This window comes from Rana temporaria, chromosome 5 (genome assembly GCF_905171775.1).
Source record: "Rana temporaria chromosome 5, aRanTem1.1, whole genome shotgun sequence".
In the NCBI taxonomy this organism is placed as follows: Eukaryota; Metazoa; Chordata; class Amphibia; order Anura; family Ranidae; genus Rana; species Rana temporaria.
The window spans coordinates 116,926,869-117,071,047 of NC_053493.1; the positions used below are offsets into that span (position 1 = coordinate 116,926,869).

General features: G+C 44.6%; 1 protein-coding gene across 1 annotated transcript; it reads right to left on the reverse strand.

The window, feature by feature from the left end:
* Window positions 1-23,367: 23,367 nt before the first annotated feature.
* Window positions 23,368-116,165, reverse strand: ENTPD3 (ectonucleoside triphosphate diphosphohydrolase 3). Its single transcript, XM_040353051.1, has 10 exons — window positions 115,873-116,165; window positions 84,611-84,744; window positions 80,618-80,735; window positions 73,662-73,812; window positions 73,300-73,459; window positions 70,453-70,683; window positions 66,710-66,982; window positions 27,807-27,917; window positions 24,839-24,976; window positions 23,368-23,671 (listed from the first exon to the last, which is right to left on the reverse strand). The coding sequence occupies exons 2-10, from the start codon at window positions 84,734-84,736 to the stop codon at window positions 23,483-23,485; spliced, it is 1,497 nt and encodes a 498-aa protein (XP_040208985.1). The 5' UTR covers window positions 84,737-84,744; window positions 115,873-116,165; the 3' UTR covers window positions 23,368-23,482.
* Between the last annotated feature and the right edge of the window lie 28,014 nt (window positions 116,166-144,179).

Consider the following 144,179-nt stretch of genomic DNA (forward strand, 5'->3'; position numbering starts at 1 on the left):
CAAGGCCCTGTACCAGGGCCGTCTTAAGAGCATCATGGGCCCCTGGTCAAAGTAATGCTCTGGGACCCCTACAATGGAGACAGTGCAGGTAAACAGACATCAAGTAAGGTAGGAGGCAGACAAGCGGAGCTTCCCCTTTGGGGTGGAGCTACGCATTAAAGAATTTTTGACATCCATCTTTCTTCTTTTTTCTACTATCATGCAGCCATTGGTAAATCCATGTAAGCAGTGACCGAGTTTTCAGCCACTGCCTCTGTTGACAGCATATAGTGAGCCCTGACCGTTTTGCCCAGTTTAAAAAATGTGACAAAAACAGGCAAGATTCTGGCTACTTCTTTTCATGTACTGATTGATCAATGTTGTATTCTCTTGTTTCCTTTCTATTGACCCCTGTATCCCACGGCGAGCCTCCATTTTGTTGGAGACCAGATCCAAGTACCCCCCCCCCCCCTTTGGTACTTGGGAGCAGTAACGCCCCGCCACGGCTCCAATTATGTCACTGTGCATTCATACACCATTCAGGAACCTAGGATGACTTCTCCCTGGTCCTGGGGATCCCTAATCCACCAAAACTGAGGGTGACACCCTTATGTTTTCAGGAATGCCACCCCCCCACATTCACACAGCATTCACACACATAAACCAAATCATAAGTACAGTTAAAAAAAAAAAAATCAAAAGTACCCCTGCAACTTAATGATGTTGCCGAGTGCTCCTTCTGGGCTGCCCACGGGCACGGGCACGGCCACGGCCAACGGGGACGGCCACGGCCGACTGGGGGATCTTCACGGGGGAGGGAGTATTTTCATGGGGGGGGTCTGTGCAGGGGAGGGAGTATTTTCATGGGGGGGGGTCTGTGCAGGGGAGGGAGTATTTTCATGGGGGGGGGGTCTGTGCAGGGGAAGAAGGAGCCTCCCCTGGTGTCTGTCCTCCTGCTGGCCTGCCCTCCAAGGCCACGGCTATCCTTGTCAGACAGGAAGTAATGTCAGCCGTATTAGCCTGGCCAGCCCGGGTATTGGCCTGCACAGCCTGGGTGAGGGCAGTCACCTCCTGGGCCACGCCTGTTGTTGCGTTTTTCAGGTCCCACAAACACGTGATGACCCCCACTGAGTTGGTGGCCACGTCACCCAGTGACTCCCTCATTAATCCCAGGCTGTGCTCCACCTTGCTCATCGATTTTTTTAGTTCAGCCAGACTGCGGGTCTGCCGGGCATTGTCCCTCAACAGACTGACCGGCAGACGCACAAAACCCCCCCTGGTTTCCGGGGTCGGCCTCCTACTTGCCCCTGAGGCTTGTGGCCTTGGAGGAGGGGTTGGAGTGACCCATGGGTGCTGCTGCATGTTGGAGGAGGGTTGGGAGGGGCCACCCATGATGGTGGCCTGACTGCTGTGCGCCTCTGGGGTTCCCTCAGGGGATGACTCAAAGGTCATATCTTGGCCCATCATGATTTGCTGGCCAATATCAATATTGTCATCTTCCTCCCCCTCATCCTCCTCCCACTCAACATCCAAATTAGGGGAGTTGTGGGCACTCCCCTCCCATGACGAATCCTGCCCTTCTTGGGACTCTGCATCAGCCTGTCTTGGGGGTGGTGCAGCAGCCTGCACTGATGGGCCAGCAACCTCCTGCCCTGATGGGCCAGCAACCTCCTGCCCTGATGGGGCTGCCACCTCCTGCCCTGATGGGGCTGCCACCTCCTGACCTGATGGGGCTGCCACCTCCTGACCTGATGGGGCTGCCACCTCCTGGGCTGATGACCCAGTAACCTCCTGGGCTGATGGGGCTGCCACCTCCTGGGCTGATGACCCAGCAACCTCCTGGGCTGATGGGGCTGCAACCTCCTGGCCATCTGGGGAGGACACAAAACAATCACAGGTTGGTGGATCCACACACTTGGCACATCTTCCCTTCCCCCACCCACACATGCTAATCACCAGATAGAAAATAAAAAAAATTACCTGTCCTCATAAGAGGATCAGAGTCAAAGCCAGGCAGGCCCACCACCTGCTGTGGGTGGAAACACTGGGCCACTGCCCATTCCTCCTCACTCATCCTGACTGGGCAGGGTCCCCCTCCTCCAGTGCCCCTGGTATGGGCATGCAGCGTTGCCAGCTTGTTCCGGGACACGCTCTTCAAATCATTGATTTTTTTTTTAACTCCAGCGATGGTCCTGGTCTCCCCCCCCCCTGCCGCATTGATCCGATCGGTGAACTTTTTAAGGATCTCCTTCCTCCTGGCCGGGGTGGTGTTGTGGCTCTCAGGGCCATGGAGAAATCGCCCATATTTTATGACGCCCTGAGCAAGTATATGCTTCTCTGCCACTGTAAAATTTAGCTTCCTGCGCTTGGGGGCCATGACAGACAACACCCAGCAACAGGGAACTCACCCAAAAAACAATCAACAATACACACACACAACAAAGAAAAGAAAAACAAGCAAAAAAAAAAAAAAAAAAAACAGACAGCTACTATAAATTCAAAAACAAACAGGCAAAAAAGGTAAACAAAAAACAATCACACACCAAAAAAGAAACACTTATCAAAAACAAACAGGCAAACAATCAAAACAAATAACAAATTATCAAAAACAAACAGGCAAACAATCAAAACAAATAACAAATTATCAACAACAAACACCAACTATACTCTCCAACTCCTCAACAACTTTTCTCACAAACAAATCTTACCAACAAACACTGACAAACGTTCAAAGCAGAAGCAACTTGCTTTAGGAAGGGAACACAGGGAAATACTTTTGCAATAGAAGTGTGTTTGACTGGGGCTATTTAGACACAGGGCGATCCTCAAACTAAGTACGCTTGGCCTTTTACCTATCTCACTGATTGCGATGAGCAAAGTTCTGCACATGCGCAGTGAGGTCCAGATTCGTGCGCGCATGCGCAGTACGGCCGGCCCTTCATTTGCATGGGGTCACGGCTCATTACAATGAAGCACGCCCACTTCATTCCCACTTGCCATAACCACGCCTTACGCATTGGAACTTAGGTTAAGGATGGCGCAATTTTGTGCGCAAATGCGCTGTGGATACGGCACTTACGACACCAACTTAGGGCGCCGTAACTTAAATGACATAAGTTAGATAATACTAAATTTGCACAGCTTTTTGAGAATTTGGCCCTGTGTTTACAAGTTAAAAACATTTTTTTTTGCTAGAAAATTACTTAGAACCCCCAAAACATTATACAGTAATTTTTTTTTCTAACACCCTAGAGCAGTGGTCCCCAACCTTTTTGACACCGGGGACCGGCTGCGTGGAAGAAATTTTGCCAAGGCCCGGTTGGGGGGAGGTTGGGGATGGCATGCGGGGGGTAAACGATTTTTCACGGGCAATTTGTCAGCGCATTATTTATATTACATTGTAGTAATAAATTAAATAGTTAAACCCACCATAATGCAGAATCAGTGGCAGCCTACCCCCCACATTACATTCCCAACCTCCACTTTAATATACTCAGCCCCCCTCACATGACAGTTCTTGGTCACCCCAATTTAACTTCTTCAGGCCCCCCCACATTACAGTCCTCAGTCCCCCCACACTCCAGGCCTGCCACCTACAGCCATGTCACTTGTCACCTGCAGCCTGCCACCATGTCACTTGCCACCTGCAGCCATATCACTTGCCACCTACAGCCTGCCACCACAGCCTGTCACTTGCAGCCATGTCACCTGCCACCTACAGCCTGCCACCTGCAGCCATGTCACTTGTCACCATGTCACTTGCCACCTGCAGCCATGTCACTTGCCACCTGCCGCCATGTCACTTGCCGCCATGTCACTTGCCGCCATGTCACTTGCCACCATGTCACTTGCCACCATGTCACTTGCCACCACAGCCTGTCACCCACAGCCTGCCACCTGCAGCCATGTCACTTGCCACCCATGTTCCCCTGTATAACCTTCCCCTCAGTAACTTCACTTGTCACCTTCATCAGTGTCCATCTGTGTGACTTATTTCTTTACCTTTCACACCCTCTGGTGTATGGTCTCTCAGTGAGTCGGGCCATGGGTGGGAGGAGGAGGAGTCGGGAACTCGGTCGGCAGCTATTGATCCGATCCAGCAGGTACACAGAACAGACACCAGACGACCATGTCCCTGCTGCTGTCACACCCTCTCCATGCCGCTGAGAGATCACAGTCACACTAGTCCCTGCTTGTGCCGAAGGAGGCGGTGCCGATGTGGGCAGTGGAGAGGACTGTGCACAGCATGTCTGGATAGGGACAGGAGACTGAGGAGAGGCGTTGCAGGGAGGGAGGCGGGACAGTTCTGGATGGAGGGCCGAGGTAACAAACAGGTGATTGGCTGCTAGGATGAAGGACAGTCCTAGCAGCCAATCGCCTGTTTGATAACCTTGGGCAGCTCCGCCCTCCATCCAGAATTGTTCCGCCTCCCGCTGTCGGCTCTGTGAGGATTACAGAGCGATGGCAGGAGGAAGAAAAGTCTCATGCCGCCTGCTCACACTCGCGGCCCGGCTGCAGAAGGGCTGCGGCCCGGTAGTGGGCCGCGGACCGGGGGTTGGGGAACACTGCCCTAGAGAATAAAATGGCAGTCATTGCAATACTTTATGTCACACCGTATTTGCGCAGCGGTCTTACAAGCTCACTTTTTTGGGAAAAAATACACTTTAATAAAAAAAAAAAAAAAGACAACAGTAAAGTTAGCCCTATTTTTTTTTATATCATGAAAGATAATGTTACGCCAAGTAAATTGATACCCAACATGTCACGCTTCGAAATTGCGCCCGCTCGTGGAATGGCGACAAACTTTTACCCTTAAAAATCTCTATAGGCGACGTTTAAAAAATTCTACAGGTTGCATGTTTTGAGTTACAGAAAAGGTCAAGGGTTAGAATAATTGCTCTCTCTCTGAGGCCTCGTACACACGGACGGACTGTCCACTGAAAACAGTCCGCCGGACCGTTTTCAGCGGACATGTCCACCCGGAGATTTCTGTCTGATGGTTGTACACCCCATCAGACAGATATCCGCGCGTACACGATACGCGGTGACGTGGCCGCGCCGTCGCCGCGACGATGACGCGGCGACGTGCACGGCCCTGGAAGTTCAAAGCTTCCACGCATGCGTCAAATCACTTTGACGCATGCAAGGGATGGCGGCCGAACATGTCCGACGGACAGGCTTCCAGCGGACATGTTTCTTAGCATGCTAAGAAAATTTGGTCCGCTGGAAAACGGTCGGTTGGATAAATGTCCGCTAGAAACCTGTCCGGTCGGCCATACACACGACCGAACATGTCTGCTGAAACTGGTCCGCGTACACACGGTCGATCCATCCGATGAGAATGGTCCGACGGACCGCTTTCATCGGTTCACCGCTGAAGCGGCCTGATGGTCTGATGTGCGTACACACCATCACTTCAAATTCCGATCGGGTCAGAATGCGGTGACGTAAAACACACCACGTGCTGAAAAAAACTAAGTTCAATGCTTCCAAGCATGCGTCGACTTGATTCTGAGCATGCGCGGGTTTTAAACTGATGCTTTTGTGTACTAACCATCGGTTTGGACCTATCGGTCAGCGGGCCATCGGTTCGATTTTAAAGCAAGTTCTCTAATTTTTGTCTGAAGGACAACAGACCGATGGGCCGTACACACGGTCGGTTTGGACCAATGAAACTGGACTTCAGGCTGTTTTCAACGGTTTGGACCGACCGTGTGTACGCGGCCTAATGATGACATCGATACCTCACATGTGTGGTTTGACCACCATTTTTATATGCGTGTGTTGCTCACGTATACGTTCACTGCTGTGCGTGAGATCGTTGGGACGGGGCACTTTAAAAATGTATTTATTTATTTTTCTTATTTATTTTATTTTATTGAAAAAGCTAATAAAAGTAAAACATTTGGGTCACTTTTATTCCTATTACAAGGAATGTAAACATCCCTTGTAATGGAAAAAAGCATGACAGATCTCATATTCGGACTAAAATGCAATAAAAAAAAATGGCCCTTTAAGAGCTATGGGCGGAAGTGACGTTTTGATGTCACTTTCGCCCTGCTATGTTATGGAGGCGGGATCGCCTCCGCCTCTACAGACGGCTCCGGTAAGCGGCAGACGGCGTGGGAGAGTGGCGGGAGGGGGGGGCCTCTCCTGCTGCCGAGATCGGTAATCTTGCCGCGAATCCGCTGCAGAAACCACCATTATCGTAAATCAGAATGCCCGCTGAAAAGATGGATACCTTGGTTATGGCAGCAGCTGCTGCCATAACCGAGATATCCATCTTCAAAGAGCCGACGTATATATACAGTTGGCGGTCTGGAAGTGGTTAATACAATGCATCCTAGAAACCCATTTGTTCTCAGTGGGCTTCTGATGACACTCTCGCACCTGAAAAAAGCAGAGCTCCTTTGTATTTTAGTAGCGTTGCAGCTTGTTATTTCATCTCATTGATCGGGATATATGAATAGGCTGGTTGCACCTAGATTTTCTACTTTTTAGCTGGAAGCAGAAAATGTCTTTAGAGCTTTATCATGCCAGAAGCATCGTCTCATATTTGACTGCATTTTCCAGGCCAAAGAAAAAAACATTGCTGTCCATGCCAAGGTGTTGTCCTAGGGTAGGGGTGCCCAACCTTATGAAGAGCGAGGGCCACTTAACCTAGGGTGACCAGACATCCCCGGTTTCAGGGGACAGTCCCCAGATTGAGGACTCTGTCCCCGGACCAAGTCTGTCCCCAGTTTTGTCCCCAGATTGGATTTGGGCTGGGGCAATTTCAAAGACAGTCTGTGCAGAATTAAAAAAAAAAATATCTGAATTACACAACCCCGCTCCGCCACTTCTACTAGCTTAGGGGGTGCATTTCTTCAATTATCTGTGCCCCTTTCTGATGATCATATGCTGGTCGGAGCGGAGGAAATATTTCTTTAGTTTCGGGTGCATGCCCATTCAGCTCCACTCGCATGTTCGTCTGCCTTGGCTCAAGTCCCGGCCAGCCGCCTGCCTCTCCTTGCCTTCCCTGGTGGAGTGATCTTCCTCCGTACCTCACTCAGTAGTAGCCGGGGCCCGGAGAGTAAGACTTGATGGGCTGTGATGCGGGCGGCGGCGGGCAGAGAGTCGCTGATGGCCACCATTACTAGTAAAAAAATAAATATGTCCCTGGATTTCATTTTAAAAATCTGATCACCTTAACTTAACCTCCCTGGCGGTATGATTTTTTCAGATTTTTGTTGCTGAAAGCGGTACAATTGTTTTGCATGGAAATTTGGCATTTTATATTGTAGGCCTGTAATTCTTAGGAATAACTCACTTAAATCTGTCCAAAGAGTCAAGTAGGTATGATAAAGTTTGAAAGACAAAATCATAAATTATAATATAATAAACTATAAATAATTATAACAAATAATAATATAATAATAATAAAAATTATTCAATAATGTAATCACATCAAAATCACTGACATTTTCTCAGTTGCAGAATTGTCGCTGTCGGTACTTTCAGTGTTTGATGGCGAATTTCCCACAAATCGCTATCGCTCAATTCTGCAAGTGATTCTACTTTATTATCGCTGTTTTCTAGCTGATCTAAAAGCACTTTTGACATAAAGGGACACTTTTTGGTTGCTATGGACAATCTACAGTTTCCAGGCTGAAAAAAATGTATTTATAATATAAAGGTGCATGCAGGACACTGGACAGACCACTAGGGACAGAGGGGGTGTGTAATAATTTTATACAGTATACTGTAATCTGTAAGATTACAGTATACTGTATGTGTACTGTTTTAATTTTTTTTTATTTGGCGCCTATCTCCATCCCCGTGCGTTGTAACGTTGTAGGGAACAAAGCTCGGCGACACTCAGGGCACTGTGTGAATCGAGTAAGGACACAGCTCGATCACACAGCGGGGAGACATCGCAGGAACCAGGGGACAAGGTAAGTAACTCTGCCTGGATACTGCGATGCGATCCCGAGTCGGCTCGGGGTTACGGGGTTCGGGGTTCCCGCTATTAGTACTAAAATTTCACCTCGAGCCAGACTCGGGAATACCGCCAGGGAGGTTAAGCAACTTGGTAACCAGACGCGAGCCACCCTGAGCAGACGGATGACAGGTCACGGCTACTCTATAGGCCCTTAGATCCGCCCAGATGGAGGGGGACAAATGTTTTTTGGATTAAAGGTAAGGGGGCGTAAACAGACATCTGTCGCTCTGTAGAGGTGAATTGAGGGTCCCATTTGGTCGGGCTGATCGTGTGAAAATGGCTTAAGACTGCTTTCACACTGATATGCTGCGGTTTACCTACAGCGCGAGTGCACCTGTGTCTATCCTGCGGGTTAGCTGAACTTTGCCATAGACTTCACCTGTGGCAAAAGACGGCGCTGTAGAGGAAGCATCGGATTATGGGGCTCTGCTCCGCAGCCGCTTTCTTCCTCTACCGCAGCATCATATCACAAAACTGATGCTGTGATGTGGCGGGTCGGCAACCTGCGCTCTTTGCTTGCCAACTCGCCATTCCAGAGCAGGAGGTCGCAGGCCACCCCTGGGTCACTGGTTGGCCACCCCTGCCCTAGGGTAAAAAAAATTGCTTTGCCTTGCTAACCTGCATTTCCCAACAGTGTTTCTCCTTCAGGGGCTCCTTCAAAAATAAATCACATCCACAGACATGTGGCAACAACATGCAGTGATTCAGCGCTGTGTGCATAGTAGAGCCACATCTGCTTTTAATTGAGAAATTTAGAACTTTACTGACCTGATTTTAAAATAAGAAATCAATATTATTTACAAAAACTGAAAAATACCTTGCATCTCCAAAAAACTGATTTTAGCTCTCTAATAAGAAAAAAAATAGCAAATACAGATTGGTTGCTGTGATTGACATACAATATATACTTTTCTTTTCTTTTGCTAAATTTAGCATTAATGTAAATGTCACTTTGCTTTTCCTTTTGCCTTAAGACATCGTTTGCATTTGTCACATTTCAGCAGTAAAAGAAAATGGTAAGGATTAGATAAGGATTGTTAAAATTAACACAAGCCTTAACTGAAATACAAACATTTTATATAGCTCTGTGTTCACTAATACATTATTTTTTTTTTATATAAAAATGCAAACAGCAAAGTAGCTGCATTTGACTTGTTATCCGTATCTTACAATATAAGTCCGATTGAGGGAGGGAGAAGCAGCACAAGCTGTGCTGCAGCGCTTATGTGTTAGCAATGTAACACAGAACTTACATAGTGCAGAACTCTTTCCTTCCACAAGATGGCAATGTCAGCTTTGTCTTGTTTAGCATTTACTGACTTTATGTACCATTCTTAAATGGCCTAATTGGGGTACTGCAGACAGTCACTTAATTTATGTTACAAAGTTGTCTTAAAGACCAGAGATAAGGGTCTGCAAGTTATGCAGGTATTCATTCCAATCCATAATAACTGAGAAGAGGCAATTTTTACCATGCTGCTTCATTTGAAACTTTTCTGTGTTTGGGGTGAAACCTTCCACATGTAAAGTAGGCTTATCTGATCAAGGGCTTGTGGCATACAGATGCCACTAAGCTGTATTTTTTAATGTGTATATTTGTAAGAGTGGCTTTGTGGTTGGTTGATTATGGCACCAAAGCAGTCCCTACCCCCGATCCAGCCCTTCTAAAACACTGTCTCTCATGCTGAGGCTGAACTCTCTGCCATTTTGTGCCCTGCTCCTTGCCCATTAGAATCCACACCGTATTACCAGCCATAGACATTTATATCCCGAAGAAGGAATGTCCACCAGGGCTCAAGTCCTGCGGGAACGCGTGGGAACGGAGTCCCTGCACTTTTTTCACAGCAGGAACGCAGTTCCCTTTGCAGGACTATAGCAGCCTCGAGCAGCCGAGCCGCCCGTGCCAATCCTTCACTAAGCGGCGATGCCCAGCTCGAGTCACTGTCAGGGGCAGGCGAACCTTAGTAATCATTTATGTTACTGGCCACTTCCTGTATATGGATTCATCGGGTAGTGTGCAGGTATTTCGTCACTTCCTCAATGCCGCGGCATCGAGGAAGTGACAGAATACCTGCACACTACCCAATGAATAAATATACAGGAAGCGGCCAGTAACATAAGGGATTACTAAGGTACAGTGGATCGAAAAAAAAAAAAAAAAACATGCGGTTTAGTAATTATGCATATGAGCGTATAATTTTTTTTTTTTTTTGGTGGGGGAGTGGATCTTGGGTGGGAGTTCCCGCACTTTTTTCCCCAGGACTTGACCCCTGATGTCCACACAATAAATATATTTACTTCACTTTACTGATGTTTCAGCATTTCTTTCACATCAAAAGGACATACAGTATCTCAGAAAAGTAAGTACATCCCTCAAATTTTTGTAAATATTTTATTATATATTTTCATGTGACAACACTGAAGAAATGCTGAACTTTTCTACAATGTAAAGTAGTGAGTGTACAGCTTGTATAACAGTATAAATTTGCCTCAAAATAACTCAACACACAAATTTGAGTACACCCCTAAGTGAAAATGTCCAAATTGGCCCCAAAGTGTCAATATTTTGTGTGACCGCCATTATTTTCCAGTACTGCCTTAAAGGGGTGGTTCACCCTAAAAACTACATTTTCTTATTCCACTGCCCCCCCACATTACAATTCGATTAAGGCTCTTATTATTTTTTCCATGCTGTACATACCTTAGTACAGCATATTCACCCGTGCATCCGGGTTGCGAGTCCCGCGGGAGTGGGCGTTCCTCACATGTGTTTGATTGACATTTTGCCCAAAAACTAGCTCCCCCTCGTCGCGTAAGCCGCGTCACGGTTGGCGAAAGGAGCCGAAGGGCGAGTCGGCGCTATACTGCGCATGCGCATCGCCGTTCGGCTCCTTTCGCCAATCGTGACGCGGCTTACGCGACGGGGGGGGAGCTCGTTTTTGGGCAAAATGTCAATCAAACACATGTGAGGAACGCCCACTCCCGCGGGACTCGCAACCCGGATGCACGGGTGAATATGCTGTACTAAGGTATGTACAGCATGGAAAAAATAATAAGAGCCTTAATCGAATTGTAATGTGGGGGGGCAGTGGAATAAGAAAATGACGTTTTTAGGGTGAACCACCGCTTTAACCCTCCTGGTCATGGAGTTCAGCAGAGCTTCACAGGTTGCCACTGGAGTCCTCTTCCACTCCTCCATGACGACATCACAGAGCTGGTGGATGTTATAGACATTGTGCTCCTCCACCTTCCATTTGACGATGCCCCACAGATTCTCAATATTATTATTATTATTATTATTATTATACAGGATTTATATAGCGCCAACAGTTTGCACAGCACTTTACATCAGGGAAGAGAGTACAGTCACAATACAATTCAATACAATAGGGTTTAGGTCTGGAGACATGCTTGGCCAGTCCATCACCTTTACCCTCAGTTTCTTTAGTAAGGCAGTGGTCATCTTGGTGGTGTGTTTGGGGTCATTATCATGTTGGAATACTGCCCTGTGGCCCAGTCTCCGATCATGATCTGCTTCAGTATGTCACAGTACATGTTGGCATTCATGGTTCCCTCAATGAACTGTAGCTCCCCAGCGCCGGCAGCACTCATGCAGCCCCAGACCATGACACTCCCACCACCATGCTTGACTGTAGGCAAGACACACTTGTCTTTGTTCTCCTCAAGTAACATATTAAAAAATAAAGCGCCCACACATACATGTACATATAAATAAATACATGATGCAGGTGTACCTACACAAACCGATAATTGCGCTACAGATCTTACATATTGCTGCAAACATCAGCGCATGAGCAATAATCCTATGGCTATCATTCATGGTTAACGCTAAACTATGGACACTAAACTATGGACAATTTTGGGTACCAAAGTTTGTCACTGTTTTTACGAGGCGTGCACATTTTTTTGTTTGGAATGTCCTTTTACTTGACGCAACCTCATCATTTATAGTTTACCAAAAGTTGTGTAATTACATGCCTTGGTGCACAAAATGAACTTTAGTGTATTTTTTTACAAAAATATTGAAAATACACAATTCACAGAATACAATATACAGAAAATAGCTATCACCATTTTATTCTCATGGGTCTGAGCTTTCAGAAAATATATTGTGTATGGGGGGGGGGAGTTAACTAATCTTCAGGCATTAAGGGTCAGATTCAGGTAGAAGTGCGGCGGCGTAACATATCGTAGATACGTTACACCGCCGCAAGTTTTCATCGCAAGTGCCTGATTCACAAAGCACTTGCGATGAAAACTACGCCGGCGCAGTCGCATAGATACTCTGAGAGATACGACGGAGTATCTGAGATACTCCGTCGTATCTCCTTTGTGAATCTGGGCCAAAATGTGCATTTTAATATGTGTGTAAAAATGGAAATGAATGCTGTGGTAGAAGTGGTTACATTGTATGTAGTGTTACAGAGCCAAACAACTTTCTCAGATAGCGTCAGCGACACTGTATTTTGAAATTATATAATTTGGATGTGTTATCTATTGTTTTACTTTTACATTTAGCTTGGCTAAATTAAATACAGCAGCACCCTAATCTTATTTTTTTCAACTTGAAAAACTGAACTTTTTAGTAGTCCTGAGTGTGACACCTATATTTTTATCAATCAGTAATGAGCCTGAATTGACCAGTGAAAGTGGCAGCTAAATCATATCCAAAAGCTATAAGAGGGTTTTCTCTTAAGGGCTGGTTAACACCGTGTGCAGTCCAGTGTGTTTTTATTCTGCATCAAAAACACATGCACAATGTTTTTCATGGATTCCAATGGCCCTAGTTCACACCAGTGCAGTGCATTACAGTGCAGTCAACAAAGGTAGAAGAACATGATGCATTTTTTCTGAATGGAACATATCTGGAATGTGGCAAAATGCATCACAAACACACTGAAATGCAAATGTCCTGCATTGAGATGAAAACAATTGTGGGGGAAAAAAGGCACCAGAATGCATAAAAAATGCACCAGAATGAATTAAAAAAGTGCATTCAGAAACATATCCGGAACACAGAAATTGTGGTGTGAACCGGCCCTAAAATAATTAGGCTGGTGGAGCTGCCCCTTGCTGAAACCTTTCTGGGAAAAAATAGCCCAGATGCACATACGGGTAACTTCCTCGTGGTTAATGTTTACCCCTGCCCTAATTATTCACAAAAAATTCCCAGGCTTGATATCTCATCCAAAGTGTAAGGGAACGTCCCACACTCCGCTTGAGTGTTTCCGTCATATACCGCTTCCTATCAGTCTGGATATAGATATTGGATATTCCAGCTGCTCTCAACACACAACGAGACGAGAGTTGTTTGTGTGCTAAACATGGAGTGTTTATTAGAACCAATAATGCAACCTTATATACAGTTTAAAGAGGAGGTAACCAGAACCTAAATAACATGAGCTAATTAACTAATCATTTACCCAGACTAGGAGACTCAGATATGACCTTTCAGAGTAGACGTCACGTCTCTGCTCACCTGCTATACAATACACATTATCAAAAGTGTAAACACAGGACATCTTCATACAATAGCAGGGTCAATTAGCACAGAGAACAGACAGATGGCTGGAGGTGATGGCATTAGCATCTAACAGTATGTGTCCCAACAATATGAATGAGTCACTCTTACAATTAACCTGTTGAGTTCAGAATCAACAAACAGTAAATAGTTCTTTACAGATATCCTGGAATATATTGTGGATAATAATTACATAATAATCCCATCTCAGGTAGTCCAAGATATCATTCCTCAGTAATCCTATGCACCTAGTGGACATAGGATGATTTTAGACATAAGAGGGTCCGGTGATGTCCCTGGCGAGTCTGTCACACAAAGAAATCTCAAAAGATATTTTTTATTTCTGTGGCCAAAGCACTTATCCCCATACACTGGTAAACCAATGTAGTTTTGACTATTTCAGAGTGGGTTGCCGAGGTCTGCCGAGTAATTTAGGATGGAAGAATTCATAGCTTACCAGTACCACACATGGGAAACCTTACATGACAGAAGGATCCCATAGATTGTTTACACGGGCACAGATGAGTTCAGAGCCTTGAATTGACAAAGTAAATCTTGTGGCCTTATTCTTCATTACCTTTATAAAAATATTGGTACAAAGTAAGCCTTGGGTCTACACACGGTTCTTCTCTGTATCCCTACCCCTCTATTAACCCCTACCCCTCCTTGTCTCCGATCCCATGCCCTCTAGTCCCCTCTTATCTCTTCTTTTTTTAAGACCTTTCTTTTAGTTCCTGGCAAGGTAACAATAGAGTGAATGTGCTTTTTTGGATACCTGAAGATTTGTTAGCTTGTATTGGTTACAACGATTCAGTTACATGATTGTACTTGTTTTCATTGGATCTGTATTTTTGATCATAGTCATTATAGTGATTAACATAACAGTCTCTGTCTTTTATGTCTTTAACAAATAAAAACAAAATATGTAAAAATAATAATTATAAAGCCAAAGCTCTCAAATTCTTACAAAATGGCCAGTAGCCCAACAATTTATTAGTATAGTTTGTGAGCTTCTATATTCGCAGTACCACACTGCATTGTCTTAAAAGTTTAATCAAATGTCATTGGAGGAAGAGCACAACGAGCAGTCACATGACCGCTAATCGGGGAGAGGAAATAAGTACACCTCTGAACTACAGAGGTCCCCATGTTATGAAAGAAGATGGAAACAAATCCATTCACCACAGCTAAGGATCGGGAAAATCGCCATAGTGACTGCTTGGAAAAAAACATTAGTAGACCTAGCTGTTATGAAACAGAAGCGGGTGTGGATCATGCTTAATAAAAAGTTGGTCAGCATTCTGAAAGATCAGTGTTCAAGTTTAGACCATGTTTGGGACCCTTGAATTAGATACTTCCAACTTCCGGTATATTGAAATGTGTGGGCAGGAGGAGTGGGCCTTCGGAAGGACCCTCTGTTCTTTTTTCTTTCCTGTTCTTATTTCTGTTTTCTCCTTTCTCTTCTTTGATCTCCTGCATTGTTACTCTGATAGTGCTATTATAAAGAGCATCTTGTGTACTCGCGACCTACATCAGCTGGTCACTGGGCTGTGAAGAAGTTGAGATACTATTTGTTTTCTGAGTCTCCTACATAGAGCTGTTATTATATTCTTCCACTTTTGATCCTTGGTGAATGTCGATGATGTCTTGGCATCATACCTTGATCTCTCCACTTTTTGTCATTTGAATTTTGATATGTTCCACCTGCAGTGTGGGACTCTTACTATATCTTACTTTTGTAGCGCCCTGCTCCTGTTGAGTAGGTGTTATTTATAAATGTAGTTATCTGAGCTGTAGTTTAGCTCAGAATTTCATGCCAAATTATGGGTCTCTGTTCCAGCTCGGCTGTGTTGCGCATCTTCCACCTGACTGTGGGTGTCGCTGTCACCAGGGGTCAGGGTTGGAACTTGCAATAGGCTGGGTGTATTGGGTGCTTCTTGCCCAGAAGCAGCTCAGTGGCGTGGTCCCCGCCGCTGTGCATTCTGGGGAGGGGTACTTAAGGGGCAGACGCCGTTCTTGCGGGGTTCTTCTGATCCCGACATGATGGCCCTCCTGGCCTCAGGGATGTATTAGCAACCTTTTGGTCTCTGGGCCTGCTGGCCCGAGGCTTCGTTACTGCGAGCAGGCCCAGAAGTTTTGGGGCCTACTGGTCCAGGGATAGTCCTGTGCTGTCTTCTCTGCAGGAAGGAGCTGAACAATTGAGGATTCAATTAGAGGACGCATCCTGGCCAATTTACGTCACAGTGCGGCCGGTTTGGCTGAAAGATCCTGGCACCGTGAGCTGTGTAATTTCTTTGGAACTTTGCAAAGTGTGTGTGTAGTTACAGGATCCTGTGGCAGAGGACCGTGTAATGACTCGATGGTATTCATCAAGTCTGTGGCAGAGACTTTTGTAACGAGCTTTCGCACCGACTGCTAGATTAGTGAGAGAGGCCTATCTGGTGGTCGCTGAATCCAGTGTGGGAACAGTTTGTCCTCTGGATCCAAGATCATACCCGCAATCAGCAAAGCAAGGTACCTGAATCTTCCCTAACCCTCTGTTACTCTAAAGGAACTTGTTTAATAAAACGCTTGAAGAAAAGGAAACCAAGTGTTGGTGTGGACATTTGTAACTCTTCAAGAAGGACCCCTAGGACAAGAATGGTGAACAGTAATGCTACACTTTGATATCACAGTTTGTTTAGTTTTGTGTTTTTCTTGGAAAACTTTTAATAAACATATTGAAACAGAAAAGTTTTTATCAAATATCAAAACAGAGGGCACAAAAGCACACATTTACATTCCCTATACCTTTTTTTATGTATACCTATAATTCCCAAAATATTCAAAATATAGGATTTAGGTACACTTTTTGTAGAAATTTGCCAGCATCGGGGCAGTAAGCAAGCACTTAAAATTACAAATAGAGAAAGATAATGCAGCTTTAATCTTGCTGTAAAAATTAGAGTGTGATATCTGGGCTACAATAGCCACAAATATTCTATAGTGGCTGGACAGTATATAAGAAGCTTGGTTAGGCTGCAATATAAGATGGAGAGACAGGGCAGGTTTCATCTTGAATTAAAAAAGAGAGCGTAGTATCAGAGACAACAACCACAAATATTATACAATGACTGGGAAGCATGTAAGCAGCTTGATTAGGCCAAAATTAAAGCTGGAGAGACAAGGTTGTTTTGTTTTTTAAATTGAACTAGAAAATAGAGTGTATTATAAGACAATAGCCAAAATACGAAAAACTGTTACCATACTTACCGTAATTTTCCTTTCCTTGGATTTGCCTCTCCAAAACAAAAGCTCCAGCTCATAATGTGCAAGCTCCAAGCAGTGGTCTAGCCTGAACACCTAATCATGCATGGGGTGCTCACTTTTAAGAGTGTCAGCACCAGCCCCAGACTCGAATGAATCAGCAATCTTGTGGTGCAGGCACTAATTGACTGCTAAATCTGATAGCTGTGGTTAAAAAAAGTTGAAAAGTGGCACTGAGGCAGCCGGCAACTCTGCTCCTTTCAGGATCTAGAGGCACATGGGCCATCAAAGTAGATGCCATTAAGCAATAAGAGACTTACACAATACCTCCTCAATGTACCGCATGTTTGGTCCCTAGGGGATGGTGGCAGGAGATTGGTCATTTACCCTCGTATCCAGAATCTCATAGAGTGGCCACCCATCTTTGTGAGGACCACTATCCCTGGGGTTTTTCCTCAAGCATTTGACCATGAAAAACATTTGCCACGGATTGCCTGCCACAGAGGACCCCCAAGTCCTCAGATTGTACTAAGGACAACACTGTCCTCAACAATCTCATCTCATCCAAGTACAACATACAAGGGTGGGGAGGAAAAAATTGTCATTAATCAAAACCTGCCCCATTTCCTCCTCCTCCTTGCTGCCAGCACCCCAACCCTCTTCTTCCCTTTATTCCTCCTCTGCTTACTGCTGCCTCTACCTAAAAGTTTCCAACTGTCTCTGAGACAGCATGAAGTCCTCCTCTTCCTCCTGCTGCTGTTCCTGCAGTGCCCTGTCTATTAGGCCAGGGCTCAAAATTTCAAGTCCTGAGCTACTAGCCAGGCCTCAAGGGTTACTCTCCACCAGTTGCCCTGCCCAAACCCTACCCTGCCCCTGATCCCACCCCTAAACATGCCCTCATATATTATCTCATGAAATTAAACTTAAATGTTCTATGCAGAATTAAGTTATAAAAATATTAACAACAACTTTATCCATACCCAAAAATGCAGCCTGTCCGTGTCTGCCAGTGCAGCCTGTGTCCGCCAGTGCAGCCTGTGTCTGCCAGTGCAGCCTGTGTCTGCCAATGCAGCCTGTGTCCGCCAGTGCAGCCTGTGTCCCCAGTTCAGCATGTGTCACCAGTTTCAGCCTGTGTCCCCCCCAGTTTCATCCTGTGCCCCCCCCCCCAGTTTCAGCCTGTGTCCCCCCCCAGTTTCAGCCTGTGTCCCCCCCTAGTTTCAGCCTGTGTCCCCCCCTAGTTTCAGCCTGTATCCCCCCCCCCAGTTTCAGCCTGTGTCCCCCCCCCAAGTTTCAGCCTGTGTTCCCCCCCAAGTTTCAGCCTGTGTCGTCCCCCCCCAGTTTCAGCCTGTGTCCCCCCCAGTTTCAGCCTGTGTCTCCCCCCCCCAGTTTCAGCCTGTGTCCCCCCCCCCAGTTACAGCCTGTGCTCCAGCGATTGTAGGAGATGAGAGGGGAGAGCCGCCACCGCTGCCTGGCTAATTAGAGCACTGGGGAACATAACAGCTTTCATTACAATACCTGTGTGTTTCCCCGCCGTGTGGTGCCATATACAGCCCCTCCCCCTTGTCAGGGGAACTTTGATAGACAGATCACCGTCCCAGGATTGGACGGTGATCTGTCTATCAAAGTGCCGGACAAGGGGGAGGGGCTGTATATGGTGCGGCACGGCGGGGAAACACACAGCTATTGTAATGAAAGCTGTTATGTTCCCCAGCGCTCAAATCAGCCAGGCAGCTGCGGCTCTCCTCTCTCTTCCCCTACGATCGCTGGGACAAAGGCAAATTAACCCGGGCCGATGGCGGTGCTCGCCCCCGCGCTCCCAGGCAGCCCACACTTGCTCCCTCTCAAAATCCACTCGCAAAATGCGAGCAGGCAAGTGGATTTTTTGAGGGCTGTATTAGGCCATATAATGTATGCATACAATGTATGCTCTAGGAGGAACACAAGAGGCATTGTATCAATCCATCGGGTCCTACCATTTTAGTTGAAACTTCAGAAAGTCACAAAATTCTACACACATCCTAAATTATGAGCCATTGATGCAGTGAAGAAAGCACAGCTCCCCAGATCCTGTCCTCATAACATACCTACAGAAGTACTCAATGATGGCATGCTGCTGCTTGTGCTAGTTAGAAACTCATACCTAACTCATAGCCTAACCACCACACAGTTTTACATACCTTCATTGTTTACTTTCCATTTCTTCTAAAAAAAAAAATTAGACTGAAGACTGTAGTAACAAGCTAAATATGCCACAAAAAATGTACTTGGTATTGTAAAGAAGAAAAAATAATAAGCTTTATTACATTTGACCTGTAATGTCAGTCACATAAAAAGTCTCTCAGCCATAAACAATATAAATATACACATTACAGTATAATAAACTGATCAGCTGACCTTATTCTGTTTTAGATTGGAAACCACCTTACTTAACCACTTAAGCCCCGGACCAATATGCAGCCTAAAGACCCAAGGTGTTTTTACAGTTCGGGACTGCGTCGCTTTAACAGACAATTGCGCGGTCGTGCGACGTGGCTCCCAAACAAAATTGGCGTCCTTTTTTCCCCACAAATAGAGCTTTCTTTTGGTGGTATTTGATCACATCTGCGGTTTTTAGTTTTTGCGCTATAAACAAAAATAGAGCGACAATTTTGAAAAAAAAGCAATATTTTTTACTTTTTGCTGTAATAAATATCCCCCAAAAACATATATAAAAACATTTTTTTTCCTCAGTTTAGGCCGATACGTATTCTTCTACCTATTTTTAGTAAAAAAAATCGCAATAAGCGTTTATCGATTGGTTTGCGCAAAATTTATAGTGTTTACAAAATAGGGGATAGTTTTATTGCATTTTTATTTTTTTATTTTTTTTTACTACTAATGGCGGCGATCAGCAATTTTTTTCGTGACTGCGACATTATGGCGGACACTTCGGACAATTTTGACACATTTTTGGGACCATTGTCATTTTCACAGCAAAAAATGCATTTAAATTGCATTCTTTATTGTGAAAATGACAGTTGCAGTTTGGGAGTTAACCACAGGTGGCGCTGTAGGAGTTAGGGTGCACCTAGTATGTGTTTACAACTGTTTGGGGGTGTGGCTGTAGGAATGACGTCATCGATCGTGTCTTCCCTATAAAGGGAATGACGCGATCGATGCGCCGCCATAGTGAAGGACGGGGAAGCCGTGTTTACACACGGCTCTCCCCGTTCTTCAGCTCCGGGGAGCGATCGCGACGGAGCGGCTATAAACCAATAGCCGCGCCGTGGTCCCGGATCGCTCCCCGAGCGGACCCGACCTCCGCATGTAGCGGGGGGGGGTCCCGATCGGACCCCCCACCCGCTAATAGGCGAGGACGTACCTGTACGCCCATGTGCCTGTACGTGCCATATTGTGGACGTATATGTACATGCGGGGGTCGGGAACTGGTTAAAGGAGTTGTAAAGGAAAAAAATGTTTTGCCTAAAATTAATGTCTGCAAGGTAGACAGACAGAATAGTGTAATGATTCTGTTAAAAAACAAGTAAATACCTATTAAATTCCTTCATCTATATCACCTCTGGCATTCTAGTTTCTGTTCTCCCATTCACTTCCTGGTTTGCGACGCTCGTTCATGTAAGAACTACATTTCCCAGTGTGCATTGCGGCACGCCCAGTAATTCACACCTCCTTGAAGTCTCTAACACGTAGAGAGCATCCTGCCGCACAGATGCAGTTCCCAGGAGGGGGCAAGCACGTCACTGACCACCGCAGTAAAGCCTCCCTTCACGGTGGTGAGTAACAATCAGACAAGCAGGAAGTGAACAGAACAGAGAAGAAATAGAGCAACTTCTGAGCAAAAACTAACAATGAGGAAGTGAAAAGAGGAATGTCTGCAGGTAAGGGATGCTTATTATGAAAAAGATGTTTTTCCCTTACAACCCCTTTAAGGTGTGTACACACTATAAGAAAATTGAGCAAATGATAGTCTGGTTTTCCTTGATGTTTCACAACAATTTGGAACCAAGGATGGAAATAATATGCAAAAATTCTCGTACGACAAAGGCTTTTTTGTTGTTGTTGTTTAATCTGTCTGATCGCAGTCTTTTGTATCTGATTTTGCTCGTACGAAAACAGTACACATTAACTACTTGCAACCGGCTTACACCGATTTACGTTGGCAAAGTGCCACGTTCCCGTGAAACCCTGTTTCGGTACTTGACCCCTTTAAGACCCATAGCTGGAGCTTGCACGCCCGCTGCATGGCGGAGGACCCAATCTCTGGCACGAGAACCAGCACAGGGATGTGTGTGTGTGCCCTAAACACACAAATCCCTGTTCTGACAGGGAGGAGATACAGATTGCCCCCCCAGATTTGACCCCCCCCCTTAGTTTTAACCCCTTCCCTGCCAGTGACATTTACACAGTGCATTTTTATAGCTCTGATTGCTGTATAAATGTCAATGGTCCCAAAAATATGTCATAAGTGTCCAAACTGTCCGCCGCAATGTTGCAGTACCACTAAAAATCGCAGATCACTGCCATTACTAGTAAAAAAAAAAACAACGCCATAAAAATGCCAAAAATCATCTTCCTCATAGTTTGTAGACACAATAACTTTTCCATAAAACAATCAATATACGCTTATTGTGTTTTTTGTTTACCAAAAATATGTAGAAGAATATATAATGGCCTAAACGGATGAAGAAATTTGTTTTTTAAAAAACATTTTTGGAGATATTTATTATAGCGAGAAGTAAAAATATTGTATTTTGTTTTCAAAATTGTCGCTCTTTTTTTTGTTTAAAGAGCAAAAATTAAAACTGCAGAGGTGATCAAATACCCCAAAATAAAGCTCAGTTTTGGGGGGGGGGTGCAATTTTGTTTGGGTACAGCATTGCATGACTGTGCAATCGTCAGTTAAAGCAACGCATTGCCAAATTGTAAAAAGTGCTCTGGTCAGGAAGGGGGTAAAGTCTTCCAGGGCTGAAGCAGTTAAGCAAAAATCTTTCGTTAAATTTATGTACGAGAAAACTTTTGGAGTTCGTCCCTTTGGAAATTTTTATTTGGAAAGTCTGAATCGGATGTCAAAAGTTGTGTACACACTATACGAAAATGTATCAATTGTACAGAATTTTTAGAGGTTGATTTACTGAACCTAGAGAGTGCAAAATCTGGTGCAGCTGTGCATGGTAGCCAATCAGTTTCTAACTTCAGCTTATTCAATTAAGCTTTTACAACAAACAAAAATGCTATAAGCTGATGGGTTTCTATGCAGAACTGCACCAGATTTTGCACTTCCCAGTTTTAGTAAATCAACCCCTCCCTTATTTTCCATAAATAAAATTGCACATTTTCATGGAGTTTTAGTCATCATACATAAAGATTCCCAAGCCTCTGTTATTGTCCATAAAACAATCCCTGAGGTGTGTCCATACAATGAAACCTAGCCATAACATGCCATCTTTTGACACAGTACATTGAGTACATTGATAACTATTATTATTAAACATTTTTCCAAGACATTTGTCTAATGCCCGAATAATTTTTCAGCATGAAAAAAAACATTGTTTTTCAGCATGTCGAAAAAACTATGTTTTCCCAACTTCATCATTAAAACGATGTTGCCTACACACCATCGTTTTTAAAAAATGATCTAGCAAAGCACGGTGACGTACAACACGTACGACGGCACTATAAAGGGGAAGTTCCATTCGCCTTTGGGCTGCTTTAGCTGATTCCGTGTTAGTAAAAGACGATTTGCGATTTTCTGTCTGTTACAGCGTGATGAATGTGCTTACTCCATTATGAACGGTAGTTTTACCAGAACGAGCGCTCCCGTCTCATAACTTGCTTCTGAGCATGCACAGGTTTTTTACGTCGTTTTAGCCCACACACGATCATTTTTTACAACCCTAAGAACGAAATTGTTTAAAACAACGTTAAAAAATGCAGCATGTTCGAAAAAAAAATTGTCGTTTTTCAGAACCTGAAAAATTATGTGAAGCCCACACACGATAATTTTAAATGACATTTTTGAAAAACAACGTTTTTTTCATGCCAAAAAATGATCGTGGGTACGCGGCATTACACACAACCGTTTTCCTCGACAGAATCCACCAAGAAACTTGGTGGTAGAGCTTTTTTTGCCAAGGAAAACGGTTGTGTGTATGTTTTCCTCGAGAAAACTGTCGTGGAACTCGACGAGAAAAAAAGAGAACAAGTTCTCTTTTTTCTTGTCTGGGAGTCTCAATTTCCTCGTCGGGCTGGTTTACGACGAGGAACACGTTCGTGTGTATGCTTAGAAACCCGCGCATGCTCAGAATAACCTATGAGACGGGAGCGCACCTTCGGTAAAAGTAGCGTTCGTAATGGAAATAGCACATTCGTCACGCTGTAACAGACTGAAAAGCGCAAATCGTCTCTTACCAAACTTTTACTTAACACGCAGTAACATTAGATTAGCAAAAGCAGCCCCAAGGGTGGCGCCAGTGGAATCAAACTTCCCCTTTATAGTGCCGTTGTACGTGTTGAACGTCACCGCGTTTGAGAACGACAAGATTTTGTCTTGACAGTGTGTACGCAAAGAAAGCTTGTCAAGATTCTCGACAAGCCTAACAAGGAACTCGTCGAGGAAAACGATGTTTAATTTTCGACGAGTTCCTCGGTCGTGTGTACGAGGCCAAAGTGTCCATGTGTAATAACTAAACAAACTCCTGTTCTTATAGTCCTTGAAGAAAACATTCCTAGTATCCTCAGCATGCCCGGATTAGCAGTATCACAAGAAATATCAGACAGAGTAAAGATATCGCTGCAAACAGGAAAAGAAGCCCAGCAAAGACCGTAGGCCTTAAAGGGAGAAGAATCAAGGGTCTCTCTGCAGGGATCATATTGGTGAGGTTCAGCATGTAACCCAAGGACCAGGCAATGCTGCTGTTCCCAACCTGTTAAACAAAAAGATGTATTATTTATTTTAAAAACATAAAATGAAAATGTTAGTTTGACTAAATCAATTATGTTTTAAAGTAAAACTAAAGATATTATTTTATTTTAATTTTGTAGAAAGTAAGAAAGGGATACAACCCCTTTCAGATCAACCCTTGGGTCAAATTTTGTAAACAGCTGTAAAGACTTAGAGATATGAATAGATGGGGGAGTTTGCTATGAGTATTAAAAAGGAATTAAATAGCACGTTTGTGGTGCTCAGATGCAGTGTAGTTCTGCTTTAATGAATGCCAAATGTCCACAGAATGTGGAATAAGAAATCAGGCATCTGTGATTGGGGGAAAGGTGGATGAATGTCATGATCTCCCCTCCTCCAATCACAGATGCCTTGCATTTACTGAGCGCATGCTGAGTGAGCAGCCAACAGTGAGAAATTAAGAATACTGGGCCAGATTCACAGCGGAGATACGACGGAGTATCTCAGATACTCCGTCGTATCTCTCAGAGTATCTATGCGACTGATTCATAGAATCAGTTACGCATAGATAGCCCTTAGATCCGACAGGTGTAATTGTTTTACACTGTCGGATCTTAGGATGCAATACCGCGGCCGCCGCTTGGTGGAGTTTGCGTCGTATTCCAGCGTCGGGTATGCAAATTAGCAGTTACGGCGATCCACGACGGATTTTCGCGTTCGGTACGTCGTCGCTAGTATAGTTTCCAGTTGGCAATTTTAGGCGTCGTTTGACCTGCCCTAACTTTAGTCAGCACACGTACGTGCTGTTTAAAGTATGGCCGTCGTTCCCGCGTCGAAATTAAAAAAAAATGTTGTCTTGCGTAAAACGTCCGGGAATACGAAAGTACGCTACGCACGTCGCACTTGCGATGAAAACTTGCGGCGGTGTAACGTATCTACGATACGTTAAGCCGCCGCAATTCTACGTGAATCTGGCCCACTGAGTGTATTTGCAGCTGGGTTTACAAGCTTTATCGCTGGACATTTGGCTCCAACAGGAGGATGTTGCCAAAGTAAAGTAACATATGTAACAAATGCTTCAGACTCCAATGATGGGGCACACATCATTAAAGTTCATGTATTTTACTGTGCAAATGGCAAAAAAAACATACTTCACTTTTAAGCAGTATGAAGTAATCAGCGAACTTACCTCTTTCTGAAACTGAATCTGTGGCCAAGACTCGCTGTCAAATTTATATCCGTGAACCAGTAGATAATAAATATAATTAGCTGAAAAGCAGTAGGACCTTGCATATTTTTCATCAAACTTTAGAAGCAGTTGTGGAAGCTGTAAAAACAACATTTTATTCATTATCAGCTTCCTCTGAACTCCTCAAGTTGCTATAATTCAGATTTCATTACAGAAGAATTTCAGGTATGGATGTGTAGCACTACCCCCGGAGGAGCTGCTGGTTGTTTTGGGTGGCACATTTACTTCATGGCTCCCCCGAATTCCTAGGGGTGAATGATGCGTATTGCATTTGGTAGAAGTAAAAGGAATGTCCACAACAGGTGCTCTTTGCTGTGCTCTTTATTACCCAGCCGGGTAAGAACAATAACCTTATGGTGAGGAAAGTAAAGTTGAAGAAGAAAGGAGAATAGCAGATTCAGGCGTGATGATAGGGAAACAGTCCCGCTCCCAAGCGTAACACTTTCCTGCGCCACTCCTGCCTGAGTGGGTTTAGTGTACCCGGACAGGCCTCTCTCACTGACCTGGCAGCCGGAGTATCACTCGACCATTTGTAGGATAAAGTCCCGGCCACAGACCCTCCTTGGTGAAGTTGAGGAAAAGTCTCTGCCACAGACCCTCCTTGGTGAACTTCAGGGAGACACCTCTGCCACAGGCCCTCTCTGACTTGTAGTTACGGAGGCAATCCTCCTTAAAAGAATTACTCCTGGATTTCCTTCGACTTGTCGCTCAGGTAACGACTGACAGGTGATCAATCCTTCAGTGTCTGGCTACCTTGATCCCCGGTGGTTTGTCGAGGCCTTTTTGGACCGCCAGCCTCTCAATGGCACTCCTCAGATGGACTCCCCACCGAACAGCAATACAGCTTGGGATCCTCAAAAGTGGGAACCCAGTCGCTCACTGGGTTCCCGTCGCTGTTCAGATGCTCCGGGCCAACATGGTCCCGGAACCAGGAACACCGCGTGGCACCCCCCCCCGGCCAGGTAGGCCATAACGCTGGGGCGCCGTGATGTGGTCACCCTAAAGGTGGGTGCCACACTCAAAGAAGAAGAAGACCCAGAACCAATGGCGTCTGCCCCATATATACCCCTCCACAGCATGCACAGCAAGGTCAAACCTTCCTGATTGGCTGCTGGGAAAGAGCACCCAAACCTTGACTCCACTGCTGCCACCTGCAGCACCGGGGTTAGAAGAACACCCCAGCGCAACAAAATAAGCCCACAGCACAGCCAAGCTGAGACAGACACCCTGTTTAACTCATAACAATTTGGATCAGAGTTTAACTACACTCTGATCTCCCTCTAAATGTTGATAGCACTGGTACCTAAAGTAACCAGGCGCTACAGATGTTTTTACACCCACTGTACCAATGTAACTATTCATATACCGTATGTGCAGGGATGGACTGGCCATAGGGAGTACCGGGAGATTCCCGGTGGGCTGGTCCATAAATGGGCCCATTTTGAGTGACAGCCCAGAGTTTCTGCGCTCTGCTGACTGCTGCTTATGAGAGTACTGTGTATTAGCGAGGACTTGCTCTGCTCATCCCACACATCCACAGCCAGTCAGCAGGCAGCGTAACCCTCCCCCCTCCAGCCCGCCACATTTGACTACCCGGTGCTGGAGTGGGGCTGAATGGGGGCGCAAGGAAGGAGAAACACAATGCCGACGAGATACAAGAACGATAGCATGTCCTGCAGCACACAGATCGGCAGGACTCGGGAGAAATGTCACATCACAGTCTCACATGTACACTGGCTGCAGTGTCTTCCAGAAATCTAGGCAGTGTGCAGGTCAGTCCCCTCTCCCCCTCTCTCTCCCTCCCTCTTGTCTCTCGCTCTGTACTTTTTTTTATAGCTGTTTATCCTGCACACTGATAAGACCTGCTGGCATTCTGTGTCCAGTGACTGTGTTACACATGGCTGGCTGTTAACCATTTCAGTTATTTAGCCAGAGCTCTGTGTGTGCTGCACGGTTTTTGGGATGTTTTTTGGAAGGATTAACTGCTAGTTCAGGCTAGAACTTCACAGACCAATTAACTGTTTACTGTCCTCCACTAATCCTGACCAGATCACTGTTTGTAAGAACATTTGTATTTTGGAAATTGGATGTGCAGTTGTCACATGGGTGTACTTTCAAAGGAAGATTACCAACTTGATCTTTACAGAGATGGTTTAAATGGAGTGGAGCAATCCTGCGATACTATATACTGTTACACTGGGTTCAGCCATGAACGCAGTCTCTGATCATCTCCTGTAGTATGTCCGCAGTCTCTGATCATCTCCTGTAGTATGTCCGCAGTCTCTGATCATCTCCTGTAGTATGTCCGCAGTCTCTGATCATCTCCTGTAGTATGTCCGCAGTCTCTGATCATCTCCTGTAGTATGTCCGCAGTCTCTGATCATCTCCTGTAGTATGTCCGCAGTCTCTGATCATCTCCTGTACCGTGTCTAGTTTATAAACAGTTTTTGTGCGTGTTCGCAAAATTAAAGTGGGCCAGTCTGGATGAAGTCCAGGGCCAAATTTTTGTCCCAGTCCATCCCTGCATATGTGTGAAATGATCCCCCTTGAAGCTGAAAATCCCTGTGGTAGACACTGCTACTACAATATTCTCAGCTAGCTTCTGGGTCCTGTGCTGAGAGGCTGCCCTGCTGGAATGTGAGCAGTGAGCACAGGAGGTCATTGTGGCATAGGCACCATTCAGAGAATTCTTTGCGTTTTCTCAATGAATGCATAGCATTCTCTGATTGGACATGGAGGTGGAGAACATGATGTCATTCTCCACTTCTTCCAATTATAAAATGCTAGGGAAGACTACTCCTTTAGTAAATCAACCCCTATGGCAATCCACAAAGCAATAAAACCAAATTATTATCATTCACGGCACCATTAGTCAGATCGTGCTACGATCTAAGAGAAAAATACAGACCTTGCTCCAATCTTGAGAACAGAAGAATGACATACTTGAGTTAAATTCCTCTAATGAGAAATGTCCAGTAAGATTTAAAGCATTTGCTGTATAGTAAAATCCTGAAAATGCCTGCAAAATAAATAGAATAAAAAAAAAACACGTTTATAAACTCCTCCATTCATATTAATATGTTGGTTTTATTGTATGGTGATAAAACTTTTTTCAGGTCAAGTTACAGTTTTTGTTTTCTTTGCAAGGTTCCCCTTAGAAAAGTAAAGTAGACTCTAGGGAGCCTATCCTATACATATTCCATATTAAGCTCACTGGCATTCCCTAGGTCCATGGGATCAAACATATCCCTGCATATCAAGATAAGCATAATTTATGATTCTATGGCTAGTTTTGTTTATTCAACTTGTCTTCTTAACCATTTCAGGATTTACCCCCTTAAAGCGGAGTTCCACCCAAAAATTAAATTTCCGGTTCCTCTCCCCTCCAGTGTCACATTTGGCACCTTTCAGGGGGAGCAGATACCTGCCTAACAGGTATTTTCTCCCACTTTTAGCGATAGATCGCCGCAGAATCCGCTGCAATCTACGCCATGTCCGGCCCCTCCTCCACCCCCCCCCCCCCTTTGCTGCCTTCTGGGAGACACACAGGTCCCAGAAGACAGCGGGACCAGTGAGGACGCGCAGCACAACTTGCGCATGCGCAGTATGGAACCAGGCTGTGAAGCCACAAGGCTTCACTTCGTGATTCCTATACTGAAGATGCCGGCGTCTGCACCCGGGAGCCGAGGGATAGATCGACTTCGGGTGAGGACATCGCAGGGGGCCCTGGACAGGTTAGTGTCCCAATATATTACAATTTAGCAGCTACAGTATTTGTAACTGCTGACTTAAATTATTATTTTTTTCGGCAGAAATCCGCTTTAATGACCAAGCCATTTTTTGCCATATGGCACTGTGACATTTTAACTGACAATTGTGCGGTCATTCAACGTTGTAACCAAACAAAATTGATTTCCTTCTTTTCCCCACAAATATAGCTTTCTTTTGATCACCTCTGCGGTTTTTATTTTTGCGCTATAAACAAAAAAAAGACTGACAATTTTTTTGAACAAAACACAATATTTTTACTTTCTGCTATAATACATATCCTAAAAAATGTATAAATATAAAAAAAAAAAATGTATTCATTAGTTTAAGCTAATATGTATTCTTCTACGTGTTTTCGGTAAAAAAAAATCGCAATAAGGGTATATTATAGTGTCTACAAACTATAGGATACATTTATGGACTTTTATTTTTTATATTGTTTTTATTGGTAATGGCAGCGATCTGTCCATATACTACCCTAGCCTGTCTATATACTACCCTATGTGCAGGGGGTTACAGTGGTGGGGCAGATGAGCAGGTGCTTACAGTGGTAGGACAGAAGAGCAGGTGGTTCAGATGTGCAGGGGGTTACAGTGGTGGTGTAAATGAGTAGGGGGTTACAGTGTTGAAACTGATTTGCATGGGGGGACTGTGATCTGAGGTGTGAAGGTGCATTAATTGGGGCTGATCTGAGGCGTGAGTGCAGGATGTTCATTTCTCACTACTACTCAAGTAGTTTACAGCATTTACTTTATAAAAAAAAAAAAAAAAATTGTGATTGAGAGTGTGAAGATGAAATTTCTTTGTTATAAAATCTGCACTCTCAATTTCTTTGAAAATATTTTTCGGCACACTGTGCTCAAAAGGTTGCCTATCCCTGGGATAGATTAATGGAATTTTATTGTTTATATTGTTTTTATTGGTTATGGCAACAATCTGCGATTTTTAGTGGTACTGCGACATTGCGGCGAACAAATCTGACCCCAAGTGACACCTTTTGGGGAGCAGTGACATATTACAGTGATCAATGCTAAATAAAAGCACTGATCAATGTATAAATGACACTGGCATGGAAGGGGTTAACATTAGGGGGTGATCAAGGGATTATCTGTGTTTCCTGGGTGTGTTCTAACTGTGTGGTGGATGGGCTTACTGGGACAACACAGAGATCGTTGTTCCTCCTGATGTGGTTAAGCTAGTTAATTTAGTGGAGATTACATCAGAACAAGGATCCGCGATATCGGTTGGAGGGAGGAGTGTAGTAATGGCACGGTCTGTGCGCCGGAGCAGCTAGATGGGAGCTCTAGGTCTCCAGCCCAGCTCCAGGGAATGATTTCTCCTCCCTGCCCTGCACCTGACCCCCCTCCCCCGTCCCGCATTGTCCTCTCTCTTCGTCCGGTCTGATCCTGCGGATACTGCAGACACGAGTCCCTGACAAGCAGCACACCTGGAAGGAGGAAACGAGCGGCTCCCCAGCTCTCGGGCTATACATCGCTGCAATTGGATAATTCACTCCATGCTGAAAGCACGCGGGGGGGGGGGTCCCGGTGGAGCCCCGGGCAAGCCGAGAGTGAGAAGTACATCAGGTCGGCTGGTGTTGGAGGTTAAGAGTGCTGGCGGAGGTGTGCGACGAGAGTGGGGAGTCCCAGAATAGGGACCGCAGCTCTGTGCATGGAGCGCTCGCTGGGAGGGCGATACCTGCAGGGGATGTGTGAGCAGCAGCATCTGTTTGTATCCCTCACTGCTCGCACCCCTCCTTTCACAAGCACATAATATTATAGTCCTTTTCCAGCTTGGCTGAATAAACCTCCCTCCTTAGAAACAACAAAGCGGTGAGTACCATATGAATTATAGGGAAATCTGTCTGGATTATGCTATATGTTCTGTTGGAAGTCAGAGCATAACAAACTGGCTACAAACATCTTGGTTTAAGCTTCCTGGGACGTTATCTTTATGCTTCTCTCATACAGCAAGTACAAATTGAATTTAAATGTGGAACTTTGCTTTTTTTTTTTTTGCCTTTTTGCTGGGAGCTTTGCAAACAGAAACTCAGTATTGAACTTGGCATTGGAGAAGGGTATTAATGTGTGAGCTTATTTCTAAAGCATTTGAATATCTGTTTCCCTTTTCTTCTGCAAAATAACCACCAGTATTAAGTGGTGAGGGGATAATGTGCCAACTGACAGCAAAGTAAAGGTTAAATCTGAAGAAAGAGAAAACATTTTCCCATACATGTTATTGCCTATGTGATCTACTGAAATGAAACGGTATAACTGTGAATGGTGAACTATGAACTGCGAACAGGTTGTGATCTTTATAATATAAAATATTAAAGATTAGATACCTGGATCTGCCAGAGCAGGGGGGACACAGGAAAATAGGACCCCATGAATAATATAAATAGTTCTGGTGACTGTTCCCTCCCAAGATCAGTCCCTCCCGTACGGCTATTTTTAATAGCCATACGTAGTAGTGTAGCAGGGAGAAACGGCTGGTGTGACTGGTGGGCCAATAAGGATCAAGGGGAAACCTTCAACAAAGGTAACGTAAAACGCCATACTTACGAGGGAGAGGGGTGGTTGGATGGGTGGAGGGAGGGAAGAGGGGAGGGAAGGGGGGTAAGAAGGGGATTAGGATCTGTATACTCTATAATAAAAAACATATATCTGTCTGAAAAAAGAATTAAGAAAAAACAACAAAAGCACCGTTCAGGAAAGGAAAAAGAAGAAGAAGGAAAAAAAAAAAAAAGAGAAACACATGTCTAACATAAATTTTATTACATACAATGTGAGAGGGCTCAATTCCCCCGAAAAAAAAGGCATATGGTACTAAAAGGGATTGAAAGGTATTCTGCAGAAATAGTCTTCCTGCAGGAGACACATATAGCGCTAGACTCCAATGTGAGACTGTATTCTCGTGCAATCCCAACCTGGTACTACGGAGATTCTCCAAGGAGAAGAGCAAAGGGGGTCGCCATAGGGGTAGGGAATAATATTTGCTTTAAGGTAGAAGATAGGAAAGTAGACCCAGAAGGACGCTACTTGTTTTTGAAAGGGGTCCTCCAAGGGAAAAAACATCTTAGGGGGATTTTGAACACCCTAATGGACTTTAAACAAGGTTACGTAATCCTAGCAGGAGATTTTAATTCCTCAATGGAACACCACCTTGACAGTACGTCCGGTGCACAGATTCGAGATACTAAACAACTACGATTGGTTAGAATTTTTTTTTTCAACCAGCAATTAATAGATCCATGGAGAATTACACATCCAAATAAAAAAGACTATACATATTACTCATCTGTGCATTGGTACGTACTCAAGGTTGGATTATATTTTGGTAGACCATGGGGTTTTGGAACATGTAATCGATACTTCAATAGGTATAATATCAATTTCAGATCACGCACTGGTAATACTAAAAATACGGTTTAATGAAATAGAGCAAAGAAAAGGGACGTGGAATTTAAATGAAGAACTAATAGATGATATTGAGGTAAGTAAGGTAGTAAAAAGGAGATTGAACAATATTTTATGATAAACAATACACCAGATGTGAGTGTGGCAACAATATGGGAAGCCCATAAGGTGCACATTAGGGGTAAATTAATTTCTATAGGGGCAAGGAAAAAGAAGGCAAGAGAACTAAAATTGAAAAACATAATAAAGGAGCTACACGATCTTGAGCAAAAACATAAAGTACAAGGAGAGAATGAGATGCATCAAAATATAGTGATTAAGAGGGCCCAACTTAGAGACTTGATGGAACAGGAAACTAGGAAAATATTTAAGACTGTAGTAAAAGAAAGATATAAGTGGGGGAACAAACCTGGGAAATATTTGGCCAGATTATCCAAGGAAAAAAAATATATAAATTGTATTGAAAAAATAAAAAATCAGGTAGGGGAGATGAAGTATAAGACGTCTGAAATTGCAGATGCTTTTCAGACTTATTATAGTACATTATACTCTATCAGGACCCATGAGTCTCAAGAGCAAGAGGAAAGCAGAAGAATTAAAATTAAGGATTTTCGAAAAGAAGTTAATTTACCCAAAATATCTCAAGAGAATGCTAAATCCCTAGGAGATACAATTACGCAGGAGGAAATATATAAAGCCTTTCAGGAAACGTCAGGGGGAAAGAGCCCGGGCCCGGATGGATTACCGATTAAGTACTATAAATTTTTTTAAAGAACTCTTGGTCCCAGAGCTGTGCAATTACTTTAAAAGAATAGGAGAAAAGGAAGAAATAAGAAAGGAATCTCTTCTTGCCAACATTTCAATTATACCTAAAACCGGAAAAGATGGATCTTTGTGTTCTAATTACCGTCCAATAGCATTGTTCAATGCTGACCGAAAAGTATATGCAAAGATATTGGCAACGAGGATAAAAACATTAATGCCCGACCTAATAAATGGGGACAAGTGGGTTTTGCACAAGGAAGGGAAGGGAAAGATAACAGCACAAGAATCATACTGTTACTACAGCAAGACAAAAAGCCCCTAGTCGTACTCATGTCAATAGATGCAGAAAAAGCATTTGAGAGACTCGACTGGGGGTTTATGATGGATACCTTGCGGAGTATAGGTTTTGGACCCAGATTTATGAAATGGGTAAAAAGCCTGTACAACCATCCTACTGCCAGGGTGAAGGTCAATGGGAGTGTGTCGTCTGTGTTTGAAATGAGGAATGGAACCAGACAGGGATGCCCGCTCTTGCCCCTCCTATATGTATTAATACTGGAACCATTATTGGCTAAAATTCAAAATAATCCGGATATAGGGGGGGGGGGGTGAGAGTGGGGGACAAGGAACATAAGGTGGCGGCGTATGCAGACGACATACTCCTATATTTGACTAAACCCAGACTGTCATTACCCAATGTAATAAAAGAAATAAAAAAGTACAGGGAACTCTCCAATTTTAAGATAAACCCTATAAAAACGGTAATTCTAAACCTGGGCCTAGATAAAAAATAAGAAAAAGAACTACAGAAAGAATTCCAATTTACTTGGGAGAGCAAAACCATAACATATCTAGGAATAAAGATCACACCCACAGTAGAAAAACTATCTAGCCAACTTTATCCCCTTAATTAATGAAATAAAACAAGATATGAAAAACTTAGCGAGGAAACCTATCTCATGGGTAGGTAGGGTCAACGCATTCAAAATGATAATACTGCCGAAAATAACCTATACATTTTAAATGCTTCCCATAAGAATACCACAAAGTTTTTTCAAGATAATCAAAACGGTAATCTTGAAATATATCTGGCAGGGTAAAAAGGCCAGAGTAAACTATACACTCCTAAGTTGAAAAAAAAAAAGGGGGGGCTGGCACTCCCAGATATAAAGAGATACTACCATGCGGTAATATTAGCAATATTAGCAGAATGAACACATTTTTATACTAAAAAGAAGTGGGTTCAGATGGAAGACATATTAAGCAGTACACAATTATATTAAAACGTTTGGATACCTCCTAAATTTAGAAAATTGGGCACGGACACTCACAATATAACGAAGAATGTATTTAAAATATGGGACACATTACACAGACAGGAAAAATGGGAGTATGACTCCCCATTAATCCCATTGGCCGGCACAAATTTTTTCGTGCCGGGTAATGGGACACAGATGGGGAGACAATTGGGTGCTACACAGTTAAGGGACATTGTAACACAAGGTAAAATAAGGCCAAGACAAGATTTAAAAACAGTAGAGGGAGATCAGCACTTTAGTGAATGGGAGTATTTTCAGTTAAAGCACTTCGTGAGCACTTTACCACAGCCAATTAGAGATGGTAAAACACTAAACCCAATAGAAAAGCTGTGTACCATTGAAAAACCATTAAAACATGGAATATCGCAATTATATGGAATATTAACAGACTTAGAAACACAGGGAACACTGACAGGTATAGAAAAATGGGGATACGATATGGGTAAAAAGCTGGAAGAATCACAAATAATATTCAACTTTGCATCCGATATTGCGACAATTGAGGCAAATTACAAGTGTATGGTAGGCTGGCACCTGACCCCAGAGAGAATGAATAAAATACACCCAAATAATTCCTCGTTCTGTTGGAGGAACTGTAAGCAAAAAGGAACGACCATGCACATCTGGTGGGATTGCCCGAGAATACAGGAATACTGGGAAGAAGTATTGGAGTATATAGAAGAAATAACAGGGAAGAAGATTTCCCAAAACCCCCTGACTTGTTTATTCCATTGTACAAATAAAACAAAAAAACAGTATGGAAAAACTTTGGTCCCGGTTCTCCTTAATGCGGCAAAGGGCTTAATTCCAAAAAATTGGTTACATCCAAAGAGGCCATCTATAAAAGAGTGGATACAGCGAGTAGACTATATAGCAGAAATAGAATACCTAGGTTGAGGAGAGATGGGATGTGATAAAAGATATAGAGTAATATGGGAGAATTGGAGAGCTTTCAAAACATCGGAAAAATTTGTGCAGGGAATGACAGAAAATGACAGGTGAAAAAATAAAGATAAGTTAATCATGAAGCGAGAGAGACAGATCGGGGGGAGGGGGGATGAGGGCAGGTGGGTGGGGGGGTTAGGGGAAGGGCAAATAGAATGAAGAGGTAGGTTAATATTTACTACTCCGCCCTGAGGAGAGGGGGTTGTTTTATCATTGTTGACCTGTTCAATAAGGAATAATTTCCTATGAAAAAAATAACATTAATAAAAAAAAAAAAAGAAGGAAGCTAAGAGGGAAAATCCACACATGATGCAAAAGCATAGAAGAGACGCTATAAGCATTTTAAACATGAGCAAGTCTCTTGTTCCTTTTTTTGGTGGAGTCTGAAGTGAAAAAAAAAAAAGAACGAGGATCTGCCTTGTTTACATAGGTAGATCCCTGTTCTGCCTCTCAGTACCGCGATTGTGGGTGGCCGGCAGAAATAGAGTCCCACTGTATCTCATGCATGGACCGACATACAGGTATGTCGGCTCGTGCAGCTGGGCTGCCCTGCCACAGTATATGTGCGGTGGTCGGTCCAGAAGTGGTTAAGCTAGTTAATTAAGTGGAGATTATAGAAAAATGTGTCTGTTCTATGCCTGGCCACTACAAATAGATAGATAAATCTGATTGTATTGTCACTGACTTGCATTGGTAGCACTGCTTTTACTAAACCTCATGTCCCTTGGTTTAGGGTTCCTCAGCCATACAATTATATTTCCCCCCATATTATTTCCACCTTTTTTTTTTGGGCACCAAAGGTGGAGAAGTGCCCTTATACCTCAACATTGGGAAATAAGGCACTTTGCAGGGGGCGCTTTGTTACTCCCCCTTGCTAAGTTTCCTCCTTCCATATTGAAAGACACCTGGCCTGATCTTCTACAGGAAGAAGGGGAGGCACAGATCTGCTGCTCCCCCTTTTCTCGCCACCCAGGCTGTATGCTTGGATAAGGGTCTTTTTTGGAATATTACGCAGAACCCCGTTTAATTTTTCTACTTTGTTTTTTTAGTTACTACATTCCAATCAAAATAAATCAGTTTGGGGTGCTGCTGCTGCATGTAAATCAGGCTATTTGTAAAAGAAAGAATATCAATTCCCCAGCCAAATATGTGCTGCCAATGTACAATGTCACTATGGCTGTTTGTGAAAAATAGGATTTTTATAACAGCTTACCTGTAAAATCCTTTTCTTGGAGTACATCACAGGACACAGAGCCGCATAGCCATTACATGTGGGTTATAGAGTCTACCTTCAGGTGATGGACACTGGTGTAATCAATTAAACAGGAAGTTCCCTCCCTATATAACCCCTCCCCTACTGGGAGTTCCTCAGTTTTTGTAGCAAAGCAATAAGTGTCCCAATATCCCCAAACAAGAGGGGCGGGAGCTCTGTGTCCCGTGATGTACTCCAAGAAAAGGATTTTACAGGTAAGCTGTTATAAAAATCCTATTTTCTTTATCGTACATCACGGGACACAGAGCCGCATAGCCATTACATGTGGGATGTCCCAAAGCAATGCTTACTGAGGGGAGGGAGACACCAACAACGCAGACCGCCATCAGACGTGAGGACCTATAATGCTGCCTGCTGCATCCTCTAGCCGTCTTATGTTCACCTGATAGGAATTAGTGAACGTAAGCACAGATGACCAAGTTGTGGCCTTGAAAATCTGCGTCATAAAGGCTTGGAAATGCATTGCGCATAAAGCGCTTACCATCCTGGTAGGGAGCACCCCCACAAAAAAACAGGGGGAATCCTACTCTAAACCACAAGCCTGAATAATACCCTGATGAATCAACCTTAAAAACTGTTGATTTTAGACGCTGCCTGCCCTTTCCTGGGGCCTTTTGGTAGCGCCACAACATCAGTTTTCCGTATCCGAGCAGCCGCTTCAGATAGGCCTAGACCCTTCTTACTCCAACGAGAGAGAGAAAGTGTAACCATTTTAATAGCTGACCTGAACACTGCTTGCCCATCTAGGGTCTTCTGGCAGCCCAATAAAAACGTCAGCTTTCTATATCTGAAACCTTAAAGGTATTTAACTGCTCTCATCTCAATTGAGAGAAAAGCAATAACTTTTCCTTCCGTGAAACAAGGTTTTGAAAAAAGGGAAGGTAAGAATATCTAGATTCAAATGAATACTAGATCCTTCTAGTAAATAAGGTTGGGTGAGGATGAAAATCACTCTACTTGTAAGAATAATTGAGTATGGCTCTAGTCTATACCAAGAAAGTTGCCAATACTGAAACTCTCTTGGAGGTTACCACAACCAAGAACACCAATTCCCTTGTTAAAGGATGAAGGGAAATATGGTGCATCGGCCCAAGGAGCTGACCCTGTAAGCCGACAAAACTAGAGCCAATCCTCCGAGCACAAGGGCGACCCAACTGGCGGACTTATGCACGTCACCCCTTGTATAACAGCCCGGACCAAAGAGTGTGAAGTAAGCGACCTTTGGAAGCAAGGCCGAGATTGGATCCTTGATATAACTTAAGGCTAGCTCCGTCTCCTTTCCAAATGTAGGAAGGCAGGAATTTTACCTTTGACAAACTTCCACGGATGCCACCATCTGGTTTCACACCAGGAACATGGGCCTTCCAGACCGTAGGATATCTGGTCCTGGAGGCCAGCTCTCTTGTATGAAACAAGGGAATTGCCGCTAATTTTGAAAGCCCCGATCCTCGAGAATGTGGGCTATAATAGCCAGACCATTAATTCACCTGTTGCAAGGCAGGATGTAATACCCCCTGCAAAGTAGGCCTGGACAAGATGTAAGGGACCGTGGGTCCTCTACTACCACCCTTACTGTTCCTGCACCGAGAGGTCGTCAGGGTTATGCCGGAGTAATCAGGCCAGCTTCCGTTCTCCTCTAATGTTGCATAGAAGCCACAAAAGTCGCGGCACTGGGGGGAGAGACACAACCAGTGACAACTGGTCCCCCCGGATTACAAACACATCTGCCCCGCATGCAGGTGGATCCTTTATCCTTGACCCCAAGCTGTTCAATTTCTTGATGACCCTGGACGCCAATACATCTTATGTACAGGGTACTATTTCTGTGACATTTGGTCAGGAAAACAGTCGGGGTGTAGAGGTCATTCTCCCGGAGACACTTGTTGACGGCTCCAGCGAATCGCCTGCCAACTCTGCATTTCATGAAATTACGAATGTAGATAGGCAAGGCACAATCTCCTCCTTGGTAAATTAAGTAAATCACTAGTATGGCATAGTCTGATTGTACTCTGACAGAACCAACCTGCCACCTGAACATTCAGGCCCCTAAGCCAGATGCTCCATCGGTAGCTCTAGCTGACAGATAAGGCTCCCTTGGAGCTTGACTACTTCCCCTGGGCCATGGTCTCTTCCTGACCTGGCAAACCCTTTTAGTTAAGAATCACCAAGAGGAATTCCAGCATATCTCTGAGACCGGGTTCTTTGGATAATGCTAGGTCAAGATCCACTCTTTCTAGGCCGACAAAATACTGTTTATAACAGCCCTGAATAAAAGTTAGTATAGGGAATTGTCTTGAATGAAGCCAGCATCTTCCCTAGTGCCTTAATCAAAAGGCCACAAGTAAGGAACTGTTCCTTGCTGTGACCACATAGACCAGTTTTCTTATAGCGATGGTCTTGTCTGAGGCCAAAAAAACTCTCCTTTTTGGACTGTGCCAAACATACCCAGCTTCTTGTCAAATGAAAGAATGTACCTTTAGACTGGAATCCCAACCCAGGAGTTCCAGATACTTGACCATGCTGGACACCCTTAGGTCCAGCCATGCTACTGACTGACCCATCAGCAGGAGTTTGCTTCGGTATGCCATTACTGCTATACCCTGGGCCTACAGACCTGCTAGAGGCGGGCCCTAGCACCCTGACAACCCAGGCACGGAGGCTAACCCAAAAGGGCAAGACCACCAACTGGAGATAGTGCTGTTCCCCTGCGAAACGCAGACAACCTCTGCAGACCCAAGTAAATAAACACATATGCAACTGGCTCCCCATATGTGTATGTGGCAAGTGTTAAAGCCATATGCCTCAATGGAAGTGTGTGTACATGGCAGCGTGTGTTCCTGGAAGCATGAATTCATATAAATATGTTTTAAGCAAAACATGCATATAGCATGTGTGCTCTGGAACAAGCATCTTGCAAGCAAGCATGCGCTATAAACGTGTTATGCAACAATGTGCAACATGAACCCATGCAGACACGTATTTCTATGCAAACACAAGGAATCCTGTATTGCTTAATTAGGCCGCCATGTGCAACTTTAAAGTAATCATGCATCCTTATGCCATTCAGCATCTTCCATGCGATCATCATCTTATGCATTTTAAGCACTATTGTGCGGACAAGAACCCTTGTGTGACCAAGGACTCTTGTGTGACCAAGCACCCCTGTGCGATCCAGCATCCTTATGCACTCAAGCATCTTAATGCGACTTTAGGCATTTCTGTGAAACAAGCCTCTCTATGTGATCAAGTATCCTTGGGTAATCCAGGATGCTGTTGATCCGACAACCATGTGTGATCCAGCTTCTTTTTGCATTCAAGCATCTTTAAGCGATCTTTAGGCATTCTTGTAGAAACAAGCCTCTCTGTGCGACCAACATATCCTTGAGTAATCAAGGACTTGGGTGATCGGGTAATCATATGTGATTCAGCATTTTTATGCCTTCAAGCCTCTTTATGCGATTCTAGGCATTTCTGTGGAAACAAGCCTGTTTGTGTGACCAAATATCCTTGGGGAATCAAGGACTTGGGTGATCAGGTAATCATGTGTGATTCCAGCATTTTTATGCATACAAGCATCTTTATGCGAACTTAGGCACTTCTGTGGAAACAAGCCTCTCTGTGTGACCAAATATCCTTGGGTAATCCAGGACGCGGATGATCAGGTAACCATGTGTGATCCAGCATCTTTTTTGCATCCAAGCAACTTTATGCGATTTTACGCATTTCTGTGGAAACAAACCTCTTCTGTGTGACCAAACATCCTTGGGTAATCAAGGATTTGGGTGATCAGGTAACCATGTGTGATCCAGCATTTTTATGCATACAAACGTCTTTATGCGATTTTAGGCCTTTCTGTGGAAACAAGTCTCTCTGTGTGACCAAATATCCTTGGGTAATCCAGGACTTGAGTGATCAGGTAACTAGCATCTTTATGCACTCAAGCATTTCTATGCAACTCTAACAAACATGCAACACCATACAGACAGAAACATGTATCCTTATGCGATCCACAATAAAACATGCTCTGTTACTTGTTTTTATCCCACATGCATTCCAAACTCATGTATCTTATGCAACATGCGGACTGGTAAAGAGGAAGTTATCCTCTGTAGATGTGCGTTTCCTCAATTAAGAGAACTTAGCAATGTGTACCAGCAACTGTGCATCCCTCAGATGTGCATTTGGTTAGCCTGAAGCCGACACCAGGCTGAGGACCATATGGAGGTCTTACTAGCCACCTATAGGAAAAACCTCTCTTTACACTCCAAGGAGAAGATAGAGGCTTTGGCCGAGTAGGCAGAGGGAAATTATATGCAGCATGAATCTCTGAAAAGACTGCAGGTGCAATCAGAACCTGTAGGGCTATTGATAGCTTCTCCTCATTAGGCTGCAGCTCCTGTCTCCTGTCCTCTGACAGTGAACCTTCATCCCCAGCTCTTCTAATCCCTTTGTTTAAGGATTTAAAGCAGGAAAAGGGACACACCCTGCTTTTTTTTTTTTGTTTTTGCTTCTTGTGAGGATGCTGCGAACATAGCAGTTAACCTCTTGTAGAACAACAAACGTGATGCAAAAAACAAAACACATGCAGAGTGGCTGCAATGTTGGGGGAGGCTGCATTGATTGCCTGACAGGTCTGATGGCTCAATCTGTGAGCTGTTTAAGTCTCTACAGGGGAGAATAAGGGGCCACCAGGTTCAGGTGGCGATTCCCTTTTTATATTCCTACCCCTGACCTTATTCAATGGGGAGACAAAAGTCCTAAGCTAAAAGCAGAGGAGCTTAACCCAGGTGCATCAACAGCTGAAGTCTGGCAGCAACAATGCCTGCTAATCTGCACAGCTAGATGCGGAGTAGGCGTCTTAGATGAATCTGTATCCAACTCACACAAGGTGCTTACATTTGTGTCCCCCTAGCTTTACAGAGCTCTGACGTCTGGGCCTTTTTGAAGAGCCCTCTCTGCGACTGCACTGAGCCGGTGAGCACGTGCGACATGGTAGAGCCTGAAGCTGAGGAAGTGGGACGCACAATAGACCAGCTAACACTTAAGCTTCCGTTTTTGGAAAGCATGGTAAGCGAAAACATCAGGCATGTCTTACTGCCCATAGTAGTGGAAAAACAGATAAGACTTGCAGCTACTCATGGAAGACAATCCTTTGCATAGGATTAAGGGCATTTTTTTTTTATGTACCAGCCCCTTCAAGGGGAGATATATGGGTACTACAGCCATCCTGTCTGAACTGACATAGTGGCCCAGGCTATATGCCGGCTAGGGGAGGTATATGGGTGCCCTGAGCCATCCCGTCTCAGAAGACATCGTGGTTTACATTGCCCATGCATAGAAACATAATGTAGGCGAGACCCATAGTCCCCTACAGAAGACCTACTGTCGAACCAAGTCCCGTAGGTCCCTCTCTTACCTTTCCACGCTGCAGGGTATTGCCAAGCAAGAGGCCCAATCTTCCCCCTTCACCGTGGGTATAGTCCTAGACCTTCAGGGACCGGGGTCCATAGCAGGAACACCACACCCCTGGACCTATATAGCACCCTGGCAGCAGAAAAAACATTTGGTCCTTAGAAGGCACAAAGTTCTGGAACCCAGGATCCAGCCCTCCGCAGAGAGGCATTATAGGCTAAACCTCGTTCTTCGTACCGAGGCCCGGGTACCGTCCACTTTGGCTATGAAGCACCTTGGACGGATCCGGATTTATGGAGGCTTTTTACATCCAGCATGGATCCCTCCAGTGGAGCTCCTAAGAGCACATGTTAACTCGTGACAAACACCTTAGACAATGATGAAAAAACTGAGGAACTCCCAGTAGGGGAGGGGTTATATAGGGAGGGAACTTCCTGTTTAATTGATTACACCAGTGTCCATCACCTGAAGGTAGACTCTATAACCCACATGTAATGGCTATGCGGCTCTGTGTCCCGTGATGTACGATAAAGAAATCATACTTAACACCACACACAGCTTTAAAGTATTCCTTTTTCTTTGCTGTACTGTTTTTTTTTGTTTGTTTTTTTGCATTGGTACTTGTGCTCCCTGGCATCCTATGTCCTTTGTATTTATAGTATTTTGCCCATAAAAAACATGGCCAGAACTTACTAACAAGATTTTGTTTCCTTTATTAGGATTTCACTGCTAGGTTCGGGTTTTGTGAATTTCAAACAGGATTCGCCAAACCCTCATGAACCAAACCCAGATGCACTCATCCCTAATCCTTAGTGTGGCAACATAGGGCCAGATCCACAAAAGGGATACGCAGGCGTATCTGCTGATACGCCGTCGTATCCCTGTTTCTATCTATGCGGCTGATTCATAGAATCAGTTACGCATAGATATTCCTAAGATCTGGCAGGTGTAATAGATTTTTACACTGTCGGATCTTAGGATGCAGTACCGCGGCCGCCGCTGGGGGCATTTCTCGTCGAAATTCCGCGTCAGGTATGCAAATTAGCACTTACGGAGATCCACGAAGGTTTTTCCCTTCGTTAATTCTCCGTAAGTGTTAGTTTGCCGTCGCAAAATTAGGGCTGCTTTTACAAAGTGTAAACTTAGTACACCATGTAAAAGTATACCCTTCTTTCCCGCGTCGCTGTCAAATTTTTTTTTACATTTTTTTTTCCCGCCGTATCTCTTTTTTACCCGTCGCGATTCACAAAACTTGGCGCAACGTAACGCAAAGCACGTCGGGAAAATAGCGTCGGGAGCATGCGCAGTACGTCCGGCGCGGGAGTGCACCTAATTTAAATGGGACTCGCCCCATTAGATTGGGCCCGCCTTGCGCCGGACAGATTTAAGTTACACAGCTGCAAATTTCTAGGTAAGTGCTTTGTGGATCGGGCATTTAGGTAGAAATTTTGCGGCGGTGTAACTTAAATCGGAACATTTAAGTTAAGCCCGCTGGTTGTGGATCTGGCCCTCAGTAAAGAACACAACCAAATCCTGATTTTTTTTTTCTCAGTACACCCTTCTAGCTTTTATTCCCTTCTTTTGTTTGAAATATTACATTTTTCTCCATAAATAGCACTTAGTTCCATTCTCTTAATAGCGTCCATTAATCTTGAACACAGCATCAGAATTCTCTTTTTATTACAGCTGACATCACTACAGTGCTTGCCAGTATGCTTGTTAATGCCAATGTAGATATTGGAACACATAGAAAATAGATCCTATGGGAGTCTGTTGTAAGTTAAAAAAATGATTGTTTTTTTTCATGGCCTTTAAAATGGTCGATTGCTACCCTATTTGTTATCATTGTCCTGTTTTTTTCCATAGTTTTCATCCTTGTGTGCTAAGCAGAGGTAGGGGCAGGTTTAAAGCAGAACTATAGTCAACACTTTTTTTTTTTTTTTTCGTTTTGGATACAGTAAGGAAGGATATAACCCCTGGGTTTTTTATTTTATTTGTGTCCCCTTTGGAGATTGAGGCCTCGTACACACGACCGAGAATCTCGTCGCAAAAGAAACATCGTTTTCCTCGACGAGGTTCTTGTCAGGCTTGTTGAGAATCTTGTCAAGCTTTCCTTGCATACACACTGTCAAGACAAAATCTTGTCGTTCTCAAACGCGGTGATGTACAACACGTATGACGGCACTATAAAGGGGAAGTTCGATTCCACTAGCGCCACCCTTGGGGCTGCATTTGCTAATCTCATGTTACTGCGTGTTAAGTAAAAGTTTGGTAAGAGACGATACGCGCTTTTCAGTCTGTTACAGCGTGACGAATGTGCTATCTTCATTACGAACGCTACTTTTACCGAAGGTGCGCTCCAGTCTCATACTTTTTTCTGAGCATGCGTGGGTTTCTAAGCATACACACAAACGTGATTCTCGTCGTAAACCAACCCGACGAGAAACACGACGAGGAAATTGAGACTCCCGACGAGAAAAAAGAGAACATGTTCTCTTTTTTTTTTGTCGAGATCCACGACAGTTTTCTCAACGACAAACATACACGCAACTGTTTTCCTCGGCAAAAAAGCTCTGCCACCAATTTTCTTGATGGATTTTGCAGAGGAAAACGGTCATGTGTACGAGGCCTTACCTTCACTTCTTGCCCCAAACAGGAATTGAGAGGAAATCCCTACAAATTAAGGGATCTCTTTGGGGATCACCAGAACAAGTTGTCCCTATTGGAAGATTTACCCTCTATCACTTTTCTGGGGACAACCCGAAATTTAGGGATTTTCTTTGTGTTCACTTTCAATTATACTGGTAAACAGGACAAATAGAGAGGTGGGATCTCCCTATTGGGGGCACAGACAGTAATAAAAACTGTCAGGTGTTCTAATCGAGGTCTACCCTATCCAAAAAAAATGACATCAGTTTGAGAGGTTTCTGTGATCATTCTGAATTTTTGACAGATGCATTTGACCTGCAGGTGGCCTTCTTCTAACCTTGAATTGCTTCAAGCTGTTTTTGCATACCTTACACTTGCACCCAGGGGTCAAGTCCTGGGGAAAAAAGTGTGGGAACTCCCACCCAAGATCCACTCCCCAACCGAAAAAAAAAAATGATACGCTCATATGTATAATTACTAAACTGCATGTTAGTAATCCTTTATTTTACTGGCCGCTTCCTGTATATGGATTCATCGGGTAGTGTGTTGGTATTCCGTCACTTCCTCGATGCCGCAATGTCTGACACTACCCGATGAATCCATATACATGAAGCGGCCAGTAACATAAAGGATTACGAAGGTTCGCCTGCCCCTGACAGTGACTCGAGCTGGGCATCGCTGCTTAGTGAAGGATCGGCTCGGGTGGCTCGGCTGCTCTTGTCCTGCAAAGGGAACTGCGTTCCTGCTGTGAAAAAAGTGCAGGAACTCCGTTCCCACGCGTTCCCGCATGACTTGAGCCCTGCTTGCACCTGACATGAAAAATAAATGATTTACAGAGGCTTTTATGGCTAGTGTTGATAGGCTTTGCCCATGCCAGAACTGCTTCTCGTACGACATAATCAATCAGGGCCGGCCCTACCATGGGTCCCAGTGGGTCCATTGGACCCAGGCAACATTTTGAGAGGAGCAGCAAATTGAACAATGGCCGCCTCTCCTTCTTTTACAATAACCCAGCAAATTGACGACCAAGATTTCTTCCCAGCAGTTTTGTATGTCATGATGACAACTGCCCACAAGGCCGCTGTGCCTGCCCCTATACTACCCTAGCCCACCCATATACTGCCCTAGCCTGTCTATATACTACACTAGCCTGTCTATATACTACCCTAGCCTGCCCCTATACTGTCTTAACCTGTCCATATACTGCCCTAGCCTGTCCATATACTACTCTAGCCTGTCCATATACTACCCTAGCCTGCCCCTATACTGCCTTAGCCTGTCCATATGCTACCGTAGCCTGTCCATATGCTATCCTAACCTGTCTGTATACTACCCTAGTCCTTCTGTATACTACCCTAGCCTGCCCCCCTGCCTTAGCCTGTCCATATACTGCCCTAGCCTTTCCATATACTACTCTAGCCTGTCTATATACTACCCTAGCCTATCTATATACTACCCTAACCTGCCCCTATACTGCCTTAGCCTGCCCCTATACTGCCTTAGCCTGTCCATATACTACCCTAGCCTTGTTTTTTGCTACCATAGCCTGTCCATATACTACCCTAGCCTGTCTATATACTACCTTAGCCTGCCCCTATACTACCCTAGTCTGTCTATATACCGCCCCTATACTGCCCTAACCCGCCGCAATACTGCGCTAGCCCGCCCCTTGGAATTGAACATAATAGTATGTCATATAATTTTGTATATAGACAAGGTGCTGTTGCATGTAAATCTGACTTCCTGATAAATACAATTTTAGTTTTAATTATCATGATATAAAATAATGTATGTGGGGGCCTTTTGGTGGGCGTGATTTTTTTTTTTGGGGGGGGGGACGGCAGCATTTCATTCTTAGACCCAAGCAGCACAATGTATTGGGTCAGCCATGGACAGAATACAACTTCCAGAGTGATGTAGTGCGTTGAATTGTTTTGTAATGTATTCTTTAGTTTCCCAAAATGCCTAGTCTTGCTCTTATTATTTTTTTCAGACGAAAACTGTACTAATTTAAAGAAAATTGAACGTTGTGTTTATTTACTATAAAACATTTTTAGCCTGCACCTTCAGGTTTTGTTGTCGGAAAAGACGGAATTGGCTGTCGAAAAGCACTAACGATTAGATAATCGGCTGATCGTCTGTTATACAAAAATTTCTTCCGATCTTCTCATCGTGTGTACGGGCCTTTACAGCTCTTCTCCCACTGAATGAGCCACATGGAGATACAAATAGGAGCACTACATTGTCTACAATCTGCTTAAAACTTTTACCTTTTTTCTCATAGCTCTTTATATCTCAAGTAGGAAATGATTAAGCACAATTGTACTGTGTGAAACGCGTCTACAAGACTGTGTATTGGTATGTTTTGATGTCATCTTGGTGATCAATAAACGGCAATTGGACTTTCATTGATGTGCAGCTATTTTTTCTTTACTTTAAATCACAAGTACAGTACACAACAAATAGTAAAAACCTCTTAATTGCAGCAATATATTATTTTTGTAATAAAATGATGCGCTTTTTTCATGTCTTGCTAAAGTGACACAACCAGACGTGCAACAGTTTAAAGGGGTTGTAAACCTCTAGGTTTTTCACCTTAATGCTGTCTCTGGTCCTCATTGGCTGGATTGATAGCAGCAGGAGCATTGGCTCCCGCTGCTGTCAATCAAAGCCAGTGACACAGGAGCTTGGGGCAGAGCCGAGTCCTGCTGTCTGTGTCAATGGACGCAGCAGCAGGACTCGGGAGCATGCCCGCACGAGTGCTCCCAGAGAATGCAGGTCTCTTTGGGGGCACTCGAGAAGAGGAGGAGCCAGGAGCGCCACGGGGGGACCCCAGAAGAGGAGGATCAGGGCAGCTCTGTGCAAAACCCTTGCACAGAGGAGGTAAGTATGACATGTTTGTTATTAAAAAAAAAAAAAGAAACCTTTACAACCCCTTTAATGTGATATCACAGTAATAGTAATAATGATGCAGGTAGTATAGTCACACTTTCGATATTCCTCTGATTGTAACTCCTTTATCTCTACAAAGGTAAGAAGACCCAGTCACGTCCTAGAACCTCCCAATGTTCCTTTTCTTTTTATCCCTACCCCCACCCTTTTTTTCTACTTGTTCTTAATCTTTCATACTTTCCTCCTTCTGTTTTCTATGTATATCTCATCAAATATATGTTTTTTTCATATTGACTGCTACCTAAGATATCGTACCCCCCAGTTATAACTGATGTAGCCATTCAGCTTTCTATCTAATGAGTAGTGTTGCTCACGAATATTCGCATTGCGAATATTCGACTCGAATATAGCATATTCGAGAAATCGCGCTATATTTCGAAATTCGCTGTGAATATTCGCAATTCCGAATATTCGATTTTTTACAATTTTTTTTTGAACCAGATCACATCCTAGATATCTCCATCGACGTCTAAAAGCATTGCTGGTATCATTAGAGACCCTGGGCCGAGTAGCTGAAGCGTTCATTGAATTTTCCAGAAAGATCGCAATGCGATTATTCGGCAAACGCAATATCGCGCGATTACTTTCCTCGCCCCGATCTTCCGCATCAGAGCGATTTTTACAGTTTCATTTGTAAAACAGATCACATCCTAGTGATCTCCATAGACGTCTGAAAGCATTGCTGGTATGATTAGAGCCATTGGGCCGAGTAGCTGAAGCGATCATTTTATATTGCCGAATATTCGCAATGCGAATATTCGGCAATAGGAATATTGCGCGATTATTTGCTCCGCCCTTTTGCATCAGAGCCAATCAGAGTTCTCCTTCCACACTCGTCACAGGTTAGCAACCAATAGGAACCTGCCTGCATGGACATTATATAAGCTCACTCCCAGCACCATTTCATTGCAGATTCAGAAGCTGGCTATAGAGTGTGGAGGCTGTTTCTGTGTTCCTGGTTTCCTGTGTCTTTGTTCTTGATTGATTTAGATCATCACCAGCATTGCTATTTAGTGATTCCAGTGGATCTTTTCCAGTATATCAACTGCTTTTTTCAAAGCAATAGACCCAAGAGCTTTTTTAAAAGCTACGTTTTGTGCTGTTTTGTGCTGTTTTTTTCATTTGTGTTACTGTTTGATCCAGCAAACCTCGCTGTTCAGTGATATTTGCAAGAGATTTCAGAACACATTTTGCTGAGCTTTATAAAAGAGCTTTTCTAAAAGCTAAGTTTTGTTCATCTTGTGTTACTGTTAGATCTTGCAGGTTCGCTGTTCAGTGATATTTGATAGGCATCTCAGTTCACATTTTGTTTAGTTTTCCCTAAAGAGCTTTTATAAAAGCTAAGTTTTGTGTTCAGTTTAGTTAAATTTTGTGTAGTAAGTGTACACACTGTTAGTGTACATTTATTTCATCTAGCTTAGCTTAGTGTGTGTTTAGTGTCTGTGTTTTGTGTTTAAAAAAAAAAAAAAAAAAAAAAGTTAGTGTTTGTTTAGTGCTTTTTTTTTTTTTTTTAATTTTGTAGTCCTTGTCTGGTGTACTACTTTTCTTATAGTTTAGTAGCTGTCTGTGTACGTCTTTGTCTGCGTGCCTGTCTTGTAAAAAATACACAAAAACACATTTTGTTCACATTTTCCCCCCCCAATAAAGTTTACCCCCCCCACACACATATCAGCAATAATGAGCGGCATCCGTGGCCGTGGCAGCAGGGGTAGGGGAGTTACTCCCAGTGCTGGATCGCTGCCAGCACGGGGTACCTCTCGTGCCCCTACTAGTGGTAGAGGATCGGGTGCAAGGGGAGTACGCCTGATCCGGGAGTTCTTCCCATCGGGCAGCCGCCCGATATTGCCATCTCAGGCTCAAGTAGTGGTGGACTACATGGGGCACAGCAGTGCCACTGAGTCGTCGGTCCCGACTCACAGTAGTACCACCATTACACCGGTGCCTGTACTACCCCCCCCCAGCCCCCAAGAGTCCAGCATCTTACTGTTCGACAGCGACAGTGATAGGGATCTCTTGGGGGAGGCCATGCATCAGGCAGACCTCCAGCTCTGTCCTGATGGTCAGGACCTTTTTGAAGGGATGGATGAGGAGGATGGGATACCTGCTGGCAGTATCCCAGAGACATCCCTTCAAACTGGTGCTGCTGTTTTGGTGCAGGAAACAGCAGCACCTAGTCAGACCCAGGCGTGGGTGAGGGGACAGCGGAGCCAGGCTAGAGGCTCCATGTCAGGTGGTTCCCTCAGACCAACACATCTCAGCCCTTGGTCTGACATCTCTGGGGGCGAAGAGGGTGACCCATCATGGTTGCCATCTGACGCGTCGGCTCACTACGTCAGTGACGACGGGGAAGGTAGGCACCCTGGTGAAACGGTGCGCCAGGTCACCACCAGGGAGACCATCGTCAGGGTCTCCACTGGTGATGGCAGCAGGAGGTGTCAGGAGGAGGAGCAGCAGCAGCAGCAGCAGCAGCAGGCAGCTCCACCTGTGCGCACCGAGTCCCAGCAGGTGCAAGTAAGCGTCACCCCATCTGACAGGAGGGCGGTGCTGAAGTCACCTGTCTGGAATTACTTTACCCTGGTGGCAGACAACCCTACCGTGGCCATCTGCCGGATTTGTAAAGTGAGGGTGAAGAGAGGGAAGTGTTTGGCTCGGGTGGGTACCACAGCCCTGAACCAGCACCTGAGGATAAACCACTGGGCGTTGTATGACGAGATGAAGCGTGGTGGTGGTAGCAGCGCCACCACCACAAGTGAGCAGGGTACAGCAGCCCCTGCCACATCTTCATCTCTTTCCAGCAGGTCATGCCCCCCCGCTCCCTCTAGTAGAGGTACTGGTACCGGCAGCCAGACCTCTACTTCCACAGCACCCTCCACGTCTGTGTCCCGCACTGCCGTCCGGCGCCAGGCGTCGATTTCAGACGCCTTTGACCGCACCACTCCCTTCCCCCCTGGAGACCGACGTGTGCGTTCCCTCAATGGGCTCCTGGCAAGGGTTATTGCCCAACATCTGCTGCCCTTCAACATAGTTGACAGCAACCCCTTCAGGCAGATGTTGGAGCAGGCCCAACCCCAATGGCGTGTCCCCAGCCGCCATTTCTTTGCCAGGACTGGTGTCCCTGCCCTACACCAGCACATTGTGCAGAATGTAACCCTGTCGCTGGATCACGCTGTCAGCGACAGGGTTCATCTGACAATGGATGGCTGGACCAGCAGGCATGGGCAGGGACGCTACATCAGCTTCACGGCCCATTGGGTTTCCCTCCGAGGCGTCGGTGAGGGATCGGCGGCAACCGATCTTGTGGTGCCGCCCCGGGGTGTCCAGGGGAGAACTGCTGGTCTCCCTCAAGCCACTGTCTCCGCAGCTGCTGAGCCTCCCAGCAAGCGCCCCCGTAGCTACTCAAGTGTGGGGCACGTGCGCTGTCAGGCCGTGCTCCAGCTTGTTAGTTTAGGGGACCGGAGACACACTGGAGAAGAAGTGCTGAAAGCACTTCAGGCTCAGGTCCAGAAGTGGCTGACACCCCGAAGGCTCCAGCCAGGTATGGTTGTCTGCGATAACGGCAGCAACCTACTCGCCGCCCTCCATGCTGGCAGTCTGACACACGTGCCCTGTCTGGCACATGTCCTCAACCTGGTGGTGCAGAAGTTCCTGCGCACTTATCCAGGGTTGAGTGACATTGTGGCAAAGGCGCGTAGGATTGCCAGCCACTTCAGGCGCTCCCCAACCGCTACCGCGTCCCTGTCCAAATTGCAGCGGAAGTACAATCTGCCCCTTCACAGGCTGATTGTGGACAGTGTGACGCGGTGGAACTCCACCCTCCACATGCTGAAGAGGTTGTGGGAGCAGCAAAGGGCGGTGAGGGAGTACCTGATGGAACTAGGCACTGAGAGGGCTTCACCACAACTCCCTTTCATCGCCTGTGCGGAGTGGGGGCAGATAAACCAGGTCTGCCAAGTGTTGTCCTCCTTCGAGCAGGCGACCAAGATGGTCAGCAGTGAGCAAATTGGCCTCAATAGCGTGCTGCCAATACTGTTCATGCTGGAGAGGACACTAGATCGCCTGCTCGAGGCTGGGGAGAGTGCCTTGGTGGAGCAGGAGGAGTCAGCAATGCTCCACCGAGACCAGGGCCAGGACGAGGAGGAGGAGGATGATGATGAAGAGGAGGAGGAGGTGGTTGCTGGTGTCGTCCCGGAGTCAGGGCCTGGTCAGGAGGGAGAGCCGGTGTTGGGGGCACCGATAGTCCGGGGGTTGGGCATGTCTGAGTTTGACCAGCAGCGCCTCAGGGATGAAGAGTCGCACCTCATTCACCTGGCCAGCATTGAGGAGTCACAGCGGGCTGTGCTCTTCCCCATGGCTGCCCACATGCTGAGATGCCTCAGGAGGGACCCCCGGGTTAAGACCATCAAGACGAGGGATGATTTCTGGATGGCCACCCTTTTGGATCCCAGGTGCAAGGGGAAACTGGAGCAGTTCATCCCAGCCAGCCGGAGGCAGCACCGGATGGAGGAACTGCAGGCAGCCATTGTCAGACGGTTGGAGCAGGCAACTCCCCGGCCTCCAGTTGTCCCCCCTCATCTCACCCAGCAGGTGGCTGCACCCAGCTGCAGCCGAGCAGGGGACCTAATGGAAGAGATGAGGATGTTCTTCCAAACCGAGCGACCCAGTACCACCACCAGCAGCAGCAGCAGCAGTCACCACCAGCGGCTGGCCCACATGGTGGCAGACTACATGGCGTCCGTCGGTGCTTCTGACAGTATGAGCACCGACGACCCCATGGAGTACTGGGTTGCCAGATTGGACACCTGCCGCGAGCTCGCTCAGTATGCGCTGGAGTTATTGTCTTGCCCCCCCTCCAGCGTACTATCTGAGCGGACATTCAGCGCGGCAGGTGGGGTGGTCACGGACAAGAGGACCCGTCTGTCCACAGACTCCGTGGACAGACTCACATTCATAAAGATGAATGAGTCCTGGATCGGCGGTGACTTTCTGGCACCCGTCGTCGGTTCAGGGCGCTGAAGGGTCCCTTGTCATGCATTCCCTGATAAAGCCCCGGACCTGATGTATTTACAGTGCTGAATATAACTATTTTAACATCAGAGAAAATCAATGTTAATATTTGGTACAGTAGGCTTTCTTTGCAATTACAGCGGTCAAACCTTTCTTGTAGTTTTACACCAGCTTTGCACACACTGGAGGAGGGATTTTGGCCCACTCCTCCACACAGATCTTCTCTACATCAGTCATGTTTCTGGGCTCTCGCTGAGAAACACGGAGTTTGAGCTCCCTCCAAAGATTCTCTATTGGGTTTAGGTCTGGAGACTGGCTAGGCCACGCCAGAACCTTGATATGCTCCTTACAGAGCCAATCCTTGGTTATCCTGGCTGTGTGCTTTGGGTCATTGTCATGTTGGAAGACCCAGCCTCGACCCATCTTCAAAGCTCTAACTCAGGGAAGGAGGTTGTTGCCCAAAATCTCGCAATACATGGCCACGGTCATCCTCTCCTTAATACAGTGCAGTCACCCTGTCCCATGTGCAGAAAAACACCACCAAAGCATGATGCTACCACCCCCATGCTTCACATTAGGGATGGCGTTCTTGGCATGGTACTCATCATTATTCTTCCTCCGAACACGGTTAGTGAAATTATGATCAAAAAGTTATATTATAGTCTCATCTGACCACATGATTTTCTCCCATGACTCCTCTGGATCAGTCAAGACAATTATGTCAGCAGTTATTTCACACCCTATATACTCTTATTAATACTGCTGTTCATCATGGCACCTCCTGCCCATGTGATATGACTCTGTATCAACTACTACTGTTAATACTACTGCTGCTTCTGCTGCTGCTGCCCAGTCAAGACACCTATGTCAGCAGTTATTTGACACTCTATATACTCCTATTCCTACTGCTGTTCATCATGGCACCTCCTGCCCATGTGATATGACTCTGTATCAACTACTACTGTTAATACTACTACTGCTGCTGCCCAGTCAAGACACCTATGTCAGCAGTTATTTGACACTCTATATACTCCTATTCCTACTGCTGTTCATCATGGCACCTCCTGCCCATGTGATATGACTCTGTATCAACTACTACTGTTAATACTACTACTGCTGCTTCTGCTGCTGCTGCTGCCCAGTCAAGACACCTATGTCAGCAGTTATTTGACACTCTATAAACTCTTATTCCTACTGCTGTTCATCATGGCACCTCCTGCCCATGTGATATGACTCTGTATCAACTACTACTGTTAATACTACTACTGCTGCTTCTGCTGCTGCTGCTGCCCAGTCAAGACACCTATGTCAGCAGTTATTTGACACTCTATATACTCCTATTCCTACTGCTGTTCATCATGGCACCTCCTGCCCATGTGATATGACTCTGTATCAACTACTACTGTTAATACTACTACTGCTGCTTCTGCTGCTGCTGCTGCCCAGTCAAGACACCTATGTCAGCAGTTATTTGACACTCTATATACTCTTATTCCTACTGCTGTTCATCATGGCACCTCCTGCCCATGTGATATGACTCTGTATCAACTACTACTGTTAATACTACTACTGCTGCTTCTGCTGCTGCTGCTGCCCAGTCAAGACACCTATGTCAGCAGTTATTTGACACTCTATATACTCTTATTCCTACTGCTGTTCATCATCATGGCACCTCCTGCCCATGTGATATGACTCTGTATCAACTACTACTGTTAATACTACTACTGCTGCTTCTGCTGCTGCTGCTGCCCAGTCAAGACACCTATGTCAGCAGTTATTTGACACTCTATATACTCCTATTCCTACTGCTGTTCATCATGGCACCTCCTGCCCATGTGATATGACTCTGTATCAACTACTACTGTTAATACTACTACTGCTGCTTCTGCTGCTGCTGCTGCCCAGTCAAGACACCTATGTCAGCAGTTATTTGACACTCTATATACTCCTATTCCTACTGCTGTTCATCATGGCACCTCCTGCCCATGTGATATGACTCTGTATCAACTACTACTGTTAATACTACTACTGCTGCTTCTGCTGCTGCTGCTGCCCAGTCAAGACACCTATGTCAGCAGTTATTTGACACTCTATATACTCCTATTCCTACTGCTGTTCATCATGGCACCTCCTGCCCATGTGATATGACTCTGTATCAACTACTACTGTTAATACTACTACTGCTGCTTCTGCTGCTGCTGCTGCCCAGTCAAGACACCTATGTCAGCAGTTATTTGACACTCTATATACTCCTATTCCTACTGCTGTTCACCATGGCACCTCCTGCCCATGTGATATGACTCTGTATCAACTACTACTGTTAATACTACTACTGCTGCTTCTGCTGCTGCTGCTGCCCAGTCAAGACACCTATGTCAGCAGTTATTTGACACTCTATATACTCCTATTCCTACTGCTGTTCATCATGGCACCTCCTGCCCATGTGATATGACTCTGTATCAACTACTACTGTTAATACTACTACTGCTGCTTCTGCTGCTGCTGCTGCCCAGTCAAGACACCTATGTCAGCAGTTATTTGACACTCTATATACTCCTATTCCTACTGCTGTTCATCATGGCACCTCCTGCCCATGTGATATGACTCTGTATCAACTACTACTGTTAATACTACTACTGCTGCTTCTGCTGCTGCTGCTGCCCAGTCAAGACACCTATGTCAGCAGTTATTTGACACTCTATATACTCTTATTCCTACTGCTGTTCATCATCATGGCACCTCCTGCCCATGTGATATGACTCTGTATCAACTACTACTGTTAATACTACTACTGCTGCTTCTGCTGCTGCTGCTGCCCAGTCAAGACACCTATGTCAGCAGTTATTTGACACTCTATATACTCCTATTCCTACTGCTGTTCATCATGGCACCTCCTGCCCATGTGATATGACTCTGTATCAACTACTACTGTTAATACTACTACTGCTGCTTCTGCTGCTGCTGCTGCTGCCCAGTCAAGACACCTATGTCAGCAGTTATTTGACACTCTATATACTCCTATTCCTACTGCTGTTCATCATGGCACCTCCTGCCCATGTGATATGACTCTGTATCAACTACTACTGTTAATACTACTACTGCTGCTTCTGCTGCTGCTGCTGCCCAGTCAAGACACCTATGTCAGCAGTTATTTGACACTCTATATACTCCTATTCCTACTGCTGTTCACCATGGCACCTCCTGCCCATGTGATATGACTCTGTATCAACTACTACTGTTAATACTACTACTGCTGCTTCTGCTGCTGCTGCTGCCCAGTCAAGACACCTATGTCAGCAGTTATTTGACACTCTATATACTCCTATTCCTACTGCTGTTCATCATGGCACCTCCTGCCCATGTGATATGACTCTGTATCAACTACTACTGTTAATACTACTACTGCTGCTTCTGCTGCTGCTGCTGCCCAGTCAAGACACCTATGTCAGCAGTTATTTGACACTCTATATACTCCTATTCCTACTGCTGTTCATCATGGCACCTCCTGCCCATGTGATATGACTCTGTATCAACTACTACTGTTAATACTACTACTGCTGCTTCTGCTGCTGCTGCTGCCCAGTCAAGACACCTATGTCAGCAGTTATTTGACACTCTATATACTCTTATTCCTACTGCTGTTCATCATCATGGCACCTCCTGCCCATGTGATATGACTCTGTATCAACTACTACTGTTAATACTACTACTGCTGCTTCTGCTGCTGCTGCTGCCCAGTCAAGACACCTATGTCAGCAGTTATTTGACACTCTATATACTCCTATTCCTACTGCTGTTCATCATGGCACCTCCTGCCCATGTGATATGACTCTGTATCAACTACTACTGTTAATACTACTACTGCTGCTTCTGCTGCTGCTGCTGCTGCCCAGTCAAGACACCTATGTCAGCAGTTATTTGACACTCTATATACTCCTATTCCTACTGCTGTTCATCATGGCACCTCCTGCCCATGTGATATGACTCTGTATCAACTACTACTGTTAATACTACTACTGCTGCTTCTGCTGCTGCTGCTGCCCAGTCAAGACACCTATGTCAGCAGTTATTTGACACTCTATATACTCCTATTCCTACTGCTGTTCATCATGGCACCACCTGCCCATGTGATATGACTCTGTATCAACTACTACTGTTAATACTACTACTGCTGCTTCTGCTGCTGCTGCTGCCCAGTCAAGACACCTATGTCAGCAGTTATTTGACACTCTATATACTCCTATTCCTACTGCTGTTCATCATGGCACCTCCTGCCCATGTGATATGACTCTGTATCAACTACTACTGTTAATACTACTACTGCTGCTTCTGCTGCTGCTGCTGCCCAGTCAAGACACCTATGTCAGCAGTTATTTGACACTCTATATACTCCTATTCCTACTGCTGTTCATCATGGCACCTCCTGCCCATGTGATATGACTCTGTATCAACTACTACTGTTAATACTACTACTGCTGCTTCTGCTGCTGCTGCTGCCCAGTCAAGACACCTATGTCAGCAGTTATTTGACACTCTATATACTCCTATTCCTACTGCTGTTCATCATGGCACCTCCTGCCCATGTGATATGACTCTGTATCAACTACTACTGTTAATACTACTGCTGCTTCTGCTGCTGCTGCCCAGTCAAGACACCTATGTCAGCAGTTATTTGACACTCTATATACTCCTATTCCTACTGCTGTTCATCATGGCACCTCCTGCCCATGTGATATGACTCTGTATCAACTACTACTGTTAATACTACTGCTGCTTCTGCTGCTGCTGCCCAGTCAAGACACCTATGTCAGCAGTTATTTGACACTCTATATACTCCTATTCCTACTGCTGTTCATCATGGCACCTCCTGCCCATGTGATATGACTCTGTATCAACTACTACTGTTAATACTACTACTGCTGCTTCTGCTGCTGCTGCTGCCCAGTCAAGACACCTATGTCAGCAGTTATTTGACACTCTATATACTCCTATTCCTACTGCTGTTCATCATGGCACCTCCTGCCCATGTGATATGACTCTGTATCAACTACTACTGTTAATACTACTACTGCTGCTTCTGCTGCTGCTGCTGCCCAGTCAAGACACCTATGTCAGCAGTTATTTGACACTCTATATACTCTTATTCCTACTGCTGTTCATCATGGCACCTCCTGCCCATGTGATATGACTCTGTATCAACTACTACTGTTAATACTACTACTGCTGCTTCTGCTGCTGCTGCTGCCGCCCAGTCAATACACCTATGTCAGCAGTTGTTTCACACTCTATATACTCTTATTCCTACTGCTGTTCATCATGGCACCTCCTGCCCATGTGATATGACTCTGTATCAACTACTACTGTTAATACTACTACTGCTGCTTCTGCTGCTGCTGCTGCCCAGTCAAGACACCTATGTCAGCAGTTATTTGACACTCTATATACTCTTATTCCTACTGCTGTTCATCATGGCACCTCCTGCCCATGTGATATGACTCTGTATCAACTACTACTGTTAATACTACTACTGCTGCTTCTGCTGCTGCTGCTGCCCAGTCAAGACACCTATGTCAGCAGTTATTTGACACTCTATATACTCTTATTCCTACTGCTGTTCATCATGGCACCTCCTGCCCATGTGATATGACTCTGTATCAACTACTACTGTTAATACTACTACTGCTGCTTCTGCTGCCCAGTCAAGACACCTATGTCAGCAGTTATTTCACACCCTATATACTCTTATTAAGACTGCTGTTCATCATGGCACCTCTTGCCCGAGTGATTTGACACTGTATTGTCAATGTCTACTACTACTATTACAGCTCAGTCAAGACACCTGTGTCCCAATTTTTTGGTACACTATTGACTACTATGACCACTACTGATGCTGTAAAGTATTCCCCAAGTGTTTTTATGCTATGTATTACTATTACCACTACTGCTTGTAAATCATGCCTGTGTGATACTTAGTGGGAATGCTTTAATAAGCATTCCTAGTATGGATACCCGTAAATGTATTAATCTTAATTAGTGTGAATGCTTTAATAAACATTTCCAGTATTGATATCCGTAAATTTAGTAATCTTATTATTCCTTACGTTTTTTGGTTCTGCGTAACTTCGGCATACTTTCAGCTATTGAGACCATTCAACTGTAAAAATGTTCGTCTCGTTCAGCTAATGATGGGACTTCTTCAAGTTTTTTTCTACTTTTTACACTTTTATAAATTTTAAGCTTTTAGACCCTTTTTTTAAACATTGAAGTCAATGAGAACATCCTTTTCCCCTTTGAATTCACATGCCATGCCAAAAGTTTCAGCTACTTCATACTTTCACTTACAGACACTGAAAAAAGTTTAAAGCGGTCACAAAATATTTAGCTATCCGGCTATGACTTTTCAGATCGTTATCGTTTACAATTTTTTGGTGAAAACGCAATTTACGTTTTGCGAATTTTTCACAAAAATGCAATAGGTTATAATGTAATCCTATGGAGGGGATTTAGAGTCTGTCATGTGACCTTAACATTGGAGATCTTTGTAATTAAAAATATCTTTACAAAAAGGGGAAACAAATTGGTCTCACGCCCACAAGATCTACTTTTCATACACAATTTTTATATCAAAACGTAGCTATGCTTGTCTGGTTTATGGCAATGTGACCAATTCTGCGATACGTATTTTAGTTTTAATTATTGGAGCAACAGCCAGAAATTATGTCTCATAGACTCTCATGTGAAATTATCTAAAAAATGTTGCTGCAGAACTCACAAAGACGCTCTTTTCTAAATCGCAGACATGGCCACATTTTTAAGTTTATCTACATAAATTTCATATCGATGCGTTTACAAGGGCCGTGTATTTCAAACGGTGTAGTCGTTGTATCAATTGCATGTACGTTTGAGGATTTATTAAGCTTTGTTTGGAGGCTTAAATCATGTATTAGATCTGTGAATTAAAAGCGTTTGTAATGTTATTTCTTTCCATAAATAACTTTCCTGACCTCAGTGCAATATTCCTCCTCACTGACCTGGGGGGGAGGGGAAACCTATTGAGGGGGGAGGGGCGACCAGGAAGTCAGCATACTCTATACTTTGCAGATAGAGAAAGAAGCTGTGTGTCCTAAAGATAGTGTAGTGGTTATGGTGAATGTCTTTGGCAAGGGGCTCACCAATTAAGCTATTCAGCATTCCCACTCGCATTTTCCTCAGGAAATGCATTGTCTAGTTATATTATATTTTAATACTCCTGCTGCTGCCTCCATGCTGAGTAAAGCTTCATGACCTCTCTGGCACAGCGGATCCACCAACAGCCTCCGCTACAAGCTACCAGACCGGACTACCAGACCGGATCTAAACAGCAAGTGTAACTATAACAATGAACCTTATGTTAAACCCTGTTTTGCGGCATTTATACTGCAACCATTGGGCTGACTGCAAGAGCTCATCTGCATTCTCTCTCTTTCTTGCTCTCCCTCTCTCTCTCTTTGTATATATATATATATTGTTGCTTTTGTTATGTTCATTTTTCAACAGTTTATTTTGTGTTCGTCGTGTCTGTGTCGTGTGCTTTAGTTTGTCCTAGGTTAATGTTAAATAAAATAATAGTATAAAATGTTTTTTGCTTATTATGAAGTTAAATGTGTTGATGTTGATTTGTTTGATGTGAAGTTAGATGTGTTGAAAAACCTACAACTCTATCTCAAAAAGAAATGAAACATTTCCAAAAAATAAGTTTTTTTAATACAAAAATAAATTTAAATATAGCTCTCAATTCGTTTCTGAATGCGGTGCATTTCCGCAATCTGACCCGATAGCTGCTGCTCTAGCAGAGCATTTTGTTGGGTGAGGTAGCTCATCTTCCGCTGGTTCTGCAGGATCCTCTGGTGGGTCTTTTCGATGAGTCTGTTTTGCCTCCTCATATCTCTTGATGCTTTTAGGATATAATAAAAAAACATTTGGATTTCAAATAACGTTACCAAATAAATAAATATTTTTTTTTGCTTATTAATCAATCATTATCATGTGTATACACTTGTTATGTGTCTAACACATCCCGGGAGTGCAGAATTATTAGGCAAATGAGTATTTGGACCACATCATCCTCTTTATGCATGTTGTCTTACTCCAAGCTGTATAGGCTCGAAAGCCTACTACAGATTAGGCATATTAGGTAATGTACATCTCTGTAATGAGAAGGTGTGTGGTATAATGACATCAACACTCTATATCAGGTGTGCATAATTATTAGTCAATTTCCTTTTCTTTGGCAAAATGGGCCAAAAGAAGGATTTGACAGACTCTGAAAAGTCCAAAATAGAGAGATATCTAGCAGAGGGATGCAGCACTCTTAAAGTTGCAAAGCTTCTGAAGCGTGATCATCAAACAAAAGAAGCGTGTGGAAAAACAAAGGTGCAAAATAACTGCCCATGAACTGAGAAAAGTTAAGCGTGCAGCTGCCAAGATGCCACTTGCCACAAGATTGGCCATATTTCAGAGCTGCAACATCACTGGGGTGCCCAAAAGCACAAGGTGTGCAATACCCAGAGACATGGCCAAGGTAAGAAAGGCTGAAAGACGATGACCACTGAACAAGACACACAAGCTGCAACGTCAAGACTGTGCCAATAAATATCTCAAGAAAGATTTTTCTAAGGTTTTATGGACTGCTGAAATGAGAGTGAGTCTTGATGGGCCAGATGGAAGAGCCCGTGGCTGGATTGGTAAAGGGCAGGGAGCTCCAGTCCAACTCAGACGCCAGCAAGGTGGTGGTGGAGTACTGGTTTGGGCTGGTATCATCAAAGATGAGCTTGTGGGGCCTTTTCGGATTGAGGATGGAGTCAAGCTCAACTCCCAGTCCTACTGCCAGATTATGGAAGAGACCTTCTTCAAGCAGTGGTACAGGAAAAAGTCACCATCCTTCAAGAAAAACATGATTTTCATGCAGGACAATGCTCCATCACACGTGTCAAAGTACTCCACAGCGTGGCTGGCAAGAAAGGGTATTAAATAAAAAAAAGTAATGACATGGCCTCCTTGTTCACCTGATCTGAACCCCATTGAGAACCTGTGGTCCATCATCAAATGTGGGATTTACAAGGAGGGAAAACAGTACACCTCTCTGAACAGTGTCTGGGAGGCTGTGGTTGCTGCTGCACGCAATGTTGATGGTGAACAGATCAAAACACTGACAGAATCCATGGATGTCAGGCTTTTGAGTGTCCTTGCAAAGAAAGGTGGCTATATTGGTCACTGATTTGTTTTTGTTTTGTTTTTAAATGTCAGAAATGTGTATTTGTGAATGTTGAGATGTTATATTGGTTTCACTGTTAAAAATAAATCATTGAAATGGCTATCTATTTATTTTTTGGTTAAGTTGCCTAATAATTCTGCACAGTAATAGTAGTCACCTGCACACACAGATATCCCCCGAAAATAACTAACACTAAAAACAAACTAAAAACTACTTCCAAAAAAATTCAGCTTTGATATTAATGAGTTTTTGGGGTTCATTGAGAACATGGTTGTTGTTCAATAATAAAATGAATCCTCAAAAAATACAACTTGCCTAATAATTATGCACTACCTGTATACTTCTAGCATCAATACCATATTATGGTTCTACAATCTGACAGGTGCGCTTTATATGTTGTCCATTTTTATATCTACATTTTGTTGTTGAAATGTTATTAATCATTGTGCACATATTTACCTTCCTGAATGAGGCTCACAGGACCGCTCTCTTCCTCCTGCTCTTCTGCTTGAGAAGTTGGGGTGGTGGGGGGGGGAAGCTCCTCAGCTTGCTCCTCAACAGGAGCTGGGGTTGGGGAGTGGGAGGGCCCTGGCTGCTCCTCCTCATGCATCTCCTCCTCTGCCGCATCCTCCTCTGCCGCATCCTCCTCCTCCTCCTCATCGGCCTGGCGCCTTCTGCGCTTGGCGCGGACAACTGGCATTGGAGCTCCTATAATAACACAATGTTCATATATTATAAAAATGTTTTCTAATGACGTATGCAAATTCTGTGTACTCTGCTGTATTGTATATGAATACAAATTGATTTATATAGACAGTTAACCAATGGGACAATGTTATATTAAAGGGTCTTGTGGGCACTACAGGGGACTGAGCGTGAGCTGGGATGCAACCATGTTAAAATGAGCTGTTTTTGTCTACTTTGTTTTGTTCAGACCATCTCATGTTAAAAAAAGGGCCTGATGGAGCACACGGGATTACTATAACAACCCCACTCCTAACACAGGAATTTAGTGGTAATCTATATATATAAAACTCAACGTGTGTGTGTGCATAAATGTATGTATGTATGTATGTATGTATGTATGTATGTATGTTCCAGCATCACGTACAAACGGCTAAAGATATTTATATGAAACTTGGCACACAGGTTACTTATATGTCAGCCACAAACATAGGATAGGTGGTTTAAACCTTACCCACCCCCACTTGCCATGGTCGGGGTTTTTCTTTAAAGTCCCATGCAAAGCAATGGGAAAATTATGTTCCCACATAACTTCTGTGTTCCTGTCTGCTGTCCCATGTCTTTTTTCAACAGTACTATGAATACCTTGGCTGGTGGTGATATATGTTAGCACAACATGGCATCTTGGTTAACAACATCTGACCTTACATGAATTACATATGACCTTACATAACTGTCACCAAAGGAGCTGCGGTGGCTCCACGCGATTGCCACTGCACTGACAAGTGATTCACCTCTGCAGCTAGGGGTTCGGATCCCGCTCTCGGCTACCTGTGAATTGAGTTTGGTGGTCTCAGCCCCGCCCCTGGTGGGTGTGCTATGCGAGGTTGGGTTGGGAGGACCCCCTCACACCCGCCATTGCCAACCGGGGCATGGAGAAAGGTGGCAGATTGCCTCTGGGGGAGGCCTCCCAACTCCTGCAGGCCGGCTCCTCTCTCTTTCGAGTTCACGCACAAAATACACTTTTTAAAAAAAAAACATAACTGTCAACAATAACTTACCTGGATGATATTTAGCCCGAAGACGTCTGACCTGATCCATTTTTGCGCCTCTTCAGGTCAGACCACTTCTTCACAATTGCATTGTGGTCGTGTTGGCAGCCAAAGTCAGCGATTAGGGCGCTGACCACAGCCCTTTTCTCTGGCTGCCTCCGCAGCTTATCGTATCCTGTTTCCAGGAACTTCTGCAAGATGAAGAACAAAGTATATTGTAATACTTCTGTTGACAGCCTTATGGATATATGACGTAAATGTATGCTATTCAACAATTGGAAGCATTCTCGCCTTATTAATCAATGACAGGGGTAACATGACAGATTTTATATCCTGCCATTTCGGTCGCCACCTTTTTTGCATAAATATAGCAGCCATTATCATTTGCATAATTATGAATATATTATTAACAACACAGGATACACGTATAGGGGAGATATGCGTTGCTAACTCTTTTCCCTGTCAGGAGCCTAACGCCCCGGGGGTCAGAGACGGGACCTTTTCGGAGGGCCACTGACGTATGTACCCGTCGCAGTTTTTTCTGATGTCACTCTTTAGGTGTGTGCACATTTTTCACTGCATCCGGGTGGAGTTTTTGGGTTGTGTTTTGCACGCCACAGGCTTTTCAACAGGAAAAAAACAGCTGGAGGCAGAATGGTTGCAAAACACTACGGGTTTGTTACCTAACTCTGGGTTTCAAGACCAGTCCACCTCCAGCTGTTGCAAAACTACTACTCCCATCAGCCACGGTCTGTCAGTGCATGCTAAGAATTTTACTTTTGCTGCATCTAGGGTGCCACAGTTTAGAGACCCGTGCATAAAGGCCTGAAAAATGGGGGCCTGCAGAACTTACAATACTAGAAGTGCCAGCATTCCCAGGCATGCTGGAAGTTGTAGTTCTGCAACATCTAAAGGGCAATATGTATTCGAACGTCCTTGGGCCTTGAGGACACTGAAGTCAGGACGTTCGCATACGTCCTATGTCCAAAAATTTTTTAAATTCATTATGCTAAATAACAAGGAAAAGTGCCTAAATACACATTTGCCAACCAGGGTGTCTGCAGCTGTCCAGGCATGCTGGGACTTGTAGTTTTGGAAAAGCAGGAGACACATTTTTTGTGAAATACTAATATCTGATCATATATACTAACTTTTAAACTAGACTGAAATGCAGTTGAAGATAATGAAATAACAGTGGTCGAAATACTTACACAAATCAGCAAATTTTCCTCAGATACAGTGAAATTACTTCCAACCATCTTGCTCTGCGATTGCGTTGCGATCAAAAAGTTGGAAACTGGCAAGGGTCCAGGAAATGGTCGCGTGTTGTTCGCGTGTTGATTGCGCTGCTTGGACCGAGATGGGTCCATATGGCTTCGGCTGTATGGACCACAGTAACTCTTTTCCCTGTCAGGAGCCTAACGCCCCGGGGGGTCAGAGACGGGACCTTTTCGGAGGACCACTGACGTATGCAACCGCCGCAGTTTTTTGTGATGTCAGTCTTTAGGTGTGTGCAAATTTTTCCTTGCACCGGGTGGAGTTTTTGGGTTGTGTTTTGCACGCCACAGGCTTTTCAACAGGAAAAAAACAGCTGGAGGCAGGATGGTTGCAAAACACTACGGGTTTGTTACCTAACTCTGGGTTTCAAGACCAGTCCACCTCCAGCTGTTGCAAAACTACTACTCCCATCAGCCACGGTCTGTCAGTGCATGCTAAGAATTTTACTTTTGCTGCATCTAGGGTGCCACAGTTTAGAGACCCGTGCATAAAGGCCTGAAAAACGGGGGCCTGCAGAACTTACAATACTAGAAGTGCCAGCATTCCCAGGCATGCTGGAAGTTGTAGTTCTGCAACATCTAAAGGGCAATATGTATTCTAACGTCCTTGGGCCTTGAGGACACTGAAGTCAGGACGTTCGCATACGTCCTATGTCCAAAAAAATGTTAAATTCATTATGCTAAATAACAAGGAAAAGTGCCTAAATACACATTTGCCAACCAGGGTGTCTGCAGCTGTCCAGGCATGCTGGGACTTGTAGTTTTGTAAAAGCAGGAGACACATTTTTTGTGAAATACTAATATCTGATCATATATACTAACTTTTAAACTAGACTAAAATGCAGTTGAAGATGATGAAATAACAGTGGTCAAAATACTTACACAAATCAGCAACTTTTCCTCAGACTTAGTGAAATTGCTTCCAACCATGTTGCTGTGTGATTGCGCTGCGATCATAAGTTGGAAACTGGCAAGGCTCCAGGAAATGGTCGCGTGTTGTTCGCGCAATTGCGCATGCGCGATCGAAAAAATCGCAATCGCAATATGTATTTTGGTTAAAATATCATACATATTCGATTTCAGAGTGCTGCTACAGCAGTTTTCGAAATATCTGCAATCAATTTCGCATTCGCATGTTGCGATATTTCGATAAAATATCAGGAATATTCTGAGCCAATCAGAGCGCTCCTCCAGCATATCTCGAAATTGCGCAAAAAATATCGCATTCGCATGTTGCGATATTTCGATAAAATATCACGAATATTCTGAGCCAATCAGAGCGCTCCTCCAGCATATCTCGAAATTCCGCAATAAATATCGCATTCGCATGTTGCGATATTTCGATAAAATATCACGAATATTCTGAGCCAATCAGAGCGCTCCTCCAGCATATCTCGAAATTCCGCAATAAATATCGCATTCGCATGTTGCGATATTTCGATAAAATATCACGAATATTCTGAGCCAATCAGAGCGCTCCTCCAGCATATCTCGAAATTCCGCAATAAATATCGCATTCGCATGTTGCGATATTTCGATAAAATATCACGAATATTCTAAGCCAATCAGAGCGCTCCTACCGCAGTTATTAAAAAATCGCAATTATTTTCGCATTCGCAATAGCGAAAAATCGCAATCAATTAATTTCGATAAAATATCACGAATATTCGAATTTAGCGAATATATCTCGAATATTCGAATATATATTCGAGATATATCGCGAAATCGAATATGGCATATTCTGCTCAACACTACTAATGAGTACCTTTTCTTTTCCATTTGACATTTTTTCTAATACAGTTTAATGGTTTTTGACAACCTGGTGGGTATGATACTATACCTGATATGTATGTACTATTGACACTGGTTAAACCAACGCCATGATCCACATTGTACTCTGAATATAACGTAAAAATCTATGGTTTTATGAGTTTGGACCCATTTGTCTAGATGAGACTTGTAACCGTTCTGTGGGATTGTATTGTCTGTAAACTCTTAATTAATCTTAAAAAATAAAAAAACATAACTATGCTTCTTACCGAAAATTTTCCTTTTACGTTGGGTTGGTAAACGCCATTAAAAGAACAGTCTTGTTCCCCATGACATGCAGTGAAATTGAATAAAGTTGACACCCTCTTCAGGCACTGATCTGGGTCTCCGGTCCCCTTAAAACGAACAAACTGATCCGGGTTGTAATTAGCTGGCCGGAATTTGGCTGAACACAGACTTCCGAATATGTGATTCATTGTTAGATTCACTATGTGGTTGCGAGGATAGCATGGGTTATTAACAAAGGCTTGCCCACGTATTCCCTGAATAAAAAACAAAGCAAAAGGTAAAACCATACAGTATATAAAAAGTACTAAGCATTTCAGTGTCGATATATATACAGTATATAAAACTAGTTACTGGAAAATATATTTATAGTTCCTCTTTATACAATTATACAAATACAAAAGGGAATGAAAACCATACACATTAAAGGGATTGCCAAGAAAAATGGAAAATCCACTGTTTGATTGGATCCCCTTTTTGTTGTACCATAGAATGGTTGGCACTTCTCAGATTTAGAAAGCTGTTTAAATAGCTGACTCATTTTTTTGGTCACAAACAGGCTGCTACAGGAACTGATTTTACAAAAACATGCGAACACTTCACTTTTAATACAAATAAGGAACAAGGTAGTCGTTTCAGGTGGTTAGCCCCGTCTTTCCTCTCTCAATACACATATAACTGCATATAAAATACACCAGATGCAGTTCCGTACAGTTTCGTGTGCATTTTTTCTGCACTAAAAATGCATGCACAGTGTTTTCCATGTGCAGAAACTGACCGGAAACTGGCTGCATTGTGTGAACTAGAGCCAACTAGAGCCATTGGAACACATGGAAAACACGGTGCATGCATTTTGTGCAGAAAAAAAGCACACAGAACTGAACGGAACTGCGTCTGGTGTGAACTGGCCCTTAATATCTAAACAGAGTATGTAGTTTGTATGATAAAAGTACCATAATCTTCTGGTGTGGAAATTGGATCCTTCTTCCCCTTGGGGATTCTACAATTATAGATACTATTCCAGATATTTGACATGTAAAGTATTGAGCCATAGAGTAATTTATTACAGTGACCTACTTTTAAAGTGTTACTAAACTCAGGACTAGGGATGGGCGAACGGTTTGGCCAGAGCATGAGTTCAGGCCGAACATTTGCCTGTTCGGCCGTTCGCCCAACACCCAAATTTGCAGGGTGTTCGCCGTGTGTTCACCCCGACGAGGACCCTGCAATGCTATGAGCACTGCACAGTGCATTCTGCGCCATGATTGGGCAAAGCTTTGCCCAAATCAGGGCGCGGTGCAAGCTGGTTGTTAAGGAGCAGAGATGGGAAGCCGGCCACGGCATCCTTAACAACTGATGAGTCATCAGTTTCCAATAAGCCCCCCGACCCCAGACCCCGACATCCACAGCCCAGGGTTGTGGGGAAGAGGCCCTTGTGCCCATCATGGGGACAAGGTGCTTTGGGGTGGGGGGGAAGAGCACCCAAAGTACCCAGAGCACCCAAAGCACCCCCCCCATTTTGAGGGCATGTGGCCTGATATGGTTTAGGAGGCAGAGCATTTGCTCACCCCCTCCCCTTTCCAGGCCCGCTGGGCTGCATGCTCAGATAAGGGTCTGGTATTGATTTTTGGAGGGGGGACCAAATATTTTTTAAATGTTAGCATGGGGTTAACCTTAAAATCCATACCAGACCCGACGGCCCTGGTGTGGACTGGGAGGGGGGATACCATGCCGTATTTTTCTTCATTGACAAACTGCACTGACACACTACATTATACTGCAGTGAAACTGCACTGACACACCTTAATATACAGCAGTAAAATTGCACTGATGCACTTCAATATACTGCAGTAAAAGTGCCCTAACACACTTCAATATATTGCAATAAAAGTGCACTAACACAATTCAATTTACTGCAGTAAAAGTGCCTGACACACTTTAATATACTGCAGTAAACCTGCCCTGACACACTACACTGACACACTTTAATATACTGCAGTAAACCTGCCCTAAGACACTTCAATATACTGCAGTAAACCTTCCCTGACATACTACACTGACACTAAAGTAAAAAAGGAAGGTTGCACTGCACTCACACTGCAATATCACTATATTCACACTACACTGATACTTTACACCCACAATAGATTCACAATAGCACACTATAGCACACTAGTTCCCTAGTACCAAAGAGCAGAGTCCTGTTCTAAATATCTCCGATATCACACTGCACACGGCTGCTCTGGGAAGGACCCTTTTACAGTGTGGGGTGGATCTACGAGCAATGAGCTATGATTGGGCACAGTCATCATTACTTTCTCCAATCATGGCCCTGACAGTGTTCTGTGCCCTAATTGGGTAAAGCCTCATTGTTTCAGCCAACCAGGGCTTCCAATGCACTGCGCGCCGCACAGTGCATTGTGGGGCATTCGGTGGGTCAAACGGTCGAACGCCCCAGCAATTCGGGTGTTCGCCCAACACTATCCAGGACACTGCATTCACAAATCTGGTCTTCCACAGTTCACAGAACACGGAAATGCTATTATTTTAGTAAATACAAACTGTTTATTGCCTTTTCTCATCAGCCGAGCTCTGGTTAAAGCTTGAAAGAGGAGTTTTCATTCTCCTCTAAGGGTTGCATGGCTCCTGACCCTCTGTCTGGACAGTGCTGATTGGCCCTGTGCTGATCACATGCACTCTCCCAAAAAAAAACTCTCTAGCAATACACAGCAAACTAAGCATGTACAGAGTGTACCCAAAGATGTGTGCTATCAGAGATTGATTGAGGACCGTGGAAGAAGAAGGGGAGGATCAGAGAAGACAGGAGCAAACAGCCTTTTTACACAATACGCGGGACCCCTTTGGTTCCACAGTGAGTATAACAAGCATGCTTTACTCCATATACAGACTGATTTTACTTTTGTGGGCTTAGTAACACTTTAATGTCTGAAAATATTTCCATGATGTAAGTTTGAGCCCAGGGATTGTACGGTTTGGTCATTATCTACCTTATCTTTTACAATAAAAACTGTTTCCTGAAGCACAGTAATGCAGTGCCCATTCCTGTGTATTCCCCTGCAGTGCCACTGTCAGCCCATTCATTTGAATGGGCTGGAATCGCGCCCAGATCACACAAAAAGTAGTGTGACTATTTTTGAAAAACACGCCACACCAAATGGCATGGTACTGTAGTACCATGTGATCAGGTGCCAGCAAATGCATTGCATTTGCAATCTGCGTTTGGGGTGCTGTTAACAATATATTGGCACCCGCAGCAGATTGCGAAGGCAGTGTGTTTTTAACCAGTCCTATAAGCAGATCCATTAATCCAAAGCTCTCAACTGTCCCTTATTTGACACAACTGTCCATCTTTTATCACTATTTTTTTATTTCTGATATCTGGGCCTCTAAAAAAAAAATCACAATTTAACTGTCAAGTGTTATGTTGCATTAAACCTTCCATCTAGTCTCTAAATTATTACATTTATTTTGAGACGTTGCATAAAGGAAAGAAGGAGTGGTGAAAAAAGCACTCACGGTTTTAACCAATCCCTTTTGACATATTGATCCTTCATAGTCCGCATACCTGATGACGTAGCAGGAGTTTGTCCTTTGCCTACTTTGCTCTAAAGGTGTCCTCCTTTCCCATATTAGAAGGAGTTTGTGCATAGTGCTTCCCTGGCAGAGCACACACACATATACCATGTCTATGTACATATCCTAATACCTGAGCCAGTGATGCCAGCAGACGTTTTTCAGATTCATCTCTACCATAGCACTGAAAGCTATGAGTGTATACATTGTATTTATAACCATATAGAGTCACTTCCAATGTGTTGTTTGGGTTCTGTTCAGACTTCTCTGGAATAAAAGATATCTGTGTTGAGGCACCACCCAAATCCAAAGCTCCTGTTGTCTCTGCACCACCAGGATGTACCCATGTACTCCAAATGTTTTTCTAAAGGAAGAAAATATGATTATATACACATTCTATGTTTTATATAAACAGTAAATCATTAAATCAGTTTAGGTATGTGGCTCGACAAGGTAAGCACAGGTTTCAAGGAACTAAAGTATAACTATGTGTTTACATTTGAATAAAACCAGAAGCAATAAAATGGTATTTGGCGCAACTTTCACATAGAATAACACTACCGTGTTTCCCCGAAAATAAGACCTACCCCGAAAATAAGACCTAGCATTATTTTCCAGGAGGGCTGCAATATAAACCCTACCCTGAAAATAAGCCCTAGTTTAAAATGCTTGTAAAATCCTATAATCCATTCTATTACAGTAGTTTATAATGTACAATGTGTGTGTTTCTGCAATATAATTGCGGGCAAGAGAGCTCTGGCGCATCACAGAAGCGCAGAGTGGCAAACACACACAATGTACATTATATACTACGGTAATAGGGTAGATTATAGGATTTTACAAGCATTTTAATTCAGTTCACACTGGGGATTCCTGTCAGGCAGGGAGCAAGAGGGGGAGAGAAGACAGCACATTACATGGTAAGACCTACCCCGAAAATAAGCCCTACTGTGTCTTTTGCTGCCTAAATTAATATAAGACCTGGGCTTATTTTGGGGGAAACACGGTATCAAACAGAAACTGCAGCTCTAGTAACTGTTTGGAGGAAGCAAAGCTACCAGTATCGTGAGCGATCCTACCCATCCCTCCCACAGTCTCTTCCAGCTTTTTCCATGAGGTAGAAGGTATTGTAGTATCAACACCAGGACTGTCCGACTGCTCAACAGTTTTTTCCCCCAGGCTGTGAGAGCCCTCAACTTCAATCCTTTTTGAAATCTCTTCTACAACCTATAAATTGTGACCAGGAACGCCTTGTTACTCTTGAATATGTACTAGACACTTTTATAAACACTTTCTGCTACAAAGACTTTTGGAAATATACAGTATATGTACAGTTACATAGTTCCCAGATGTTTATAGGTTTATAATAATTAGTTATTTATTTTTTGTCCTTCACTGTGTTTTTATTCTTTGTATATTTATTTATAATTATGTTTAATTTGTATGTAGCACTGCGGCCCTTTGAGATACAAAATTTAAAGTGGAGCTCCACCCTAAAGTGGAACTCACGCTGATCGGAACCCTCCCCCCCTCCGGTGTTACATTTGACACCTTTCAGGGGGAGGGGGGTGCAGATACCTGTCTAAAGACAGGTACTTGCACCCACTTCCAGGTACACAGTTTCGGGTTAACTGCGGGCAGAACGTCACCTCCCGTCCTCCCCCCGTTGTGCTCAGGCTAAGGCTTTTTGAATACTGCTTTCTGGTGAGTGCAAACTTTGAAAGGTGGTGGTGAATCACGAGCTTTGAAGTGCTCAAAAACGAATTTATATTTGGACACGTAGGGTTATTTTGTGAAAAAATATCACTGGAACTTTTGTGCACTGAATCATGTTTTGTTTGAATCACTATAACAATTTATCATACTTTATTTATGCTGATATAATTGATTGAGCACTAGATAAGAATATACAGATTGGGGTTGGCACAGCTTCCTATTCATACCAATATTTGTGCCACATCAACAGTTTTTTTCCTGTAGTATATTTAAAGGAATAAAACATGGGGGCCTGTGTATGTATTGCGGAGATGTACTAAATATGTTTATTATTCATTCTTCATTTATATATATAAAACATCTGTTTCAATACAAATTAAAAAGCCCTGCACCCTCTTAAAGCCTAAGTACAGTCAAAATCAGGGATCCACCAATACCATTTTTTTTTACCAACACTTTTTTTTAGTACTCGCCGATACCAATTACCGATACCTACCACTGATAATTGCAGCTTTTTGTTTTTTACATTCCAGCTGTCAGTCAGAGATTACCTGGTTTCAGACATCGGTGCATTTGCACAAGTACTGATACTCGTGTAAATGCTTAGTATCGGCACCAATACCGATATTGGTCAAAATAAAAACACAAAAATCAGACCAAAGGGCTTACAGTCAGTAAGATGTGTTCCTTATGCTGACGCCTCTTCTGTTGCATGAAATCCTCCTCCATCAATGCCCCCCACCCCCACCAGAAGTGTGGGGGCAGTGACAGGTTCTCATCTAGAGTGCCTGACTATGGCCATCTTTTCCGCCCAGGTCATTGATTCATAGAAGCCGGTATTAAAGCTTCTATGAATGAAAAGCAATATATAAATGTAAGGGGGGGGGGGTGGCCCTTTCACCCATCTGCCCGTCTTCCATTTATAGATCACTTTTCATTAATAGAAGCTTTAGTACAGGCTTCTATGGCTGGTGGATATGGGCAGAAAGTACAGTTGGGTACCCTTGATGGTATTCTGTGACAGATCCTAAAGTTGTATAAACTTCCGCCACACCAGAAGATTATAATGGGTGGGGGGTTGGACATCAATGGAGGAGGATTTTAAATATAAGAAAAGACATCAGTACAAAGGACTCATCCTACTGGCTACAAGTTAGTATTGTGTTTTTTTTATGTCACTCACGCTTTATTACATTATTACATTTGTATACTGAAATAAGATTATTTTATGTCAAATATCATGGTATAGAAAGCATTCACACACCTCCAAGAAATTTCCCAGTAAGTAGTTGACTGTGATCCATCCGTACACACCTTCCTCCTGACCAGTTATGATGTGAGCGCCTCTAAAATCGAAAGGCTGGGTTTGGAAGTAGTTCTCAATACTGGCAAGGACTCCTTGAGCGGCACTTTCATTTTTTAACCTATGTGGTTTACAGGAGACAAAATGCTGAAAACTAGAAATATTGATTTGCAATGGCAGTCATACAAAAAAGTAAGAGCTAGTATTTACTGTTCCTAGTTTCTGAATGTAAAATCAAATGTGTTGTAAGTGACTTGATATGTCTGATGCTGCTGCAGTGTAATTTATAGGAGGACACCTCTTTCTATAAATGAATCACTCACCGGAGAAGCCTCATTCCCGCAGTTGCTCCCAAATATGCCGGAGTGCTGTTTTGCTGATTATGTGGTATTGTATCTTTTACTTTCTTCATACAGTTATCTATATTCTCAGCCACTTTTTCAGGTTCAGCAGCATAACTGGAAATGCCAAGGCCTGAAGACATAGCAAAAGTCAAATTATAACCTTAGCGTGGTATGGTCCTTTAGGATTGTAATGTACCTTTTAACAGAACTGTTAAGAATAACCCGTCTTTAAATCATGTATGGTTACTTAAAGTGAACATGTGCCCAGAGCATGTACACTAAAGTGTTTATAAATGTTATATATACGGCACTTTATTCAGGCACTTTATTACAAGCCCTCATTCATCAATGCATAAAAAAGCATTGCGGAGAAATACATTTTTCAACTTCGCACTGAAATCTTATATTTCTTTTGAGAGCAGATCTTGTCAGCCCTCACATGTTGTTCTAAGCTCTTAGAAACCAACTGAAACCCAACTTTAGAGTCATATACCCGGATTCAAAAAGACTTACGACGGCGTATCAGTAGATACGCCGTCATAAGTCCGAATGCGCGCCGTCATATATTTAAGCGTATTCTGGAAACCAGATACGCTTAAATTTGGCTAAGATACGACCGGCGTAAGTCTCCTATGCCGTCTTATCTTATGTGCATATTTACGCTGGCAGCTAAGGGCGTGTGCGTGGATTTACGCGTCGAATATGTAAATGAGCAAGATACGGCGATTCACGAACGTACGTACGTAAGTACGTACGTACGTACGCCCGTCGCAGGAAGATATGCCGTTTACGTAAGACATACGCCGGCGTAAAGATAAACTACCAAAAAGATGGTGCAGCCCATGCAAGGTATGGACGACGGAACAGCTGTCTTTTTTTTATGTTGTTTGCGTAAGCGTACGTGAATGGGGCTGGGCGTAGGTTACGTTCACCTCGAAAGCATTGAGCCGACGTCGTTACGTAGGGAGTATTTGCAACGTGATTCTGAGCATGCGCGCGCATGCGCCGTACAAACGGCCCTCATTTACATGGGGTCACGGTTAATTTAAATGTAGCCCGCCCACTACATGCCTACTTTGAATTAGGCGGGGTTACGCCGGCCCATTTGCGCTAGGCCAACGTAACTAACAGAGCAAGTGCTTTGTGAATACTGTACTTGCCTCACTATGTTACGTCAGCGTAGTGCAAATGGGATGCGTTACGCCGGCTGAAACATACGCCGCTCTACCTGAATCCGGCTATTTGTATGGATCTTTGAGAAGTAATGACTTTATCTTGCAAGCAGCTAGGGATGTAAGTGAGTGCTTATTTTAAAGTGTGTTTGCTGCTTGTTAAGTATATGTAAATAATTAAAGAGTTAGGACCTGGGTCTGAACCCGTAACCTCTGCTGTGTCTGCCAATATCTCTTCTTGCTGAGCCTCCTGAGATGCTAGACAGCATTCTTTCTGATCCATTGAACAATCCTGCTTTGTGCCTTTTTTCTGCTGAACCTTGAACGCCTTGCTTCTCCCATGAGCTTCCTATGTAAGCCATGACTTTGCCCTTCCTGTTTGCCAGATTTTTGTGCTCTCTCCAACCAAATCTCACTCTTGTCGCTCTTGCTGCCTTCTGCATCTCTTCTACCACTCATTACCCACTTTTGGCTTGTTCTTTGCCTATGCTTCTGCTTAATCCCAACCTGTGACCATTGCTACTGACCTTTAGCTTGTTTACTGACTACGATTCTGCTTGATCACCAACCTGTTATATCTGCTATTGTACCTCGGTTTGCTCACCTCCTGGAGGTGTGACCCTGAGTACTGCAACCTGGTACTTATGTGCGGCAAAACCCATCTCCACCACCAGGAGCTCTGGTGAATACCAGTTAGTGCTTGGACTCCACACCTCGGGTGAGCCCACATCATATGCCAAGATGACCTGCTGCTGAACTTATCCAGCTGGTTGGTGAAAGCTTCTCCACTGCTTTAGCTACTGGCCTCCCAACCTGACCCCGGACTTTGACATAGAGTGGGATTAAACCCCAAAGCAAAAATTTTGTATACTGCAGCTTACCAATTTTTACATTTGGCGGCTGCATTAATTTTCCTTTTTAATACTTTTTTTTCCTTTGTTTTAACCTGGTGATAAGGCCATTAATGGTGATAAGGCCATTAAGTGCTTTTTTTAACCTTCTTTAACAGACCAAGCTTTCCAGAAAAGTGGCCATTAGAGGGTTAAGACAAAGCCACTTAACACTGAAAAGGGTGCTTACAATGGTCAGCTTTTATTCATTTATGTAAAACTATTATCTCAAAAGAAAAAAAACTTTTCCTGTAACTGCTTAAAAAGTGTTATCTGAAAATCAGCTTTAGTTTTTTTAGTCAAATCTGTCTAAATCTGCTAGTACATCTAGCACTACACTCAGATTGACAATGCTGCTGTCCAAAGTGTCTCCAGACAGGAATTGTGGGCCATATTCAGGTAGAAGTGCGGCGGCGCAACGTAGCATAGATACGTTACACCGCCACAAGTTTTCATCGCAAGTGCCTGATTCACAAAGCACTTGTGATGAAAACTATGCCGGCGGCCTCCGGTGTAAGCCTGCGTAATTTAAATGGCCGTGTGCCATTTAAATTAGGCGCGCTCCCGCGCCGGACCTACTGCGCATGCTCCGTTTCTAAATTCCCGCCGTGCTTTGCGCGCAGTGACGTCATTTTTTTCGAACGGCGACACGCGTAGCAAAATTCCGTATTCCCGGACGGCTTACGCAAACGAGAATTTTTAAATTTCGATGCGGGAACGACGGCCATACTTTATACAGCAATACGTTTGCTGTGTAAAGTTAAGGCACCAAAAACTACGACTAACTCTGCGACAGGAAACTAGACTAGCGGCGACGTAGAGAACGCGAAAATCCGTCGTGGATCGCCGTAACTCCTAATTTGCATACCCAACGCTGGTTTACGACGCGAACTTCCCCCAGCGGCGGCCGCGGTACTGCATCCTAAGATCCGACAGTGTAAAACAATTACACCTGTCGGATCTTAGGGCTATCTATGTGTAACTGATTCTATGAATCAGTCGCATAGATACTCTGAGAGATACGACGGAGTATCTGAGATACTCCGTCGTATCTCCGCTGTGAATCTGGCCCTGTGTTCCTGGCCAGATAGCCAGGTGAAAATAAAGGCAAAAATTTAAAAAACAAACAAACAAATGAAGCCACCGCAGTTAAAAATTGGTATGCTATAATATATAAAATGTTTGTTTTTGAAGGCTTATACTGTTTTAACCACTTGCTTACTGGGCACATATACCCCCCTCCTGCCCAGGCGAAATTTCAGCTTCCGGCACTGTGTCGCTTTAACTGACAATTGCGCGGTCTTGCGACGTGGTTTCCAAACAAAATTGACGTCCTTGTTTCCCCACAAGTAGAGCTTTCTTTTGGTGGTATTTGATCGCCTGTGCGGTTTTTATTTTTTGCGCTATAAACAAAAAAGAGCGACAATTTTGAGAAAAAATACAATATTTTTTACTTGTTGCTATAATAAATAGCCCAATAAAAAAAAAAAATTCTCAGTTTAGGCCGATACGTATTCTACATATTTTTGGTAAAAAAAAATAAAAAAAAATCGCAATAAGCGACTGGTTTGCGCAAAAGTTATAGCGCCTACAAAATAGGGGACAGAATTGTTTTTTTTTTTATTATTTTTTTTTTACTAGTACTAGTGGCGGAGATCTGCAATTTTTATTGGGACGGCGACATTATGGCGGACACATTTTTGTCGCCATTCACATTTATACTGCGATCAGTGCTATAAATATGCACTAATTACTGTATAAATGTGACTGGCATTGAAGGGGTTAACACTAGGGGGTGAGGAAGGGGTTAAATATGTTTCCTGTATAGTGTTCTAACTGTAGGGGGAGGGGGGTGACTGGGGGGGTGACCGATCTGTGTCCCTATGTACAAGGGACACAGATCGGTCTCCTCTCCAGAGACAGACGCTGTCTCTGTGTGAGCCGGCAATGAGAGATGATCTCAAATGTTTACATTTGAGATCATCTCTCATTGGCCGCACAGATCGCATAGTAAACGGCCACTCTGATTGGCCGTTCGCCACGATCTGTGATTGGCTGTGTCCAAGGGACACGGCCAACACAGAGTTTCCCCGCTGCGCGCTCGGGAGCGCGCGCGGGGGACGCCAAAAGGGGCAGACGTCAATTGACGTCCAGTTGGATTTTCAGGTCCGCGCTGTAGCCGTCATTCGGCTATAGCACGGGCCTGAGGTGGTTAAAATGGTTGTAAACCCTTGCATACAGTCATGGTCAAAAATATTGGCACCCCTGCATTTCTGTCAGGTAATGGACCACTTTGTTCAGAAAATTGTTGCAATTACAAATGTTTAGGCATTCTCGTGTTTATTTCTTTTGTTTGTATTGGTATCACACAAAACTATGGAGAAACAAAAAGCCAAATCTGACACATTCCATGCAAACTTCCAAAAATGGACTGGACAAAATTATTGGCACCTTGTCAAAATTATAAGAAATCATTTAGACCCCTTTCACACTGAGGAGTTTTTCAGGCGGTACAGCGCTAAAAATAGCGCTGCTATACTGCCTGAAAAACTCCTGCCCAGCAACCTAAATGTGAAAGCCAGAGGGCTTTCACACTGAGGCGATGCGCTGGCAGGAGAGAAAAAAATCTCCTATCAGCAGCATCTTTGGAGCGGTGAGAGGAGCGGCATGTATACCGCTCCTTCCCATTTAAAACAATGGGAAACCGCGGCAATACCGCCCGCAATGCGCCTCTGCAGAGGCGCATTGCGGGCGTTATTAACCCTTTATCGGCCGCTAGCGGGGGTTAATACCGCACCGCTAGCGGCCGAATCCCTTGGTAAATCCGACGGTATAGCGCCGCTATTTTTAGCAGCGCTATACCGCCACCGCGGCTCCCTGTAGTACAAGGACCTGCCTGATTGCATTCAAATTGAAACGCTTAAGGTTTGACCTCATATTAGATGGTTTTGGTAAACCTGAAGAGAAAACCATCAGGAAAACTGATAGTGTGTATGGGGCTTTACAGTAGGTAAGCACTTTCTTTGCGCACTTAAGCATTCTATTTGGAATTCGAATTTTCGGAAGATTGTTATATATATTTTTTCTATTTTATTCTCTTTTGTTCTAATTTTCGAATTTTCAGACAGCCAGTATCAATAGTCTAATGCAACATCTGCATTTAAATAAAAAAAAAAATTGAATGTGAGTGCGTTTTTGAATTTGAATGCCAATTCAACAATTGTTTTCAAATGCAATCAAATTGCACGGGAGTGTCCGGGACCCGGAGGACCCAGAAGACCCGGCGCATCACGGATCGCGGTAAATAGCCGCTGATAGCGGCTGTTTACCACGTGATCGCTCCGTCCAATGATGGAGCGATCACATGTAAACAAACCAGCGTCATTTGATGACGCTGGTTCCTCCCTCCTCTCTCTGTACCGATCGGTACAGAGAGAGGAGAGCGCGGGTGTCAGTAGCGCTGTGGGCTGGATCTGTGACTATTGCAGTCACAGATCCAGCCATCCCTGCTCAGCCATCCCTGCAATACCCTGCGCAATACTCTGCAATACCCCGTGCGCAATACTCTGCAATACCCCCTGCGCAATACTCTGCAATACCCATACTCTGCAATACCCCCTGCGCAGTACTCTGCAATTACCCCCGCACAATACTCTGCAATACCCCCTGCACAATACTCTGCAATACCCCCTGCACAATACTCTGCAATACCCCCTGCACAATACTCTGCAATACCCCCTGCACAATACTCTGCAATACCCCCTGCACAATACTCTGCAATACCCCCTGCACAATACTCTGCAATACCCCCTGTACAAAACTCTGCAATACCCCTGCACAATACTCTGCAATACCCCTGCACAATACTCTGCAATACCCCCTGTACAATACTCTGCAATATCCCCTGCACAATACTCTGCAATACCCCCGAACAATTTTCAGATATTGGCACCATAGCTTGTGGATGCTATAACTTTCACAAAGACCAAATAATATTCACCAATTTGTACTTATTTTTACCAAAGATATGTAGCAGTATAAATTTTTAGCAAAATTTATGAAGAAAAATTACAAATTTGCTAAATATTATAACAGAAATAAAGAAAAATTATTTTTTTTACAGAATTTTCAGTCTTTTTTCTTTTATAGCGCAAAAAATAAAAAACCCAACAGTGATTAAATACCACCAAAAGAAATCTCCATTTGTGGGGAAAAAAGGACAGAAATTTCATTTGGGTACAGTGTATGGCTGAGTATTTGTCATTCAAAATGTGAGAGCACCGAGAGCTGAAAATTGGTCAAATTGGTCAGGTTATTAAGGGGTTTAAGTGCCCAGTGGTCAACTAAATTAATTTATTTAAATAACCAATGAAAATGAAATTAAACTAAACAATTTTTTTCATCCTGTACATGTCTACAGCCTATAGACACATGCAGGTTAGCCTCAGTGAATCCCTCCCCCCAGCCCAGAGACTGCAAGATTTATTCATCTGGTGATGACATTACATGGGCTTAAAAAAAAAGAATAAACCCATGAACAAGGGAGAGAAAAAAACACTGGATGGTATACATTGGAAAGGGAGGCTTTGGATTAACGATAGCTGCTGCCCGGAGCTTTAAAAAATACAGTGTACTAATGTTTATACTGCAAGATTAATTAGATCTTTTTAGCCTGCGGAGGCAAACAGATTACGTTTACGGGAATTATATTTCTGTTTGAATTATGTCTATGTTAATTTAATTTAGTTGAAATTTCATTCCGTGTAATTTGCTACCATTAACAGTAAGATAAAGGTCAATCTATTGCCCAGGGTATATTTTGCACCATGATGAATTATGGAAATGAAGCAATGACACATAATTTCATCCTTACCATTAACATTGCACTTGTTGGTCTGGCACACCACTCCAGTATTGTTTTCTTTCTCTGCAGGCCACTGGTATACATAGACCGTTGTTCTTGAGGATCCTGCATCCAACACTATGCCATACTAATCAAATATAAAAGACATAATAAGCATGTTTGGTTTATTACTGGTAATCATAACCATAAAATATATGCAATAAAAAAGTACTTTGGGCATTATTTGTCAATGCCTGAAAGGAAACATTTATTGCTTCTCTTAAAGGTGTTGTAAAGGTAAACATTTTATTCCTAAATAGCTTCCTTTACCTTAGTGCAGTCCTCCTTCACTTACCTCATCCTTCGCTTTTGCTTTTAAATGTCCTTATTTCTTCTGAGAAAACCTCACTTCCTGTTCTTCTGTTTGTAACTCCACACAGTAATGCAAGGCTTTATCCCTGGTGTGGAGTGTCGTGCTCGCCCCCTCCCTTGGACAACAAGAGAGTCAGGACGCCCACTAACACACAGCTCTTTTCTCTATCTGCAACGTAGAGAACGTCCTGACTCTTCTGTTGTCCAAGGGAGGGGGAGAGCACGACACTCCACACCAGGGAGAAAGCCTCGCATTACTGTGTGTAGTTACAGACAGAAGAACAGGAAGTGAGGATTTCTCAGAAGAAATAAAGACATTTAAAAGCAAAATCGAAGAATGAGGTAAGTAAAAGAGGACTGCACTAAGGTAAAGGAAGCTATTTAGGATTTTTTTTTTTACCTTTACAACCCCTATAAAATCGGCGGGAAAATGTTTTTTTTTTTTAAAAATTGACAGCGTCGCGGGAAAGAAGGGTCTACTTTTACAAGGTGTAAACAGTTTACACTTTGTAAAAGCAGCCCTAATTTTGCGACGGCAAACTAATACTTACGGAGAAAAAACAAAGCGTAAAAGCTTTGTGGATCTCCGTAAGTGCTAATTTGCATACCCGACGCTGGATGTCGACGAGAAATGCCCCCATCGGCGGCTGCGGTACTGCATCCTAAGATCCGACATATGTCGGATCTGCTGCCTATCTATGAGAAACTGTTTCTATGGATCAGTTCCATAGTTAGAAACAGGGATACGACGGCGTATCAGTAGATATGCCGGCGTATCCATTTTGTGGATCAGGCCCTAAATGCCTTATAAAAGTAACATTGACATAATCACAGTGCTGCTTATAGCCTGTGCAGAGCTTGGAGAGAGACTCAGCAGGTCTTCTCACTACAGGCTAGAGTGCAGAAAACGACAGGAGGGCGAGTACAAGACCAGCCATCCTGCACAAGGAGAGAGGGCACCTGTGACAGAGTTTTATGTCAGGAAGCTCCCTTACAAAGTCGTTGTGGTGCTCATTCATGCTCGATTACATTACAGATTTCAAAGAAATACAGAAATAACCAGTGGCGGCTGATGTTTTTCTTGGGGGGGGAGGAGCGGCAAACAACCACCCCCCCCAGTAGTACCTCAACCCCCCCTTGCGGTCTGCTGGTCGGTCCATCACTAACTCTAGCTAGGCAGAATGCATCGGGGATTAGGCAGTGGGCATCGAGCAGCAAGCAGTAGGCATTGTGTAGCGGCTCCTGTGTCCTTTCCTCCATCAGCCGTGCGTCTCCTCCGTCTAGGTGTCCAATAGGATTGCCTGTCCTTTCAGCCAATCAGGTAACGGGTCTCAGACCCACTTCCTGCGCAGAGTGCTATAGAGGAAGATTGGCTCTTGCTATTGCGCCCACTGTACCCATCACCCTCGACTGTCCATTGGATTCCACCTGCCGCTGGTATTTTCTGTGCGTTTTGGCACAGTTCACCTGTGGAGCAGTGCGGAAAACTGCAACAGTGTAGCAGTTTTCTGCACCACTCTGCACCACAGGTGACAGCTGTGGGGAAGTGCGAACAAATGCATTGTTTCCCTTGCAGAAAAACACAGCTCTCTGCTATAGCGTGAACAGGCCCTAAACCGTCACCAATGCCCCGTACACACAGACAGGATTTCTGATGGGAAAAAGTCAGTCGGGAATCCCGACGGGAAAAAAGAGAGCCAGTTCTCCGTTTTTGGCAGTTTTCCCTTTGGAAAAACTGCGATGGAGCATACACACGGGATTCCCGGCCAAAAGCTCTAATTGCAGGTTTTTCATCGGAAATCCCGGCCATGTGTACGAGGCATAAGAGATATGGGGATTGATTTACTAAAACTGGAGAGTGAGAAATCTGGTGCAGCTGTGCATTGTAGCCAATCAGCCTCTAACTTCAGCTTGTTCAATTAAGCTTTCCCAAAAAAACATTGAGGCTGGGTTCACACTACTACACTACTTTCATCCTACTTTGCTCTGTGTTCAATGTTTCCCTATGAGAGCGTCTTGTAGTGTCCTACACAAGTCGGTCCGACTTTGAAAATGCTCCCTGTACTACTTTTGGTCCTACATTGATCCTACTTCAGGCCCATTGAATATCATTGAAGTCAGACCAAAGTAGTATCCTGTTCATGAAAGTAGGATGGATGTAGGACCAATGTAGGATAAATGTAGGACCAATGTAGCAGAGCAAAGTAGGATGAAAGTAGTGTAGTAGTGTGAACCCAGCCTGAGGCTGGGTTCACACTACTACACTACTTTCATCCTACTTTGCTCTGTGTTCAATGTTTCCCTATGAGAGCGTCTTGTAGCGTCCTACACAAGTCGGTCCTACTTTGAAAATGCTCCCTGTACTACTTTTGGTCCTACATTGATCCTACTTCAGGCCCATTGAATATCATTGAAGTCGGACCAAAGTAGTATACTGTTCATGAAAGTAGGATGGATGTAGGACCAATGTAGGATAAATGTAGGACCGATGTAGCAGAGCAAAGTAGGATGAAAGTAGTGTAGTAGTGTGAACCCAGCCTCAAGCATGTCTCCAGCCACACCTGTGCAGAATATCTGACCGACAAAATGAACACAGTTCATGGACTTGAGGCTGGGTTCACACTACTACACTACTTTCATCCTACTTTGCTCTGCTACATTGGTCCTACATTTATCCTACATTGGTCCTACATCCATCCTACTTTCATGAACAGGATACTACTTTGGTCCGACTTCAATGATATTCAATGGGTTGAAGTAGGATCAATGTAGGACCAAAAGTAGTACAGGGAGCATTTTCAAAGTCGGACCGACTTGTGTAGGACGCTACAAGACGCTCTCATAGGGAAACATTGAACACAGAGCAAAGTAGGATGAAAGTAGTGTAGTAGTGTGAACCCAGCCAAAGGCTGGGTTCACACTACTACACTACTTTGATCCTACTTTGCTCTGCTACATTGGTCCTACACTGATCCTACATTGGTCCTACATTGGTCCTACATTGATCCTACTTTCATGAACAGGATACTACTTTGATAGTCTGACTTGTTCTTTGACCAATCAAAACAATCCCAGAGTGAGATAAATTCCTTTTACTGCTGCTGTAATCACAAGTTGGATGTCAAAAGTCGGATGGTTAGGACAAGGCTCCTACTTTGGTCCGACTTCAATGATATTCAATGGGCTGAAGTAGGATCAATGTAGGACCAAAGTAGTACAGGGAGCATTTTCAAAGTCGGACCGACTTGTGTAGGACCAGTTAAGACAGCTCTCATAGGGAAACATTGATTTTCACACGTCATGCTACATAAGCTCCCAATGTAGGACCGTTGTCGGACAAGTGTGAACCCAGCCTAAAACTGGAAGTTGATTGGTTTCTATGCAGAGCTGCGCCAGATTTTGCACTCTCCAGTTTTAGAAAATTAACTCCAAATTAACTCAATTTTGTCAGCCTGGCTATTTAGATACAATGGTGCTCATCTCGCAGGTACATGTAGTTTGGTCTGAAACATGCGTGCAGTTTATTATATTTTCAAAAAAGCCCTAGTTTTTTACATTATATCAAACAATCATTTTCATTTTGTTATTATTAACATTTATTGACTCATATGTATAGCAATTTTTTTTTTAGGTTAAGTCGTTTTTTTTTACCTTTGGACCAGGAGAAATGGCCTGTTCTTGGTGAATCTGAACATAGGCAATGGCAATAATAACGGATACACTGATTAACAGAAATAGGACAGAAATAACAAGAGATATTTTCCTTTTCAAAGCCATCCCAGCACCTGCAAGGACACAGATAAATATTAATAAACACAACAATAAAAATAATAATTTTATGAGTAAATAAATTCTGATCGAAACATAGCTTCAGACATAGTAATCTTTGCCTGTAGGCTGGTGCAGATTTTCCTCCATCCAGTAGGTGGCACTTTGGAGTGAAGTTGGTTAATGGTAATTGTCCCTTTAGTGTCTCAGATGGAGCAGCTGTCTGATTGGATGCTGCAAACCTCTGGTGACCTTCAGGGCCCATCTTTTCTTATTTATTTCGCAATCTCTTTTAAATAAGGGTCTACTGCGTCATTTTGGCGTGCTTCTAGTGAGTGAATGGTATAGAGAGGAACTCGCTTGTGATGGACAGTGAATAGCTCAGGGTCAGGTTCCTGACGAGGAGGGATGGTTTAGGGAAGGCTCCTTCTTCATTATACACACTCTTGTGTTCAGTGCACAGATATTCTCCACTTACACCCAGAAGGAGCATTAAACTTGCTAACAAAAGCCATCCTCTGGTAAAATATAGTATAAAAATGCTGGGAAACTGTACATGCTCTGAACTGTTTATATCAGTGCTAAAGATCAGTTTATTTGTTACTGTGGACCACTGTGCAAGAGTAATAAAAAGCATACTTCCCAACTTTCTGAGATACGGATGAGGGTCACCCAGGGCTTTTTTTCAGCGGGAACATGGGGGAATGCAGTTCCGGCACCTCTAGCACTGAATGTACTGTATGTGATGTCAAGGGGTGCTGGGTTGTGCTACAGTGTCTATTGCTGCTCGGGATCTAGTGTTGTTGGAAGGGATCTATTTATGCAGGGGGAGAGTCATTGAGGGGTATCTATTGTTGATGGGGTGGGCCTTATGTTGCTGGGAGAGTCAGTAGTTGCCTGGAAGGATCTACTGTTGAGGGAGAATTCTATTGTAGCTAGCTGTTGTATGGTCTATTGATACTGTCTGTGTGGGGGTCTGTTGTTGCTAGTGGGGTTTATTTTGTTGAGGGTGGTCAATTGTTGCTAGGGATCTATTGTTGTTGGCTGCATTGGATCTATTTACAGCTTTTCTTGTTATCATTAACAAATTAAAGGGGCAGTACTGGGAGGTGGGTAAGGGGTGGGACCAAGGAATGGTGCTCGGAGGTAGGTAGTGGTAAAGATGGGGTAACTTCAAAAGGAAGAGTTCCTGCACCTATTCTCTGAGAAAAAAAGCCCTGGGGACACCTATTAGCAAAAGTATGTAGGCATAGGACGCACCCCCTGCCATGCCCCCTATAAGAGAATTATACAAACAAATTATTGGTTAAACCCACTAAGTGCTTATGTTATCACTACTATTCCTTTAGACTGGCTTCTGGAATTCACAACTGCAGCAATTTAGACATTAGATTAAAGGTTTAGCACTGGGAAACACTTTTCAGATAGATAATAGTGCATTTTATATACAACTTTATAGACCAGACCAAAATGAGGGACAAATGAGGAGGAAAGAAGGACAGCAGGAATTTATTCCAAACAGAGGCGGCTCTTTAATTAGGCAAATTAGGCGGTCGCCTAAGGACTCACACTCACAGGGGCCTCGCGGCCGCCTAAATTACCCAGTGCATTAACCCAGTTTTGAGGGACAGGGGACCTTAACGTTGCTGTGCTCAGGCAGCAATAAGAGCCCTAGTTTAGGAGTGGGGCCGCCAGCATCCCTAACAACCAGTAAATATCGGTGACACCACCCCTTGTGATGTCAATGACCCAGCATGCCCTCAGTCAATGATGTCACAAGAGGGCGGGTTGAGCAGGTGACATCACCGGGTGGCCCCGCCCCTTAGCTATTAAAGAGCAGGATCTGGGAGCCACCTTGTTAAAGAGGGCTTCCAGATTCCGATAAGCCCCCTGCCCACAGACCCCCACAACCACTGTCCAGGGTTGTGGGGAAGAGGCTCTTGTCCTTGAATTATTTTTCCTCATCATTGGTGTGAGTGGGGCCCCATGTCAAGTTTTGCCTAAGGCCTTACAAAGCCTAGAGCCGCCTCTGGTTCCAAATCAGCGACAGTCTCTCCAAATCAGGGACAGTTGACATTAGAGCTATATACACGGCAGAGTTGATTTTTTAAAGGCTGCACAGTTGCCCTCTGCAAGAACAGTTGCTTCAGAGCTTAGTAAATGAGCAGAAGCTCTGTTGACTTCCATCATCCATCATCCAATCATGTGCAAGTAAAAATACTGTTTTTTTTTTACTTGCGTCAGGATCACCGAGATCAAATAATCTCTGGCTGCAGGACATGTTCATCTTTTTCGCCATCATCATAAATGATCGCCAAAAAAAACACAATTAGAAGGGTCAAAACGCGTAGGGGGATATCATGTGGATGACCACGTTGTAGTAATATGTAAACAACAAGTTCCATATAATGTGTGTTTTTATTATGAATAATGGGTAATGTTATTTTCGTGTCATTGCCAGAGCTCATTTCTACAACTTGAATTTACAAATGACTTTTTGATATAATAGATTTGTAATGAAAAAATTAAATACATTAATTGTCTAATATTTTTCTTGGCTGGTAAAAAATCCAGTGGGGGAATTTTCCATTAATGATATAAAATTGCTCATACTCATGCAACCACTCTTTTTATCATCTTTATAGTGATTATTTGGGTTCTCGACAATGTTATTGTGCTTTTGTTCCTAGGAAGCATGTCTGCTAAATGTTATAAATGGAAAAGGCCTAAGCAGTTTATTCTCTTATTAGTTTCACCCTTATGTCTTATCCTTTATATGCCCCACAATGAAATTGAGTGTGACACCCCTGTTATAAGTGATCACATTCCCTCACATTCCCTCTGTTCTCAGCTGCATAAGAGCTGTAGGGAGGAGAAACAATAGGACACTGAGCATCCCAGTGAATGGCTGTGCAGTGTGTTCTCCTGCTTAGTGTGGTCAGGTTTTAATAGGAAAGCAGAGGGACTGGCAGGAACACCAGGGATATCACATAAAGGATTCAATACAAAGAGAAAAGGAGATTTTTTTTTTTTAAAGAAATACATAGTACCAGGAATATGAAGTTTTGGGGATACAAACACTTTAATTTATGAACACGCATTAGGTCGGCAGGACCCCGCTCTTTCACTGGGAGTGGGGTGGCAGAGGTACGCTGGAAGAGAGGGCACAGGCTCAGCAGTGTCCCTCTTATACATACATCAAGGAAGGTGTCTAATACAGCACAACACTTTTCACAGAGGGACTCTGTACAATTAAATACTGTACACAGTGTACGGCTCATCTCTAAGCCGGGGTACCACCATAATGTTTGATTTTCACAATGCCTGGTCTCTAGCATTAATGAGCGCATACACAAATAAATTACACCCACGTGTAGAGCGAGTAGGCCCCACTCACATGCATCTTATGACTAATTTTACTTTAGACAAAAAATATCACAAAGCATTTGTATCTCATGAAGCATTTTTAGCTAATACAGAGGACTTTTTTTGTTGCCCATCATATGTAGCTTGTGCTATTTTTTGTAAACATTAACTGTACTTGCTTTAATTTCTGTATTCTCAGTGTAGAACAATTTCACATAAACACTAAAGTCTCATTTACTGCTATTTACAATCAAAGCCATTATGCTTTTATGACTAAACTTAACACCTGCTGAGTAGCAATAAAGTGGTTAGTCTCAAGTCTGGCTATAGAAATCCACAAGGTGATAAAGAGAAATGTTTCTGCTTGTGATCCTCCAGTAAAAGAAAAATGTCTTCTGGTTTCCAAAAAGAAAAAAAAAAGTGAGATACTGGCTGGCAGGATTGTGGACAGTGTATATGTGTCACCTAGATTTGTCATATACGGTACACATAGTGAGGTGCTCCAGGGCTTAGTACTGTTCTGGGTCCTGGACCCCTGGAAGCTTTGTAGTGCTTTGGATGGGAATAAGTCTCCACTCCTAGGCCCACATCTTACCAGGTAACCATTATTAGTCTTTGCTGTCTGACAGCTGACACTCACATGCTTTCTCTGCGGTGGGAGCTTGCATCTAGGTGAAAAGGCTTAGTACTGACAGAACACTAAAAAGATACAAGTGCTAAATGGTAGGAGACAGGGCATAGTGCAAAGTGAAAGAGATCAAGGCCGCAGTATGGACTATGTGTCTGAAACTAAGGATTTTGTGGGCATATCAAAAGTACATACAAGTTATAGGTTCACTTTGCACTATGCGTTATCATAAAATGAGTGCATGCAGTCAGGTAGGAGCCAAACAAAAAATTCTGATTGGCAAAGGATAAGACTTGTAATCCTGAATTAAGTAAGATCGCCACATTACTACATGCGTAGCCAGCGTTTGTGTCATGGACAAGTCTGCCCACTAGATGGCGATGGCACGCACGGGCACGCACAATCGAGCTAACGGCGCGTGTGGTTAACAGTGCACGGGCACGCATGGTAACGGTGCGTGGGTGCGCACGAGCGGTAACGGCGCGTGGGCACGTGCGGACGACATCTTGGTGCCAAATAGGACTATTTAAGGGTGCTGACCCTGGGGCCTCTTGCTGCTTGATCGACTGCGCGTTCTGAGCCCAAACCTGACACCTGTTACCCGTATCTACCTGTTCCTGAGACCCGGCTTGCCTCTGACTACCCTTGATCTCCAGGAAAAATAAATCTCGCGCCAAATGAATAACACTAAATTATATACTTGATAAATCAAGTGACTAACTGAGTGAAGCTGCTCCCAAATAAAAAAGGTGACTGACTTGCATATATTGTGTAGTGAGGTGAGGGGCGCTATATCAAAATAGTGGATGCGTGTCACAATGTGCGTTTGAGTAGTACACAGTGTAACTGTGTGCCCAAATCTATGTGAAAAACCAAACAGATTATAGTCTAAACTCTATAAGTACAATAGTGCCAAATGCCGTGGAAAATAAATAAAAAAAAAAAAAAAAATTAAAAGAATGTCCAGCAAATAAATAGTTAAGTGCAAAATGGATCCAGTGTTGTATCAAGTCCAGGTGCAAAATGCAAATAATCCAATCCCAAATCGCAGGGAAAAGTGCAAATGCTACAGTGCTTGTGAATCTTCAAAATAGCCAAAGTGCGAGAAAGAAGTGATCCGCCTTCACCTATAGGTCACCAGAATAATAATGGATGGCTCCTTACCACACGGTGTTGACCAGATTACTTAAAATATGGTCAATCAGGCTTGTTTTAAATGAGGATCAGCAGGGTCTCATTGGATTCCAATGTCAGCGATTGCAGCAAATGGTGTACCAAGAAAGGAGAAGAGATACCACCATAGTGTAAAACCATTTAATATACAAAAGTTAAAATTACAATGCCAAATGGCCTCTTACTGTTGCTGGTGCCCGTTCCCGGCACTGAGGCTGTAGGTGGTGGGGATAGTAAGACAAGATAAGAGATGGCCGCGTCCTGGTCCACTAGCGTGCGTTCCACCGCTAGTTGTCCATCAACCAGTGAGACCGGAAGTGCGTGGCTATGCGTGCGCGCTGGGATACCGCCTCGACGTCAGCTTCCTGAAGACGGTTTAACTGAAACGTGACGTCGAGGCGGTATCCGAGCGCGCACGCATAGCCACGCACTTCCGGTCTCACTGGTTGATGGACAACTAGCAGCTCCTTGACCTTCTCTCCTCCTGGATGGACCGGACTGCCGTCACAGACCTGTCACCTGCCAGAACATCGATCATCAGAGAGGTACTCACTGTGATGACAGTCCGCTGCGCTGCCCGACATCCTGTGACGTCACTGCCTGATCGAGGGTGCCCTGAACATCCCTGCTGACCTCACACCACACTCCTGTCATCATCATGCTCCTCGTCATCCCCCTGTTCCTGGCATTCCACCATCCCACCTCCAAGGCCTGTCATACATTTTATCACCTCCCTGTCACTTCCTACCGCCCACCCACCCCTGTCATCTCCATCCTCCCTGTCACCTCCCTGTCATCTCCATCCTTCCTGTCACCTCCCTGTCATCTCCATCCTTCCTGTCACCTCCCTGTCATATCCATCCTTCCTGTCACCCTCCTACCACCCACCCCTGTCATCTCCATCCTTCCTGTCACCTCCCTGTCATCCATCCTTCCTGTCACCTCCCTGTCATCTCCATCCTTTCTGTCACCTCCCTGTCATCTCCATCCTTCCTGTCACCTCCCTGTCATATCCATCCTTCCTGTCACCCTCCTACCACCCACCCCTGTCATCTCCATCCTTCCTGTCACCTCCCTGTCATCTCCATCCTTCCTGTCACCCTCCTACCACCCACCCCTGTCATCTCCATCCTTCCTGTCACCTCCCTACCACCCACCCCTGTCATCTCCATCCTCCCTGTCACCTCCCTACCACCCACCCCTGTCATCTCCATCCTCCCCGTCACCTCCCTACCACCCACCCCTGTCATCTCCATCCTCCCTGTCACCTCCCTACCACCCACCCCTGTCATCTCCATCCTCCCTGTCACCTCCCTACCACCCACCCCTGTCATCTCCATCCTCCCTGTCACCTCCCTACCACCCACCCCTGTCATCTCCATCCTCCCTGTCACCTTCCTACCACCCACCCCTGTCATCTCCATCCTCCTTGTTTCCTCCCTACCACCCACCCCTGTCATCTCCATCCTCCCTGTCACCTCCCTGCCACCCACCCCTGCCATCTCCATCCTCCCTGTCACCTCCCTGCCACCCACCCCTGTCATCTCCATCCTCCCTGTCACCTCCCTGCCACCCACCCCTGTCATCTCCATCCTCCCTGTCACCTCCCTGCCACCCACCCCTGTCATCTCCATCCTCCCTGTCACCTCCCTGCCACCCACCCCTGTCATCTCCATCCTCTGTCACCTCCCTGCCACCCACCCCTATCATCTCCATCCTCCCTGTCACCTCCCTGCCACCCACCCCTGTCATCTCCATCCTCCCTGTCACCTCCCTACCACCCTCCCCTGTCACCTCCATCCTCCCTGTCACCTTCCTAACACCCACCCCTGTCATCTCCATCCTCCCTGTCATCTCCCTACCACCCTCCCCTGTCACCTCCATCCTCCCTGTCACCTCCCTAACACCCACCCCTGTCATCTCCATCCTCCCTGTCACCTCCCTGCCACCCACCCCTGTCATCTCCATCCTCCCCGTCACCTCCCTACCACCCACCCCTGTCATCTCCATCCTCCCTGTCACCTTCCTACCACCCACCCCTGTCATCTCCATCCTCCTTGTTTCCTCCCTACCACCCACCCCTGTCATCTCCATCCTCCCTGTCACCTCCCTGCCACCCACCCCTGCCATCTCCATCCTCCCTGTCACCTCCCTGCCACCCACCCCTGTCATCTCCATCCTCCCTGTCACCTCCCTGCCACCCACCCCTGTCATCTCCATCCTCCCTGTCACCTCCCTGCCACCCACCCCTGTCATCTCCATCCTCCCTGTCACCTCCCTGCCACCCACCCCTGTCATCTCCATCCTCTCTGTCACCTCTCTGCCACCCACCCCTATCATCTCCATCCTCCCTGTCACCTCCCTGCCACCCACCCCTGCCATCTCCATCCTCCCTGTCACCTCCCTGCCACCCACCCCTATCATCTCCATCCTCCATGTCACCTTCCTAACACCCACCCCTGTCATCTCCATCCTCCCTGTCATCTCCCTACCACCCTCCCCTGTCACCTCCATCCTCCCTGTCACCTCCCTAACACCCACCCCTGTCATCTCCATCCTCCCTGTCACCTCCCTGCCACCCACCCCTGTCATCTCCATCCTCCCTGTCACCTTCCTAACACCCATTCCCGTTTCAATTTCCTGTAATTCTCTCTTTATTGAGTAGACCCTATAATCTGATAAGTAGGCGAAGATTATGCGGAGTGGGTGGAGCTTCGGGGAAGTGAGTGTGGTAATTAATAGCTGTGCTGCAAAGTGTCCCTGGAATTTTTTTTCAAATGTTGGCAACTATGTGAAACGTAAAAAATGTTTAAACATAAGTTATATGTGGAAATCCAATTCCAAATGACCAGTAGACCAAATCTTTAATGTCATCAGTTTGGCTTTCCATTAGATGGAATTAGAGTGAATTGAATGACATTGTTTACACCACAAAGCAAGGTTAATAGCAATGTAGTATATGACAGTTTCTCAATTTGAATACGAAGCCAGCTACTTATAAAGTATAATAATTTGCAGTGATAGGGAAATCAATTCCGCACACTATGCAGTGCTGTGTAAATATCCAAATAAATAATGAGCATACATTATTAAAAAAAAAATCCATACAATGGTATAAAATAAATGTAAATCCTTAATTCATGCATGTATACCAATAAATAAAATTACTAAAAATTCCAGTCTCAAAAGTCTTGTGCTGAATTTTCCTGTGCAAAAGTCCACACATCAGTGTTCACTCTGTGCTTGGTGACCCACACTTATCAGACAGAAACTCACCAGGTCAACATGCTTGTGTTGAAGTCAAAGTACAACAGGATGGTGGAAGGAGGCCCAACCAGGAAACACTCAGGCCTCGTACACACGGCCGAGGAACTCGACGTGCCAAACACGTCGAGTTCCTCGGCGAGTTCAGCCCTGAAGCCGCCGAGGAGCTCGGCGGGCCCAGAGCTCCCATAGAACAACGAGAAAATAGAGAACATGTTCTCTATTTTCTCGACGAGTTCCTCGGCGGCGCCATCGGGCCGAAAGTGTACACACGACAGAGTTTCTCGGCAGATTCCGGCTCTGACCGAGTTTCTCGCTGAATTCTGCCGAGAAACTCTGTCGTGTGTACGAGGCCTCACAATGACAGCAGCATGTAACTGAGCAGGTCACAGCCAAGCAGACAGCGTGTGCCTTGAGGGGCGGAATGCAGCCTGCCCAGTCTTAACCTAAGTGGGGAGGTTCCGGGAGAAGTGGCAAATCCCTACACTTTCTCTCCTTGCCTGGAACTTTTTTCTACCGCTAATACTGTTCCTAACAGACAGGTGATCCTGTCACACCTAAGATGGCCCACAGAGTCACATGGGCAGCCCGCATCCAACCGGACTGCCCCAGTGACCAGGATAGTCTTAGAGGAGCCATGTTCCTCTTGACTTCCTCTCCCCCTGAAATGGCACTGCGGTTGAATGCCACATTCAGTGGTGAAAGTGGGCTGCATCTGCCTACATGCTAGCTAGCCGCTAGGCCACACTCCAATGTGGTTCATCCACAGCGGACTTTCCACTTGAGAATAGCCCTCTGTGGACAAAATATGGTAAAGGTGTACCCTAGCGTTGGGTGTGTATAAACGGTCAGTGCAGCTGAGATCTCCTGTGTTCAGAGCGGTATGGTGAGCTGTTTATTTACAGCTCCGGATACAGCTAATTAATTTAGTTTGTGTTTCATATTGCAGCAGCAGTGGAATTGTTGGTTTGCACATTATTTATACATTGAAAATGTATTTATTTAGCCATGATAAGCATGGAGTAGGGATAATTTAAGTACTTAAAAGTATACAGTGTGGGCAAAATTATTTTGTAAGCTGCCACTTTTGCTAAATAGTAGGCACCTACATGCATTATAGTTACATTTCAATCCCCTGTAGAATGTCCTCAAACCGCCAAAACCCAGGGCACCCTAACATGTAAAAAGTGACAAGCTTACCTGGTAACCCCCTCCTGCACACACCCTCCTACTAATGCATATCTCCCAACTGTCCCTGTTTTCAAGGGGCCATCCCGACCCTCATTTTGGTCTAGTTGTACAGTATATAAAATGCACTACTTATCTATCAAAAAGTGTTCCCCAGTGCTAACCTTTTCATCCAATTTCTAAATGGTTACATCTGTAAATTCAAAACAAAGCCTTAATAAAGGAATAGTAGTGGTAAGAAAAAGCATTTGTGGGTTTAACCAATCATTTTTTTCCTTTAAGGGGCATGGCAGGAGGTGTGTCCTGTACCTACCGTGTTTCCGCGAAAATATGCCAGGGTATTATATTAATTTTGGCAAAATAATTGTGCCAAATACTGTACGTTCGTTATAGCCCCGCTCGCGGTTCTATGACCCGCCGGAGCTCTCTTCCCTGCAATTATATTACAGAAACACACAAATTGTACATTATATACTACTGTAATAGAGTGGATTATAGGTTTTTACAAGCATTTTAAACTAGGGCTTATTTTCGGGGGAGGGGTTATATTGCAGCCCTCATGGAAAATAACGCTAGGTCTTATTTTCGGGGCAGGTCTTATTTTCGGGGAAACACAGTACATACTTTTGCTAATAGGTTCCCCTCATTCCCAGCTTAGAAAGTTGGGAGGTATGCTACTGGCTAGTGAGGCCATGTATCTTAGTCATGGCCCAGTTCCAATGTATATGGGGAAGGAGGGGACAAGACAGATTTGGAAACAAAAGAAGCTTATCTATATTTGCATGTCAGAGCACCCCAAGTTTCAGAGGTCTTAGGGTCCTCTATATGTATTCAGTGTGGACATGCAGGCACATTATGGGGTTGATTTACTCAAACTGGAGCATGTAAAATCTGGTGCAGTTCTGCATAGAAACCAATCAGCTTCCAGGTTGCGTTAGTAAAGCTTAATTGAAGAAGCTTAAGGGCTCTTTCACACGTCCGTTCCGTTCGTCCGTTTTTTGGACATCCGTTAACGGACCGCAATGCTTCCCTATGGGTTAACGTCCATTAGCGGATGAGCATCCGCTAACGTCCGTTAGCATCCGTCTGCGTTAAGTTCCGTTTTTTTGGACGGAAGAAAACCCTATTTTTCTTCCGTCAAAAAAACGGAACGGACGAAAAACGGATGATCCGTTTACCATCCGATCCGCTAACGCCGTGTGCGGCGTTTGGTATGAATCCTGAGGGGGAAGTCCCCGCCGGATTTTAAATAAAAATCCGGCATGGGTTCCCCCCTCAGGAGCATACCGGGCCCTTGGGTCTGGTATGGGTTGTAAGGAGACCCCCCTACGCCGAAAAAACGGCGTAGGGAGTCCCCCTACAATCCATACCAGACCCGTATCCAAAGCACGCTACCCGGCCTGCCAGAAAAGGAGCCTCACAGTCCCATCATGCTCCGTACCTACCCATGTGATACCTACCCACGTGGGTAGGTACCGGAGCATGATGGGACTGTGAGGCCTATATAAAAGTCAGATGCAAGCCGTGCACCCGTCATTGCAGCGAGAAGAGGCGACGTGTCAATATCGGGAGAAGAGAAGAAGAAGAAGACGACGTCACAGCACAGAAGAAGAAGAAGACGTCACAGCACAGAAGAAGAAGAAGACGTTCAGCCCTGAAGGAGAAGGCACCGGACAGCGGGAGGAAGAACCGGGGTGCGCCGAGTCAACAGCGGAGAGCGGCGAACATAGAAGAAGACCCCCCCCCCGGCGGTGGAAGAGAACCAGACGGCGGCGAAGAAGAGCGGCCCCCACCCGAAGACGTCAAAGAAGAAGCCCCCCCTGGTGAAAGAGCTAATAAAGAAGACAGGGGGGGCCTCCGGAGCAGACTAATAAATTTTTTTTAAAACCCTTGTGTCGTGTTTATTAACTTTAACTTTTTGCCTCCAGGTGAATGGGTAGGGGTACGATGTACCCCATATCCATTCACTTAGGGTGGGGGGCCGGTATCTGGGGGCCCCTTTATTAAAGGGGGCTCCCAGATTCCGATAAGCCTCCCGCCCGCATACCCCGACAACCAACGGCCAGGGTTGTCGGGAAGGGGCCCTGTCCTCATCAACATGGGGACAGGGTGCTCTGGGGTGGGGGGGCCGCAGTGCGCCCCCCTGCCCCAGAGCACCCAACCCCCCCCATGTTGAGGGCATGCAGCCCAGTACGGCTCAGGAGGGGGGGGCGCTCGCTCGTCCCCACTCCTTTCCTGGCCGGCCGGGTAGCGTGCTTTGGATACGGGTCTGGTATGGATTGTAGGGGGGTCTCCTTACAACCCATACCAGACCTAAGGGCCCGGTATGCTCCTGAGGGGGGAACCCATGCCGGATTTTTATTTAAAATCCGGCGGGGACTTTCCCCTCAGGATTCATACCAAACGCCGCACACGTGTAGAATTGGCGGGAATCCAAGTCGGATCTCCCGTCGCTTCTATGACGTGCTTGCTGGAATGTGCTTTTACTATTCCAGCGAGTGCGAGATGTCGGCACCCTGTCGCCGAGAATCAGCGCGATGCCGTCGTGCTAAAAACACATTCTCGGCGGCAGGCACTGTATGTAAAAAGCCCCCCCCAAAAAAACGGATGAAAAAACGGATGGAAAAACTGATGAAAAACTGACGAAAAACGGACGAAAAACTGATGGAAAAACGGATCAACTGATGAAAAAAAAACTGATCTAAAAAACTGAGCTGACGTGTGAAAGAGCCCTAAGTTAGAAACTGATTGGCCACCATGCACAGCTGCACCAGATTTTGCACTTTCCAGTTTTAGTAAATCAACCCCTATGTGTCTTCTATGCAGAGTAAATTATATTTTGCTAAATATTTATTGTGCACTGTTATGCTTGCCAAATATAGCCATAAATAGCTCCATGCTAAAATAATCTTTGCTATTTATACCCCCTCGCCCACAACCTCTTATCTCATTGCAACAAATAACCTCTGATCCAACTGTATTTAGACTCTAATTAAATACTTTTGGATAAGCTACTGCAAAGAGGCTGTAATCAAGGCTGCATGTGGTTCTGGCTACCACACTTGATGCCTGGCTGGCTGTAAGAAATGTGGCTCCTTGCAGTTTTTCCCTGCTCAGGGAACATTTCACGCTCCTGCAGTGACATCATATCTGCATCTATGCCTGAATAAGCCAAGGTGTACTTCTGTCATTTGTTCTACCTCTCGTATTTAGCTTGACAAGGTCATTAGGTTTTTGCAACATGTTTTTTATGAATACGATTTTGACAAGCTATTTGAAGAAGAGTTATAATGTTTGGCTTGTGTTTGGAATCCTTATCATAAATTCTATAATTAGCAAAGAGGAAACTGGTGATAATATGAGAGTGACTGAGATTAATGGCAGTGAACTGGGCCATTGCCCATAGGCATTTTATTCGCTGCAGAGTCTGCGCTGCTGGCACGAGACTGGAAACCACAAGATCTCTGATTACAGAAGTTTTATTTTAGTGTGAATACCTGAGAAAAAGATCATTTATCTAATTTGCAAGAACCAGAAGACTCTGATGCCGCGTACACACGATCGTTTTTCCGGTTGTAAAAAATTTAGTTTTTTTTTAATGTCGTTAAAAATTATCGTGTGTGGGCTTCAGAGCATTTTTTGGGTTCTGAAAAACGGGCAAAAAAAAATTCGAACATGCTCTATTTTTTAACAACGTTTTTAACGTTGTTGTTTTTCGGGTTGTAAATAATGGTTGTGTGTGGGCCTAAACAACGTGAAAAATCCGCGCATGCTCAGAAGCAAGTTATGAGACGGGAGCACTCATTCTGGTAAAACTACCATTCGTAATGGAGTAAGCACATTCATCACGCTGTAACAGACAGAAAAGCGCGAATCATCTTTTACTAACACAAAATCAGCTAAAGCAGCCCAAAGTGTGGCGTCATCCGAATGGAACTTCCCCTTTATAGTGCCGTCGTACGCGTTGTACGTCACCGCGCTTTTCTAGAGCATTTTTTTTTCACGATCGTGTGTAGGGAAGGCCGTTTTAATGATCGGGTTGAAAAAAACGTTGTTTTTTTCTAGAGCCAGAAAAACTTTGTTTTTTACAACCCGAAAAATGATCGTGTGTACGCGGCATAAGGGGTCAATTCAAAAATGTTTTTGCACAAGATTTACATAGATTTACATTTTTTTTATTGTATTTGGAAACAAATCCCTTTAACCGTTGTTCCTTCTCATTTGTTCCTATTTTTTGGTCTGATGTAAAAACTGCAGTTAACAAAAGTATTATTTTTTAACCCGTTCCCTACCGAGTCATAGTAAAATAACGTCGGTGGGAACCCTCCGTCCCTCAGACTGGACATCATATGACGTCCTAGCCTTCTCGGGCGGCTAGGGGGCGCGCGCGCCTACGCTGCATTGCTCGGGACCTGGTGTGCGTGCCCTCGCCATCCGGTGCTTCTCTGGGCTCTCCCGTGCCATCGGGGGCCCAGAGAAAGAATCGTCTGGCGCAGGCTAGAAAGCATAGAGATGACTGGTAACCAGATGGTCACCAGTCATCTCTATGACCGTCGGAGGCGGGCCGCGATGTGATGACGTCACGCCTGGGTCCACGGAAGTAAACAAAGCGCGATTGTGGCTAGTAAGCAAAACTAAGCTTGAGATCGGTGAATTTCTTTTCATGATCTCATGCTTTCCAGCCTAGAGGAGAGATGCGGGGTCTTATTGACCCCGCATCTCTTCATAAAGAGGACCTGTCACACACATTTCCTATTACAAGGGATGTTTACAGTCCTTGTAATAGGAATAAAAGGGATAAAAAAATAAAAAAAAAAGTGTAAAAAAATAAGTAAATAAGTAAAATAAAAAAAAATAAAAAAAATGTCCTTAGAAGCTTACGCACAGAAGCGAACGCACACGGAAGTCCCGCCCACATATGTAAACGCTGTTCAAACCACATATGTGAGGTATCGCCGCGTGCGTTAGAGTGCCAGCAACAATTTCGCACTAGACCTTCTCTGTAAATCTAAACTGGTAACCTGTAAAAAATTTCAAAACGTCGCCTGTGGAGATTTTTAAGTACCGAATCTTGTCCATGAGTGTGCGCAATTTTAAAGTGTGACATGTTAGGTATCTATTTATTCGGTGTAACATAATCTTTCATATTTTACAAAAGAATTGGGCTAACTTTACTGTTTTGTTATTTTTTAATTCGTGAAACCATTTTTTTTCCAAAAAAAGGCGGTTGAAAAAAATTTGCGCAAATACCGTGCAAGATAAAACGTTGCAATGACCGTCATTTTATTCCCTAGGGTGTCTGCTAAAAAAACATATATAATGTTTGGGGGTTCTGAGTAATTTTCTAGCAAAAGAATGATGATTTGTACATGTAGGAGAGAAGTGCCAGAATAGGCCCGGTATTGAGGTGGGTATAAAAGCCCGGTATTGAAGTGGTTAAACAAGATGAATATAGTTATGTAGCAAAGTCTTTAACCTCTTCCAGTCTAATAAGGACCTCTAAGGCCAAAGATAGCTGACATGCTTCTGTAAGCAGTGGATTGTGAGGCATAGTGGGTGCAAGGTGTAAGTTATTGGACGCCAGACACTTATTGAATGCAAAAGAGATGTTTATTTATTTTACAGTCTTTCTTTTATGAGGGAAAGAGGGTTAGGGCCAGGACACCCGTTGCAATTTCAAATGGCAGGTTCTGAGACTTCAATAGGAGGACAGCCGTACAGGGAAAGGCCCCAGCAAGGCGCCAAATTTGCACGTGCAGGATTGCTGTCTCCTTTGGTAACAGTCTTTAACAGTTCCTAACACAAATCGTAACAGTCCTCTCAGCTTCACTATAACTTCTACTTGTAGTTCTTCAGCCCCTTGAGCTCCTGGACTCTCACTGGATCCTCTAATTCACTGACTCTGAATCCCTGGAGCTCCTCAAAGCTTTGCGGTGGTATCTCCCTCAAGCGTCACCCGCGCTTTCCTGCTGGGTCCCTAGCTTGGCACTCCAGATACTTCTCGAGCTTCACCCCTGCTAACAGGCTCGGTCCCTGGCTTGACTCACAAGGCTGCTCTGCAAGCACCACCTTTGCTGGTTGGTTCCCTGACTTGATCACCGCCTGAATTTTACTGATTCTCCACTGTGCCCATTCGGTGAAAATGCTGCTCCAGAACTTGCTTCAGTTACTCACTGTGGTCCCTGGTAAAGGTGGTTGGTCCCTTAGTGGTGACATCTTCTCTTCTACCTCCAACCATGACAGGTTCTCCGGCCGGCTGAACCATCACTTCTGGTTGGGCTGCAAGCCGCAATCCCAATCCTGCACTGCCCTCTTACTTCTGGAGAGGCCCTCACACAGTCTGGCAGCCAGATTCCCCCAGGATATGCCCAATCTCCAGCCTAGCAGCCCGAGGCATACAACACACATCCATCCAGATGGCCGTCCAGGTGGCACAGAACCTAGATCCCCTGACTCCACCCGAATAATTAGGTTCTCCCAGCAGGCCAAGGGATTCAAGAAAACCCCTGTCCTCTGGCTGAAATACCAAATATACCCATAACCTGACCTTGGGTTGCCTTTCTCATCTACTGTATAATACCACCAAGTGCCTGGCCACCTAGTGGTAGAAGAGAAAGGTACAACAAGATCTTAGGGAGAAATCAATGAATTTCCATCAATTAACCAGGATAAATACTCCTCTCAAGTAAAGTTGTGAGGAGCTCCCTGCCTAAACTACAGGGCGCTACAGTTATATTACTATTATTATTATATATATATGGATATAATCTTTTGTTGTCATCTTTTAGCTGTTAAACAAGTGGTTGTATACATTTGGCTTCACTGTGCAAATAGCTTTTCATATCCGAAAAAAATCTTTGCATCACTAAGACATCTTTTTCAAGTATTTAAAGAAGTATGTTTTCATGTAAATTTAAACATTGCATATCTCACATGCTTGTAGAAATGCTTGCTATTGTAGGCGTGTACAGCCAAGAATTTGTTATTCAGTAATGATCATCACTGAAAAATGTACTCCAAAATGTAAGGTTGTTTTAAGTCATTAAAATCTTTAAAGGGTCACTAAAGGATTTTTTTTTTTAGCTAAATAGCTTCCTTTACCTTACTGCAGTCCTGGTTTCATGTCCTCATTGTTCGTTTTTGCTCTGATGTTGCTGTAATTCTTCTCTGTTCTGGACACTTCCTGGTTGTCTGTTTCCTGATCACCACAGTACTGGGAGATTTCTTTCTGTGGTCACTAATCAAGGAGGTGTGATTACTGTGTGTAAAATGAAACTGGATTGGTGCTGAGGAGTTTTAGACAAAGTATCGCTGCTCTCTATTGGCTCACTGCCCTCTATTGGCTCTCTGTACATCAGAGAACCAGGAAACAACAGCAAAAACAAAACTAAACTGCAGGCACATTATATGATTGGTTTTTATCTATTTTTAATCATTTTTAAAAGGAATCAGTTAACTATTATGGGCCAGATTCACAGAACAGATACAACGGCGTATCTCCTGATACACCGTCGTATCTCTTGTTGTATCTATGCGGCTGATTCATAGAATCAGTTCCGCATAGATAGCCCTAAGATCCGACAGGTGTAATTGACTTACACCATCGGATCTTAGGATGCAATACTTCGGCCGCTGCTGGGGGGAGTTTGCGTCGTATTCCAGCGTCGGGTATGCAAATGAGGATTTACGGCGATCCACAAAGGTTTTTCCCGTCGTTACGTCGGCGCAAGTCTTTTTTTCCCCCGTCGCAAAGTTAGGTGTGCTATTAACATGGTGTAAAATTACTCCACCATGTTAAAGTATGGCCGTCGTTCCCACGTCGCTTTTGAATTTTTTTTTTCCCCGGCGTAAGTACGTTACGCACGTCGCGATTCACAAACACGTCGGGCCGCCGTAAGTTCGCGCAAAGCACATCGGGAAAATTGAGAACGGAGCATGCGCAGAACGTCCGGCGCGGAAGCACGCCTAATTTAAATGGTGCCCGCCCCATTTCAATTGGGCGGGCTTACGCCGGACGACTTTACATTACACCGCCGCAAGTTTCCAGGTAAGTGCTTTGAGGATCAGGCACTTACACTGAAAACTTGCGGCGGTGTAACGTAAACGGGTTATGTTACACGGCCGCAATTATTCGTGAATCTGGCCCTATGTCTCTATACCCTGTAAACAGTCATTTCAGCTAAAAAACAAAAAACAAAATTCCTTTAGTGACCCTTTAATTTACATTACTTTGATATTACATTTACACTTGTCCATTCTATAGAAGAGTAAACCAGCAGAATAATGATCAATACAAATCAGTGCACTTACAATTTTAAACATGGTTCAACATTCACTAAGCAATATAATCCTTATCACAACAGAATCACTGTTTACACTGAACCATTTACAGGTGGTTCTCAAAAAATTAGAATATTGTGATAAAGTTCATTATTTTCTGTAATTTACTGATAAACATTAGACTTTCATATATTTTAGATTCATTACACACAACTGAAGTAGTTCAAGCATTTTTATTGTTTTAATATTGATGATTTTGGCATACAGCTCATGAAAACCCAAAATTCCTATCTCAAAAAATTAGCATATCATGAAAAGGTTCTCTAAACGAGCTCTTAACCTAATCATCTGAATCAACTAATTAACTCTAAACACCTGCAAAAGATTCCTGAGGCTTTTAAAAACTCCCAGCCTGGTTCATTACTCCAAACCGAAATCATGGGTAAGACTGCCGACCTGACTGCTGTCCAGAAGGCCATCATTGACACCCTCAAGCAAGAGGGTAAGACACAGAAAGAAATTTCTGAACGAATAGGCTGTTCCCAGAGTGCTGTATCAAGGCACCTCAGTGGGAAGTCTGTGAGAAGGAAAAAGTGTGGCAGAAAACGCTGCACAACGAGAAGAGGTGACCGGACCCTGAGGAAGATTGTGGAGAAGGACCGATTCCAGACCTTGGGCGACCTGCGGAAGCAGTAGACTGAGTCTGGAGTAGAAACATCCAGAGCCACCGTGTACAGGCGTGTGCAGGAAATGGGCTACAGGTGCCGCATTCCCCAGGTCAAGCCACTTTTGAACCAGAAACAGCGGCAGAAGCGTCTGACCTGGGCTACAGAGAAGCAACACTGGACTGTTGCTCAGTGGTCCAAAGTACTTTTTTCGGATGAAAGCAAATTTTGCATGTCATTCGGTAATCAAGGTGCCAGAGTCTGGAGGAAGACTGAGGAGAGGGAAATGTCAAAATGCCTGAAGTCCAGTGTCAAGTACCCACAGTCAGTGATGGTCTGGGGTGCCATGTCAGCTGCTGGTGTTGGTCCACTGTGTTTTATCAAGGGCAGGGTGAATGCAGCTAGCTATCAGGAGATTTTGGAGCACTTCATGCTTCCATCTGCTGAAAAGCTTTATGGAGATGAAGATTTCATTTTTCAGCACGACCTGGCACCTGCTCACAGTGCCAAAACCACTGGTAAATGGTTTACTGACCATGGTATTACTGTGCTCAATTGGCCTGCCAACTCTCCTGACCTGAACCCCATAGAGAATCTGTGGGATATTGGGAAGAGAAAGTTGAGAGACGCAAGACCCAACACTCTGGATGAGCTTAAGGCCACTACCGAAGCATCCTGGGCCTCCATAACACCTCAGCAGTGCCACAGGCTGATTGCCTCCATGCCACGCCGCATTGAAGCAGTAATTTCTGCAAAAGGATTCCCGACCAAGTATTGAGTGCATAACTGAACATAATTATTTGAAGGTTGACTTTTTTTTTATTAAAAACACTGGGCCAGATCCACAAAAGAGATACTCCGACTTAACTGCTGTTCAGTCTGGGGGTTATCCACAAAGCCTTGGCGCAACGTAACTTTTCTGATTTAAGTTACTCCGCCGCAAAATTCCAAAGTTAGGTGCCGATCCACAAAGCACTTACCTGGAATTTTGCGGCGCTGTAACTTAAATCCGTCCGGCGCAAGGCGTTCCTATTCAAATGGGCGAGTCCCATTTAAATTAGGCGCGCTCCCGCGCCGGACGTACTGCGCATGCTCCGTCGGGTAAATTACCCGACGTGCATTGCGCTAACTGACGTCGCTCCGACGTCATTTGCTTAGACGTTACCGTAAATGGCGTCCAGCGCCATTCACGGACGTCTTACGCAAACGACGTAGAATTTAAAATTCGACGCGGGAACGACGGCCATACTTAACATGGCTTAGGACAACTAGGGCTTAGCCCTAGTTTTACGCGGCGGAACTCGACGTAAACGACGTAGATTTAGAGCGTCGGGCCCGTCGGAGCGTTCGTGGATCGCCGTAACTGGTCATTTGCATATTCTACGCCGGCCTCAATGGCCTCGCCACCTAGCGGCCGGCCTAGAATTGCATCCTTAAGATCCGACAGTGTAATTCAATTACACATGTCGGATCTTCGTCCTAACTATGGGAAACTGAGTCTGTGGATCAGTTCCATAGTTAGGACCAGGGATACGACGGCGTAACAGCAGTTACGCCGCCGTATCTCTTTTGAGGATCTGGCCCAATGTGTGTAACTTTGGAAACGATCCTCAAAAGGCTTTTTCCAAAGTTAGGCAGAAGATCCGGCATGTGTAATTGAATTACACTGCCGAATCTTAGGATGCAGTACCGCATCCGCCGCTGGGGGCATTTCGAGTCGAAATGCCGTTTCTAGTATGCAAATTAGCACTTAAGGCGATCCACAAAGCTTTCCAGCTTCCTTTTTGCGCCGTAAGTGTTATTTTGCAAGTGTAAAATTAGGGCTGGTTCTACAAAGTGTAAACTAGTCACACCTTGCAAAAGCCCATTCCAGCGACGGCATTTGGTATGCTTTCCCAAGGGAGAACTCCACGGCAATTTGTAAAAACAAAACCGGCATGGGTTCCCCCCCAGGAGCATACCAGGCCCTTGGGTCTGGTATGGGTTGTAAGGGGACCCCCCTACGCCGAAAAATCGACGTAGGGGGTCCCCCTACAATCCATACCAGACCCGTATCCAAAGCACGCTACCCGGCCGGTCAGGAATGGGAGTGGGGACGAGCGAGCGCCCCCCCCCCTCCTGAGCCGTGCCAGGCCGCATGCCCTCAACATGGGGGGGTTGGGTGCTCTGGGGCAGGGGGGCGCACTACGGGCCCCCCCACCCCAGAGCACCCTGTCCCCATGTTGATGAGGACAGGACCTCTTCCCGACAACCCTTGCCATTGGTTGTCGGGGTCTGCGGGCGGAGGCTTATCGGAATCTGGGAGTCCCCTTTAATAAGGGGGCCCCCAGATACCGGCCCCCCACCCTAAGTGAATGGATATGGGGTACATCGTACCCCTATCCATTCACCTGTAGGCAAAAAGTAAAAGTTAATAAACACACAACACAAGGCTTTTTAAAATATTTTATTATTCTGCTCCGGATGCCCCCCCTGTCTTCGTTATTAGCTCAATTACCAGGGGGGGCTTCTTCTTCCGCTCTCCGGGGGTCTTCTCCGCTCTCCGGGGGGGGGGGCTTCTCCGGACTCCGGGGGGGGCTTCTCCGGACTCCGGGGGGCTTCTTCCATCTTCTCCCCTCTTCCGCTGTTGACTCGGCGAACCCCGGTTCTTCTGCAGATGTCCGGTGCCTTCTTCTTCAGCGCTGGCTGCCTGCTATGTTTGTGTGTTAGCTCAATTTCTAACAGGCAGCCAGCGCGGTCTTCTGTGGCGTCAGGGTCTTCTCTTCCTTTCTTCCGATGTTGCCTCGTCGCCTGTTGTCGCTGTAATGATGGAAGCGCGCCTTGCATCCCATTTATATAGGCATCACCGTCCCATCATGCTCCGGCAGGTACCCACGTGGTGGGTGCACGTGGGTAGGCACCCACCACGTGGGTACCTGCCGGAGCATGATGGGACGGTGATGCCTATATAAATGGGATGCAAGGCGCGCTTCCATCATTACAGCGACAACAGGCGACGAGGCAACATCGGAAGAAAGGAAGAGAAGACCCTGACGCCACAGAAGACCGCGCTGGCTGCCTGTTAGAAATTGAGCTAACACACAAACATAGCAGGCAGCCAGCGCTGAAGAAGAAGGCACCGGACATCTGCAGAAGAACCGGGGTTCGCCGAGTCAACAGCGGAAGAGGGGAGAAGATGGAAGAAGCCCCCCGGAGTCCGGAGAAGCCCCCCCCGGAGTCCGGAGAAGCCCCCCCCGGAGAGGGGAGAAGACCCCCGGAGAGCGGAAGAAGAAGCCCCCCCTGGTAATTGAGCTAATAACGAAGACAGGGGGGGCATCCGGAGCAGAATAATAAAATATTTTAAAAAGCCTTGTGTTGTGTGTTTATTAACTTTTACTTTTTGCCTACAGGTGAATGGATAGGGGTACGATGTACCCCATATCCATTCACTTAGGGTGGGGGGCCGGTATCTGGGGGCCCCCTTATTAAAGGGGACTCCCAGATTCCGATAAGCCTCCGCCCGCAGACCCCGACAACCAATGGCAAGGGTTGTCGGGAAGAGGTCCTGTTCTCATCAACATGGGGACAGGGTGCTCTGGGGTGGGGGGGCCCGTAGTGCGCCCCCCTGCCCCAGAGCACCCAACCCCCCCATGTTGAGGGCATGCGGCCTGGCACGGCTCAGGAGGGGGGGGGCGCTCGCTCGTCCCCACTCCCATTCCTGACCGGCCGGGTAGCGTGCTTTGGATACGGGTCTGGTATGGATTGTAGGGGGACCCCCTACGTCGATTTTTCGGCGTAGGGGGGTCTCCTTACAACCCATACCAGACCTAAGGGCCTGGTATGCTCCTGGGGGGTGAACCCATGCCGGTTTTTTCTTTGAAAATTGGCATGGAGTTCTCCCTCTCAGGAATGCATGCCGAGCGACGCTGTAATTTTTTATTTTTTTTTCCCCGACTGAACTTTTTTAAGCCGTCGCGATCCTCAAAACTCGGCGTAACGTAACTTCGCGCATGCGCAGTACGGCCGGCGCGGGAGCGCGCCTCATTTAAATGGGACTCGCCCCATTTGAATAGGAACGCCTTGCGCCGGCGGAATTTTAGTTACACAGCCTGAAATTTCTAGATAAGTGCTTTGTGGATCAGGCACTTAGGTAGAAACTTTAAGGCAGTGTAACTTAAATGGGATTTTTTAAGTTACGCCAGGTTTTTGTGGATCTGGCCCACTTTTCTTTTATTGGTCGGATGAAATATGCTAATTTTTTGAGATAGGAATTTTGGGTTTTCATGAGCTGTATGCCAAAATCATCAATATTAAAACAATAAAAAGGCTTGAACTACTTCAGTTGTGTGTAATGAATCTAAAATATATGAAAGTCTAATGTTTATCAGTACATTACAGAAAATAGTGAACTTTATCACAATATGCTAATTTTTTGAGAACCACCTGTATTATGGATTCAGAGACTGGAAAAAATATTTAGATGGAATCTACTGCAATATGTTATACATTGCATGGTAAAAGTGTCAGACTAAGCAGTATTACCACACGTCATCCTATCACTTGAATAGTCAAAAAGAGGAAAGTTTAAGGCCCCCTTTCACACGATCGGACCGTTCAGGTCCGCCTGTCAGTTTGGACGGCGGACCTGAACGGCCACTCCATGCAGTCCTATGGAGCGTCGGATATCAGCGGAGACATGTCCGCTCAAAGTGAGCAAAAAAGAAAAGTTAACTGTGGTGTTCTCATTCATTAGTTAATTACAATAGGTTTAGGATACAATTGTGTTTCAATGAGCATTCTGTAACTTCTGTAGCTCTACAAGGAAAGGTCAAACAATGGATTGGATTTTCTTGGTTGAAGGCTATTGTTCTCCTGAGAAAAGGGCAGTACCAGGGATGTCTGCTTAGTACATAGAGATTCTCAGATAAAACTAGGATATAGTAACAGTTCTCAGAGCCAGTTCAGGCTTTTCTAAATTCTAGCAACAGCCATCCCATTTGACTGACAACCTTATCCTAGCAGTACACAAACACCAACCCGCCCATGAACATCAAAATTTAAATAATTCCCTCCAAGTGCTAGATTACTGCATATGGCAGAGCTTGTCAGGGTGTATGCTCTACATCAGGGGTGCCCAACCTTTTGAAGAGCGAGGGCCACTTAAGCAACTTGGTAACCAGTCGCGGGCCACATTGAGCAGAGCGGACGGATGACAGGTCACGGCTACGCTATAGGTCCTCCGATCCGCCCAGATGGAATGGGACAAATTCCCTTTTGTTTTTTGGATTGGAGGTAGGCAGGCGTAAACGGCAATCTGTCGCTATGTAGAGGTTAATTGAGGGTCCTATTTGGTTGGGCTGATCGTGTGAAAAGGGCCTAAGACTGCTTTCACCCTGATGTGCTGCGGTTTACCCACAACGTGCACCTGTGTCTATCCTGCGGGTTAGCTTAACTTTGCCATAGACTAGCTGTAGAGAAAGCATCGGCCTATGGGGCTCTGCTCCGCAGCCGCTATCTTCCTCTACCACCACCATTCACAACACTGATGCTGCAGTATGGCGGGTTGGCAACCTGCGATCTGGGCTTGTCAACCCACCGTTTTAGAGCAGGAGTTCACGGGCCACATCAGAGGGCTCCGCGGGCCACATGTGGCCCCCGGGCCACTGGTTGGCCACCCCTGCTCTACATGATTATGTTTCAAAAAGAAGCATAGTTACAAGTGTCTTTAGCCTTTGGCATATGCAGCAATGGACCTCAGCTGCATATCAAAATAGTTATATCATCTGACTTTGAAGGAACCTAAAGACCACCTACAAGAAGTCTCGGACTACCTCTGACAACCAAGGACAGAAAAACAAGAGAAGATATTATCAAAGAGTTTGTGTTCAGCCATTGACTCTGAACGGATGCTAGTCTCATGCTGGTTTTCCATGAAACCGTGAAACAGGCTTCTATAGAACGGACAGCTATAGACACATGCCGAAAGTCTTCTGGTTCCTGCCGAACCGGCTGGTTTTGGCCAATTCTTAGCCAGTGTGTACAAGCCTTAAAAGGGCACTAAGGCTGGCCATACATGGTTCAGTTTTTTCAGTTTTTTCCAGGCGGCTAAATGAAAAAAATGTGAACAATTCCCCCATTAACTAGTGGTGCAACGGATCACCGTTGATCCGTGATTCGAACGGGTCACCCCCTTCGGATCTGCACGCTATGCGATTGCCGCCGTGGCCAAAGCATTAGGAAAGGCTGCGGATTCGGCCTAGCTCCGGAGCCACGCAATTCTTGGTACACCCTGGGCGGCCCTCCTCTCTGTTTACACTCACATAGGAGGAGGAGCCCGCGCTCGAGGGGCACACACGCCGCTGTCTGAGGTCTGTAAGGGGGACTGGCAGTCATACTAATGAGGGGTCTGCACTGAGGGGTTGCTCTCTGCCTGTACTACTGAGGGTTACTGTCTGCCTGTACAACTGGGGGTTACTGTCTGCCTGTACTACTGGGGGTTACATTGTTGGTTCACTTACCTTTTCCTTTGATTTCCCTTCTAAATGTTTTTTCTTTGTTTTCTTTGTCTGAATTTCTTACTTCCTGTTCCTCCTCAGTAAGCTGGTCTGGCTGACTAACCCCCAGCCAGAACGGCTCAGATGATGGAGGCAAGCTTACTGAGGAGAAACAGGAAGTGGGAAATTCAGACAAAGAAAAAAAACATTTTGAAGGGAAATCAAAGGAAAAGGTAAGTGAACCAACAATGCACTAGCTTAAAGGAACCTGTTTAGAAAATAAAAAACAAACCTTTACAACCCCTTTAAAGTGCATGTAAACCCACTCTCATAATTTCTAAATTACTTCCATAGTGCTGATCTATAAGGATATACATGCCTCCTGCATGTATCCTTACCTGTCAAATGTCTCCTCTTTAGCTGCTTGGAGCCCCGCAATACTCCAGATTCTGTGGGTGGGCCTGTTGTCCAGGGCTCGGTGGGTGGAGTCATGATCTCAGTAAACTCCCCGCCCACCTCAACAATCCCCTCGGCCAGGCATCAATATTTCTTACTCTGAACTTCTGCTGGTCTTGTGGATTATGCCCCATGATCACTAACATCCAGTCAAAACCCAGGAAAGTGACCACATGACTTCAGCATGTCCACTCATGCTGAGGTGTGAAGCAGCCAATCCTAGGAGAGCTGGAGAAGAAAAGAGAGGGGGTGTGAAGTACACAGAATACCTCTCTCACACTATGAGATAAGAAAATCACCTATCACTCACAGCAAGTGGGGGGGGGGAAACAGACACCTATTTCTCTGTGTGTGTTTATCTTACTGAAGAAAGATAAGAGGATTGCTCAGAGCTGGATTAACTCTTCGTGGCAAGACTGGGCAAAAATGAAATGACATCCTCTGCTGTAACAGATATGACTCTTAATTAAAAAATAAATGTGGGGGTTTACATCCGCTTTAAGGCTCTCTTGACTGGCAACTAGTACATTTTCACTTGACATTCACATGCTCTGGATAGCATATGTTGGACGAGCTTTCTAAAGAATTTGATTTATGTCACGTGCTTATTGCTACTTGATAAGCAGAAATAAGAGGTATCTTATTCCAATGAATCCAAATGAGTTTTTCTTAATCAGCAGTGACAGGTAAATGCCATCTTGAGTGTGCCACAATTTGACTCAGTATACTGTATTGGGTATCTTAAAGCATTTTTCTAAACTGCCTGGCTACATGTGTAGTTTTGGTGTAGTTAAATGCATGATCAGATCTGTCCAAGTATAGTTATTATTACTATTCATACCTTTGTATTTTGTAATGCGGTTCCAGACCCAGTGACACTAAAGCCACAGCTTGAGCATTTTGCATACCGTTTAGCATGATTTTTTTAACTGATCTAGAAGAAGACAGGCCTACAGTGAAATGTGACTGCATTATGTTTTGTAGCTGTGGAGATCTGCTCAAGGGCTGTAGCACTGCGCCCAATTTTATTGCAATTCTCGAACAACGTGTAATATGTATCAACATTTTTATTTCAATGTTTGAGTAGAGAACAGTTAGAACCCCGTCAAGATTTTTTTTTATCGTTTCCCAATTGGAGATTTACAGTTTTGTTCAAAATTATTCAACCCCCCAATGCTGTAAAGGGTTTTAGGGAATTTAGTGTACATTTGTAATTGTATTCAGAATGAAATCCTACAAGGACTTCTTAAAGATCCATATGCAACTAAAATGACATCAATTGGTTTTGTAATACAGTCGTAAATGTTTATTTTGTGAATTCTTCATTTACACAATTATTCAACCCCTTAAAGACTACCACTCTGAAGAACAGAGGTTCACTGAAGTGTTTTCAATCAGGTATTGAAAACACCTGTGGATGTCAGGGAGCAGCAATAAAGCCTAATAAGCACCAATTAGGCAGCTTTAAAATGACTGTGATACTCAGCTCCTTCTAGACATTTACTGGTGTGGTTACAAACATGGTGAAGTCAAGAGAATGGTCCGGGAAGACAAGAGAAGAGGTGATTACTCTTCACAGGAAGGGCAATGGCTATAAGAAGATTGCAAAGATGTTAAACATACCAAGAGACACCATAGGAAGCATCATTCGCAAATTCAAGGAAAAGGGCACTGTTGAAGCGCTACCTGGTCATGGCAGAAAGAAGATGCTGACTTCGACTGCTTTGCGCTACCTGAATTGTAGAGTGGAGAAAACTCCCCGTGTGACTGCTGAGGAACTGAGAAAAGATTTGTCAGATGTGGGTACTGAAGTTTCTGCTCAGACAATACGGCGCACACTGCGTAATGAAGGCCTCCATGCCAGAACTCCCAGGCGCACCCCCTTGCTGTCTCCAAAGAATAAGAACAGTCGGCTGCAGTATGCCAAAAGTCATGTGGACAAACCACAGAAGTTTTGGGATTGTGTTCTGTGGACTGATGAAACAAAATTAGAACTGTTTGGGCCCATTGATCAACGCTATGTTTGGAGGAGGAAGAACAAGGCCTATGATGAAAAGAACACCTTGCCTACTGTGAAGCATGGCGGGGGGTCAATCATGCTTTGGGGCTGTTTTGCTTCTGCAGGTACAGGGAAGCTTCAGCGTGTGCAAGGTACCATGAATTCTCTTCAGTACCAGGAGATATTGGATGACAATGTGATGCAGTCCGTCACAAACCTGAGGCTTGGGAGACGTTGGACCTTTCAACAGGACAATGATCCCAAGCATACCTCCAAGTCCACTAGAGCATGGTTGCAGATTAAAGGCTGGAACATTTTGGAGTGGCCATCGCAGTCACCAGACTTAAATCCGATTGAGAACCACTGGTGGGACTTAAAGAAAGCAGTTGCAGTGCGCAAGCCTAAGAATGTGACTGAACTGGAGGCTTTTGCCCATGACGAATGGGCGAAGATACCCGTAAATCGCTGCAAGACACTTGTGTCAAGCTATGCTTCACGTTTAAAAGCTGTTATAACTGTAAAAGGATGTTGTACTAAGTACTAAGATTGAATGTCACTTGGGGGTTGAATAAAACTGATAATGATGTGAGCACAGAAAAGACATTTGTGGTTATTTCATTATAAATGTTATGTTATATTTGTCTGACCTACACGTGCTCCTTTGATTTAATTGTAAGCAGGATGACTGAATGATCAAAATCAATGTCAAACTGGCCAAAACAATCAAGTTCAGTGGGGGTTGAATAATTTTGAATACAACTGTACCTTGATTTCCTGCCAAGGTGGCAGCACTGTTACACAGACAGTAAAGCAAGGTTTTTTGGTTCAACCTAGCGAGCTGAAAAAAAAGGAGAGATTTCCATACAACACAAACAATGTTAGTGCGATCTCCCTTACTGTGCTTTTGTGATCCCAGGAGGCACTACCCCCCCCCCCCCCCCATCCACACCAGAACACACTGATCGGCATTGGCAGCCATTGGCTGGCAGTGCTGGATCAGATGCCGGTTCAAGGCTTGCTTTTCCAGCATGTTGTGAGACTGGCTTCTGTAGGACAGACAGCTGTACACACAGGCCAAAAGCAGTGTTGCCAACCGTCAGTATTTTTACTGGCAGCCAGTAAAAAATTGGCACTTTTCTCCTGCCAGTAAATGCCAGTAATACCTCGTACACGCGACCAATTTTCCCGTCTGGAAAACTGCCATGACAGCTTTTGGCCAGGAAAACTGACCGTGTGTAGGGGGAAAAAAGCTGCCGAGCAGGTTCTTGGCTTTCCCCTCGGGTTTCCAGGCGGTAAAAAGGCATGTATGTATGAGGCATAAGAGGAAAAGGTTGCCAGTGAAAAATATGGCTGTGGCGCTCAGCTCGGACCTGCGCATGCGCAGCTCCGGCCTGGAGCCAGCCGAGACCATCCAAGTACCTGCTACAGTGTGATTGGATGGTGGCGGCAGGGGGCGGGTCTGGTGGAGGTGGTGTCTGAGCATGTCGTGTGATGTCATGGTACAAGGGAGTGGCCGGATGCCTCATGTGCAGTGCAGGTCTGCACAATGGGATTAAGGCAAGCCGGGAGCGGGACTGACAGCGCTGTCTGGACTGGAGGGTTCTGAAGGGACCACCTAGCATGGAGAGAGATTTATCCATGTTACTCAGGAGGGGACGTTTCGTGTCGGTGATCTGTGCTGCTGCACACTTCTGTCAGTATCAATGTGAGAGACAATTGTTATGTGTGCATCACCCATTCTAATGTATTGCCCTCCAGTCCTGTCCCAGAGCTACTTACTTACTATATTGAAAATAAAATAAGAAATATGCTTTTTGACTTAATATCTACCTTAAATCACATTGCTAATTGCATAGTGTACTTATTTGTAGCCTAAATACTGGAATTTGCACTTAAAATTAAAATTTTGTAACTTTTGAAACTGCCAGTAAAAACTTGGCTGTGCCAGTAAATTTTGGGTGTTGTGTCAGTAAATTTCAATCTGGTAGGCTGGCAACACTGGCCAAAAGTCGAAAGCCAATTTTAGACATTATTTCCGCCCATCTGTACAAGGCTTAAAAAAAAACATGGACATCAAAAAAATCGCACAGAGGTTACAATTGTTCTCATCTTTAGCCAAAACTACAATTAAACGTTAGAGATACACTTTAAAGTAGGGGTAGGCAAGCTTTGAGAGGTGGAGAGCTACCTGGACAACATGGAGGAGATCAACGATCACCAGGGTGCGGGCGCCATTTAGAAAACGTAGAAAAACGTAGAAAAATTCAATAAAACTAATGTTACCGTAGAGTACATGCACATAATATATAACCTGTGCTGTTTCTGGTCGTGTTCACAAATGTTTAACACAGTTCATCCCCTGCTCCAAAATGACAATGTTGCAAAGTCTAATTAGTGGGGGAAAGAAGAGGGAGGAAGTGCTTTCTTTTGCCACAAGCAATCTGATGACATGTTCTCAGCCTCAGCAAAGTCACTTGACTGGAGCTCAAGGAAAGCTTTTTAAGTGTATAGCTTTTTTGTAATGTACTATTGTCAGGCATTGATTCATGCAGGTTTGTAAAGTTAGTAAACAATCCAATGTAATTACACCTGAATCCAAGGTTTACATTAACAACGTATGGTAGATAAGTTCCTATTTAACAATTTAGATGATCCAAAAATTGAATTGTGAGATCTTATGGCGGCTACCCATTCAGAGGTTGCACTTAAAGGGCCAGATCCACAAAGACTTACGACGGGCGTATCAGTAGATACGCCGTCGTAAGTCCGAATCCGCGCCATCGCAACTTGGCCGGCGTAAGTCTCCTAGGCCGTCGTATCTTAACTGCATATTTACGCTGGCCGCTAGGGGCGTGTACGCTGATTTACGCCTAGAATATGTAAATCAGCTAGATACGCCTATTCACGAACTGGGGTCACAGTTAATATACATAAAACACGCCCACATCTTTGTCATTTGAATTCCGCGCCCTTAGGTCGACACATTTACGCTACGCCGCCGTAACTTTAGACGCAAGTGCTTTGTGAATACAGCACTTGCCTCTCAAAGTAGCGGCGGCGTAGCATAACTACGATAGGCTACGCCTGCCTAAAATTACGCCGAGCTACGTGGATCTGGCCCAAAATCTTTGCAAGGCGTTGTGCATCAGAAAAACACGAAATATTGTTACATTTAGCAGCAAAAGTGTATTTTGTTATCTACAGTTTATCGATCTATTTATACATACAATTTGACACTGGAAAAATACAGGTTTTAACTAAGCGTGCTGCTAACCAACCCTCTGTACTGCAGCTGTCACTATGAAGTGCATGAGAAAGGATGGTTGACTGTACATTTCAAGCAAACACTAGGAAATATACATCTCATTTAAACTCCTATACATTTAACATAATGAAAACACTTTACCAGCCAGCCTTTGCAATGGCAGAAACTATTCATTCCAGTGATTTAAAGGGATGTGATTTTCTAGCAGTAACAAAAATCACTAGATAGATAAAAAGAATATTTGAAAAGTACCCACAGAGGCTTGTATATTCAACTTAACAGCACTATACATGTGAAATATCAGTGGAAAGCATTCGACTATACATTGAGTAACCCCCAAACAGGTTCATAATATACACACATAGAAACCAGTGTATCATGCTCTTACCAATTCCTCCAGCCCAGTGAACAATCAGCCTGGACCTGGCAGTTTCAAATCACAGTACGCTGCAGCTCAATTAAATTCGGTAAATACAAAATCCCATTTCAGCGAGCACAGAAGTGATGAAACAAGGATGCACCAAGCACCATGTAAACGAATGGGTGCAGGAGGAAGCATTGTGTTATACAGAGCTGATAACCACTCCTCTAGCTGGGGAGTATCCAAGACATACAAAGACAAGAAAAGAAGGAGATTCATTCCACAGCAGGTAGTCAAATAACCACTGTCTGTAACAATACACACTGCTTTGTCACCTAAGAAAAATTGGAGTCCCACTGTGCATTGTCTCCAGCACTTTTATCCTAACGTATACGTAAACCCAATCACTAAAAATAGGATTTAAAGCTCCAATCCAGGCGGAGATAAAACACACTAATAAGTCTTGGTCTGCAATCATTAAGAAAAAAAAAAATTAATGCATTTTTGAAAAAAGCCTAAAACTGGCTATAGATGGATAAAGCAGGTACCAGCTGAATTTTAAACAGCGTTTGGCCCTCCATGTTAGGTATAGATTCATAGATTGACTTCTGTCATACAGACAAACTGAAAAACTTTTCTTGATCAGTGGCTGCAGAAGCTGATCAATGTTGTCTGACAGCAGTTTTCAGATTAACAATGTGCCGGCACTGGGGATTCAACTATCCACCTCATTTGTGTGGATGGAGGAATCTGTTAAGTTTTTCAGCATATCATCATCGTGACTTGTCTGACCACACAGATCTACCATAGCAAGTACTTACACTTCACTCGTATCCATGGGCTACAGTTATGTCTCAAAAGACTCTGCTGAAGTTGTGGACCTCATGCTTTTCATAACATGGTCACCATTCCACTTCCTGCCTATATAAAAAATAGGCCATACTGAGCGAACCTAATGGCTGGAGGAGAAACAGCAGCCCCCATGAGTAGAAACATACAGCATGGTTAAACAGCACACTGCTCCCAGTGGTCACCGGGAGAACAGACAGTTTGATCTATCTCTTTTAAAAAAAAAAAGAGAAACTGCAAAAAAGGCAGACTTACCATTCCCGCTGCAGGACTCTGAACATAACAGGTGTCCAATCTTCACCCATCACGGCAAGCTTTGTCATAAAAGACCTTCAAAGACTGGGTCCCCCTTAATTTGAGTCCACTCCTCTGGACCTGTATAGCACCCTGCAGGAAAATATCTTGGTCAGAATAAACACTGCACAGGTTTCCATTACGCAGGGACCAGCTGCATTACAGGCAAAACCTCAAAGAAGCTTCTCTCCTTCCAATGAGGCTGGGGTACCAATCATTTTAGCTGATAGCCTTTTCGAATGGATCCGATTAAAATCCATGATTCCTAATAGAACCGTTCAGACTTCCAAGTGTGCTCCCAGGATCCACCCAACAGACACTGAGGTACTTTCTGTGTAGGAGGATTGATTTAGCAGTGTCCATTCACCTATTGGTGGCATATAACCCAGTTAGTCATTATGGCTGCTCTGTGTCCCGTGATGTATGATAAAGAAAGTAACTCAGGATATAATACTCACCTTCAGTCTGGAGTTGTTCTTCACAGTAACTCTTCTCCCCCATATTCCCAGTTCAAGGTCTACAATGTAAAGCACTGCGCAATCTGTTGGTGCAATATAAATCCTGTATAATAATAATGATTTTCAGTGTTGGGGGAAGAGGCCTGAACCAGGTTTTAAGCTTTAACACAATGTAATTTTCAGTCTTTCTAAATCTGCAGCTTTTATTCAAACGACAACTAGTGATACTTCCATGAAAATCCTTGTTTAGACAATGTTATGGGGACAATAATCTTTCCCTGTCTCCCAACTGCCCTGCATTGTTGCCCTCTCACAGTTATTACTTCTTGTAGGTTAAGGTTACTCATAGACAAGGAATGTTTCAATGGATGGCCCCAGGCCTTCTTCGACAGCTGCTGTCAGGGTTGTAAAAATCTACACTGGTCACTATTAGAAAGTATATGAACTTATAAAGGGCTAAAGTAAAGTGAGGGAAAAGCATTGGTTAACTTCAAGGTCCAAGTCTTGAGATGCCGAATTTGACTGATGTTAAGATGTCTAAACCGGCTGGGTGATTTGGGTAATGACGGACCTTGTACTCATGATATTGGTAAATAACCTTGTTTATCAAATATTTATATTGCTGATATTATACTCTAAACACACCATTGAATGGAGGGGAGATACAAGCAATCTACCTCCCCAAGAGCTTGTCTAAATCAAAGGGAAAATGTAACAGTTTACTGAATAATTCAAACACAACTGATCTCAATATTAGGCCCCGTACACACCATAGAATCCATCCGCAGATAAATCCCAGCAAATGGGTTTCAGCGGATAGATCCTATGGTGTGTACACGCCAGCGGATCTTTTTCCGCGGATATATCTCCCCTGGGATGGATTCCAGCAGATTGGATATTTGCTGACATGCAGAACATATCCATCTGCTGGAGTCCATCCCAACAGATGGATCCGCTGGTCTGTACAGACTCACCGGATCCATCCGTCCGAAGGGATCCCCCGCATGCGTCGTAATGATTCGATGCATGCGTGGAATTCCTTATATGACAGCGTCGCGTACGTCGCCGCGTCATAATCGCGGCGACGGCGCGACACGTCATCGCCAGAGAATTTCGGCGCGGATTTCAATGCGATGGTGAGTACACTCCATCGCAGAGAAATCTGCTGAAATCCTCGAGAGGATTTATCCGCGGAAACGGTCCGCTGGACCGTATTCGCGGATAAATCCTCCCGTGTGTATGGGGCCTAAGTCTAGCAGCATTCTGCACCAAGTAAACCTCACTGTTTGTCTTCTCAACCCATAATTTAAAAACACTTATAAAACCCCATATGCATACCACCAGCCCCTCATAAATGCCTTATACTAACAGAAAATGCATATTAGGCCCTTAAATGTAAGCATATTTAATATAATGCAAATGTGAACAAAGTGCAAAAAATGGGTGCAGAAATGGGAAAACATCATTCACCCAAAAGTCCAATAATAATAATTCATAACAAATTCTAGAATACATATATGAGTAAAGCTAGACCTGCAAGTGTAGGACAGATTGTACATTCCAGATCAGTCAGTCCATAATAGGAAATGAAGCCAGGAACATGTGTTAGAATACTGTATACATGTGCATTGGCTACTTCATCAGGATAAGTGCCCTGTGGAGCTGGGCCTGTTACAGTCCATAGATTAAAGTCAAACTATACAATAGAGGTGCTAGGATGCTGCTCCCAACTGTTTTAAATAGGGACACCTATTAGCAGGGGTGCACGGGCACCGCCTCCCCTTTCCATCGCTGCTGCCACCCCTTAGTCATGTGTCCGGCCCCTTTTTAGGACGCCGGGCCCATGAATTACAGCCACAGGTTTTTGTTTTTTTAGGGTGGGCTCCGGACTCAGAGCATTGCGCTCGGAACCCACCCAGGTGTGTTAGAATAGCAAATTAATGTTTTCTATTCTAACACTGAATCGCCTCTCCGCCAATCAGGAAGCACGGGTGTAAGATGCGTGAGCACTGTTAACTGCCCCCCCCCCCCAAAAAAAATAAAATATGACCATCTGCCACTGCCTATTAGCAATGTATGTATATATGTAGGCATAGGGCACACCCCCTGCCATCCCCATTAAAGGAGAATTGTACAAAAAATTATTAGTTAAACCCACAAGTGTTTTTTACCACTATTTTTTCTTTATACTAGCTCTTGAAATTTACAAATGCAACAATTTAGAAATTGGATGAAAGGTTTAGCACTGTAAAATTATTTTGATAGCTATGTAATGCATTTTATACACAACTATATAGATCAGACCAATATGAGGGACATATGAGTAGGAAAGATGGACAGAGGGATTTGTTCCAAATGAGGGTTAGTCCCTCAAAATCAGGGACAGTTGGGAGCTATGCTTATGAATTTCACTATATTTGCTAGATTTTAGTTGATCAAGTCAAGGCCTATATACATTTCTGTAGAACTCATTTTGAGCCTGCTCATCTTGAGTTTGCTGGAACTCTATCCAAGTGGAACTGGACTAAGTGGTGAGTTAAAATCAGGAGTTTAAAACAGGAGGTTAAAACAGGGGTCATAGTACCTGTGTAGTGTGAATACCTGAGTGTGTGTGGATCGTTAGCACTTGTGTATTGTGGGGTGCACATTGGTCTGCGAGTGCACGCTGGTCTGCGAGTGCACACAGGTCTGTTGGTCTGCAAGTGCACGCTGGTCTGCGAGTGCACGCAGGTCCGTTGGTCTGCGAATGAACGCTGGTCTGCGAGTGCATGCAGGTCCGTTGGTCTGCCAGTGCATGCTGGTCTACGAGTGCACGCTAGTCTGCGAGGGCAAAATGTAAGCACATTGTTTCCCTGGAAGCCCAGGTTCTGAATCTGGGGAAGCAATTGTCAGCACTGGGAAGACCCTCCACACTAAAGGAGAGCCTGGAACGTACAAGGCAGGTGATGGCAGGGGCCAGCACAGAGGCGGGTGGAGACAAAGAGGTGCAAGCATTAGAAAATAGATAGGTGACAGTCAGGAAAGGTAGAGGGGGAAGTGCTAGGGAGGCCGCTCCAGGGCTGGAGCATCCTAATAAGTATGCTTCATTGAGTTGCATTGGTGAAACCAGTCAGGGACTAGTACCGCTGGAGCTGAGGGACTCTCTTAGCTGCCAGGGGAAGAACTCCTCCAGTGAGAGTGGGGGGAAGCGAAGGGAAAGGAAAGACAGATTCTGGTGGTAGGGGACTCAATTCTTAGAAGGACAGAGAGGCCAATCTGTAACAAAGACCTGAAGCGCCGAACTGTATGTTGTCTACCGGGCGCTCGGGCTCGTCACATCACGGATCTGGTGGACAGATTACTGGGAGGGGCTGGGGAAGACCCAGTTGGCATGATGCATATTGGCACCAATGACAAAGTCAGAGGCAGATGGAGTGTCCTAAAGAACGATTTTAGGGACTTGGGAGCTAAATTGAGGAAAGGGACCTCCAAGGTAGTATCCTCAGAAATACTATGGGTACATTGAGCCACACCAGAAAGGCAGAGGGAGATTAGGGAAGTAAATAAGTGGCTGAAGAGCTGGTGCAGTAAGGAGGGTTTGGGTTCCCGGAGGACTGGGCCGACTTCTCAGTCGATAACCAGTACTATAGAAGGAAACAAAAACAGAATAATTCCGCACTGTCTAAGATGGTAAGCAGCTACAAAACCAATCGGCAAGTGGAAAAAAACAAACAAAACATATAAATGGAGCGCTAAAGGTTATACCAAGTGATAAAAACACTGTGTATAAAAAATAATAAACATGTATCTGTGAGTACTGTGACAGGAAGTCAGGTAAATCTGTGGGTGTTGTCACAAACGGGACATACATTTCTGCCTTGCTTAGACCATACACTAATCATTATTAGGCGTCGGCTGCGAGAAATAGCCAGACAAGGTCTAAGGGCGTTGAAAGACTCCAGCTGTTCAGAATGAGGCAATTAAGGCCTCTATAAGTAGCCCAAAGGATTACCACTAATTGGCTGCATCACTCCTAAGGCTGTGTGGGTAGGAGAGCAGTGCCAGAAGGTCTTCTGTGGAGGTGAGAGGATAGATTTTTTCTGTGTGAAACAAAATCAAAAGACTATTGTTTTGTGCTGTATGACCAGCACTGTCTACCCAGCAGTAGGCTGTGTTAGACTTCATAGATAGGTTCCTGTGTGGAAGGTAGACGCCCAGAGTGGCTAGGATTTATTTTATGTTTGATTTTGTTTATGCTGTTTGGATGCTTGCAATTGTTTTCCAGCAAGATGGAAAAATAAACGAGAAACTTTTTTTTCAACCGTCTGTCCGCCCCGTGTCCCAGCTCCGCTGCCTTGCACTGTCTGCACTGCCTATATCTATACTTATAAGGATTGGTATCAGAGCCAGTCAAAATTGGCCAAATTAGGTGGTAGTTATCTATAGGTACCTTATTTGAAAATGGCTAATTAGCTTATAGCATGATATAAATACTGTATGGCCTGTGATGTTTTAGGATACCTGCTATTTAATCACATTTTGACTTTCTTCATCTCTCTGAATACAAAGGCTTCTTTTTCATTCCGAATATATTAATGGCAAGTGTCACCAACGGTGCACAAAATACTGCTACAGCAGCTCCCTGTATTATGATGCTCACAGAATCCCTAGTTGGACTTCCAGAATTTCTACTTTCAGAATCCCTGCCAGGACTCCCAATTGTACTTGCAGAATCCTTGCCAGGCTTCCAATGGTGCTCATAGAGAGCTATGATTACTGATATTAATTATTTTTATAGTGATTGCATTGCTTGAAGATGGTCCAGATTAACCTGAGTCCTTTCTTGCCTGCCACCTTCCCATGACCCCTACCTGGACCTGACTACTCCTTCGCCTGCCGACTTCAAATGGCCTCTGACTGGACCCAACAACTCTTCTTGGCTAGCATAATGTATACAGTCTCCGCACCATACTCATTCTGTTCCAGCTAACCCCTTGGTGGGGAAATCCTGAGGGCCATGGCTTGCAGAAAAACTGACCACTATGGTTTCTCCACCATCAGGAGCTTTGGTAAAGACCAGCTGTCATTTAGACTGTCTGCTGTCCTTTGACCAAATGGGTATTTAAACTTCAGCCTTTGAAATAGATAGTGTTATGTCTTATTTTCAGATATCCTTTGTGAAAAAGGAATAATATACTTCTTTGCCTTGCTTGTCGCTGACCTGGATTGACCTGAATGCCAGGACCTGGGGACAGCTTGCAGTGAAGAAAACTGGGACCACTAGAGTTTCTGGGCCATCAAGAGCTCTGGTGAAGGCCAATTGTCCCTTAGACAGTGCCTTGAGTAAGCCCATGTCACTTTGAGCACTGCAGAAGCTGTGGTAATCAACCCTCCACTTTTCCCCTTCCCAACCACATTTGGTTACTACCATTGACTTTAGACAGACCTGTTTGTCATTTTGGATGCATTTATTCACAATCTATTACCCTTATATAACTCAGACCTAAAAAATTAGCTGCCAAATACAAAATTTTTTAAACTTTTTACATATATATATATATATATATATATATATATATATATATATATATATATATATATATATATGTGTGTGTGTGTGTGTAGCGCTACCCCCGGAGGAGCCGCTAAATGATTTGGGACCGGCCTACTAAGTCACCCTGGAAGTGTCTAAGGGTGCAATTGTGAGAATAGCAACAGTGAGTGGAGGTCAAGACATCCAATAAAGAGTTTTCAATACTTTATTGTTCAGGCCAAACACGGCCAACATCAACATACATTAGGAAGGTCAAGGTTGATGAAGGAAGAAATAGAACCATGCGGTATCAGGCCTGGATATAGAACTGAGCAATATTCTGCTCAGCATTAAACTAAATGCATACACGTCGCCACTCTGCTCGGAGTGGGTAAGGTGCCCCCAGACAGACCGCTATTACAGGCCTGGCAGCCGGAGCGTCACCTCTGAATAGTACTGGGAGGAACAGATCTACCACACGAACCTGTCTCTAGGGCCCCCTGCCACAGGCCAATTTCAATAGAGAACTTAAAGTAAATAAGGACAGAGAATCCTCCCAGTAAACCTCTTTTGCAAAATGGTCCCCGAATGACAGCAAGCATACCTGTCAGTGGTCCAGACACCCGATCCCAAACTAGGATCCTTTCAATAGGCCTCAGAACCCAGTGGAGCACTGGGGTCCCTTCTCTCCTCAGGAAGAGGTTTGCTGCAGAGTTCAGCTCTGGCCAGGTGGCCCACGCCAGCGGGGTCCATGGATGCGCGTACCCTGAAGGTGGGTACCTGGAACGGGGACCCCGCTGAAAGTTTTCGACACATGACCTCTCTCACAGATATACCCTCCCCCAGCATGCCCCGCGAGGGAAAACATCCTCCAATTGGCTGCTGGGAGAAGATCTGTTCTGCCAGAACCCCTCTAGCGACAGCTGCCGGCCAGGGGTGGCACTGGACTCCCTGACCACAGTCTGACCGAATGGAACTTCCAGAATGACAGAGATCATCAAATTTGGGCAGAAATTGAATCTCCCGTTCCCCACTAAATTAAAGCGTAGTGCCCATGCTGAAAGCAAGGGGCGCTACATATATATATATATATATATATATATATATATATATATATATATATATATATATATATAAAGAAACTTCAGGACTGCATTCAGCAAAGATAAAAATGCAGTTCTAACTAACAACATTCATCACCTTGAATATAGCATAAGGCTTGGGTTCTTCATTGTTCTCCCAATACAATTTTCAAAGTTGGCTTGTTTGCAATCCATGAGACTAGGGTTCTCCAGGTTAATATTTTTTAAAACTGTTTTCATGCACTCCCCATTTTTCTGTTACTAGCTGTCGTTCTCCATAACCTTACATTTCATTTCATACTCTTTTGTTAATGCAGCAACATTATTCTTCCTGCAGCCCTATAACAGATTCTGACTTATAAAGCAGAACTTCAATTCAGTGCATGCTCTGTTCTCTTTGCAGATAATGGACAGTTATTCATATATGCACACAGTCATTTGCCCAATACAGAAAGAAATAAAAACGACTCTTACACTTCAAAGAAGCGTTATAATCTGTTCGCATTACCTGGACATGTTCTATTCAGAAATCAAACAGCAAAGCAAAAATATAAATTCAGGGCCTCCTGCCATTAGCCAGAGTAACATGCTAACAGCCTCTGAAGCTGTCCTCATTGTGTTCTGTATATTCAATAAAGGCAGGGATTGAGACTTTTGTTATGAAAATGTTTTATCTAATTTTTTATTTGCATTTAGCTGTGTGGACCAAATGTATGTGCGTATAAATGTTCAAAAAAGCTACTTTACAAAAATTAACTACTGTATGTGAGATCAGTTGTGAGTAGAGGCTATAATCTAGATCATGCAGCATTCTTAAAGGAGAACCAAATCAGTAAAATCCCTTTAACCAGTTCATTACTGGGCACTTAAACCCCCTTCGTGCCCAGACCAATTTTCAGCTTTCAGCGCTGACGCATTTTGAATGACAATTGTGCGGTCATACAACACTGTACCCAAATTATATTTGTATCATTTTTTTCCCACAAATAGAGCTTTCTTTTGGTGGTATTTGATCACCTCTGCGATTTTTTTTTTTGCGCTATAAACATAAAAAAAACCAGCAAATTTTGAAAAAAAACACAATGGCCCAGATTCAGCATAGCTTGCGCTATATTTGCGGGGGAGCAGGGCAACGATTTTGCCCTGCGCCCCCGCAAATATTTTGCGCTGCCCTCGATTCACGGAGCAGTAGCTCCGTGAACTGTGAGGGCGCGCCGGCAAATTTGCCCGGCGTAAGCGCGCGCAAGTTAAATGATCCCGCCGGGGGAAGGAATCATTTAAATTAGGCGCGTACAGCGCATGCTCCGCCGGGAAACTTTCCCGACGTGCATTGCGGCAAATGACGTCGCAAGGACGTCATTTGCTTCAAAGTGAACGTGAATGGCGTCCAGCGCCATTCACGAATCACTTACGCAAACGCCGTGAAATTCAAATTTCACGGCGCGGGAAGGCCGGCTATACTTTAGCATTGGCTGCCCCTACTATTAGAAGGGGCAACCTTGCGCTAAAGTTGCCGTACGGAAACTCTGTACCTGGCTTGCGCGGGGCCCGCGCAAGCTTGTGAATCAGTGGTAGTATGCAATTTGCATACTACACGCTGATCACAATGGGAGCGCCCCCTAGCGGCAAGCACAAGAATGCAGCCTAAAATCTGCGAGGCATAAGTGCCTTATGCCGCGCAGATTTTAGGCTGCAGTCGGTGTAACGAGGTTCCTGAATCAGGAGCACTCGTTACACCGGAGCAAGTAAGCAATTGCGCCGTGTAACTTATGGTTACACGGGCGCAATTGCTTCTTGAATCTGGGCCAATATTTTTTACTTTTTGTTATAATAATATCCCAATTTTTTTTTAAAAAAAATAAAAATTTCCCTTGGTTTAGGCCGATACGTATTCTTCTACATATTTTTGTTAAAAAAATCGCAATAAGCGTTTATCGATTGGTTTGCGCAAGAGTCTCCTCTCTCCCTGACAGCACGTGGAGCTCTGTGTTTACACCCCATCATTACACACAGAGCTCCACGTCCCTGCTGTCACCGACGATCGCGGGTGTCTGGCGGACATCACGGCCGCCAGGCACTCGCATCGGCTCCCGAGCTATGCGCCGGGCACGTTGTTTCCCCGCTGCGCGCCCCCAGCGGCACTCACAGGGAATGACAACAATAGGACGTCTAAAGACGTCCACTCGGCACTTGAGAGCCACGCTGTGGACGTCTTTCGTTCATAGCGCGGATCCCAAGCGGTTAATCTTTAAAGAAGAATTCCAGGTATGGATATATTTACATAGTTACATTGGTCTAGCTTGGACCAAAATAACTGTGAATATACCATACATTTGGGATCCTCTAGGAGCTAGAAATCTTGTAGTAGACACCACTACTTCAGTGATCTCGACTAGCTTCCAGGTCCCGTCCGAAGCAGATGATCTGGTGGGTTTTTTTCTCAATGAATGCAAAACATTCTGTGATTGGGTGAGGTGGGAAGGCAGGGTGACGGCATGACACTCTCCATTTCATCCAATCAGAGAATGCTTTGTATTAATTGAGAACATAACCCTACAGAACAGACAGTTCACAGTTCACATGGGCTTTGCTACTTAAAGAGGAACTGCAGTCTGCTCACATAATTTGTAATAAAAACCTCTTTGCCATTCTGAAGCTTCCCTCCAACCACTTTGCATATTATTCTATGTATACTGTGTTTCTGTACTTGCCAAATATGCTGCAGAAAGCTCCCTCTACCAAGTCTGGCTGCAACCATTTTAACTGTGGGCAGCTGAAGCTGCTGCCTGTTGACTTCCTGGATTTACACAGACACACAGAGGCACACCTCCAGCTTTTCAGTTCTCATTGGCCCTCTTATGACTCACCCCCCCCCCTCCTGGCAAACTCTCACAAGGGTGAGAAAGAGAGCTATGCATGATGTCATAAGCCTAGGCTTTTTACCAGACGTGAAACAGGAAGTGGGCTTTATATGGTATTTACTGGCAGAAAAAAAAATTGACTATCCAAAGTTAAAACAACAAGGGCAGAAGATTTAATAAATGGAAAGATGAAAAAATTACTGATGTTCTGCTTTAACTGAAGGAAAGAGGGGGGGTTTTCCTCGCGCTAGGAGAATGAATATAAATGAATTTCAAATGGATAAATGAATAAATAATTAAATAAATAGTGAGTAATTCCAGCAGCAACGCTAAACATGTGATATACACGCAAAAAGTAAAAAGAAAAAAGATGAGTTGCGCTAGGAGTCGCAACTTAATGCGAAAATAATATAAATAAATAAATGCATAAATGAATAAATAAATAAAGTGCTAGTGCAAAAAATAGCAAAAAAAAGGGATGATGCCCAAACAGTCATGGAAAAAACCTTTCGGAGTAAATACAACAATCTGCTATTTGGGACCAAACGCTTAGAAAACTTTGTTAGTCCATTAGAATTGCATACTAATCAATTGTTAGGCAGTCCAAAATGAGAGGGGAAATCAACAGCAGAACCCCAAAACATATGAATGTCCAAATAGATGGGCAAAAAACAGTTGCAGAGTAATAAAATGATCCAAATATTGAACAGCCTCTGGTCTCTGGTCAGAAGAAACATATATTCCCACCGAGAGGTAAGTAAGGGTGTGCTCTTACCAGATCCACGATCATAAAAAGCGTGTCGATCCACTCAGGTCATGGAGAAAACTCGGTCACAGCTGACAGGCAGAATATCCTCTCCAATGTGTTTAACGGCTCCACGTCCATCCGGCGAACCAGGGGAAGAAATAGGCTCAGAATGTGAAGTACCGTCAAATATTTATTAAAAATTGTGCAACATATACACAGCGGTACATATAATTTAAAATTGCCGGCTAAAACAAGCAAACAGATACAAATAAAAAACGTGCGCCGTGCATCCGGGGGCACGTAAAACGCAATGACGTTCGGTGCGTGGCTCCGCCCTGATCGATTTCGCCACAGATGGCGTTGTCAAACTGCAAACTTGCTTTAACTGCAATCAGGAAACATGAACTTTTATCATAGAGAAAAGACATGGGGGTAGATTCAGGTACGTGTGCTTCTTCTTACGGCGGCGCAGCGTATCGTATTTACTCTACGCCGCCGTAACTTACAGGAGCAAGTGCAGTATTCACAAAGCACTTGCTCTGTAAGTTGCGGTGGTGTAGCGTAAATGGGGCCGGCGTAAGCGCGCGTAATTCAAATGTGTAAGGGGGGCGTGTTTTATGTAAATGTATGATGACCTGACGTGATTGACGTTATCTACGGACGGCGCATGCGCCGTCCGTGTACATATCCCAGTGTGCATTGCTTTCAAGTACGGCGCAACGACGTATTGGTTTAGACGTGAACATAAATTACGTCCAGCCCTATTCGCGAACGACTTACGCAATCAACGTAAATAATTCAAATTTCGAAGCGGGAACGACGTCCATACTTAACATTGGCTGCGCCTCCTAATAGCAGGAGCAACCTTACGCAGAAAAAGCCTTTACGCAAAGGACGTAAAAAACTACCGCCGGGCGCACGTACGTTTGTGAATCGGCGTATCTAGGTAATTTGCATATTCTACGCCGAAAACAACGAAAGCGCCCCTAGCGGCCAACGTAATATTGCACACAATTCTACACCGCCGCATTCAAGTTACGTTGGCGGAGGAAGCCTATTTTTTTAGCGTATCTGCCTTTGAGAATCGGCATAACGATACGCGGGCGCGGATTTCAAATTACGGCGGCGTATTTGGAGATACGCCGCCGTAAAAGGTACGTGAATCTACCCCATTGAGTTTAACCATAGCTGCAGCTAAAAACGTATAAACAATGAGGTAGATTCAGGTACTGCTGCGCACTTCTTACGGAGGCGCAGCGTTACGTTTTTACGCTACGCCTTCGTAAATTACTTGCGCTACGCTTGATTCAGGAAGCAGTAGCTCCGTAATTTGCGGAGGCGCTCCGTAAAAATGGCCGGCGTAAGCGCGTGTAATTTAAATGATCCCGTAGGGGGCGTGGATCATTTAAATTAGGCGCGTTCCCGCGCCGAAAGTAGTGCGCATGCTCCGTCGGGAAACTTTCCCGACGTGCATTGCGGTAAATGACGTCGCAAGGACGTCATTTGCTTCAACGTGAACGTAAATGGCGTCCAGCGCCATTCACGATTCACTTACGCAAACAACGTAATTTTTAAAAATCGCGACGCGGGAACGACGGGTATACGTAGCATTGGCTGCCCCTGCTAATAGCATGGGCAGCCATACGCAGAAAACGACGAACGCAAACGACATAAAATGCGTACGCAGGGCGCGCGTAGGGTTGTGAATCGGCGTGAGTATGCAATTTGCATACTCTACGCTGACCACTACGGGAACGCCACCTAGCGGCCATCGTAAGAATGCAGCCTACGACGGCATAAGAGCCTTATGCCAGTCATATCTTAGGCGGCGTAACGAGCTTTCTGAATACAGAAAAGTCGTTACGCCGGCGCAACTAAGCAATTGCGCTGTGTAACTATGGTTACGCAGACGCAATTGCTTACTGAATCCACCCCAGTGCCATCTACTGGCTGAAGAATATCTGTAGTTTTTGTACAAAAATACATGAGCAATGTATTCCACCTCCGCCACTCAACAACTACTCCTTATATTAGTCCCATCTGGGTTCTATAAATGTGTTTCTTGTAAGCAATGTTGTCATAGCTTTTGATCCACTTTTGTTTCCCATGGGTTGGAAATCATGCATTCTCATCCCATGAATCTGGCTCTGGTTTTAATGCTACACGAGCAACATAGGACAGACAATTGGGTAGGATGTTTTATTCCTTTTGGTCAATTTCCTGATTGAAGCCTCTTTGGTTTCATCTTTTACAGGATTTGGATTGTCTGCAATAATTTCTATTATTGTTGCTTAGCTTCATGTGGCACTGATGTGGAATTTCCCTCGGTTTGAAGTGTTTGTTAGTTCATAAAATTTTGAACACTCTGAAGTTTTATCGACAACTACACTTCTACTGATGGTTACCTTGTTTGTGTCTTGTAGAATTCTGTATATTCATGTCAATTGTCTGCTTGCAATACACTCGGCATTTTGCCAAATGTGTTGCTTACTTGAGCCTAATACTGTTCAATCTTCTCTAGTACTTCACTTTTGTTGTGTAACAGATATAGGCCCAGATTTTTAAAGGGCTTACGACGGCGCAACGCAATGTACGCCGTCGTAAGTCCTAATCTGTGCCGTCGTATCTATGCGACTGATTCTTAGAATCAGTTACGCATAGATATCTATTAGATCCGACAGGTGTAAGGCTCTTACGCTGCCGGATCTTCAATGCAATTTTTTTTTGCCTGCTAGGTGTCGCCTCCGTCGTTTTCCCCGTCGAGTATGCAAATTAGCAAAATACGTGAATTTGCGAACGTACGCGCGGTCGACGCAGTGAAGTTACGACGTTTTCGTTAGATTTGCGCCGCGTAAAGTTGCCCCTGCTATATGAGGGGCAACCAATGTTAAGTATGGCCGTCGTTCCCGCGTCAAAATTTTAAAATGTACGTCGTTTGCGTAAGTCTTCCGTGAATGGGGCTGGACACCATTTACGTTTACGTTGAAACCAATGACGTCCTTGCGACGTCATTTGGAGCAATGCACCCTGGGATTTTTTTTGGACAGCGCATGCGCATTACGTTCGGCGTGGGAATGCGCTTAATTTAAATGCTCCATGCCCCCTACCCGGCTAATTTGAATTAGGCGGGCTTGCGCCGGGTGATTTACGCTACGCCGCCGCAACTTTACAGGCAAGTTCTTTGTGAATAAAGCACTTGCCTGTAAAACTTGCGGCGGTGTAACGTAAATCAGATACATTACGCCCGCACAGTTTTACGCCCATATACGAGAATCTGGGCCATAGTGTATTATACCTGGAGTAATCATCTATAACGGTGAGAAAATACCTCTTCTTTCCTGGAATAAATGTTTCCATTGGACTGCAAAGATCCGAATGAATTAAGTCCCGAGGCTCCTTAGCTCTGCTGTTACTCAGCTTTGGAAAGGCTTTTCTTGTCATTTGTCCTTTTATACAGCTAGTGCATTTCATTGTTTTATCACATGGACTAATTTTTATCCCAATTGAGTGGTCATTCTTTTTTTTTAATTATTATTGTCAGGGCTTCTGTGCCCAAGTCATCTGTGCTATGTGTGAAAGCAGTTTAATTTTTTTTTCTCCTTGGCAGTATTAAGCACCTCATTGCAGTTCAGCTGATACAGTTCATCTGTAATTTTAGCCTTTGCCAGTAAGATATCCGATTTTGTGATGGCAAAACTGTCATCTTGAAAGGTCACTACATTGCCTTGTTTTGTGAGCTTGTTCACTGACAAAATATTAGTTTCAAGAGCAGGGACATAGTGGACATTTTGCACAGGTATTTTTCGGGGGACACTCTGAGAATCTACTGGCTGAAGAATGTATCTGTAGTTTTTGTAGAAAAATACATAAACAATGTATTCCAACACAAGGCGATTTCTGCATGGCTACTGTGCCGAGAGGCTGACCTGTGCAAGGCAGCTGCTTAACATAAGACCTGGGAGCTGGTGGAGATCACTGTAGCAGCAGTGTTTATGATGGTGATTTCCAGCTTCTAGAGGGATCCCACAGGTATAGTATATGCAAAGTTACATTGCTACAAGCTGGACTAATGTAACTTTGTTAAAATATCTATACCTGGAATTCTTCTTTAACACGCTAATGTCGTTTTAAAGTTGTCTTGTGCCATAAGTTCCTTGTTCAGGAATTTTCTATTATGGGCTGACAACTTTCTCCCACACTAGCTATGAATAAGCACTGAGCTACAGTGTGAAACGCGTCAGCCTCTGTTCTATTTTTTGCTGTGGCATGTATTTTTTGTGACCTGTTTTAATAAAAGGAACGTTTTCTGGAGTGCGGCTGTCCAAGTTTTCCTCCGTATTTTTGCTGTCTCCCAAATGTGTTTCTGCATTCTCACCATGTCACAGTTGTAGACTACCATGCTAGCATACATTGCACAGGCATAGTCTATCTCTGTATACTGGTCCACAGCAATCATGTGTATCTGCTGCTACCTTGTTCAGGGAGCCAATACGCTGCCTCTGTCTCCTAATTGTTCAAGGCCATGTAAATTGGAGGTGGCTGAAAAAGCCTAGAAGAGATCAGCAGCACTGGGGTGCCATAAAGGATATTGAAGAAATGTTAAAAATTGTTGTGAAAAAGCCATAGCAATCGAAAATTGTTTATGTTACACAGCACTTCAGCAAACTAAATGTGTTCCAGTAAGGGGTTACTTTAATGGTATGAATGTATTTTTATTGTGCTGTCATGTAAGAAACATAGTAACATTAATAATGTTATTGCTAGACATAAAAACAATCAAAGACACAAACGACATGGCCTTGGAAGTATGCCATATTTAGGAATTCATTAGACACACACATTAGACTCTGTTTGACAATAATACAGTACAATAGGGCTGGTGATGACAAACTCGGTGAGCAAAGAAAATGTACCAGCTTGATTAGATGATTTTCCACAATATGAGGAAGGAAGGAAGCTGTTAAAACACTTTACGCAGTCAAGAAAGAGTTTGAAGAGTAATCTCTGGTGAAGCATATTTGGATGTTTTACTCACTCTTTTCCCACCAATGATAATCTCCATAATTAAAGACCTCTAAACCTCCGAAAGATGTTTGGACAATTAACATTTTATCCAAAGGCATCCCTCTAGTGTTAGACCCTTTGTATTGGATATTATAAGACAAAATTGCATGTAAAAAGTAACTGAAAATCATATAGTTTGCTAAATTACTTTGGGGGAGATTCAGATAGATTAGCGGATCTTTAGATCCGCGTAATCTATCTGATTTACGATCTGCCGGCGCAATTTTGAGAGGCTAGTGCTGTATTCAGAAAGCACTTACCTCGAAACTTGCGCCGGCGGATCGTAAATCCCCCGGCGGAATTAATATTATGCGGCTAGGGGGAGTGTAGTATTTAAATCAGGCGCGTTCCCGCGCCGATTTAAATGCGCATGCGAATTTTACCGGCGTGCATTGCTCCCAATGACGTCGCTAGGATGTCATTGGTTTCGACGTGAACGTAAATTACGTCCATCCGTATTCGCGACCGACTTACGCAAACTACGTAAAAATTCAAAACTCGGCGCGGGAACGACGGCCATAATTAACATTGGATACGCCGCATATAGCAGGGGTAACTCTCCGCCGGAAAAAGCCAAACGCAAACGACGTAAAAAAAAAAGCGACGGGCGGGCGTTCGTTTCTGAAACGGCGGATCTCCTCATTTGCATATTCGTCGCGTATACAAATGGAAGCGCCACCTAGCGGCCGGCGGGAGATTGCAGCCTAAGATCCGACGGTGTAAGTCACTTACACCTGTCGGATCTAAGGGATATCTATGCGTAACTGATTCTTATGAATCAGTCGCATAGATCCGACTGTCGGATCTCAGCGATACGACGGCGTATCAGGAGATACGCCATCGTATCTCTATCTGAATCTCCCCCTTTGTATTTAGTAGTCATGTTCCCTCTCTTTTAGAAAATATTTTACAGTTGATCTCCTGCAGCCTCTTTTGCAGCCAATGAATACCCCCCAGCTGTGGTTGCATCTCATTGCTCAGTGCGGGTTCCTCTGTAGAGACAATGGTGGAACGTATCCATGCAATAAGTATTGGCATGAATCCTCAACTGAAAGCACATGTGATAGGGTGACAGCGGGAGAACAATTGGGAGATGGGGACAAAGTGTTATCTCCTTAAAACAGTAATTGCCTGAACAGGGACCCTAAAGTAGTTCTAAAGCCTAAAGGATTTTTTTGTACCTTAATGCATTCTAAGCATTAAGGTAAAAAACCTTCTGTGTCACTAAATCCCCTCCAACCCCCCTTATACTAACCTGAGCCCATTCCTAATCCAGCGCTGTGTATGATAGAAATGGCTCTCTCTGCTCTTTCCCTCCTCGCTGAGAATATTGATAGCAGCAGGAGCCATTGGCTCCCACTGCTGTCAATCAAATGCTGTGAAGGGAACGGGGGCGGGGCCAAGCTACCCTATCTGTGTCAATAGACGCAGCCAGAGCAGCTTGGGAGCGAGCCTGCACCAGTGCCCCCATTTGTGTCTCGTTGCAGAGATTTCCCTTCACTTCCTGTCCCATAGCCAAGCAGGAAGTAAGAGGAAATCCCTACAAATTAAGGGAATTCCTTGGGGGCACCAGGTCAACACAGCTAGTGTCCTCAGTGGAAGATTTGCTTTATATTATTTTTTTGAGGTCAACCCAAAGTTTTTATTTTAGCAAACAGGACAAAAATAGAGGGTGAATCTCTCTAATGGGGGCACAGACAGCAATAACAAATGACACGCGCTCTATTCCCTTTGCACTCTATCCAAAAATAAAGAAAAGTTTTGCCTTTAGTTGCACTTTACCCTTATGTAAGCTTTGCTTGTTTGAGTGTACATCTACATTAAGGAGTACTATGTTAGTCACGTTAATGATCTCTTTTTAATATTATTTATAAATATTAAATATTGCAAATTAATATTTCATATTTAACAGTTGCAGCTAGCAGTGTGCAATGAGCGAAGCAAAAACAGACCTTCCTCCTCTGTCTGCTAGAAAAGAGATAAAAAAAGGCTTAATTCTGCCAAAAAGTAAAAATATACTGCTGGGCTTGCATATTAGATTGCATAGCATGCTTTTTAAACAGTCATGAATGCATCCAGTAATTTGTCCTGTAATTCTAATATTTATATTCTTCTTGCAAGGACAGAATACAAAGATAAATCTGTTAAAAAATACATGGACAGCAATAAAACCCAAACAAATATTTCTTATCCTTCCGTTCAGTGTAGAAAAAAAAAACGTTTTGACTGGGTTTGGGCTTTTATTGAAATACATTTTTTTCAGCATGCAAAAAAAAAAGTCTACACATACTGTAAGGTTCGGATATTTGAATTGGCAAATAATCTCCATAATTACCAGCAAAAAAATATATAGTATATACTGTTTGAGAAGCACTTAAAGTGGAGCTTGCAGTAAAACTTCCTGTAAAAATCAATTGATGATAGTGTGACCAACAGGTACTTGCAAACAAAAAGTAGATTTTCCTCCATCTGCAGAATCGGACCATAGCAGGGATGGATGAGATCGGGTGTCAGCGGATGTTCATCCGCTGACACCCGCTATCCCATAGGGATACACGTATGCCCGTATTTCATCCGAAAACGGATGGATGAAATACTGACATACTGTCCGCATGTGTGAAAGGGCCCTTAAATGTATTATATTTGTTTTATAATTTTATCATTGATAAAAAAAAAATGTGTTAAAGATGAAGAAAAAACACATACAATAGCAGGGTACAGCAAAACTAAACATCCAAAGATGGAGGAGTACAAGCACAATAACAGCACTTGTCATACAGCAGTGATCCAAGAGATATCCAAAAAAGGCCAATGGCATTCTAACCAGAGAGTTGAGCACAATGGGAAAATAAAACCACATATCATTATCAGTACAAATTCTAAGATCGAAAGAAAAAATATATAGAAAAAAAATATCAAAGCGTGACTGTCACTGTAGAAATGTACATACAAGTGAGGAAAATAATAATTTGATCTCTTACAGATTTTGTAAGTTTGCCCACTTACACATAAATGAAGGGTGTATATTTTTTTTATCATAGGTGTATTTTAAATGATAGAGACAGAATATTAACCAAAAATCCAGAAAGAACACACAAGACAAATGTTATAAATTGAGTTGCAGTTCAGGAAGTAAAAAAAGTATTTGATCCTCTACCAACTGGCTCCCACAGACTGGCTACAGTATGTTCTCTTGTGGTACACAGATTAGTCCTGTGTTGTAAAATCTTGGATGAGAAACTTCTTCCCTCAGCCAGAACATACTGCCAAGGAAACAAAGGACTGGCTCAAGAAGAAGCACATTAAGGTCATGGAGTGGCCTAACCAGTCTCCAGACCTTAATCCCATAGAAAATGTATGTATGGAGCTGAAACTGTGAGTTGCCAGAAAACAGCCTAGAAACCTTAAGGATTTAGAGAAGATCTGTAAAGAAGAGTGGACCCAAATCCCTCCTGAGATGTGTGCAAACCTGGTCACCAACTACAAGAAACGTTTTACCTCTGTGCTTGCCGACAAGGGTTTCTCCACCAAGTACTAAGTCATGTTTTGCTTGGGGATCAAATACTTGTGTAGCGCCCTGCTACTTTCATAGCTGGCGCTGTCTTAAATTTAGAGGGTGGTCAGAGATTTAGTTATCTCTGGCTGTATTGTTTTACCAAATTTGGGCCTCTGTTCCAGCCATGGTGAGTGAGTGACCACTATTGCTGTCTGGGGTGTTGGTACCACCTCAGGCCAAGGGTGGCAGCCGTCAAGTCAGGGTGCATTGGGTGTTTTTCCTCAGCAGCCAATCAGTGGGGGTTGATCGCCTCGCTGTGCATGCTGGGGGAGAGTACTTAAGGGACAGACGTCATTGGTTCGTGTTTGTCGATCGGGTGTGTGTTCAAGTGTTCCTGGCTCCGGGACCACATTGGTCCGGGGTTATGTTCTACTAAGTAGGCCCAGTAGTCAGACTGGGTCTACAATCGCAGAGTGGTCCTGTGCTGTCCATCCTGAGGGAGGAAGCCACCCGATGAAGAACCTGTCTGGGAGAGCACCGAGCACGAAGCTGGTATCTCAGGAGAGGCCTTGAACTTCATCAAAGGACGCACGATTACGCAGAGGCTGAGTAATGTCAGTAATGTCGCCTGTCAGTTCTGAGTCCACAAGTTTATTCAAGAGAGATCCAGGTGCTTAATCCTGTGTTGAGAAGGATTCTGGACCGAATACATCTCCACCTATGGGAAGATCTGTGGCAGAGACTTTTGCTAAAGTTTCCGTGTGACATTCTGGCTGCTAGGCTGGTGAGAGAGGCCTATCCAGGTGCACAATACCCACTCTGGCTAGAGTGGCGACGAAAGTTCCATTGCTGGAAGCAGGATTGCTCCCGAACAAAGTTATATACCTGAACCTACTACCTATTACCCTTTTCACCTCTTCAACTACTACTTTTATTTTTTTCCCCCTGTTGGGTAATAAAGCACAGAAAAAGACACCTAAAGTATGGACATTGCAGTTCTTCTCAACTCTCATTGTATACCCTAGACCAGCCTTTCTCAACCAGTGTGCCGCGGCACACTGTCGTGCCGTCAGAGGTTCTCAGGTGTGCCGCGGGGTCAGTGGAGAGAAGACTGTCAGATGAGCCTGCTCTCCTGCCGAACTGTGAGAAGCTCTGTCGGCTTCAAAAGTGAAAGTAAAGTGCAGAGGAGTGTGCTGTGCTCTCTGCTTCCCCCTAAAGTGCAGTACCCGGCTGAATGAGGAATCTTCAAAGGTACTGAGCTAGAAGCTAGATTCATTTTAAAATGGCTTTATACATGTGTCTGTCTGTGCACATGTGAGTGTCTGTAAGTGTGTGTGTGTGTGTATGTATGTATGTGTGTGTATGCGTGTGTAAGCATGTGTGTATGCGTGTGTAAGCATGTGTCTGTATGTATGTGTGTATGTTACTGTTAATCCTGACCCCCCCAGCCCCTCATTCCTGTGCCATAAGAATGGCTTTTGTAGGGCTTGTTTGATAGCAAGGAGTGCTGCTCCTCTGAAAGAAAACAATGCACAGATCGCGTTTCGGTGTGACACAGCGTATTGTGAACCAAGCCTTGGACTGGGGTGCCTCATAACTGAAAATACTTTTTAAGGGTGCCCCAACAAGAAAAAGGTTGAGAAACACTGCCCTAGATGGCGGAGGAATAGAGGTAACACCCAAAACAAACCAGCAGCTCATTCGGGGGTACACTAGTTTTACTCACTGAACTGCAATTCAATTTAATACATTTGTATAATGTGTTTTTTTCTGGATTTTTGGTTGAGATTCTGTCTCTATCACTTAAAGTAGACCTATAATACAAATTATTGACCCTTAATTTCTCTGTAAGTGGGCAAACTTCCAAAATCTGCAGGTGATCAAATAAATATTTTCCCTACTGTATATAATAAGAATGAAAAGCCTACTGTATCATAGGTTGTACAACCACCTTGTACTGTATATGTGAAAAGAAAAAAAAAGAAAAATAGGAAAAAAAAAGGGGAGGGAAGAAGAGCAGAAGAAAGAATCAATGGGGAATAAGACCCACTCTACTGGACATCTCTACACAACCCCCAACAAACAAGGGCACTAGGAACGTAGCATCAGTAATATGGATGCGGTTCTAAGAGGTGCCAGGGACGCTAGATCTTTTAAAACCTATAAATCTTGTTATTGGAGGCGAGCCATTAGGCATTCAATATTGTAAAAGTTTTGGATATGTTTATAAAGATCTATTTGATGTCCAAATTAAAGCGGTTCTCCAACGTAAAGTGGAGTCCCGCTGATCGGAACCCTCCCCCCCTCCGGTGTCACATTTGACACCTTTCAGGGGGGAGGGGGGTGCAGATACCTGTCTAAAGACAGGTATTTGCACCCACTTCCGGCCACACGCTACGGGCAAAAGACGGGTTTTTCTGACTTCCCGTCTGTCGCCCGTTGTGTGCTGGGAACACTCGGCTCCCAGCACACAGCGTGTGAGCCAATCGGCGGGCGCAGCGCGACTCGCGCATGCGCCGTAGGGAACCGGGCAGTGAAGCCGCAGTGCTTCACTTCCTGGTTCCCTCAGCGTGGATGGCGGGGGGAGCAGCAGAGAGACGAGCGATCGCTCGTCCTCTGCTGCGATCGGCGCTGGACTCCAGCACAGGTAAGTGTCCTAATATTAAAAGTCAGCAGCTGCAGTATTTGTAGCTGCTGGCTTTTAATATTTTTTTCCCATGGCACATCTGCTATGGTTACATAGTTAATCAGGCCCCCCCATACAGACCCCCCCATAAACCACCCCCTATTAGTACAGACCCCCCCATAAACCACCCCCCATTAGTACAGACCCCCCACAGGACAAACCACCACCCCCCTCCATTAGTAGAGACCCCCCCACAAGCCATCCCCCATTAGTACAGACCCCCCCCACAATTAGTACAGACCCCCCCACAAAGCACGCTCACCCCCGTCCATTAGTACAGAGGCCACCATAAACCACCCCCCAGGACAAACCCCACCCTGGCAGCAGCTGGAAAAGAGAGGGCAGTGTGCAGCTGCGCCGCCCGAGTGGAGAACATGACGATCGTGAAGAGAGGAGGACTCAAGGAGATACCACGGCGGTGGAGAGCGCAGCTTCAAACAAGGAGAGGAGGAGGGAGCGGAGCACTCTGGCGCTTGAGCGCCTCCACCCCTGTGGCGCCTGGGTGAACTGCACCCCACGCGGCACACTCCCTGCTGGATTGCTGGATCGCGATCGGGTGGCCTCGCTCGGCTGATTTCCCGGCTTGTCCCCTGGCCGGCGCTGGCGCCGTAAGGCAAGTGCCAATGTTGCCTTGCGCTAGCACTGGCCCTGATTCCAGATAAGGTCTTACTAAGGATTTGTACAGGGGCAAAATGATATCTCTTCCTCTGGAGTCCATACCTCTATTAATACATGAAAGGACTTTGCTTGCTTTGGAAACCGCAGCTTGGCATTGCATGCCATTATTGGGCTTATGATCTACCAAAACCCCCAGATCCTTCTCCACTACGGATTCCCCCAGTTGTACTCCCCCTAGTATGTATGATGCATGCATATTCTTAGTCCCCCACTATTCTTAGTTATATAGTGTCTCTGTAGATTCGTTGCATCTCCAACAAACAGGGGCATTGGCAGATTTAAAAACACTAACAAATGGAAACGAAACTCTAGCTCCCACTTTGTAATCAGTTACAGTATAGCAGTTGTTTTCCTTTTGGGATAAAAGCTTTACACAAATAAATAAAAACTGATCCCTATAAACAGGGCTGGACTGGGACAAAAATTTGGCCCTGGACTTCATCCAGAACGGCCCACTTTAATTCAATAAAATGCTGCGCCCCGCCCCCCCGAAAAAACATGCCCACCAAAAGGCCCCTACATCCATTATTGTATATCATGAGAGGGTGAGAGAGAGGGAGGGTTGAGGGAAAGGGGGTGAGAGAGGGGGGTGAGTGTGAAAAAAAGAGAGTGAGTGTAAAAGAGAGGGGGTGAGTGTAGGACCCCTTTTTACACTGAGGCGTTTTTTAGGCGCTTTTGGGCTAAAAATAGCACATGCACATGTAAAGCGACTGAAAAACGCTTCCGCTGCAGTCCCAGTGCTGAGTGCTTTCACACTGGGGCGCTGCCAGGGCATTAAAAAAAAGTCCTCCAAGCAGCATCTCTCTTTTAAAAAACGGCCCACTGAGCCATCGGCCCACCGGGAAACTCCCTGTAGTCCCTATGGCCAGTCCATCCCTGCCTATAAACATCCCTGTCAGTATCAAATGGTTTGTCTCATGCCGCATACACACAATCATTTTTCGGTATGAAAAAAACTTTGTTTTTAAAAAATTTCATTTTTAAATGATTGTGTGTGGGCTTTACATCATTTTTCAGGTTCTGAAAAACGACAAAAAAAAACATGCTGCATTTTTTAACATCGTTTTAAACAATGTCGTTTTTCGGGTCGTAAAAAATGATCGTGTGTGGGCTAAAACGATGCGCATGCTCAGAAGCAAGTTATGAGACGGGAGCGCTCGTTCTGGTAAAACTATTGTTCGTAATGGAGTAAGCACATTCATCACGCTGTAACAGACAAAAAAACGCGAATCTTCTTTTACTAACACAAAATCAGCTAAAGCAGCCCAAAGGCGAATAGAACTTCCCCTTTATAGTGCCGTCGTACGTGTTGTACGTCACCGCACTTTGCTAAATCATTTTTTTAAAACGATGGTGTGTGGGCAACGTTGTTTTAATGATGAAGTTTTTTTTTTTCAACATGCTGAAAAACAATGTTTTTTTTTCATGCTGAAAAATTATCGTGTGTACGCGGCATCATACATGTAAACTTATACATTTAGCTAGAAAACTTGTGCTTTTGAAAAATAACAGACTTGCCCAGCCGTCTAACATCTTTTTGACAATTACAAGAAGTCCTTTTATGCTATGTTTTGTACAAACATAAGAAAACATAAGACTTGCTGTCTGGATTACCAGATGAAGATAGAAGAAAGAACCCCTAAAAAGAAAATGAATGCAGCCATCGAATTTAATGCCGCGTACACACGACCGTTTTTAATGCCTTGAAAAAAACAAAGGGCCAGATCCTCAAAACAGATACGGCGGAGTAACTGCTGTTACTCCATCGTATCCCTTGTCCTAACTTTGGAACTGATCCACAGAAGCAGTTTTCCAAAGTTAGGCAGAAGATCCGGCATGTGTAATTGAATTACACTGCCGAATCTTAGGATGCAGTACCGCATCCGCCGCTGGGGGCATTTCGAGTCGAAATGCCGTTTCTAGTATGCAAATTAGCACTTAAGGCGATCCACAAAGCTTTCCAGCTTCGTTTTTTCTCCGTAAGTTTTAGTTTGCAAGTGTAAAACTAGGGCTGGTGTTACAAAGTGTAAACTAGTCACACCATGTAAAAGCCCATTCCAGCGACGGCATTTGGTATGCATTCCCGAGGGAGAACTCCACGGCAATTTGTAAAAACAAAACCGGCATGGGTTCCCCCCCAGGAGCATACCAGGCCCTTAGGTCTGGTATGGGTTGTAAGGAGACCCCCCTATGCCGAAAAATCGACGTAGGGGGTCCCCCTACAATCCATACCAGACCCGTATCCAAAGCACGCTACCCGGCCGGTCAGGAAAGGAGTGGGGACGAGCGAGCGTCCCCCCCCTCCTGAGCCGTGCCAGGCCGCATGCACTCAACATGGGGGGGTTGGGTGCTCTGGGGCAGGGGGGCGCACTGCGGGCCCCCCCACCTCAGAGCACCCTGTCCCCATGTTGATGAGGACAGGACCTCTTCCCGACAACCCTTGCCGTTGGTTGTCGGGGTCTGCGGGCGGGGGCTTATAGGAATCTGGGAGTCCCCTCAAATAAGGGGGCCCCCAGATACCGGCCCCCCACCCTAAGTGAATGGATATGGGGTACATCGTACCCCTACCCATTCACCTGGAGGCAAAGTGTTAAAGTAAATAAACACACCGGGGGGGGGGGGCTTCTCCGCTCTCCGGGGGTCTTCTTCCATCTTCTCCCCTCTTCCGCTGTTGACTCGGCGAACCCCGGTTCTTCTACAGATGTCCGGTGCCTTCTTCTTCAGCGCTGGCTGCCTGCTATCTTTGTGTGTTAGCTCAATTTCTAACAGGCAGCCGGCGCGGTCTTCTGTGACGTCAGGGTCTTCTCTTCTGTTCTTCTCCCCTCGCAACCAACGGCAAGGGTTGTCGGGAAGAGGTCCTGTCCTCATCAACATGGGGACAGGGTGCTCTGAGGTGGGGGGGCCCGCAGTGCGCCCCCCTGCCCCAGAGCACCCAACCCCCCCATGTTGAGGGCATGCGGCCTGGCACGGCTCAGGAGGGGGGGGGGCGCTCGCTCGTCCCCACTCCCTTCCTGACCGGCCGGGTAGCGTGCTTTGGATACGGGTCTGGTATGGGTTGTAGGGGGACCCCTACGTCGATTTTTCGGCGTAGGGGGTTTCCTTACAACCCATACCAGACCTAAGGGCCTGGTATGCTCCTGGGGGGTGAACCCATGCCGGTTTTTTGTTTGAAAATTGGCATGGAGTTCTCCCTCAGGAATGCATGCCGAGCGACGATGTAATTTTTTTTTTTTTTTTTCCCGACGCAACTTTTTTAAGCCGTCGCGATCCTCAAAACTCGGCGTAACGTAACTTCGCGCATGCGCAGTACGGCCGGCGCGGGAGCGCGCCTCATTTAAATGGGACTCGCCCCATTTGAATAGGAACGCCTTGCGCCGGCGGAATTTTAGTTACACAGCCTGAAATTTCTAGATAAGTGCTTTGTGGATCGGGCACTTAGGTAGAAATTTTAAGGCAGTGTAACTTAAATGGGATTTTTTAAGTTACGCCAGGTTTTTGTGGATCTGGCCCAAAGTTTTTCTCAACGTCATTCTTGTCAAGCCTGCCTTGCATACACACGATCGTGAAAAAAAAAATTGCGGTGACGTACAACACGTACGATGGCACTATAAAGGGGAAGTTCCATTCGGATGGCGCCACCCTTTGGGCTGCTTTTGCTGATTTTGTGTTAGTAAAAGTTTGGTGAGAGACGATTCGCGCTTTTCAGTCTTTGTGCTTTTCAGTCTGTTACAGCGTTACGAATGTGCTATCTCCATTACAAATGCTAGTTTTAACAGAACGAGTGGCTCCCGTCTCATAACTTGCTACTGAGCATGTGCGTTTTTTTCCCGTTGTTAAAGCCTACACACGACCGTTTTTCACAACGTGAAAAATGACGCGAAAAATTAGAGCATATTCTAAATTTTTAATGCCCATTTCTCACGTCGAGAAACATGCTCTGGAGCCTACACACATTTTTTAATGACCAATTAAAAAAATTGCATTTTTCACCTCGTGAAAAACGGTCCTGTGTACGCGGCATAAGAATTGGTAAGCTGCAATAAAATAAATATTTGATTTTGGGTTTAATACTGCTTGAGTCATGCTTTTTCTTTCCACATCCTGAGAATACAGAACTTCTCACAAGAATATGCTTTTGCAATGGATTGGAATGAGGTTGGAGGTTTGCATCGTTCCCTGGAAATCTTTAGGGAAGGATAGTGACATTTCACCCAGCGATGTGGAAGATAAACGTTAGCTAAGTAAAACATATTATCCTTCCCTAAAGATTTCCAGGGAATGATGCAAACCTCCAACCTCATTCCAATTCCTACAAATAATCCAATGGCTCCAATGTTGGCCAGTGGCTTAGACAAGTCGTCATGCTCATAGATAGGTCTTTCAGTTATTGGCCGGGATTCAGAGAGATCGGCGCATCTTTAGATAGGCGTAGCGCATCTCATATGCGCTACGCCGACGTAACATTGAAAGGCAAGCTGAGTATTCACAAAGCACTTGCTCCCATATTTACGCCGGCGTAACGTAAATGGGCCGGCGTACGCCCGCGTAATTCAAAGTAGCAAAGCAGTGGGCGTGTTGTATTATAATGAAGCGTGACCCCATGTAA

Coding starts and splice junctions, on each gene's coding strand:
- ENTPD3 (XM_040353051.1), bottom strand. CDS start 84,736: ATGGCTTTGAAAAGGAAAATATCTCTTGTTATTTCTGTCCTATTTCTG. Junction 66,983..70,452: donor TGCTGGCATCACTGGCTCAG/GTATTAGGATAT, acceptor TTTTTTATTCAG/GGAATACGTGGGCAAGCCTT. Junction 23,672..24,838: donor AGATTCAGTTTCAGAAAGAG/GTAAGTTCGCTG, acceptor TTTGTTTAACAG/GTTGGGAACAGCAGCATTGC.